Genomic DNA, 138,355 nt, shown 5'->3' with positions numbered 1-138,355 from the left:
GCTCCAACTCTCTGTACTTCTGTCTGTTGCTCTTGTTGGTTCCCGGCCAGCATCCTACTCCCTGTCTCTCTTTCTTCCACAGTTGTGTCCTTCTCTCTGGCTCCCTGTTGCTCAAGTGTCTTCTAGATGTCTTCTAAATGGCACCCTCTTGCAGCCATGCCTGCCTCACTCCCTCTTCCCACAGCTCATTTCTCTCTGTCTTTGTAGTCTCCACTCATCATTATCTCTCTTCCTCTGTCTTGCTCCCTGACCCTCTTCCAACATGCGCCTGCAGGTCTCCCCCTTCCTTTTCTACTGATTTCACCATCTCTAATTCCACTATGGCCTCTCATACCTTTTTGGCTTCCCAGCCTTTTTCAAACACTAATGCCCATCAAAACGTGCACCACCTTCCAGCATCCCCTTTTTCCTGGCAGATAGTTGCCCTGTGGCATCTAGGCCTCTACTTTCCTGCAGCCTGCCAGTCATTTTGATCCTTCCACTCTATTTTGGCCTCCACTTTTTCCTTCCTTTCACTTACCACAAGCCTGCCTCCCTCTTTCAGCCGCCTGCCTGCCTCCCTCTTGCAGCCTGTCTGAATCCCATCCTCTTGCAGCCATGCCTGCCTCCATCCACTATTCTGGCAGCCTGCATGCCTGCCTCCCTCTTGCTAAAAGCCTGCCTGCCGACCACACTCCCTCCCTCCTTGCAGCCATGCTGGCCGCACTCCATCCCTCTTGTAGCCTGCCTGCCTCATTCCCTCTTGCAGCCATGCCTGTCTGCCTCCCTCCCTCCCTCTTCCATCTTGCCTGACTGCCTCCCTCCCTCCCTCTTGCATCTTGCCTGACTGCCTCCCTCCCTCCCTCTTGCATCTTGCCTGACTGCCTCCCTCCCTCCCTCTTGCATCCTGCCTGCCTGCCTCCTGCTGCATTCCTAGCTGCCTCTCTCCCTCTTGCAGCCGGGCCTGCCTCCCTCTCTCCCTCTTGCAGCCGGGCCTGCCTCCCTCTCTCCCTCTTGCAGCCGGGCCTGCCTCCCTCTCTCCCTCTTGCAGCTGGGCCTGCCTGCCGGGCTCCCTCCCTCTTGCAGCCACGATTGCCTGACTGCTTGCCTCCCTCTTCCGTCCTGCCTGACTTCCTGACTCACTCCCTCCTCCTGCATGCCTACCTGACTCACTCCCTCCTCCTGCATGCCTACCTGACTCACTCCCTCCTCCTGCATGCCTACCTGACTCACTCCCTCCTCCTGCATGCCTACCTGACTCACTCCCTCCTCCTGCATGCCTACCTGACTCACTCCCTCCTCCTGCATGCCTACCTGACTCACTCCCTCCTCCTGCATGCCTACCTGACTCACTCCCTCCTCCTGCATGCCTACCTGACTCACTCCCTCCTCCTGCATGCCTAGCTGACTCACTCCCACTTCCCGCATGCCTAGCTGCCTGCCTCCCTCTTCCATCCTGCCTGACTGCCTGCCTCCCTCTTCCATCCTGCCTGACTGCCTGCCTCCCTCTTCCATCCTGCCTGACTGCCTGCCTCCCTCCCGACTTCTTGCATGATACCTGCCTGCCTCCCTCCCTCCTCCTGCCTGCCTACTTAACTCCCTCCCTCTTGCAGCCTGCCTGCCTCCCTCCCTCCCTCTTGCAGCCTGCCTGCCTCCCTCCCTCCCTCTTGCAGCCTGCCTGCCTCCCTCCCTCCCTCTTGCAGCCTGCCTGCCTCCCTCCCTCCTGCTGCATGCCTAGCTGCCTCCCTCCCTTCTGCTGCATGCCTAGCTGCCTCCCCCGCTCTTGCATAGACGCCTGCCTGCCTGCCTCCCCCGCTCTTGCATAGACGCCTGCCTGCCTGCCTCCCCCGCTCTTGCAGTCACGCCTGCCTGCCTCCCCCGCTCTTGCAGTCACGCCTGCCTGCCTCCCCCGCTCTTGCAGTCACGCCTGCCTGCCTCCCTCGCTCTTGCAGTCACGCCTGCCTGCCTCCCTCGCTCTTGCAGTCACGCCTGCTTCACTCACTCCCTCTTGCAGCCTGCCTGCCTCCGTCTCTCCCTCTTGCAGCCTGCCTGCCTCCGTCTCTCCCTCTTGCTGCATGCCTAGCTGCCTCCCTCCCTCCTGCTGCATGCCTAGCTGCCTCCCTCCCTCCTGCTGCATGCCTAGCTGCCTCCCTCCCTCCTGCTGCATGCCTAGCTGCCTCCCTCCCTCCTGCTGCATGCCTAGCTGCCTCCCTCCCTCCTGCTGCATGCCTAGCTGCCTCCCTCGCTCTTGCAGTCACGCCTAGCTGCCTGCCTCCCTCCCTCTTGCAGTCACGCCTGCCTGCCTCCCTCCCTCTTGCAGCCATGCCTGCTTCACTCACTCCCTCTTGCAGCCTGCCTGCCTCCGTCTCTCCCTCTTGCAGCCAGGCCTGGCTGCCTCGCCCCCTCCCTCTTGCAGCCTGGCTGCCTCGCCCCCTCCCTCTTGCAGCCTGCCTGCCTCGCCCCCTCCCTCTTGCAGCCTGCCTGCCTCGCCCCCTCCCTCTTGCAGCCTGCCTGCCTCGCTCCCTCCCACTTGCAGCTTGCCTGCCTACGTCCATCTCTCACTGTTGCAGCCTGCCAACCTCAATTCCTCCCTCTTGCATCCTGCCTTACGCTCTCCCTCTTGAAGCCAACTCTGCCTCCCTCCCTCCATCCCTCTTGCAGCCTGCATCACTTCTGCAATCATGCAGCCTCCCTGTCAGCCTGCATCTCTCTTGCAGCCTGTTTCCCTGCCTGCCTCCCTCCCTCTTGCAGCCTGCCTGCCTTCCTCCCTCCCTCCATCTTCCATCCTGCCTACTTGCCTGTCTCCCTCCCTCCCTCTTCCATCTTGCCTGACTCCCTCCCTCCCTCCCTCTTCCATCTTGCCTGTCTCCCTCCCTCCCTCTTCCATCTTGCCTGTCTCCCTCCCTCCCTCTTCCATCTTGCCTGTCTGCCTCCCTCCCTCCCTCCGTCTTGCATCCTGCCTGCCTGCCTCCTGCTGCATGCCTAGCTGCCTCCCTCTCTCCCTCTTGCAGCCGGGCCTGCCTGCCTGCCTCCCTCCTGACTTCTTGCATCATACCTGCCTGCCTCCCTCTCTCCTGCTGCATGTCGGCCTGCCTCCCTCGCTCTTGCAGTCACGCCTGCCGGCCTGCCTCTCTCGCTCTTGCAGTCACGCCTGCCGGCCTGCCTCTCTCGCTCTTGCAGTCACGCCTGCCGGCCTGCCTCTCTCGCTCTTGCAGTCACGCCTGCCTGCCTGCCTCTCTCGCTCTTGCAGTCACGCCTGCCTGCCTCTCTCCCTCTTGCAGTCTGCCTGCCTGCCTCTCTCCCTCTTGCAGCCACGCCTGCCTGCCTCGCCCTCTCCCTCTTGCAGCCACGCCTGCCTGCCTCGCCCCCTCCCTCTTGCAGCCACGCCTGCCTGCCTCGCCCCCTCCCTCTTGCAGCCACGCCTGCCTGCCTCGCCCCCTCCCTCTTGCAGCCACGCCTGCCTGCCTCGCCCCCTCCCTCTTGCAGCCACGCCTGCCTGCCTCGCCCCCTCCCTCTTGCAGCCACGCCTGCCTGCCTCGCCCCCTCCCTCTTGCAGCCACGCCTGCCTGCCTCGCCCCCTCCCTCTTGCAGCCACGCCTGCCTGCCTCGCCCCCTCCCTCTTGCAGCCACGCCTGCCTGCCTCGCCCCCTCCCTCTTGCAGCCACGCCTGCCTGCCTCGCCCCCTCCCTCTTGCAGCCACGCCTGCCTGCCTCGCCCCCTCCCTCTTGCAGCCACGCCTGCCTGCCTCGCCCCCTCCCTCTTGCAGCCACGCCTGCCTGCCTCGCCCCCTCCCTCTTGCAGCCACGCCTGCCTGCCTCGCCCCCTCCCTCTTGCAGCCACGCCTGCCTGCCTCGCCCCCTCCCTCTTGCAGCCACGCCTGCCTGCCTCGCCCCCTCCCTCTTGCAGCCACGCCTGCCTGCCTCGCCCCCTCCCTCTTGCAGCCACGCCTGCCTGCCTCGCCCCCTCCCTCTTGCAGCCACGCCTGCCTGCCTCGCCCCCTCCCTCTTGCAGCCACGCCTGCCTGCCTCGCCCCCTCCCTCTTGCAGCCACGCCTGCCTGCCTCGCCCCCTCCCTCTTGCAGCCACGCCTGCCTGCCTCGCCCCCTCCCTCTTGCAGCCACGCCTGCCTGCCTCGCCCCCTCCCTCTTGCAGCCACGCCTGCCTGCCTCGCCCCCTCCCTCTTGCAGCCACGCCTGCCTGCCTCGCCCCCTCCCTCTTGCAGCCACGCCTGCCTGCCTCGCCCCCTCCCTCTTGCAGCCACGCCTGCCTCGCCCCCTCCCTCTTGCAGCCACGCCTGCCTCGCCCCCTCCCTCTTGCAGCCACGCCTGCCTCGCCCCCTCCCTCTTGCAGCCACGCCTGCCTCCCTCCCTCCATCCCTCTTGCAGCCTGCATCACTTCTGCAATCATGCAGCCTCCCTGTCAGTCTGCATCCCTCTTGCAGCCTGTTTGCCTGCCTGCCTCCCTCCCTCTTGCAGCCTGCCTTACTCGCTCCCTCCCTCTTGCAGCCTGCCTTACTCGCTCCCTCCCTCTTGCAGCCACGCATCCCTGCCTTGCTCCCTCCCTCTTGCAGCCACGCATCCCTACCTTGCTCCCTCCCTCTTGCAGCCACGCATGCCTGCCTCCCTCTCTCCCTCTTGCATCCAAGCCTGCCTGCCTACCTCCCTACCTCTTGCAGCCTCGACTTTTTTCCTGACCTCTACCTCCCCCTGGCCTCCCACACCCTGTCAGCCTCCCACCTCTTTTCGGCCTCCCACCCCTTTTTGGATACCACAGTTTTCTGGCCTTTATTTCCCTTCCAGCCTCTCGTTTAGGTTCTTTGCAGCTTTTCTGCACTCTTTTTAGTGGTGCCTTGATGTTCTCTTTGAAGAATTGAATCGATGGGAGAATTTGAATCTACCGATGGCTTAATCTCTCTCTCTGTTCTTCACTCTTCCTGTCGTTTCTCAGGCTCCAACTCTCTGTACTTCTGTCTGTTGCTCTTGTTGGTTCCCGGCCAGCATCCCACTCCCTGTCTCTCTTTCTTCCACAGTTGTGTCCTGCTCTCTGGCTCCCTGTTGCTCAAGTGTCTTCTAGATGTCTTCCTAAATGGCACCCTCTTGCAGCCATGCCTGCCTCACTCCCTCTTCCCACAGCTCATTTCTCTCTGTCTTTGTAGTCTCCACTCATCATTATCTCTCTTCTTCTGTCTTGCTCCCTGACCCTCTTCCAACATGCGCCTGCAGGTCTCCCCCTTCCTTTTCTACTGATTTCACCATCTCTAATTCCACTACGGCATCTCATACCTTTTTGGCTTCCCAGCCTTTTTCAAACACTAATGCCCATCAGAACGTGCACCACCTTCCAGCATCCCCTTTTTCCTGGCAGATAGTTGCCCTGTGGCATCTAGGCCTCTACTTTCCTGCACCTGCCAGTCATTTTGATCCTTCCACTCTATTTTGGCCTCCACTTTTTCCTTCCTTTCACTTACCACAAGCCTGCCTCCCTCTTTCAGCCGCCTGCCTGCCTCCCTCTTGCAGCCTGTCTGAATCCCATCCTCTTGCAGCCATGCCTGCCTCCATCCACTATTCTGGCAGCCTGCATGCCTGCCTCCCTCTTGCTAAAAGCCTGCCTGCCGGCCACACTCCCTCCCTCCTTGCAGCCATGCTGGCCACACTCCCTCCCTCTTGCAGCCTGCCTGCCTCCCTCCCTCCCTCTTGCAGCCTGCCTGCCTCCCTCCCTCCCTCTTGCAGCCTGCCTGCCTCCCTCCCTCCCTCTTGCAGCCTGCCTGCCTCCCTCCCTCCCTCTTGCAGCCTGCCTGCCTCCCTCCCTTCTGCTGCATGCCTAGCTGCCTCCCTCCCTTCTGCTGCATGCCTAGCTGCCTCCCTCGCTCTTGCATAGACGCCTGCCTGCCTGCCTCCCCCGCTCTTGCATAGACGCCTGCCTGCCTGCCTCCCCCGCTCTTGCAGTCACGCCTGCCTGCCTCCCCCGCTCTTGCAGTCACGCCTGCCTGCCTCCCCCGCTCTTGCAGTCACGCCTGCCTGCCTCCCCCGCTCTTGCAGTCACGCCTGCCTGCCTCCCCCGCTCTTGCAGTCACGCCTGCCTGCCTCCCTCGCTCTTGCAGTCACGCCTGCCTGCCTCCCTCGCTCTTGCAACCATGCCTGCCTCCGTCTCTCCCTCTTGCAGCCTGCCTGCCTCCGTCTCTCCCTCTTGCAGCCTGCCTGCCTCCGTCTCTCCCTCTTGCAGCCTGCCTGCCTCCGTCTCTCCCTCTTGCAGCCTGCCTGCCTCCGTCTCTCCCTCTTGCTGCATGCCTAGCTGCCTCCCTCCCTCCTGCTGTATGCCTAGCTGCCTCCCTCCCTCCTGCTGTATGCCTAGCTGCCTCCCTCCCTCCTGCTGCATGCCTAGCTGCCTCCCTCGCTCTTGCAGTCACGCCTGCCTGCCTCCCTCCCTCTTGCAGCCATGCCTGCTTCACTCACTCCCTCTTGCAGCCTGCCTGCCTCCGTCACTCCCTCTTGCAGCCTGCCTGCCTCCGTCTCTCCCTCTTGCAGCCAGGCCTGGCTGCCTCGCCCCCTCCCTCTTGCAGCCAGGCCTGGCTGCCTCGCCCCCTCCCTCTTGCAGCCAGGCCTGGCTGCCTCGCCCCCTCCCTCTTGCAGCCAGGCCTGGCTGCCTCGCCCCCTCCCTCTTGCAGCCAGGCCTGGCTGCCTCGCCCCCTCCCTCTTGCAGCCAGGCCTGGCTGCCTCGCCCCCTCCCTCTTGCAGCCAGGCCTGGCTGCCTCGCCCCCTCCCTCTTGCAGCCTGGCTGCCTCGCCCCCTCCCTCTTGCAGCCTGGCTGCCTCGCCCCCTCTCTCTTGCAGCCTGGCTGCCTCGCCCCCTCCCTCTTGCAGCCTGCCTGCCTCGCCCCCTCCCTCTTGCAGCCTGCCTGCCTCGCCCCCTCCCTCTTGCAGCCTGCCTGCCTCGCCCCCTCCCTCTTGCAGCCTGCCTGCCTCGCCCCCTCCCTCTTGCAGCCTGCCTGCCTCGCCCCCTCCCTCTTGCAGCCTGCCTGCCTCGCTCCCTCCCACTTGCAGCTTGCCTGCCTACGTCCATCTCTCACTGTTGCAGCCTGCCAACCTCAATTCCTCCCTCTTGCATCCTGCCTTACGCTCTCCCTCTTGAAGCCAACTCTGCCTCCCTCCCTCCATCCCTCTTGCAGCCTGCATCACTTCTGCAATCATGCAGCCTCCCTGTCAGCCTGCATCTCTCTTGCAGCCTGTTTCCCTGCCTGCCTCCCTCCCTCTTGCAGCCTGCCTGCCTGCCTCCCTCCCTCCATCTTCCATCCTGCCTACTTGCCTGACTCCCTCCCTCCCTCCCTCTTCCATCTTGCCTGACTCCCTCCCTCCCTCCCTCTTCCATCTTGCCTGACTCCCTCCCTCCCTCCCTCTTCCATCTTGCCTGACTCCCTCCCTCCCTCTTCCATCTTGCCTGTCTCCCTCCCTCCCTCTTCCATCTTGCCTGTCTGCCTCCCTCCCTCCCTCCGTCTTGCATCCTGCCTGCCTGCCTCCTGCTGCATGCCTAGCTGCCTCCCTCTCTCCCTCTTGCAGCCGGGCCTGCCTCCCTCTCTCCCTCTTGCAGCCGGGCCTGCCTGCCTGCCTCCCTCCTGACTTCTTGCATCATACCTGCCTGCCTCCCTCTCTCCTGCTGCATGTCGGCCTGCCTCTCTCGCTCTTGCAGTCACGCCTGCCGGCCTGCCTCTCTCGCTCTTGCAGTCACGCCTGCCTGCCTGCCTCTCTCGCTCTTGCAGTCACGCCTGCCTGCCTGCCTCTCTCGCTCTTGCAGTCACGCCTGCCTGCCTCTCTCCCTCTTGCAGTCTGCCTGCCTGCCTCTCTCCCTCTTGCAGCCACGCCTGCCTGCCTCGCCCCCTCCCTCTTGCAGCCACGCCTGCCTGCCTCGCCCCCTCCCTCTTGCAGCCACGCCTGCCTGCCTCGCCCCCTCCCTCTTGCAGCCACGCCTGCCTGCCTCGCCCCCTCCCTCTTGCAGCCACGCCTGCCTGCCTCGCCCCCTCCCTCTTGCAGCCACGCCTGCCTGCCTCGCCCCCTCCCTCTTGCAGCCACGCCTGCCTGCCTCGCCCCCTCCCTCTTGCAGCCACGCCTGCCTGCCTCGCCCCCTCCCTCTTGCAGCCACGCCTGCCTGCCTCGCCCCCTCCCTCTTGCAGCCACGCCTGCCTGCCTCGCCCCCTCCCTCTTGCAGCCACGCCTGCCTGCCTCGCCCCCTCCCTCTTGCAGCCACGCCTCCCTCGCCCCCTCCCTCTTGAAGCCAACTCTGCCTCCCTCCCTCCATCCCTCTTGCAGCCTGCATCACTTCTGCAATCATGCAGCCTCCCTGTCAGTCTGCATCCCTCTTGCAGCCTGTTTGCCTGCCTGCCTCCCTCCCTCTTGCAGCCTGCCTTACTCGCTCCCTCCCTCTTGCAGCCACGCATCCCTGCCTTGCTCCCTCCCTCTTGCAGCCACGCATCCCTGCCTTGCTCCCTCCCTCTTGCAGCCACGCATGCCTGCCTCCCTCTCTCCCTCTTGCATCCAAGCCTGCCTGCCTACCTCCCTACCTCTTGCAGCCTCGACTTTTTTCCTGACCTCTACCTCCCCCTGGCCTCCCACACCCTGTCAGCCTCCCACCTCTTTTCGGCCTCCCACCCCTTTTTGGATACCACAGTTTTCTGGCCTTTATTTCCCTTCCAGCCTCTCGTTTAGGTTCTTTGCAGCTTTTCTGCACTCTTTTTAGTGGTGCCTTGATGTTCTCTTTGAAGAATTGAATCGATGGGAGAATTTGAATCTACTGATGGCTTAATCTCTCTCTCTGTTCTTCACTCTTCCTGTCGTTTCTCAGGCTCCAACTCTCTGTACTTCTGTCTGTTGCTCTTGTTGGTTCCCGGCCAGCATCCCACTCCCTGTCTCTCTTTCTTCCACAGTTGTGTCCTGCTCTCTGGCTCCCTGTTGCTCAAGTGTCTTCTAGATGTCTTCCTAAATGGCACCCTCTTGCAGCCATGCCTGCCTCACTCCCTCTTCCCACAGCTCATTTCTCTCTGTCTTTGTAGTCTCCACTCATCATTATCTCTCTTCTTCTGTCTTGCTCCCTGACCCTCTTCCAACATGCGCCTGCAGGTCTCCCCCTTCCTTTTCTACTGATTTCACCATCTCTAATTCCACTACGGCATCTCATACCTTTTTGGCTTCCCAGCCTTTTTCAAACACTAATGCCCATCAAAACGTGCACCACCTTCCAGCATCCCCTTTTTCCTGGCAGATAGTTGCCCTGTGGCATCTAGGCCTCTACTTTCCTGCAGCCTGCCAGTCATTTTGATCCTTCCACTCTATTTTGGCCTCCACTTTTTCCTTCCTTTCACTTACCACAAGCCTGCCTCCCTCTTTCAGCCGCCTGCCTGCCTCCCTCTTGCAGCCTGTCTGAATCCCATCCTCTTGCAGCCATGCCTGCCTCCATCCACTATTCTGGCAGCCTGCATGCCTGCCTCCCTCTTGCTAAAAGCCTGCCTGCCGGCCACACTCCCTCCCTCCTTGCAGCCATGCTGGCCACACTCCATCCCTCTTGCAGCCTGCCTGTCTCCCTCCCTCCCTGTTGCAGCCATGCCTGCCTGTCTCCCTCCCTCCCTGTTGCATCCTGCCTGCCTGTCTCCCTCCCTCCCTGTTGCATCCTGCTTGCCTGCCTCGCTCTCTCCCTCTTGCAGCCACGCCTGCCTGCCTCGCCCCCTCCCTCTTGCAGCCACGCCTGCCTGCCTCGCTCCCTCCCTCTTGCAGCCACGCCTGCCTGCCTCGCTCCCTCCCTCTTGCAGCCACGCCTGCCTGCCTCGCTCCCTCCCTCTTGCAGCCACGCCTGCCTGCCTCGCTCCCTCCCTCTTGCAGCCACGCCTGCCTGCCTCGCTCCCTCCCTCTTGCAGCCACAACCGCCTACCTCCATCCCTCCCTGTTGTAGCCTGCGTGCATCACTCCCTCCCTGTTGTAGCCTGCATCACTTCTGCAATCATGCAGCCTCCCTGTCAGTCTGCATCCCTCTTGCAGCCTGTTTGCCTGCCTGCCTCCATCCCTCTTGCAGCCTGCCTTACTCGCTCCCTCCCTCTTGCAGCCACGCATCCCTGCCTCGCTCCCTCCCTCTTGCAGCCACGCATCCCTGCCTCGCTCCCTCCCTCTTGCAGCCACGCATCCCTGCCTCGCTCCCTCCCTCTTGCAGCCACGCATCCCTGCCTCGCTCCCTCCCTCTTGCAGCCACGCATCCCTGCCTCGCTCCCTCCCTCTTGCAGCCACGCATCCCTGCCTTGCTCCCTCCCTCTTGCAGCCACGCATGCCTGCCTCCCTCTCTCCCTCTTGCATCCAAGCCTGCCTGCCTACCTCCCTACCTCTTGCAGCCTCGACTTTTTTCCTGACCTCTACCTCCCCCTGGCCTCCCACACCCTGTCAGCCTCCCACCTCTTTTCGGCCTCCCACCCCTTTTTGGATACCACAGTTTTCTGGCCTTTATTTCCCTTCCAGCCTCTCGTTTAGGTTCTTTGCAGCTTTTCTGCACTCTTTTTAGTGGTGCCTTGATGTTCTCTTTGAAGAATTGAATCGATGGGAGAATTTGAATCTACTGATGGCTTAATCTCTCTCTCTGTTCTTCACTCTTCCTGTCGTTTCTCAGGCTCCAACTCTCTGTACTTCTGTCTGTTGCTCTTGTTGGTTCCCGGCCAGCATCCCACTCCCTGTCTCTCTTTCTTCCACAGTTGTGTCCTGCTCTCTGGCTCCCTGTTGCTCAAGTGTCTTCTAGATGTCTTCCTAAATGGCACCCTCTTGCAGCCATGCCTGCCTCACTCCCTCTTCCCACAGCTCATTTCTCTCTGTCTTTGTAGTCTCCACTCATCATTATCTCTCTTCTTCTGTCTTGCTCCCTGACCCTCTTCCAACATGCGCCTGCAGGTCTCCCCCTTCCTTTTCTACTGATTTCACCATCTCTAATTCCACTACGGCATCTCATACCTTTTTGGCTTCCCAGCCTTTTTCAAACACTAATGCCCATCAAAACGTGCACCACCTTCCAGCATCCCCTTTTTCCTGGCAGATAGTTGCCCTGTGGCATCTAGGCCTCTACTTTCCTGCAGCCTGCCAGTCATTTTGATCCTTCCACTCTATTTTGGCCTCCACTTTTTCCTTCCTTTCACTTACCACAAGCCTGCCTCCCTCTTTCAGCCGCCTGCCTGCCTCCCTCTTGCAGCCTGTCTGAATCCCATCCTCTTGCAGCCATGCCTGCCTCCATCCACTATTCTGGCAGCCTGCATGCCTGCCTCCCTCTTGCTAAAAGCCTGCCTGCCGGCCACACTCCCTCCCTCCTTGCAGCCATGCTGGCCACACTCCATCCCTCTTGCAGCCTGCCTGTCTCCCTCCCTCCCTGTTGCATCCTGCCTGCCTGTCTCCCTCCCTCCCTGTTGCATCCTGCTTGCCTGCCTCGCTCTCTCCCTCTTGCAGCCACGCCTGCCTGCCTCGCTCTCTCCCTCTTGCAGCCACGCCTGCCTGCCTCGCCCCCTCCCTCTTGCAGCCACGCCTGCCTGCCTCGCTCCCTCCCTCTTGCAGCCACGCCTGCCTGCCTCGCTCCCTCCCTCTTGCAGCCACGCCTGCCTGCCTCGCTCCCTCCCTCTTGCAGCCACGCCTGCCTGCCTCGCTCCCTCCCTCTTGCAGCCACGCCTGCCTGCCTCGCTCCCTCCCTCTTGCAGCCACGCCTGCCTGCCTCGCTCCCTCCCTCTTGCAGCCACGCCTGCCTGCCTCGCTCCCTCCCTCTTGCAGCCACGCCTGCCTGCCTCGCTCCCTCCCTCTTGCAGCCACGCCTGCCTGCCTCGCTCCCTCCCTCTTGCAGCCACGCCTGCCTGCCTCGCTCCCTCCCTCTTGCAGCCACGCCTGCCTGCCTCGCTCCCTCCCTCTTGCAGCCACGCCTGCCTGCCTCGCTCCCTCCCTCTTGCAGCCACGCCTGCCTGCCTCGCTCCCTCCCTCTTGCAGCCACGCCTGCCTGCCTCGCTCCCTCCCTCTTGCAGCCACGCCTGCCTGCCTCGCTCCCTCCCTCTTGCAGCCACGCCTGCCTGCCTCGCTCCCTCCCTCTTGCAGCCACGCCTGCCTGCCTCGCTCCCTCCCTCTTGCAGCCACGCCTGCCTGCCTCGCTCCCTCCCTCTTGCAGCCACGCCTGCCTGCCTCGCTCCCTCCCTCTTGCAGCCACGCCTGCCTGCCTCGCTCCCTCCCTCTTGCAGCCACGCCTGCCTGCCTCGCTCCCTCCCTCTTGCAGCCACGCCTGCCTGCCTCGCTCCCTCCCTCTTGCAGCCACGCCTGCCTGCCTCGCTCCCTCCCTCTTGCAGCCACGCCTGCCTGCCTCGCTCCCTCCCTCTTGCAGCCACGCCTGCCTGCCTCGCTCCCTCCCTCTTGCAGCCACGCCTGCCTGCCTCGCTCCCTCCCTCTTGCAGCCACGCCTGCCTGCCTCGCTCCCTCCCTCTTGCAGCCACGCCTGCCTGCCTCGCTCCCTCCCTCTTGCAGCCACGCCTGCCTGCCTCGCTCCCTCCCTCTTGCAGCCACGCCTGCCTGCCTCGCTCCCTCCCTCTTGCAGCCACGCCTGCCTGCCTCGCTCCCTCCCTCTTGCAGCCACGCCTGCCTGCCTCGCTCCCTCCCTCTTGCAGCCACGCCTGCCTGCCTCGCTCCCTCCCTCTTGCAGCCACGCCTGCCTGCCTCGCTCCCTCCCTCTTGCAGCCACGCCTGCCTGCCTCGCTCCCTCCCTCTTGCAGCCACGCCTGCCTGCCTCGCTCCCTCCCTCTTGCAGCCACGCCTGCCTGCCTCGCTCCCTCCCTGTTGTAGCCTGCATCACTTCTGCAATCATGCAGCCTCCCTGTCAGTCTGCATCCCTCTTGCAGCCTGTTTGCCTGCCTGCCTCCATCCCTCTTGCAGCCACGCATCCCTGCCTCGCTCCCTCCCTCTTGCAGCCACGCATCCCTGCCTCGCTCCCTCCCTCTTGCAGCCACGCATCCCTGCCTCGCTCCCTCCCTCTTGCAGCCACGCATCCCTGCCTCGCTCCCTCCCACTTGCAGCCATGCCTGCCTGCCTCCCTCTCTCCCTCTTGCAGCCATGCCTGCCTGCCGGGCTCCCTCCCTCTTGCAGCCATGCCTGCCTGCCGGGCTCCCTCCCTCTTGCAGCCATGCCTGCCTGCCGGGCTCCCTCCCTCTTGCAGCTTGCCTGCCTGCCGGGCTCCCTCCCTCTTGCAGCTTGCCTGCCTGCCGGGCTCCCTCCCTCTTGCAGCCCTGCCTGCCATGCTCCCTCCCTCTTGTAGCCACGATTGCCTGACTGCTTGCCTCACTCTTCCGTCCTGCCTGCCTGACTGCTTGCCTCACTCTTCCGTCCTGCCTGCCTGACTGCTTGCCTCACTCTTCCGTCCTGCCTGACTGACTGCCTGCCTCCCTCCCTCTTTGCAGTCACGCCTGCCTGCCTCCCTCCCTCTTTGCAGTCACGCCTGCCTGCCTCCCTCCCTCTTTGCAGTCACGCCTGCCTGCCTGCCTCCCTCCCTCTTTGCAGTCACGCCTGCCTGCCTCCCTCCCTCCCTCTTTGCAGTCACGCCTGCCTGCCTCCCTCCCTCCCTCTTTGCAGTCACGCCTGCCTCCCTCCCTCCCTCTTTGCAGTCACGCCTGCCTCCCTCCCTCCCTCTTTGCAGTCACGCCTGCCTGCCTCCCTCCCTCCCTCTTTGCAGTCACGCCTGCCTGCCTCCCTCCCTCCCTCTTGCAGCCATGCCTGCCTGCCGGGCTCCCTCCCTCTTGCAGCCATGCCTGCCTGCCGGGCTCCCTCCCTCTTGCAGCCATGCCTGCCTGCCGGGCTCCCTCCCTCTTGCAGCCATGCCTGCCTGCCGGGCTCCCTCCCACTTGCAGCTTGCCTGCCTGCCGGGCTCCCTCCCACTTGCAGCTTGCCTGCCTGCCGGGCTCCCTCCCACTTGCAGCTTGCCTGCCTGCCGGGCTCCCTCCCACTTGCAGCCACGATTGCCTGACTGCCTGCCTCACTCTTCCGTCCTGCCTGACTGCCTGCCTCACTCTTCCGTCCTGCCTGACTGCCTGCCTCACTCTTCCGTCCTGCCTGACTGCCTGCCTCACTCCCTCTTCCTGCCTGACTGCCTGCCTCACTCCCTCTTTCAGCCTGCCTGCCTGCCTCCCTCTTACAGCCGTGCCTGACTGCCTCTCTGCCTCGCTCTTGCATCCTCCAATTTTTTCTGGCCTCCCACACCCTGTCAGCCTCCCACCTCTTTTCGGCCTCCTTTTTTTCCTGGCCTCTACTGCCCTCTAGCCTCCCACCTCTTCTCGGCCTCCCACCCCTTTTTGGATACCACTGTTTTCTGGCCTTTATTTCACTTCCAGACTTTCTTTTAGGTCTCTTGCAGCTTTTCTGCACTCTTTTTAGTCGTGCCTTGATGTTCTCTTTGAAGAATTGAATCGATGGAAGAATTTGAATCTACTGATGGCCTAATCTCTCTCTCTCTTCTTCACTCTTCCTGTCGTTTCTCAGGCTCCAACTCTCTGTACTTCTGTCTGTTGCTCTTGTTGGTTCCAGGCCAGCATCCTACTCCCTGTCTCTTTCTTCTACAGTTGTTTCTTGCTCTCTGGCTCCCTGTTGCTCAAGTGTCTTCTAGATGACTTCCTGAATGCCACCCTCTTGCAGCCATGCCTGCCTCACTCCCTGTTCCCACACCTCATTTCTCTCTGTCTTTGTAGTCTCCACTCATCATTATCTCTCTTCCTCTGTCTTGCTCCCTGACCCTCTTTTTCTTCCAACATGCGCCTGTAGGTCTCCCCCTTCCTTTTTTAGTGATTTCACCATCTCTAATTCCACTACAGCCTCTCATCTCTTTTTGGCTTCCCAACATTTTTCAAACACTAATGCCCATCAGTCCGTGCACCACCTTCCAGCATCCCCTTTTTCCTGGCAGATAGTTGCCCTGTGGTGTCTATGCCTCACTTTCCTGCAGCCTGCCAGTCATTTTGCTCCTTTCACTCCATTTTGGCCTCCACTTTTTCCGGCCTTTCACTTACCGCAAGCCTGCCTCCCTCTTTCAGCCTGTCTGCCTGCCTCCCTCCCTCTGTTTTGCAGCCATGCCTGCGACACTCCCTCCCTCTGTTTTGCAGCCATGCCTGCGACACTCCCTCCCTCTTGCAGCCATGCCTGCCTGCCTGCCTCCCTCCCTCTTGCAGCCATGCCTGCCTGCCTGCCTCCCTCCCTCTTGCAGCCACGGCTGCTTGCCTCACTCCCTCCCTGTTGCAGCCTGCCTGCCTCACTCGCTCCCTCTTGCAGCCATGCCTGCCTGCCTGCCTCCCTCCCTCTTGCAGCCACGGCTGCTTGCCTCACTCCCTCCCTCTTGCAGCCACGGCTGCTTGCCTCACTCCCTCCCTGTTGCAGCCTGCCTGCCTCACTCGCTCCCTCTTGCAGCCACGCCTGCCTGACTGCCTGCCTCCTTCTTCCATCCTGCCTGACTGCCTGCCTCCTTCTTCCATCCTGCCTGACTGCCTGCCTCCCTCCCTCTTGCAGCCTGCCTGCCTCCCTCCCTCTTGCAGCCTGCCTGCCTCCCTCCCTCTTGCAGCCTGCCTGCCTCCCTCCCTCTTGCAGCCTGCCTGCCTCCCTCCCTCTTGCAGCCTGCCTGCCTCCCTCCCTCTTGCAGCCTGCCTGCCTCCCTCCCTCTTGCAGCCTGCCTGCCTCACTCCCTCCCTCTTGCAGCCTGCCTGCCTCACTCCCTCCCTCTTGCAGCCTGCCTGCCTCACTCCCTCCCTCTTGCAGCCTGCCTGCCTCACTCCCTCCCTCTTGCAGCCTGCCTGCCTCACTCCCTCCCTCTTGCAGCCTGCCTGCCTCACTCCCTACCTCATGCAGCCTGCCTGCCTCAATCCCTCCTTCTTGCATCCTGCCTAACTCACGCTTTCCTTCTTGCAGCCAAGCCTGCCTGCCTGACTCACTCCCTCTTCCAGCCTGTTTTCCTGCCTGACTCCCTCCCTCTTCCAGCCTTCCTGTCTTCCTCCCTCACGCAGCCATGCCTGCGTTACTCCCTCCCTGTTGCAGCCTGCCTGCCTCACTCCCTACCTCATACAGCCTACCTACCTCAATCCCTGCCTCTTGCATCCTGCCTGACTCACACCCTCCCTCTTGCAGCCAAGTCTGCCTTCCTGGCTTCCTCCCTCTTGCAGCCTTCCTGGCTTCCTCCCTCTTGCAGCCCTAAAAGAGGGTATAACTTCATCTTTGTCAGTTAGTGTGAAGAGGGTATCTATACCATCATGTGTGACTATTGCAACAAGCATCACCAGAGGCCTAGTTATAGCATTTATTTTGCATTTAAATGTTAGCCCTGATAAGCCTCCTGCCAGTGGATTAGGTTGCCAATTGCACACTGCATAGACTGGCTTGGTCAGGGTGAAGTTATACCAACAATCCCCTTGTTCCTTAATAAAAGATTTGGTGATTTTGACATTGTTGGTATTTGGGTCTACCTGTTTGCTACATCCCCATTCTGTAGTAGGACAGAGTTCCGCAGTGATGTTGGAATTAGGGTCCAATAGATTTCCAAAGATGGTTATTGCGGAGGCTTTCTCATGAAGAGATCCTTCCACTTTCCTGCTTCCCACCTGGATCTTTTCTCCAATCCTTCCTGTCAGGACCTGGACCCAATCTTTTCTGTCCCACTCCCATTCAAGTGGGTGGTACACTTCAGTATCATGCAGTACTACAGTGGCTAAGTTTGGGAGAAGATCTTTGGGGCATTGTCCTATACGGCTAGTGTGCTGGATAATAGCTTGGGACCACAGCTATTTTGGATTCTTTTGGTTGCAGGTTAGCAATAAGATGCAGAAAAGTACTACCAATCCAGTTAAGTGATTCATGATCCATGTTACTCTTGGTGTCCCTCGCAGTTCTTCTGCAACAATAAAACAACACTTGCCTCTCTGAGGCAAAAGAAATTTAGAATTATGGAATTATCCAGCGAGTATTTATCCGATGCTCCTTCCCTAGGGCATCAGATGCTACCCATGAGTGTGCATTCAGGGGAGTTTTTAGTACCAGTGGTACACTTCCCATGGTGGGAAGTTCTACTAGGACAGGTTGTACAGGGAAATGTGCTGGATTCTTAGAATCATCTGGTCCCTTCAATGAGGGGACTAGTGAGGGGGCCTTTGGGCAAAAGGCCGTGATTTTGGGGCACCCATTTACCCCCATCTGTCATTTACACCTTTGACAGCTTCCCATAGGCGGATGTCCCAATTTCCCTCCTGTGGTTTCAAAAGTTGTTTTAAGAGACCATTTGTTCTTTCTACAAGTCCATTGGCTTGTGGATAGTATGGAGTGTGGAAGACCCATTTAATTCCTTCACTTCGTGCCAAATCCTGTACGATTCTGGCGGTGAAGTGGGAGCCATTGTCAGATTGTATTTCTTGAGGTTTTGGAAAAGTTCCAAACCATTCACGAAGTGCTTTCACAGTTTTTTCTCCTGTAGCTTTGTTAAAAAGCCTTGGCTTGGACTAGCCCTGATGTTATCTCCACGCCTACCGGCACAAAGCGTTTTCTTCCGGATTTCTTAAAGGGGCTAATATAATCTACCTGCCAATCATCCTTACAATCTCTTAAATGCAAAGGGTCATCCTCCAAGGGGTGTCTTTCCAGCCGTGTACGGCACTGTTCACAGGCTGATACGCAGGCTTTACACATTTCCCTAGTGACAGGCCAGCCTCGGGCAAGGGCTTCACGATACAGATCTTTAGCTCCCGTATGTTTGTGTTTTATATACAACCGCTCTAACAAGCGCTCCCAGTCCTCTGTGATCTGGTCCTTTTGTACAGGAGCGAGTCTTGCTAATTCATCAGCTTTGTTTTTCCATTCTCCTGCTGAGCCCCCATCTACTTGATGAGAAGCTACCCATCCCACAGCAAAGTTCCCTTGGCTAGCAATGCTTAAGATTTCTTGCCACTTGTCCTTTTGCCACACTGGAATCCTGTTAACCTCCCATTCGTTTTGCTCCCAGAAAGGGAGCCACTAGGTACATCCCTTAAACACTGCACAGCAATCAGTGTAAATGTGGACAGGGGAAGCTGTTTGCGCTTCATGCTTGAAAACACTCCATACTGCAATTAATTCTCCTACCTGGGCACTCCCTTCTCCCTCTGTTATCTGTTCATCCGTAGTAGTGTGGAGAGCTACTGCCCGGAATTTCCACACTTTTCTTTCTCGCTTTGCAGAAGCGTCGGTAAACCAAGCATTCACTGACCGATCATGGGTGAAAGGAGGGGCCACCTGAATAACTGAGATAGGTTTGTCTTGGCTGCTGTCCAGGCTCTCTGTTTCTTGGATAGCTAAGTTTTTTGAAGCTTTTTGGTCACTGAGAAAAGGTTACAATAGTGTTCAATCTGGGCATACCACTTTCGTACCGAGGCTCTCTGGGCCACCCCCTCAGGAGGGGAGGTCCCACAAGTGACTGCCATTATAACTTTTAATGGGCCTCTTAGCACGATTGGCTGCTGACGTGTAATTCTCTCCACTTCTATGAGAGCCAGGCTAACCACAAACCAACCTTTCTGCCATGCAGTATATCTCTTCTCAGCATCCTTAAAGCCACGGGAGTAAAATCCTATAGGGCGGGTTGGACCCTCAGGACCACATTGCCAAATGGGTACTGACAATCCTGTTATGGCAAACCGCCATTCTACCTGAAAAGGGTCTGTAGGGTGGATGGGGCCAAGAGCCTGATGACCCGTTCCTTCAAAAATTAACAATTGCATTGCTTCTTCCTGAGGAGCAGTCCGTTCCCATTTGGCCCCTTTCCTCAGTAGATCATAAAGAGGTCTGGCAATGATGGAAAAGTCTGGGATGTGTTTTCTCCAGAATAGCAATAACCCTAAAGCATGTTGCAAATCCTTTTTTGATCCAGGGATTTTAATCTGATCTACGGAAGTGAGGGTGTCCGGTGGGATACATGCCATTCCCCCTTTCCACCAAATTCCCAAATACTTTACTTCTTGTGAGGGCCTTTGGACCTTTTCTGAGGGAATTTTCAAACCCAAGTTCTCAAATGAGAAATTATGTTCTGTTGGGTTCCACCCACCTCCTCCCTTTTACCTGCCCCCCCCAGAATATAATCAATACACTGATAGACAGCTATGCCTTCAGCTTTTGGTATTTTCTCCAGTTCTTGGGCCAAAGCGTGGTGAGCTAGTGTAGGGGAGTGTTTGTATCCCTGAGGCAGCTGGGTAAAAGTAAATTGTTGTCCCTCCCACATAAAAGCAAAACGATCTCTGTCTTCTGGTCGCAAAGGTATCATGAAAAACATATCTTTAACATCTCTGGTTGCCATGATCGGGTGAGCTTTCTCCTGAATTGTTATTACCAGTTCAGCCATGTCAGGGACTGTGGCAGTTAGAGGCTCTGTGTTCGCATTCAGCCTTCAAAAATCTATGTGAGCCTCCACTTCCTATTAGGTTTTTTCACTGGCCATACTGGCAAGTTGAAAGGACGATGGGTATTTATCACCACTCCTTGCTCCCGCATCGCCTGCATGACTGGTTTGATACCTTCCTTTGCTCCCAGTGGGAGGGGGAGACACACACTGTTTAACATTGGTTACTTTGCTAAATGGCAGAGGGGGTGCGGTTTGAAGTAGCCTGAAGTTCAGCTGCGGTGTCCCGAAAGTCCACAGCAATCCTTCTGAATCCTCCCACCTCCTTCCTTTAAGGACATCTATTCCTAACAAGTTAGTCGGAACGTTTCCAATCACCATGTTAATAGTGACCATGCTTTCCTCTCCTGGTAACATCAACCTTACCAGAGTAACGTTCATAACCTCTGTCGACCCTAAAGCATTCAGGACACAAACGTTTCGCTTAGAGGGAACCACCCCACACCTCTGTGCATCTTCCTCAATCAGGGCAGAGATCTGTGCACCGGTGTCCGTTAAAAAGGTAACGGGTGCATGCATAGGACCTACAATAGCTGTGATCGATAGATTTCCTCTTATTAGTTTTAGTGAGCTGTCAGATATAAATCCATCCTCCGTTCCCCTGCCCGCTGCTACGGAATGGAGGTTCTAGTTTCCCTGCTGACTTTTCCTGTCGCCCGCTGTTGGGATTCAAGAGGACTTCCTGCGAGAGAATGGCCATGTGAGCAATCCTGCATGAGAACAAGCCTGATAAGAGCCTCAGCCTGAGCAAGAATGCGATAAGGACGTAACCCTGAGTGAAGGGAGAGAAGCTCGACGAGACAAACAACCCCCGGAAGGGGTTGGGAACGGAAGAGGAAGTTCCACAAGGCAGGAAGCCTGGCAAGGCTGATGTGGCACTTTTTATCCAATCAGAAGAAGGTTTAAAGCACAGGCTAAGTTAACTGTCCAGTCTTGAGGACTTGTACTGCATGTTACTCACATGTGTGGGAGAACATTATAAAAGGGCTTTCTTAGTTGTAATAAACAGGCATTGCTTGATCACATTGGTCGTGTGCATGCTCAGCTCTCCCACACTAACCCTAAGCCCTAACCCTAATGACCCTAACTGGAAAACTAGATGGAGAGAGAAAAACCATGGCTGGGTTGCAGGATTTGAAAAAAACAAAAAATAATGGGACACTGACTGGGCCAATTGATATAGCAAGAAACAATGGCATAGGCAGTGGTATGGAGCTCTACAGGCAATCTTTGGGAGAGGATGGAGGACAGAGAGTAAAAAAGGGACAGGCAGTGAGGCAGTGATGGAGAAAGAAACATTAGCAACCGAGAGACGAGGAGAGGGACAGGACCAAGGCAGAGAGGTGGAGAAAGAGCATCAAGCCAGAGATGGTAACAGGCCAGAGGGATCAAGGAAAGAGAGGAGGCAGCACAGAGGCATCTAGAAGAGAGGTGAGGGACAGGGAGCCAGAGAGCAGGAGATGACTGCAAAAGAGAGACAAGGAGTAGGATGCTGGCTGGGAACCAACAATAGCAACAGAGTAAAAGACAGAGAGGTGGAGCATGAGAAAAGACAGCAAGAGAGAACAAGACAGAGAGATGAAGCAATCAATAGGTTCAGTTCTTCAAAGAGCACATCAAGGCCCAAATAAAGGGGGGGGGGGGGTGTTTCACCAAAAAGCTGCAGGAAGCCAAAAAGGGAGGCTGGGAAAGAGAGGCCAAAAGCTCTGATAGCCACAAAGAGGTGGGAGGCCAAAATGTGGTGGGTGGCTGTAACTGGGTGGGGATGCTGGAGGGAAGGAGAGGCCAGAAAAAAGTGGAAGCCAAAACAGGGTGGAAGGACCAAAAGGGGCATCACGCCATATGAAAGTAGAAGATAGAAGAAAGCGGCACATATTCGGGGAGGGAACTATTTGGGGAGGGACTATTTCAGGGAGACTGTTCCGAGGGGTAACTATTCAGTAACTATCCCTTGGGATCTCATGGTGTGGAAAGCAAATTCTCCCTTTCCTTTAATGCCTCCTATCCTCCTTCAAAGACTCTAGAAGCAAGAAAGTAGTAGCCATAAACTGATTTTATTATTTTTGAAAAATGGAATGTTTTGCTAACAGAAACCTTGTGATGTTTGACCAAGAACACATTTATTACAAAAAAAAACCGAAACCAAACTGACATGTTGACATTATTTGGCTATAACACAGCAGCAGTCTTGCTTTTTGTAATCACAAATTCAAGGTGACTTTGTTTTAATAAAACTCACCACCACTGTCATCTGGCATTAAAAAAACATATATTTATGTAAGTATATATATAGGGCTTTCAGTAGCGGCGGGTAAAACGAGGTTCAGTCGGTCTGGTTGTCCGCTCTTGGCCCGCAAACGCTCCTTGTATTCCGCTACTCTGCATCATCTGGCTTAGGTTTCCAACTTGCGTGAAGCCTCCGCGCCTAAAAACAAGACCAGATAAACTGAAAGTTGCCCAGAAAAGTTAATACTACCATGACTGTGAGAAAAGATGTTTTCTTAGGTTTTTTTTTTTCTACTTGCCAATCCATAGTTAAGTAGAAGGTGAAAGTAGTATTTTTCACAATTGACACAGGAATTTCTTCTTTTATAAAGATTGGTCAACTATTATAAAAACATTATAAAGTGCTCTGACAAAGCTTCTTACCCTGACATCCCTCCTTGATTCATCACATGGCCTGGTCCTGACTGACCAGGCATGCTTCTATCACCACCTAATTTAAAAAAAAAGAAAAAAAAAAAAGAAAAGACAGATTTTTGTTCTCCTAATAAAAAAGCCACCTCATTCCCAGAATTTTATGTGTGTTCTTGGTAATGCTGTTAAAGCTCCATAGGAATTTTAACTACTGCTACAATTTCAGCAGCAGTAATTCATAGAAAAAACCACGATCACACTGGTAAGCAGCAAGTGTACCTTGCCATCTCTCATGATCCCGTCCCATCATTCCTCCATCCACATTTCCCTGCCATGAACGATCTTGATGCCCCTCTAACTTTCGACCATGATCTCCCCAGTCACGTCCATCTCTTAAAAAAATAAAAGAACATCTTCTAGGTGTGTCCCTTACCCATTTAGCAGCATAGGGTGAAGCCAAACAGTGTACCCCATACGAAAGTGTATTAAATTGTTAATCAAGCTGTATCTATAGCCACCTAATCATTGCAGTAAAACTGGTCAAAGAAAAATGACAAGAAACTTGCTGAACAGCATCCTTTGCACAACAATGCTTGTCTTCTTCTGATCTAGAGACATAATTAGTATCACAATGATCTAAAAATACTCAGACATGGAACAATTCATTGACTGCCATTCCTCTGTCTGTTATATTTACGTAGTACTCAATGTTATGAATGTGAAAAACACCCGGCTCATCTAGCTGGTTTAAAGAGAAACCGCTATGATTCCAGATTGAGTCTCAGCTCCCCACCTCCACCATTGCAGAGATTCTGACTCTATGTCCTTAAAACCTGACTAGCCACCAATGTAACTCTGGAAGGTGTTACGGGAGCATCCAGTACAGGACTGAATCTCGTTTGCAGAAAATGAAATTATTTCCAAGACCAGCTATGAGCTGAGCAGCAGCACTTCTGTACTCACTACAACACTCCCTTCTCCTGATGCACGGGGAAGCTACTTGTGTGAATTCCTTGCTTCTCCAGATGCTGGAAGAAACTATCTGGAGAGAGGATTCACACTTGTCAAACTGCTTCTGCTGTCACCCTTTAAAGGTTCACTGAGCATTAAAATTTTAAGAATCAACAAATCACTTCCCTTATTTCATATGCACTAACCGGGTTTGGGGAGGTATTCCTCTCCCTTCGCTCATTCTTCTGTCAGACCCATAGCCACCCCAACTATCACGAGTGTGACGATCGGGCCCTCCATGGCGTTCATCTGGGTAATGCTGGAAGGCAAACGGTACAGAATTATGCTACAAGTCAATACAGGTTTTCTTTTAGGATTGCAAAAATTCAGATCCTCAGAGGTTGCCTTTCTATAAGCTGTTAGAAAACAATATGGTAGCTGTCTCGTTTTTTACCGGTTCCATTGTTGCCACTGTGCGTAATTCAGGCAGATTTGCTCCACTCATTGGTGGGAGGCGGCTTTTTGTTTGGTAGGGGGTGGGGGGTTTTTTGCTTGGTAGGGTGTTTTTAGAGTTTTTTTAATGTATTTACATTCTAGTTCTGGATTTTTAACTTTAACATAGAAGATCTACCTACTTCCTACCTCTATTCAAAAATGAGGTTTTCTGACAGGTTGATCTCTTGGTACTGTCTTCACACCTGTCCTTTTACAGTCATTTGCCTTGTTCCATTGTAACCCCAGTTGTTTTCTACAAACCATTTGGATAGAAGCCAGAGCACAGAGGGATCCCTCACCAGCTAAATTTAAGACGCTACAGTAACTACCTCTTAACGCAATGCAGACAAGATGGTAAAAACCTGAAAAATTTTATCACCATGTTCCAGCCTGAAAAGATGATGTACCATAGCTCCCACTGCTCGGAGGTTTCTCCCCACCCCAATCTGTGGCTACTGCCCCAAGTGAGCGGGTAACTTAGTAAATACATTCTGCATGTTAGCATGGAAAAACAGTTGCTGCTTGAACAGTTTAAACCCAGTGGTGGTTGCATTTAAGAACCAGACTGCACGTGCACTCTGTTCTTTCCACTTTGGCATCAGTTTGTTTGGGTTTTTAAATGAAGCGGTTACTTAGGTATAACCCACCTGCCCGTCTCGATCTGGTATTCCTCTTGAACTGTCTCTTCTGGAACAAAAAAAGAGAAGTTTCAGTTGAATCAGCACAGTAATCGTAATTCAGATGTCTGTATGAAATAGCACGTGAAAATTTATCTTCATTAGGCTGTAAATTTGAAGGCCAATGTTTGTTTAGTGGCACAACATTCAAATAAGTTGTTTCGTAGCATAGAAAGAGATCAAAGTAACATCCACGACTATAATATGGGTAAGCAAGGCATCACTGTGGCATGGTCAGATACTCAATGGTACCAAGGAAGAATACTTGAGTGAACCTACCAGTATCAGAAATGAGGTACCAGCAAAAGCAAAGCAGCGTGGGTTTTGCCAAACATTCTTTGAGAGCAAAACAGCAGTCTCAATAGCACTACAGAGAGATTATTTCTTGCATTCTGTGGAACTAACAATCTGAGTTAGCTAGGCTGCAAAGAAGAAAGCAGGGAAAGTTCTGAAGCAAAAGGAAATGGCTAAATCTTAGACTAAGCAACAGGGAGTCATAGACCAGATTTCCATACATCCTGAGAGAAGCTGTAGGATCTCCCTTGGCATCAGAGTGGACTACATTAGGACTTGACCTCTTTCTGATATGTTCATAAATGATGGAAACGCATGATTGCAAGCACATATAAAATTAGACACAAGAAATGCATGAGGGCCATTTGTTTCACTCTTCTGTTTTGACACCATTTAAGCCATTAGTAAGCCACAAAAAGACACCTCATTCCCATAAAGGTACAGGAAGAAAAGGCGCCGCCTTGCCAACCTGTCCATACAATGATCTTGGTATCGGCCACGATCCCTGTGGTCAAAGTCGTGGAATCGGTCTTGACGGCTAAATTCAGAATGATACCTATCATCCATTGCCATTCGCTTCGCCTCTGGCCAGTACGGGTCATCTCGCCTACAAAAAAAGGTCACGATTACTAGCAATCTCAAAACAATTTTCCTCACCTCCTCTCGTATCAAATTATCAAATCTCATTTAATCCAATTACCCTAACAATTATTTTTGATCTATAATCAAACCCCTTGTGTGTTAAGCAGGCATCACATTCCAGTTTCAGAGGAAGCTAGGTGTATTGACACTATACAAAAATCTTCATCTCAGTATGTGCTGATGCAAGAAGAGAATGAGTATCTGTTCCCACTACCAATTCTACTTTGGAGACAAAACGCATGGTTTCTATTCTCTGTCACTCCTCTTGAAAATAAGAATTTTAATCCTGTTGTAATAAAATTGTGATTACAGGTATATGAGTATGACGTTTGCTCTTTCTCAAGATTGGTATTAAAGTGTTAAAAGCAACATGTAAAGAGTTTTTCGGTTGTGAGCTCCCATGACTGCTTTAGCAAGAGTACTCAGAATTTACATAGGCTTTAGAATGCTTTATCTGTAACTGGATGCAGCTGAGGAGTTTGGAATCTCATCACGGTTACTGTTACCTGCCGTCAGGATCGTAAGGCCTTCTCATGGCAGATCGCCGTTCTTGTTCGTAGCGTAGCTGTTCCTGCTGACGTCGCAGCTCTTCCCTCTCTCGCTGGATCCGCTCCTGTTCTCGTCTCCTTTCCTGCTCTATATGCATTCTTTCTCTCTCTAATCTCTCTCTCTCCAAGCGCTCTCTATCAAGACGCTGCCTTTGAAATTCAAGTCGTTCTCGCTCTCTCTGAAGCCTCTGCCTTTCATCCCGCTCATGAATAGCTTGAAGACGTTGTTCTCGTTCTCGCCTCTCTCTCTCTCTAATTGGAAAAGAGATATTTTGTTTTCACATGTATCATACTAATTATTGTTTAGTTTTGTGTGCTTGACGGGTAGATGTCTGAATTTAGATAATACAGGCCTGTGGGAGACTCAGAGGCACCCTACCTATCATTCTTGAGATTCCTGCCCTGCTGTGGGCAAGATCAAAGCACAGTGGAAAGCTATGCCTGCAAAAATTCACGATATATACAGGTGAAAGCAGCAGGTTCGAGATCTTTTCTTTCTTCTCCTCTTTCTGGCTAGCAAGGACCAAGCTCCATGGTGCCAGCATCCCCACTTGCGTTCCTCTGCCCTGATGCTGCTGCAGAGATCCCCCAGGTCATGAGGTAATGAGAATAAATTTATTCTTTGTGTTTCATCTGTGTGGTTTTGTGGTTCTGCTGGTTCACACATGGGGTTTCTTGTTTGCTTTTTTTTTTTTAAAAAAAAAAATAAGTTTCTACTTTTTTCCCACTACCTGCTTAAATGCAAACTGTATCTTCTCAACTAAATCATAGCTGCTTAGTGGGATGGGGGGGAAGGAACGAACAGATGAAAGAAGAAAGGGTAAGCATTCTGCCTAAGTAACATGATATCTACTCTAAATCAGCTCTGAAAAAGCTTTCATAAAGCACAGCATGTCCTAAGACAGAAGTCTGACAAATAGAAAGTATTGTTGAACTCCAGGGAAAAAAAAATTTCAATTATGTAAATTCAAATCTGATCAAGTGGAACACAAGACCTGAAAGCACCTAGAAAGTTGTGATTCAGCAAGAATCGCACAAAAAGCATAGGCTTAGAGAAGATCAATTTCAGTACTAAAATCCTTCATAATTTGGCATCAGGTCTGTTCTAGCAACAGAACAGTATTAAATCAGTATGTTGGAGGGCCAGCACAACACTACTTCACAACTTTGCAGCCTGGTCAGAAACACAGATACGGGAAGTAAAACCAAATGCCATTCAAAGTTTAGAGCGAAACTGGGAAAAACCTCACCTGCGTCTTTCTGTTTCCCTGATTTCTCGCTCCCTCTGTCTCTGACGTTCACGTTCTCGCTGTTCTTTGATTTTATCAAATGATAAAATATCTTGCTTTTCTTTGCTCTCAGATTTGCGATCCTGGCTTTTTGTACTCTGAGTTAAATCAAAACAATTCATTAGCTGACCACAGTGTTTTTTTAGCTAAAATTCCTAGGCAAAAGGCCTACCTTATGCTGACCTGAGCAAAACAGAGTACAATACCTTCCCGGGGTAAATAATGTTGGAATTTCATGGAAAAGCAGGTCAGGGAAAAGTACCCCGAATTTGGCTAGAACTTCTAAAGACTTTAAATATATATAAATACTAAGAACACATGATCTGACTTGCACTGGTGGAAAATGATACACCATTTTAAAGGTCACCAGTTACCACACTTCACACTCATCATCTTAACAGCATTTTCACATTGCAACTCTACTTCAACTAAGGCAGCAGCAACAAAAACTATAAAGGTGGTGAAGCATAAGCATTTACTTTTGCACCATCATTTACACCCTAATGCCTTCTAAAAAGTTATCCTTTTATAACTCTTCCAAATATGCAAGGCAAAAAAACCTTTCAAACACACGCATCTAAAGCTATTTGACACCTATTTTTACACAGAGGCTTCTCGAAGTTGTACTTACCCTCTCTTTTGATGTAGAAGTTTTCACACTAATAACTGGTTCTCCTTTAGATTTGTCCATTACCACTGTCCTTTCAGCTCCTCGACTTGCTAGAATACAAAATACATCTGAAAATAAATAATGTGCAAGACATACAAAAAGTCTTGCAAAATCTAAAACTTTCAAGATGCTTAGCGGTAAAAAGTTATTTTACTGAGGTTTAAAACAACTTATGGAAGATTACATTTATGATTTAAATAGCGTACCAAGATTTGGCCAAGTTGGGGATTGAGGGCAGTAAAGCTATCAGAAAATTAAGAGTAGTTTTTTCTGGCAGGGATGACAGTTAAAAGAAAGCAAATTTAATTTCATTCTTCCATCTGCAAAATACGTTCCTTTGCCACAGTTAAAAAAACCAACCAAACAAAAGAAAACCCAAAATAAAACACACAGAACCACACACTGTGTTAGGTCTAAACCCAGCAGTAGTTCCGTAAAATTCACAGTTTACCATTTCAAGTATTTAAAGCCCAGTAATTATAAAAACTGTTGCTATGTTACTAGCATTCTAAGTCACAAAAAAAGTTTTCAAGGTATTTTCTGGTATTTTTTGTTCAACAGGAAAACCTCAGTATTACCAAGTACACCTCATGGTCTTTTTACCGAATTATGAATCACACCCAATAAGAACACTGAGTTTTGCACAAGCTGAAGTCTTCTCATCAACCAAGATTCTGAAACTTTACGCTTGGTCCTACATTTCCTACTTAGCTGATAAGGGAAATTTTTCTGGATGCAAAGTAGAAGCTTTGTCACATTGGTTGTACCAGTTTTTGCTTTTGTTTTTTTTTTTTTTTTAAATAAGTATGCTTGAAAACATTTCTGAAAGGCAACTAGAATTACCTGACTTGCTTGCCCTAGATCGATCACAGGATCCAGCCTTTTGTTCATCTTTCTCTTTTCCTTCTTTTTCATCTTTTCCATCTTTTTCTGGTTTCTTAGCATCTTCTCTTTTGTCGGTCTTCTCCTCCTTCTTAATACCAACAGACCTATAGGTGAACTTTGCTTTAATACGGAACCTAACAAAATGTGCTATACAACCACTCACATCAAGCCAACCATGTCCAAAAAAAACCCCCAAACCAACCCCAAATCACCCAACCCTAAAAACCTCAACACAAAAATCCTCTAAAACATACCCTCAGTAAACCCACTCCCAGTACCTTCCATGCTGCTGTGCTGAAGCCAATGTATACTTGTACAAATGATGAAGAGCAGCAAACAATACTAAGCTAAAGCTAACCATAAGTGAGAAACAACAGATAATCCTTCTGAGTATTTGGAGACTTCAGCTGCTAGGAGTAATGTTTTCTGTTCTGCCTATAAGTTCATGTTTAGCACAGGGGTAAGAGAGCCCACCCAGGTAAAGGCTGAGCTTCCCCGGAAGAGCTTTTGTAAACAAATAAAACACCACATGCAAGCAGGCCAGCCTGCCAAAGTATCTCCTCTGCCAAATCTTTTAAAATGTTACGAGAGTACAAAAAGTAGTAAAGCAAAATGCCTCTTTTAAAAGCAACAGACCACTTTGGAAACAAATACTGATCACTCACTAACTGTGCAAACAGTCTATCAAAAAGACAGACTAAAATCCTGGAAATATTTGTCATTGAGAAGAGCAGACCAAGCCAGAGTCACACCAGAAGATGAACGATTCTGATAAAAATATTGGTTTATCTAGAAATGAGTTCATTAGCTATCTCCTGATATAACTGACAAGTTTTGATACTAAACCCCAAAGAGCTCCATCTTTCTGAACAGAGGGCCAATTAAGATTCACTTGCTGCTGTAGAACACCGATTTCACCTTCTCAAACATTACTCTTATTTCAGATGCAGCATGAAGCAGCAAACTGAGGTTTACTACAGTTACTGTTCACTTTGGTCATGTGGCTGCACTTCAAATGAGTGGCCTTTAAACATAGAAAAATAGCATAAAACACTTTACTTCTCAGATTTGGACTCTGCAGAATGGTGCCTGTCTTTTTCCTTCCTTGTTTCACCCTCCTTTTTGTCTGAAGGCTTTTTCCCAGCCGGTTCATTTTTTGCCTAGAATTTTAGCCAAAAATATTTTTACAATAAGAGACGGACATTAAACTCACACACTTTTATTTTCATTGCACTGTCACAAAAGCAGCTACCACTTACCTTCTCCACAGAAATCATTTTTCCGTGCAGCTCTGTTCTGTGGAGATGATTAATACACTTAGTGGCTTCTTCAGATGTTGACATTGTAACAAAGCCATAACAGCGAGCACCAGGACTGCGAGCATTTGTCACTACTTTTGCACCGACCACCTTTGGGAGAAAAATTATCCTGTGTTTGCAGATCTGTCGCCAAGTAAGTTCTAACTTAATCACTATCTGAGCAGCTCTGTCTACCAGTACCACACGGTGTAGCACTTAGCTGCTTTTAACAGTGAGGAAATACGCTTGGCACGCAACGTCTCATCAGCATTCTCAGAAGACAGTGTGGCTAGGCTCGTATGACAGGCAGCAAACGTTACGGTTTTAACTTGACCTCTATACTGTCAGGCAACCACGTTCTAGAAGTGCCTGACTAAAAACTACTTAACAGAATATCATGTGAACAGCATTTACACCCTTGTCAACAGCAACACAAACACAGATAAAAGTGTTCAAATTTAAGATTATTCCACCTGTTCTGAAAAAAGCATAAAACAGGAACTACCGTCACTTTGTCATTTCTTACAGGACACCTCTGCTAGTTTCTATCCACAGACGACAATCTCTGACAGCACAGAAGCACACGCTTAGCAACACAAACATTTAATACTATGTTCAGAAATGTATTAGTAGGAAGGGGAGATGGTCATGGAAAGAGTTCTCTTCCACAACTTCTGCTCTCATAACCTAACTGGCACTGAAGAACAAATGGAAGCCTGCCCTCAAAGACTAGATTTCTCAAAGGAATACCCCTTGAAATGGAACAGTTTAGAAGAGCATTAACTATAGCCGGACACTCAAGAGGTATACTTCGACTACAGTGCACTAGATGACAACCCACCAGACTCTCCTGTCAATAACTGCCTCATTCTTAGAGATATCTGCACAGATTCTCTGAAACCTGGATTTCTGTCACTCCCAGGCCCCATGTCAGACAACCATCTTTATAAAGTACATTACTTTCTAGCGTTCTTTTCAAACTCTGTATCTGAAAGTTAAGTGTTTAGCCTATGCAGTTATTTATTAAGAAAAATAAGAGCTAAATTTAGGGTCATCCTTTTCAATAAAATGGTTTCTTAATTTACATAACCACTACATACCTTCCCATACTTGCTGAAAAGATTCTTCAAGTCTGTAGCTCTAGTAGAGGATGAAAGTCCACTAACCCACAAATTTCTGCCAGAACCACTACTGGCACGGCCTAAAGTACAAAAAAGCCAAACATAAAAGGACCGCATAGCACGAGAATGCAACAGTGAAACACTAAACACCCTACAAATGTTTTTTTTCTTCATAAACCTCTTCAAATGCAATTTTACTTTTATCTCTTCCAATCAATCTTTAAAAAAAAAAATAAAAATCAATAAACACATTGCAGCCTGCAAAAATGAACCTCTGAAGTGCATACCTGATGTACATTTGAGTAGTTTCAATGAGTTTTCATCTACGTATTGTATTACTACACTTCAATCGCTTCTATGAAAACTACAAAGTATTAAATGTTAATTCACAAGAGACTTGGTTTTCTAAAAAAAGCCTGTCACAGTTAGTAAGGTTACAGAAGTTATATGAAAACTAATCTACAAGTCATGCTTTGAAGGCCTATGTTATAACTGCATTGAGGGTTCACTGAATTAACAGTCACCTCCAGAACTGTCACTCAGAGTATAAACTTATGGATTTAGGCCTCTGCTGAGATTTTTCAGACAAGTCCTGGTCTTGCCGTTATCTATCACCACTCACAAAGCTACAACTCCACTATTACTATTACTGTGAATATGGGCACATACTTAGGGAATTAAGGCACGGAAAATAAACAAGGCAAGAAAGGCAAGTCAAAAAGCAAGCAGAACTATTATTAGTCTCCATTCAATGTTTACTTACTACAACTGAGTCACAAGAAATGGTTAGATTTGACCCCATTACCATTTTTTTCCAAGTCATTTGTACATTTTTTTAAAAAAAAAACTTACCTTTCTCATCCTTTGAGATTATCTTTGTATCTCTGTCCTCCTCAACAGGGCTAAAGACAAAACACCACATTATTCAACCAATAATATGCAAAGAGAACATTAATTCTAGGTTGTGCACTAAAACTGGATACCTACCAGTAAATTAGTTCTGAAATAAAGTCTATCTTTGCAAATTTATAGAAGAGTGACGGGAAATATGGGATTCGTATCCTTAAATGGTCAATTCTGTTTTGCAGATGACAGAAATAAGAGTAATTTAAGAAAACAACCTTTGAAGGTTGAGGAAGGAAAGAAATCAAACCCTCTGTGTTAAAAAAAAAAAATCTGCACATGGAGAAATAAAACAGACTCTTTAGGAATAGGCTACAATTTCATCAGTCTCGGTGGCCAATTGAAGGAAACAGCTTATTCGCATCACTTAATGACCAATGAAAAAAAGATAGCATCTGGTCTATAACGGAGAAAAAACAAACCTCTTTTTCTGATCACCGCCCTCACTGGTTGAGGACTCTTTAGTAGCAGGGGATTCCTCAGAATTAGCTTTGTCTTCTGTTTTCTTGGCATCTTCTTTGCTATCTTTGGCTTCGGGACCTGCGCCTTTTTCCGCTGTTTCCCCACTAGAGGCTTCCAGGCCTTGGGAGCGTTTGCTACTCTGATCGCTTAGGGTCTCTACTACTAAAGATTCAGAGTCCGGTTTCTCTTCCTCTATTGTCTGTTCACTTGTCTCCCCTTTTGCTACAACTAAACGCTTTGCTTCCTTCCTTGCCATAGCTTGTGCCGATTTGCTGTCCAAATCTAAAGCATCTTCCTCCAACTGAGCGGCAGCAAGAGCGTCCTCTTCCTCCGCTAGCCTCTTGCCTGGCACCACGTTACTTGCTTCCTGTGCATGTGGCCGCTCCGCTTCAGAAGTTTCTTCGTTAAGTAGTTCAGATTTACAAGTTTCCCCCAAAATGTCGAGTATTTTCTCATTTTCTACGGATTTAACAGGAATAGAATGGCACAAGATTTAATCACCAGGGAAATACAGCAATCACAAATGTGGAACTGGCATGGCTGCCACACTAACACCAAGAGAACTTCTAAGCTACACAGAGATTGGAAAACCCTAGTGTACACAGTGTTAAAAGTACTACGCTAACTGCTGTCTGACAAACTACCAAATCAGCCCTAATATGTTAACAGGGAAGAAAAATGCCCCCACAGACTTAACAAAAACCTTCTGGCTCATCCTTGATATTCTTCATGAAATCGTTCAGCTCTGTTTCTTCTCTAGTTAGCTTCCAGAGTCCAAGATGCTTAACTGAACGTATCAAGGCACCGAGGGTTCAATTTTTAAATTTCTCTGAAATTCTTTTAGCAGACAGTCCAACATGAGAACTGGGCATCTTCTGATGGTGCATGAGTGCGTTTTCAGTCCAGAAAGCGAATAGGATCTGTAGAAAATTCCTGCGATGATAGCGTATTCCTTCTTCTGAGGTCCAGTCACTCTTTAATTTCTGTTCTGTACCAAAGCTTTGTTTTACCTACACTCCTGTATTTATATTCATAGAACTACAGTACAGTGTGATATCACAAGATCTGTTTGCAGAACCTTTACATCTTTAAGGCTCATTCCTTAATACCACTGTAGGTAACAGTTCTATGGAACCATTTCTTCACATTAAATACATGTTTTGAAAAAGAAGTTATTCACAGATCTGGTGATATGACTGGGTTTCCAATCTCTATGGCCCTGCACGACCTGGATTGTCCACTATAATAACATACGCTACAGTAATGCATTAAAAAAAAAAAAACAACCAGGGACACAAAAATAATTAAATGAAGAATGGAACTGTTTCAATCCCCAGAACTTTTTTTTTTTTTTAATTTAAACAAACAAAAAACCAAAATCAAACAAAAAAAACCAATAAAGTCACAAAACCCAAAACACAGTACCTGGCTCCAAAGGTAACTCTTCAAGTTCCTGCAGTGAAAAAAATTTTAAAAAAGGAGAAATATCAGTATTTCATAAGTCATGATGTTATTCTGAATGACACCTCTCATCCCCCCAAGTCATTAGAGAATTTAAGGAGTTACTATATAAATTTAGCTTCTGTCAACTCTGAAAATGTTGCATTTTAAATAAATTTCTCACAAGGTTTAATGTTATTTTTTAACATCTTCAAATTTTACCAGATGTGTAAAAACTTCAGTACTTCTGAAATTCAGACACTGTGAACACACAGTACACATTTGCACAGGTAAATAAATCAACAAATCTAAGTAGCATAGAACATGGTTTATCTTCACATTACCCTTCTCTAGAGTCTACATTACAAAGTCTGCTTTCTGAAAACAGGATTGATAGAAATGCCAGCTTTACCTGGAGCTACAAGTGTCCTCAACCTACCACAAGTGATCTGGAAACAAGGCCTGTATTTCAGGAATAGATCAATTTCAGCTTTCTTGTCAACATGTGATGCCTATGCTTTTAACAGAAGTTAGATATAATGTAAGGCACTGAGTTGGTTTATACAACAGAGAAAAAGATTCCAGCCTAACACTCAAACTCAGTAGGATACATACATTATCTATATATGACCTGATAGATATTCAGATATATATATGTATGTTTGTCCACATGATTCAATTAGGAAGGCATTAGTTTCTATTCTTTGTAGAATAAGAATGCATCCACAGTGTACTACTCGTACACACAGTGTTTCAGCATACAGTTTATATGGCATATATTATGCCTTTTTGTTTGTAAAGAAAATCTGGTTACCATTTACCTTTATTACAGTTAAATCAGATGAAGCAGCATCTAAACTGTCTCCAACATCTTCAACCTCTACCTTTAAAAAGTAAACGGAAGACATTTTGTTATCTATAAAAGAATGGTACAGCGAATTAAACCTGAATGAGAAATCGAAGATTTTACTTTCACTGACAACTGATATTAAGCGAACATATCTAGCATCCAAAACAACCAATAAGGGTAAAAACTGACCAATGACCCCCACGCTTCTTCCCAATCCCCACCGACTGAATAAGCTTCTTCATTACCTCTCAAATATGTTGGTCAGGTCAGAAAAATCTTTTAAGGGTGGAGATTCCAACAGCAAACTCTCTTACTCTTTCTTTTCTACAGCAACAACATAGAGCCAAAAAGTCTATGGGCCTCAATAACCGTTTTCTTTACTGATGAAAGAAGACTGTGGGACCTGACCTGGACACCAGTAGTTTAGTCACTGAAAAAAACTATTTTCTGTTTACTTCTATTTGACTTGTGTCTGGTGGGATATGCTTGGGGATAGGGGATTAAGCTTATTTCTGCAGCATTCAGATTTGGGACAGGAACCACCCAATTTAGAATCTTGTAGTCCTGACTGATGACACAATGCGCACACACAACAAAGAGTCTAATACCTCTCTATTAGACAGGGCAGGAATAACTCTCTTCAAATGCTTTGTTGTACATTTCAGGAGCTAAACACTTGACTTTGGGGAAAAATTATCTTCTAGCCCAGATGGACAATGTCAAATAAACAGTGCAACAGCCAGAAGAACACGGAAAACCAACATAAAAATACTTTCAACAACTGAGTAACTGCAAGGCCCTATCATAACAGAAAAATAATCTATAGTTCCCAGAATGCTGCTGTTCAGCTGAAGTGAATAAGGCTACAGCATTTGTACGCCTCACATGTCCTCCTAAGTAAAGGAAAAAACACGAAAATGGGAATGTAAACATAAAGTGAATCAGAGAGATCAAAGCATGATTAAAACAAAAGCCTTTCTGGATTAATTTGTACAGCTATATGTGTACAAACAACATCTAAGCATTTTAAAATCAAGAATGCTATTTCTACAAATATGTAGAAAAAGAAAAAGCAATGGCCATGAGAACTAGTAGAACCCCAAATCATTTCAAATGCTCTTTAGCTACTGTTTTGCTATTTAATAAAAAAAAAAATTAAAAAGGAAAAATTAATCTGATTCCACACACATAAGAGATGCATACCATCGCTACTGGTATTTCTCTTGATTCTTCTTTAATTTCTGAAAACTGTGGGGATGCCTCCAAGTTACCTACAGCATATTCTGTAGACTGATCTGGAAGTTCTTTCACTTCTGCATCTGTATTTTCTTTACTATCAGACAGTGAGTCAAGAATATTATCAGCACTGTAATCCTCTCCGCAATCTACCGCATTGCCATTATCTATTTCAGCTTCATCTAACACACTAATATCCATCATGTCAATATCCTGCAAGTTATCCAAACTTGCTTCAATATCCTCCTGTAAAAAGAAAAAAAGTATGTGTAATAGTCATTGTAACTTTAGAGCAATGCTATCATTATTTCACTTAAAACACAGCCTCACATACCTGTCCATCTCCCGAATCCTCTTCTAGGCCATTATCTTCTACTCCCTCTTCATCTGGTCTACGTCCTAACAACATTATGATCATTAGAATGAAAAGAAGGTAACAATATGTATCCTTCAAATTTTACTTTTTCATCAGAGTTGGTATTCCATTCAGTTTAGTTATTTGCTTTTTCTTTATTTTCCACAACTGAGTATTCATATACCATCCCAGTTCTGTAACTGAGAAACATGCTACTGTCCAAGGTCTGTCACGAGTTCAAGAAGCACCGCTGTGCACTCCCCAGAACATTTGGCTCAGCTGAGGTTGCAGTAATTTATTACCTCAGCCTTTTATTTCTTTACAGACCGTTCACTAGAAGAAAAAAAGAAACCAAACGAAAAACCCAACACAAAACAAAGAAAAAACCCACTCTGCATGTAAGCATTACTGCGGTGCTCCAGTCACCAGCTGGGCACATTATATCGGAACTGACATTACTGAAAACAGTACGCTAGCTTCAGCGCCAAATAGTAACTCCTGAAACTCTGAGCTAAGTAGTTGTTTCATCTTTTATGAATGCCATTTTCCTCAAAAACTACAAGCACATTACAATAAAAAAGGGAAAGGTGTTTTAGAGCCAAGAGGAACATCATGCCTATTTCCATCCCAATACTAAAAGTGCTGTAACATACATTAGGTATTTTTCTGAGACTTGAAAATGAATGTGATCAAATTACCAAAGATTTACTCTCTGTTTTTACTCACAGTTGTGACATTTAGTCTCTTTCCAGCTAAAACTTTACATTTTAGTTTGCAAGTAAATGTAATATTGCTCCATACTGGATGTAGTAACAAAAATCCGGGTCAAACAAATTAGTTGGCAAAACATTTGAACTTCATCTCCCAAATTTACATTTTAGTGTAAACCAAAATTAATGTTTAATTAAAAATCCTTCATCTAAGCTAGTTATTCTGCAAGCTCTAATAAAAAAGTTTCAATGTTATTTGATTACAAAAGAAAATAAAAAACTGTGCTAATTAATCTTAGAAAAATAGCAGGTTAGTTACTTAGTAATTCCTGCTACAGATCTCAAGGAACTTTGAGAAAACCAACAGATCCTTTGAGTGGACCAACTCCTGCCTTATTAAATTCACAAGTTCTGTGAATAAATGTCCAGTAAGTTTAATACCATACCACCCATCCCTAGAAACCTGAGCACAAATGTGGGTAAGAGTACCAGTAACATATGGCATTAAATGTCAGAACTGCAGAACAAAAGATTCAATCTTGCTTAAATTTCTTCCAGAGAACCATTTTATCCAAATCTGGCTCAGGCAAGTAACGTTAGCTATAACATTGGAACTGCAAAACATTCAGCAATGGTATCAAAATTAAACCAAGCACTTTTCCAAAAGGAAAAGCAGACTTTAGAATAAAGATTAGTAAGCTTCCATTTAATAAGTAAAAGTTGCTAGAAAACCAAGGGGACCGGGTGGAGATCCTCTCTAACTGCCCTGTACCTTTGCTGCTTCTTTTTGGAGTTTTCTTCATGATATTTTCTGAAACCACTGGAATTTCATCAGGATTCCCCCCTTCCTCCTCAATAGCCTATTAAGGGGAAAAGATAAAGATAGACATCAAGACAGACACAAAAATTCTATTTGTGCATTTCTGTTGAGTTTAAGAGCTGGACGCCAGAGGCAGAAACAAGAATCTAGCACCTCAAATCAGACAACAGCAACTCGGATATGCAAACTAAAGACTACCAGATCAAAGCAACGAGCACACGGGGAACAGTAATGTGTTGGTGTAAAGCTTCTGGAAAGTAGTCAGCAGCATAACCTAGACCAAAAAAAAAAAGTCCGCAACAGTGCACTGACACCCGGGGCCTTGTGACAGAGTAAGAACCCCAGCTCTAGGACACTGCAAGCATCAGTTCAACGTAGGCAGTCCATATACTACTAACATAGCAAACATTCTAACGAGGATACAGTGTCCAGGCTACTAGCCAGAAAAAAAAAAAAAAAAAAAAATCAGTACGCAGCAAAAAGCCTAGCAAACAGCGTAGAGAACTGTAAATCCAGGAACTCAATGCGCGGCGGAAAGCCCAGTGATGCATGAGGCTAGAAACACTTGGGCCGAATGCCACGGCAGACACGCTGCGCGGTGCCTATCTAGGAAATCGGACTGGGGGCTCGCTACGTAGATGGAAACGCCAGTCTCAGCACATACGCTCCTCCGGCGGTCTCAGGCACGAGCCTGGGATGGCCGAGTACGGGACCACGCTCGGAAAGCTCACGCTGGGGCTGGCCGGCTCCACGGCACCACCCGGGGACCCGGCGCCCGCTCCCCACGGCCCCATCCCCTCCGCTCCACGGCCCTTTGGCGCCATTTTCCTCAGCAGTGCCTGGCGGGCTGAGGTCGCGCACGCGCCGGCTACGCCTCCCCCGCAGGCAGCTCCGGCGCGTCCGCCCGCTCACCTTCCTGAGCCGTTCCATGAGGACGCTCTTGTTTCCACCGCTGTCTAAATTGCGGCGCTTGAGTTCAGCCCGCAAGTCTATCACGCGCAATTCGCTCAGCCGCCGCCGGTTTTCCGACTCCGAACCGGGGACTCCAGACCCGCCGAGGGACGCAGATTCTCCCTGCCCCGCCGCTGACTGACTCTCCGCCATGGGGCCGTTGTTTCGACTCGCACGGAGCAAGGCAAGATAAAAACAACGGCGAGAAGCCGCGGCTGCAGCACAAAATGGTGGCAAAACCGAGACGCCCTGTAGAGAAAGGGGGAGGGAAAGAAAGAAGCCGCAGCCCGCACGCGCGCTAACCAGAAAGCCCAGAGGAGCCGCGCGCATGCGGAGCGGAACCTTCCCGCTGTGGAGTGGGCGACAGCAGCACGCGTGCGCACTAACGCCTTTGGCTACCGCACCGCAGCAGTGCGCAGCCGCAGTCTGTTCCGGCCCTTGGGCGCATGCGCGAGGGCTCGCGAGCAGTCCTCAGGCGCGGGCGACGCCGCCTGCGCCTGCGCAAGAGTTGTCATTCAAGTTTTCTTCCAGGCCCCGCCTCCCCCCCACCCCCGCTCGTCGTCGCTCTGCGTTTCGAGCCTGCGCGTAGCGGGCTTCTCCCCCCTCCCCTCGGCGCGTTTTGGCCTCCCCACCATTTTGTGCTGTGATCGCAAGGTTAGTTGCTTGATTGTGCCGTATTCTCCCGTCTGCTCGGGCTTAAGGAGGAATATCGAAGGGGCCTTGATGGCGGAGAGTCAATCAGCGGTCGGGCTGGGGGACTTCACATCCCTTGGTGGGGCCGCAGCTCTTGGCTCAGAACCCGAAACCCGGCGGCTGAGCGAGCTGCGAGTCATCGACCTGCGGGCCGAGCTCAAACGCCGTAACCTAGACAGTGGCGGCAACAAGAGCGTTCTTATGGAGCGGCTGCGGAAGGTGAGGCGCAACCCCGGCGGGAGAGGGGGCGGGGGAGGGGGAGGTGTCATCCGGGTCCTTTTGTCCTCGGCTCGAGGGCACTCGGCGCATGCGCGCGCGGGGCCTGCCCCCCGCCGCCGCCCCGAGGGGAGCTGGGCTGGGCCGGGCCGCAGTGGCCGCGCGGCGCTCCCCGCCGTGTCCGTCCGCTGCTCCCTAGCGCGGGGCCCGGGGAGCCGCGGGGCGTCCTTTGGCGCCAACGCGCCCCTTTCCTTGCGGCGCTCTGGAGCCGTTGCCCCCGGGGGACCGCCAGCAGTGCCGCCGCCGCCGCGCTGCTTTTTTCACCCCTAACCCCCCAGCGGAGACCCGCGCCGACCGCTCGCGCTCCGGCGTGCGGGCACCAGCGCCGCTGCCCTGCACCGCAGCCGTTCCTGTAGCATGCTACTGCCGACTTCGCTCCGCGGTGGCCTCGATCTTTCCGTTGTTCCCTGTCCCTGACATACCCGCGTCCTTCCCCGATTTCCTCTCCCGTTCCCGAGCACGTACACACACTCCCCTTAGCCCTGTTGCTTCCCTTGCTGCTTTTATAAGCAATTCACGTGACTCCGTCTCTCCCACCTTTCCGGAATGTGTTTTCACAGACTTCCGTGAGGCCGGAACAGCGTAGTCCTGATCCTTTTATGGTTCTGCACGTTGAGGAAAAAAATACTGTCAGGATGTGCTTGAGTTTCTTGTAGCGGTTACTCTCAATTTTATGCAGTTAGCATGCTTATCTGCTGAGCTTTGTTTACAGATTTAACTTAATTTGGCTGCAGGGTTGTGTTACAGCACCCTACTATTCTGTGTTTCTAATAGCTGTTGTGGCTGTCTGGCTGTATGACCCGAGCTAGGGTGAGATGCTAATGTTTCCGACTGAAAAATCCTTACAAATGTTGTCATAGTTTAACTCTAGTTGTCAAATAAGCACCACATGGCTGCTCACCTCTGCCCCCTCTCCCCTGCCCCCTGCAAGATCGGGGGGAGAATATAGAAAGGAAAAAGTGAGAGAAAGCTCATGGATTTGAGATAAAGAGAGTTTAATGATTTTAAAAATTGGAAGGGGAAAAAAAAGGAAAAAAAAAAACAATGACAGAGAGGAGGAAAAGGCAAAAAACACCCAAGAAAAGCAAGTGATGTAAAAGAAAACAGTTGCTTGTTGTCAGCCAACAGATGCCAAACCAGTACCCAAGAAATGGCAGCCCCACCAGTTTTATTGTTGAGCATGACATCATATGGTCTGGAATATCCCTTTGGTCAGTTGGTCAGCTGTCAGTTGGTCAGCTGTCTCAGCTGTGTCCCCTCCCGACTGGTACACCCACGGCCTGTTCCCGGGCGTGGTGAGGAGCGGAAAAGGCCTTGATGCTATGCGAACAGTGCTCAGCAATAACTAAAACATCCCTGTGTTATTAACACTGTTCTCGGCACAAATCCGAAACATAGCCCCATATGAACTACTGTGAATAAATTTAACTCTGTCCAATAAATAGACACGATAAATGCAGACCAACGAACCATACAATAGATGTCATACTGCTGTCTCCAATAGGCCATTGAGGATGAAGGAGGAGATCCTGATGAAATTCCTGTGACCTCAGAACTGACCAACAAAAGAATGCCGAAAAGAGCTAGCAAAGGTACAGTGTCTAGACAAATACAGTTCCTTTGTTTCCATGCAAACAATGTTGATTTCTTCTGTCTCATTGGTTTAATTTGAAAATTTAAAAAATTCACTTTTTCCTAATGGAAAATGGTAAAACTCTGTTGTGTTAGTAAATTATGACAAGTTTAAATGGTAGCATGACACCTAACTGTACTTCCATTAGCAAGTCTTGAAACCTGTAGATGAGACTCAGAGTTGCAGGTGTTTCTGTACTTCTGACCGTGATTGTAGAAATGTGTCAGGTACAGAGCAAGCAGCTGCAGCGTTGGCTCCTGTGGAGAGCTCTGCTAATGTATATTGAGGTGGCTCCACAAGACTCTGTGTACTAAGTTCCTTGTTGTAGCTATATAACCTTTTCTAATAGAGAAACTGTTGAACCTCCATCATCATAAGGATATGTTTTTAGAAGTGAGAAATTACAGTGGGAATAATTAAAACCGTTGTTGCAAAAATAACAAACATGTATAACTTTTGTTAGTGTCATATTTCATTTTTTAACTGTCATTTTGAAAATGAACTGTTCTGAAATAGCTTATTAGTAATTTAAGTATGTTTTGCTTTTAAAAACATTAAGTATTGTGTGGCCTAAGTTACCTGTGGTTTATTTTAACTGCTTATAGCCGGTTCCTAAAAAGATACTTCCTGAAACTTTCTCTTAAGCTGCTTCCTTTAAGATAACGGGGTAAAAATAGAGAATGAGCGGTTGTTTTTGAATAGTGATACACATTTGCTGATAACAGATGTGCCTAAACATGATCTGAGTATCCAAGATTTTAGAAGTGGAGATTAACTCTAAATCAGTTTAATTATTTAAATGGTAAGAGAGAGGGGTTTTGTAACAGTGATAGGGTGTTTCTTTTAAATGGAACACCTTCCTAGACAGTGCTGTCTTTTTAGGTGTTGAAGTGCTGTGCAATAGGAGGACTAGCTGTTGAAAAATGTAGCTGTGCTACTTCTAGTTCATACTTACACAGTTTGCTTGTTTCGAGTGGCAAGTCATCCTCCATTATATCCAGACAGACCTGGACTTCTGAATCAGGGTCTAAATGATTATTTGTTGAGACAAACTCAGTGTTGAATAAGTAATTTAGTGAAGAGTAAACATGTTATGAAATTCAGTGCTATGTCTCACTTCAGTGATACTATTTTTAGGAAGAAAACCAGAAGAAGAAGGTGTTGAAGACAATGGACTAGAAGAAAACTCTAGAGATGGCCAGGTAAGTGAAGTTGTGATTGCTGTTACTAAGAATATGCATCATTTAACCTGCAATAAATATGCATCTACCCTTTTTCTTTCTGTAGGATGATATCGAAGCAAGTCTAGATACCTTGCAAGATATTGACATGATGGATATTAGTGTGTTAGATGAAGCTGAAATAGATAATGGCAGTGCGGTAGACTGTGGAGAAGACTATAGTCCCGATAATATTCTCGATTCTCTGTCTGATAATAAAGACAATGTCGAAGCAGAAATGAAAGAACTTCCAGATCAGCTAACAGAAAATGAGGTGAGAAGAGGTCTTTGTAAATTCTCAGAAGGTATTTAATAAGTATATAGGCACATAAATTAATTATTTCGGTGTAATAGAATATAGGACATTAATGTGATACGAATTCTGTTTCACATTAACAGCTCTCATGTGCTACTCCTTAAGTGGTAAATGTTCTTGGACCTATCAGAGGCTTGAAGTGGACAGGTCACAGCCTTCTTTACTTTTTAGTAACGTCTTCGCTTGCCATGAAAGAAGCTAGCGATTGAAAGTAGTGTATTAGTTTTGGTGTTCCCTCTTCCCACTTATATGTGTTAAGGCGTATATACGTGTATATCCAGCCATCTAGATGTCTATATATATGGAGAGGGAGAAACATGTTTTCAACTCGCAGGTAATTTGGAAATCTTTTCCATAGAAATAATGCTTTGGTTTAAAGAATTTGTGTTGTGCTGCTTTGTCATAGAGATTTATAAAACAAGAAAATCTCTGTATTGTGTATTGCCCTATTCTGACATTGCTGGGCTTTGGACTTAGTTTTGAGAACAACTTGCAATGTCATTTACAAACAATGCAGTCTCCTGCTACTGAACAAACAGGGTGATCTGTGTATTATTGTTCGCTCCTCAAATATATAAATACTTCCTTGGATCCTTGCGGGTTTTTTTTATTTTAGGATGTTTGCTCCCAAAACCAAACATATTATCCTTCCTTGTCTCCTTATGGGTGTGCTTATTTGCTTTTTATTTTAGGCCTGTGGTGTCTGTCTCAACCTTTTATCATTTACTTTCTGAAAACGGAGTCATTGCGACAACATCTAGTTAACCGGAAAGGCAGTTTACTGGTGTTCTGTAAATTAGAGTCGTTGTGAATCGTGTAACTGATGAGCTTTGGTTAAGTCTTATCGACAGGTCTTAAGGACGGAAAATTTTAGGGATGTGCTTTGTTTTCAGAAAAGTAGAAAGAAAAGTCAGCCTAAGTTCTAACTTCTTTTTTCAGTTGGAAACTAAGGAAGTGGGAAAGTGCAAAAACATTTTTCTGTACAGTAACCACAGAAATGTGAAATAAATTTCCTCTCTAAATAAATACACAATGTCATGTTGAAATGAAAATGAAAGATAACTGGAGAAAGGTATTGAATCATAAAGTATATTTTTATGTTGTTCCTCATTGTGTCACATTCTGAAGTAGCAGTTGAGAATTGGAAGATACTTCTCATATTATTGGTAGGGAGAATTGAATACAGTAGTATTTCTCTATAACCTAAAGATACTTTTTGTAAGAAATGCTGTAATTCCTTTTTTTACTCTTTTAGGAAGAATATGATGAAATTGAAAACAATTTAGATGCCTCTTCTTCCGATTTAATTGAAATGAAGGTAAATTGAAAATGTAGCTCTGTTTCAGATTGTTGTTAGCAGTATTCACTCAGTGCTCATATTACAGCAAAGAGAACACGACCACAATATGAAATTGTAACAGACCCAAAGACATACATGATCTTGCTCAGAATATAGTCTGTCAAATGAGAACAGCCTGTGTTTTTTTTCTTACTTTTCAGTCAGCTATCAAGACTTCCTCCACTTTTGTGGCAAATAAAAGCGGTCTTGTAGTGTTGATTTCTTCTTTCTCCTGAGGATTAGACCAAGTAGTATCTGGGTTTGTTTCTCCCTTTGCAGTCGATGTATTACACAAAGATACTTTATTGGTCACTTTAACATTCCAAGTTAGATAGAGAATGTAATTGTGGCTGATATTTTGATTTGTCTTGAATGTGCCAAAAAAATTACCTGTATAAAATACTCTGTTGCAGTGGATGGTGAAAAGAAGTGCTAAATATAGTAGGTGAATTGGTGTAGTTTTCAGTCTTGGGATTGGACGGGGAGTTGCTATTATTCTGTGTTACAAAATAGATTTTATAAAATCCTCATGCTGTGTTTATTTTCCCAAACAGAAAATGGAGAAGCTACACTTGGAGCCAGGTACTGTTAAAGAAAAACATATTCCTGTCTTTTCAACTAATACTTTTTAAACCATTAACTATTAAAAAAACAAGCAAACAAACATAATTTACATTATTCTTATGATGGACAATCCAGATCGTGCAGAGTCATAGAGATTGGAAACCCAATCATATCCCCAGATCTGTGAAGTGATGCTTGTCATCTCTGAAATATTTCCAGTGAAATGAAATGGTTTAAAAACCTGTTAAACTACACAAATGGATTTAGAGCAGTTAATCACAGTTTAAAAACTAAAGATTCTACTTGTAAACAGATCTTGTGATATCGCACACACCTTAACTCTGTTATTAAGTAGAGAGCAGTGAAAGCAGTAAAAAGGTATTGTAGGTCATTAAAATGTAAAGATTAGTTACTGGATACAGAAGAAAGAAGAGAGTTTCTTCATGGAAATTTCATACAGATACTTTTCACTTTCTGGACTGCAAACACACTCATGCACCATCAGAAGATGCCCAGTTCTCATGTTGGACTGTCTGCTAAAAGAATTTCAGAGAAATTTAAAAATTGAACCCTCAGTGCCTTGATACGTTCAGTTAAGCATCTTGGACTCTGGAAGCTAACTAGAGAAGAAACAGAGCTGAACGATTTCATGAAGAATATCAAGGATGAGCCAGAAGGTTTTTGTTAAGTCTGTGGGGGCATTTTTCTTCCCTGTTAACATATTAGGGCTGATTTGGTAGTTTGTCAGACAGCAGTTAGCGTAGTACTTTTAACACTGTGTACACTAGGGTTTTCCAATCTCTGTGTAGCTTAGAAGTTCTCTTGGTGTTAGTGTGGCAGCCATGCCAGTTCCACATTTGTGATTGCTGTATTTCCCTGGTGATTAAATCTTGTGCCATTCTATTCCTGTTAAATCCGTAGAAAATGAGAAAATACTCGACATTTTGGGGGAAACTTGTAAATCTGAACTACTTAACGAAGAAACTTCTGAAGCGGAGCGGCCACATGCACAGGAAGCAAGTAACGTGGTGCCAGGCAAGAGGCTAGCGGAGGAAGAGGACGCTCTTGCTGCCGCTCAGTTGGAGGAAGATGCTTTAGATTTGGACAGCAAATCGGCACAAGCTATGGCAAGGAAGGAAGCAAAGCGTTTAGTTGTAGCAAAAGGGGAGACAAGTGAACAGACAATAGAGGAAGAGAAACCGGACTCTGAATCTTTAGTAGTAGAGACCCTAAGCGATCAGAGTAGCAAACGCTCCCAAGGCCTGGAAGCCTCTAGTGGGGAAACAGCGGAAAAAGGCGCAGGTCCCGAAGCCAAAGATAGCAAAGAAGATGCCAAGAAAACAGAAGACAAAGCTAATTCTGAGGAATCCCCTGCTACTAAAGAGTCCTCAACCAGTGAGGGCGGTGATCAGAAAAAGAGGTTTGTTTTTTCTCCGTTATAGACCAGATGCTATCTTTTTTTCATTGGTCGTTAAGTGATGCGAATAAGCTGTTTCCTTCAATTGGCCACCGAGACTGATGAAATTGTAGCCTATTCCTAAAGAGTCTGTTTTATTTCTCCATGTGCAGATTTTTTTTTTTAACACAGAGGGTTTGATTTTCCTTCCTCAACCTTCAAAGGTTGTTTTCTTAAATTACTCTTATTTGTAAATGTCTTCCTTATATAAGCCTGTTTAAGAATCTGACTTCATTATTTCTTGTCAGATTTCTTAAATCAAGTATACAAAGGTGTGTTTTCGTTTGCAACATATTTTCTGGTAGGTATTTAATTTTAGCATTTTTCATAATTTAAAGTTCATCACTTTTCTTTCTGACTTGAATAATGTGGTGTTTTGTCTTTAGCCCTGTTGAGGAGGACAGAGATACAAAGATTATCTCAAAGGATGAGAAAGGTATGTTTCTCTTCAAAACCAGAACTTTAATAATTGCTTGGAGAAACGTTTTTTGTACTGGATGGCGTTTTTCAGCAGAAAGGCGTTGGAGTCTATGCAGTTATTGGATATCATAAATTATTCGCTTCTTTGCTCTTTTTTTGATCTATGCGAAAAAGCCTTTTTTCCTTTTGTGCATTTTCTAAGGATATCTGTGTTGCACCCTTTTGTTTATATCTTGATCTTCAAAGGTAGACGTTAATACATGGCAAATATGTCCTTCATGGCACTGAAGATACTTACCAACAGCTGTTAGTGAGTCAAGTGCCTCTGGCAGTTGTGTTTGCTTTACTATATGTTTGTGATTCTTCATACCATCTTCTGTTTTGCTGAAAACATTTGGAATCTAGTATTCACGTATTTAAATGCCACAGAAATTTACAGCTTAATGTTTTCTTCAAATTAGATTGATTTTATGAAATCTTTGTCCATACAGTTCCTATTTACAGTGCAAGTATGCATCATAAGCCAGATGAAAATTCCTTGACCAACACTATCAAATGCCTGCTCTGTCTTTTCATCATACTTCTAATACATCAGGCTACTGAGTCTTTGCAGCTCACTCCACCTCTCTATCTCCTGCCTGACCAGGACAGAAAATTTAGAACTGACTGTAGCATTCTTCTTACATACTGCAGGCATGTAGTTCAGCACTATAAGCATGGAAGTTCCAGCAATGCCTATAATAGACAAGAAACTCATTATAAGATCTGGCTGCTGGCTGGACAGGAAGAATTTGTTTGCTTTTAATTGGGTTTTACAACACTGACTGATCTCATTGTCAGCTGCTTTTTCCAAGATCCGGGGTTATACGTGTCTGTGCAAGCTAGTCAACCTGACCATCGGCTCCATTAGGGTCTATTTACCTCTTGCTTACAGTCTGTAATCTTGTGTTCTCTCATTTCAGAATATTTAAAGGAGTGTTTTGTGCATGCTGTCATTTACTCAAGGGCTTGAGTGTATTTTTTTTGTGGACTTGGAAAACTCTCCTTGAAGTTTGCATTCAGACCAGAAACTTGGGTGTCTGATAACAACCTTGCGCTGCCTACCTTCCTCCAAAGGATGTGCTGTGTTCCATAACATTTAAACCATTTTCTGTCTTAATAAACAGCACTGGGGAGGGGTAGCTACTTGATTATGTAACATTTTCTGCACGCAGAGCAAAGTGGTTGAGCCAGAAGAAAGGTACAGAGGTATATACAAGTCAGTCTGACTCACGTTGCGATTTCCACACCTGTATGAAAGGATTTTATTTAGGACGAGAAGTTTTCCATGTTCCGTGCATTCGTTATGAGACCTGTATTAATAAGAGTGTAGAAAAATAAATTTATCAGCTCATAAGTCTGGGCACTTGGCAGTCAGTTTATACATATCTGAAAGATAGTGCCTCCAGTGTTGAGGGTTGGCTCCCAATACCTATATCATTCTAAGTTAGAGAAGATTTTACAGTCCCAGTCTTTCTTTGTCTTGGAAGCTCAGTACCATTGCAGGAGCACCTCCTTAAGTCTTATGGGAGGGCAAAAGCTGGAGATGTTAAGACTGATCAAAGCTTATTCAAAATGGACATTAATATAGTTCAAATAATCTAAAAAATCTTCAGTAAAATAGAAGAAAGAAGAAAGTGCTCATTTTTCTCTTTCTCCAGGATGCTGGTGCCAGTGTAATTATAGGTGGCTGTTTTAAAATTCTAGAGGAAGCATGTGGAATAAAAGCATCTGAGCCTATGGCTGACCTTATTGAAACACTAAGACAGTGTATCTCCCACGTGTTGGTACACATGACACACCTTTGTCTGTGCAGTTCTTGAGACTAGAAGATGACAGGTGTAGACTTAGTCTCCTTTATGCAAAAGACCTCTTTTTTTTTTAAAGAGATTGGCACAAACGATAAATAATAACAACAGTGTTCTCAGTGCTAAGCACATGTTTGAGATTATGACAAAAATTATCAGGAAGTAAGAGATGGAAAGGCACCTGAATAAAAGAGCATTTTTAGAAAGATTCTGGAAGAAATGTCTCCCCTTGATGAAAGCAGGTCTGAGCAATTCCATGTATCGCCAGAACAAAGTTGAAAAGGCAGATGGTTTGGAAGCAGGCAGCTGGTCTGAAACCTGCTTCACTCCAGTCATTGAAGCCTTGGAACTGAACACTCCAAAGGGTGGTAAAAGGACAGTAAAGACATTTCAAAGGAGACTGGAGACAGTATGCCTGCATAAGTGCTTCATGCTGAATTGCAGACACTAAATATGGAGTTCAGCTTGAACACTTCTTAATCCCTAGACTTTGAGTTTTCAGACTTTGCAAGTACATAAGCATTTATAATACTGTTTTTCTAGTTTAGATGCCAAATTGGATGGGTGTTCTGCAGGTCTTTTCTAATTGCTGTAACTGAAGCCACAGGCTTTGTATCCCAACTGTGGAATCAGTGTGGGCAGAAATAGAGAAGTGTTCTTGCTTGGTTTATGGTGAATATCTTTCTTTCCTTGAGAGACACAGTTAATCTGCATCCCATCATTATTCCTTTGGAGTCAAGGAGATAAAGAGGTCAAGACATGAGTATACGTGGGTATTAACGTAGTTCCTCCAACTCTGTCAGGTCTTCTGTCTTTTCCCGTAAGTGCAGGGTTACTGAGATCTATCCAGGCACATTCTGAAGAACCACAGTTACTTCAGAGATGCCCTAGTCCAGTTTGTTTTTTGAAGAATGACATAACACGCTTCTGTTGCATGTATCAAAGCCTGTAGTTCCATCTTAAAATATTTTTTTTGGACTTGTAATACTACCAGCCTTCAAGAATGTGAATCATGGCAGGAGAACGTTATGCATTGCATTTCATTTGCTTTACAATTTAAAAAAAGGATTTGTAAAACTGCTTTTTAATTCGCAAATTGTTTCTTAAATAATCAGAATTTTTTGTATGTTTTGATTTTGTTTGTTTGTTTTCCTAATTAGGTCGTGCTGCTAGTGGTTCTGGTAGAAACTTTTGGGTCAGTGGACTGGCTTCCACTACCAGAGCCACAGATTTGAAGAATCTGTTTAGCAAATATGGGAAGGTAAGGGTTTCTTTGATTTGGTTTGGGTTTTTTTCACTTGAAACTGTCTTAATAAGACTTCTTAAGCTCCTTTCACTGGTATTTTGTTGAAAGGAATCAAATTATTAAAAATATTGTGGGATATCAAGGAAAAAAAAGCTGAAGTTCATGCTGAATGACTGCTTTTTTTAAATTCTGTTGCCCACTTCCAAACAAATATAAAATTCCATTTGTGGTCCTCTATTTGAAACACTCAGTGACTGCTTACATACAGTTCTGTCTCCTGTGCTGTAGTATAGTATCTTCACCCATTGAAAATTCACAGTCAACAGTGAATTTAACATTGTTTAATAAAGACTTCGTTAGGACTAAGTAAAACATGGCAATAAACATTGAAGCATAGTTACTGGGGAATATCTTAAGAATAGGCTTAGTACCTGTAGTTTTATTTTTGTGTGGAGTTGGCAGTTCCTTTAAAAAGCACTTGTTTGGGTAGTGGCGGGGGGGTGGTGTCTTGAAGTTGTTATTAATGATAGACAAAATGGCAAGTTAAATCTCCCTGTCAGTTGGGAAATTGAAAGAGCTAGTTTAATAGAAGACTGATATCAGAGACGTCAGTAAAGATTTTTGTCAAACCTTTGAAGTCTATTTAAAGATGACTGTCAGCAGATTGTGGTATGTGCTAGCTATCTATGAAAATACTCTAGAACTTAAATGTGACTTTACAGTAAGTACAAAAATGGATTGTGTAGCACAGCTTTGAGTTTGTCTGAAAGTCATGAGACAAGTAAAACCTTTTTAACGTTCCTTGTAACAATAAAAATGCAATACTTTCCTTCCTGTTATTTGTTCAGAATTCCATCTGGTAACCTGAAATATTGATCATAGAGATGTACCCCAAAATTTTAAATGTAACTGAAAACTGTGTGACAGCCAACCTAGTATTTATCTCTACTTAGATATCATGGTACTGTTTAGTCATTTAAATAAAATTACTGCTATTTTCTTTGGAGTATTAGCAGAGGCAAAGCCTCCTAGAAGCAGATGTACATGTGCAATAAATCCAGTGTTCAAATCCATGTGTTCCTTATTCAGCTATACTTTAAAATATGACACCTCTGTGAAATATGATTGATTTCTTTAATACAAAATAAGCTGTATTGAGTATATGAGCATAAGTAAGCACCATTTATGAAAACAGATGTTTTACATAGGCTTTTCCAAGTTACACTTTATGGGGAAACTTCCTGTTTCTTAAATAAGATTGTAAATACTGTTGTGGGTCTGCCTCTTAGCAGTGATGTGAAAACATTTTTTCAAGGGGAGATAGGACTGAGCAGTTAAGCTAGCATTAGCATGTGGGTAGAAATTGACTTACAAATTTTTGTTAGGTTTTTACTCCTTTATACTTAAGCAAAATTGTGTTGATGTCTCTTTTTTTTGTTGTTTTTGTTTTTACCAGTCTTTCTTCAGAATAGAATTCAGTTTTTGTCTCCCATGTATTGCTTCAACTTTTTCAGTGTTACATTGGCCACACAAGAATGAGTGGCTCCAAGCAATGCTCCTTTTATATTTGTTAATCTTTTAAAAATAAAAGTTTCCTGGATGATGATGGACAGGAATAAAACAGAGTAGAAGTGGAGCTTGTACTTCTTGCTGTTAAATGTCAGGCAGTTGTTACAGTGAGTGTAATACCTCTTCTATTTTGGAAAGGTGGTAGGTGCAAAAGTGGTCACCAATGCTCGCAGCCCTGGTGCTCGCTGTTATGGCTTCGTTACGATGTCTACAGCAGAGGAAGCAACAAAGTGTATTACTCACCTTCATAAAACAGAGTTACATGGGAAAATAATTTCGGTAGAAAAAGTGAGTACTGATCCTCAAAGATAAACTATAACCATCAGATTGTACAAATGATCGAGACCACATTCTCAGCTGATGATGTCCAAAACAATTTTTAGGCAAAAAATGAACCTGCTGGGAAGAAGCCAAGTGAAAAAAAAGAGAACGAAGCAAAGAAGGAAACAGTCAGTGAGAGGTACTGTTCTAAAAAATCTCTATCCAAAGGTGCTTTGCTGTTCTTCAGTCTATGTTGATTTGTCAGGCAAAACAAAGTTACAGTAAGATTTTCTGTGGCAAACATTCAAAAAGAGCGCTAGATGCATTTTTTCCAACTTGTAACTACAAGATAAACTTCTGTTGATGTTCAGTGCCTAACTTTATATGTTTTTGTTATGTGCTTTAAGGCAGGCATTGGAAAGTTGCATTTTCAAGCATGCCTTTTAATTTAGCTATATTTGTGGTTTGTTAAAAACTGTGGTGCTTTCATGTCATAAATCTGTAGGAAAGGTCATTTGAGAATTTTGATCAGTATGTCACTGTTTCTTCATTAAATTTTTCTGTCATTGGAAGGGCTTTCTCAGGTGGTTGTGGTCACAAACAGTTAAAGATCAGTTGTCCGAGATGCTGTTTCCAGAACATGTTCCTCTTCAGCACTATGCTCTTTCCAACATTACTGAAAGTAGCTGAAAAACGTACTTAAGAGAGTGAATAAGATGCTAAATTCTTTAATTATCTTCTTGGGGTGTAACTTCTATTAAATGCTATTTGCTGAGAAGTTTTGTCTTTATTTCACCTAGTTGCCCAACAAAACTCGTTCACATTGGCACTTCATAATCGTCATGTTGTATAAGAACCTTTGTGGACATTAAGTACATAGTGGTTTGAATTTTTCCTTTTGCCTCAGTTGGAGACAGTAGGAAAAATCACAGCCAGTTTTTGTGACAACTGCACAGTATGGTTGGATTGTCTTACATTTTGTGGTTGTAGGAATTTGTAGAAGGAAATCTTCAGAAGTCTAATTATGACTGGCTTCCGGCATCAGATTTCTACTTTATTACTGTGTTGCTAGTGTTCTCCTTTAATTTTCTTTTCTCTTACTTTCTATTAGTCTAATCTATATCAATATCTATCTATAGACCTGGCAGTGTTAAAAGGGATGAGAAATCTGACCAAAAAGATGAGCCTAAAAAAACAGAAGACAAAGATGAAAAGGAAAAAAAAGATAAAGATGAAATGAAGTCAGGTTCATCAGAACAACCTAAAATTATTAAGTCAGGTAATTGGGATATTCTTTTTTTCATGGACTAAAATATATGGTGAAGTATGAATAATTAGTTGTAGGTAGTTCCTTCCAAAGAATTGCCAACATTCTACAATTAGTTTGGGTTCTTAGTTGGAAATCCAGAAGGTATAAAGAGAGGGGGGGTGGTGTCTGATATTGTGTTACCCTTAACAGAAACCCTTGAAATAGGTATAGTGAAAAATGATCTTTGAAGAGAGGGTTAAATGCCCGTTTTCACGTTTTAGAGAACACAACTGGCATAGCAATGAGTTGTATAGGTTCTGTAGTTTGATTGGTTTTTCCATCTCCTTCCCCTCAACCTCTGATTTATTTAGGAAGCAAAGGAACAGAGAGAACAGTAGTAATGGATAAATCCAAAGGAGAACCTGTTATTAGTGTGAAAACATCAACTGCATCAAAAGACAGAGTAAGTAATGTTTCCGCATGGGAGATAGTATGTGTCAGTTTTCTTCAGAAACAAATACTAAATCCCACCAAGCTGCATGTAACCCGCACTTGTCTTACTGGTCTGTCCGATTGGGAGTTTCCATAATGTGGATTTAGATCTTAATTTAGTAAAATACCTTTTGTACGGCCGATACCACATTCAGCAGTGAAAACCTGCCAAATGAAGGTGGGAAGGTAAGTATTACTGTGTTAATGTATGGTGTCTCTGTAATGTTAAAAAAGAACAGCTTTTTTTAAAAATGCAGGGACCAAGCTTTGAGATGTGGTATGTATGAGTGGAAATGGAGTGTAGAGTATTGTTTGTGATAGTTGGTTTTTTATAAATGTACTCTGTTGTTTCTCTACTTCAATATTAAATACAGAGCATTAAGAGCCAGGATCGCAAGTCAGAGAGCAAAGAGAGACAAGGCATTGTGCCATTTGACAAAATCAAAGCACAGCGAAAAATGAGGGAGGCAGAGCAGCGCCGGTAAGAGCAACAGTGAAATTGTTTGAAATATTTTTTTTCTAGAATTAATATAATTTTATTTTCATTAAAATGACTAAGAGATAAAGAGGGGGTTCATTTGTTTTTTACTTATAATTTCTTCTGTAATTTTTGGTTCACATATGTACTGAATTGGGAAAGTTCCAATTATTGACTCTGTTAATACTAAGCTTGAAATTGTGTTCGGGGAATAAAATTGCAGTTTGTTTTTTGTTCTTGTTCCATTTTGTTGATTTTGTGGTTTAGACTGATTTATGTATGCTGCTCTCCTTAGCTGAGTATGCATTGTAGGAGAGGTGAAATGATAACTCTAAACTTGTCACATTCAGATATACAGGGAAGGACCAGAACAGTTGTCTTTCTCAGAGTAAGACCTTGTTTTTCCTGTCATAGGATTCAAAGTCTCCATAGTGTTTGAAATAAAACAAGATATTTTTGTATTTAAATACATTGTGTCTATAGAGAAATATTGGGGGATTTTCCAGCAGCCCTTCGAAGTTTCCACATTGTATCCTTCTTGTTAAGAACCTAAATCAGGTATTGAATTATTTTTGGTGGGGTTTTGTTTCTGTTTTCATTATATTTAATAGTGGATAAAGATGGTAATGGCCATCCTTCAAATTCCTAAAACTGTGACCTGAATTCCCTATTAAAGATTTTTCAAACATTACAAAACTGTATTACTTACCTAAAGTAAGTTGAGTTGGACACGGGTAAAATGCTTTCAGCATTCTTACTGGAGAGGAAAAAGTTTCTCTCTCATAGGTACATTTTTGAGCCTTAGTGGAGTGTTATTATCCAGCATACTGTTCTGGCTTCTTCAGAGTTGAATGTTTTATATGAGTAGAAGGCATGAGCTTGGGGCAGTTGGATTCAAATTCTCCTGACTATACAGGATTATTTGCCCCCATGGGTGGGTTTTGTGGGGGTAATATGATCAGTCTCTAAACACAAGTAATTCATGTGTACACTGTGTGACTCCCCTCTGTGACTCCCCTCTGTGCCTTCCCTCTCCTCCCACCTCACCCCCTACCTCCCCCACCCAGGTATAATTTCAAGGAGCTGACACAAGTTGCAGTCACTGTGGTTGCAATTCTTAATGCTTTTCTATTTCCTTTTTAACTTTATTTGTTGAAGTATTAGATCTGTAACCTTTTATTTCTGTTAAAACAGCACACGTGAGCGTCGGGAGAGACAGCAGCACCTGCAGACTATCCGAGAACGAGAAGAAAGGGAGAGGCTTGAGATTGCTCGTGAGAGACTGGAAATTGAAAGGCAGCGTCTTGAACGAGAACGGATGGAAAGAGAAAGACTGGAAAGAGAACGAATGCACATAGAGCACGAAAGGAGAAGAGAACAAGATCGCATTCAGCGAGAAAGAGAAGAGCTGCGACGCCAGCATGAACAACTGCGTTACGAACAAGAACGTCGGTCTGCAATGAGAAGACCATATGACATAGATGGCAGGTAAAGCCAGCAAATACAAATGATGCAAGTGGAAAACATTGCTGCCAGCTTCAGTCTCATCAGCTTCTCCTATAAACAGCTATCCATATGCTCTCAGCTTCCATTAATCAGCAGTTGTCATGTTTAATAGCCCCAGTCAAACTGTTCTCTGAGGCTTTTCAACTCTCTTTTGAACTGAATTACCCTTCTTCTGGTTTGCACAGTTTGGAAGGAGGGAACAATATCAAAAAGTCATTATCTTGACTAAAGTGAGCATGTTCATTCCTTCAGGAGAGATGACCCATACTGGCCAGAGGCAAAACGAATGGCAATGAATGATAGGTACCATTCAGATTTCAGTCGCCAGGACCGCTTCCATGACTTCGATCACAGGGATCGTGGCCGTTATCAAGATCATTCAATAGACAGGTTGGTGTCTTACCTCCACTGTATTGCCTGAAGCTGAAAGACAAAAATGTATTTAATGTCATGTTTTGCCCGTGCTGTAATTTGGCTTTGCATTTTGTTTTTTAAGTGGAGTTTAGTGGCTGTGGACTTTTTCTTACATAACCATGAAGAGATCTGTACTGTGCTATGAGTTAAACCTTCTGGGAGGCTTGTTCAGAGTGTTCTCACAGTGCTGTTGCGCACATTTGTAGGATTCTGAAAAACTTCTAAATAATATTGTGCCTAGCATCTTAATGAGAATATTCTGATTTATACCTTAGGATGTGTCATGGTTTCTAAATGTTCCAGCTGTTTCTGCCTTTTGTAGATACTGTTGGCACTACATGGAAGCAGGATTTTTCATCTGTGTTGTTATGTAGATCGATTTTTATAGACTGCTGAATGTTTTACTACCACAGACTGATTTTAAATGTCTTGTTTGTAGGAGAGATGGATCACGGACAATGATTGGAGATCGGGATGGACAAGTGAGTTGCTTTATAAAGCTACATAAGCATCTTAACTTCTTATAACCTGGTTTTCTGGAGTGAGTTTCAGATTAAATTTCAGTAGTTAAGAATTAAATGATACCTCCCAAAATATGTATCAATAATCAGATTGTCTTGTTTTCTTTAATAACATGACATTTAGTTCAAAGGCTTAAAAAAGTTAGATCTAGTTATTCTGATACAGATCAAACAAACAGAACAAGTGAATTGTGTCAGAAAGGTATTCCAAAAGATTGTGTAGAAAAGGCACAGGTACGAAGTATGCATAACAGCAAAATTAGTAGAGATATTTGCATGTTTCTGAGGAGTGGGGGAAAGACCTTCAGGGCACATTTAAGAAGTAAAGGATTAATTTTTTGGAGTCACAGAATCCTCAAGTGCCCTTTACTGATGGCTAAGGTCTGTGACTCGGAGAGGCCAGGATAGTCTGGAGAACTGGGCAGAGGGGAATGTCACTAAGTTCAACAATGGGAAATGCAAAGTCCTACTCCCGAGGAGGAATAACCCTGTGCAGCAGTACGTGCTTGGGACCAACTACACGAAAGGCAGTTTTGCAAAGAAGGACCTTCAAGTCATGGTGGAGGACAAGCTGACCATGAGTCACCATTGCACCCGCCTGGCAAAGGTCAGTAGCATCTTGGGCTGCATTAGGAAGTGTTGCCAGAAGGTCAAGGGAGATGATCCTTCCTCCTCTTTACTCGACACCCATCTGGCATACTGTGTACAGTGCTGGGCTCCCCAGTACAAGAAAGGTAAGAGTTTACCGGAGTAAGTGCAGCCCAGGGCCACAAAGATGATTAAAGGCCTGGAGCATCTTCTGTATGACGAGAGCCTGAGAGGTGGGACCATTCAGCCTGGAGAAAAGAAGGCTCAAGTTACCTTATCAGTGTGCACTAACACCTCAGAGGAGGGAAGGTATGGAGAAAGTAGAGCCAGGGTCTACTCACTGATGGGACAAGAGTCAGTCAGCACAAACTGAAACACATGAAATTCCATCTGAAGACAAAACAATTTTTTTTTTTTTTTTTAAATTGTGAAGGTGGTCAAACACTGGATCAGGTTGCATGGGGAAGTTGTGAAGTCTCCAGCTGTGAATATATTCAAAACCTAATAGGAGACTCTTCTGGACAGCCTGTTCTAGATGACCCTGCTTGAGTGGTGGGGTTAGACTGGATGATTTCAGGAGGCCCCTTCCATCCCAAATGATTCTGGGATTGAGTAATTACAGCTGAACAACTTGAAACAATTAAAGAGTCTGTTTTGGGCAGTCCTGTAAGTGTTCTTTGCTTTTTAGCATTATCCAGATGAGCGCCATGGAGGACCAGACCGTCATTCACGAGACTCTCGGGAAAGTTGGGGTAGCTATGGATCCGACAGAAGAATGAGTGAAAGTAGAGGGATACCCCCACAGTCACGGTTAGTACGCTTCCCTGAAAATGTTTTTTCCTGTGCATCTAAGGAATATTTCCATATGTGAAAGTGGGATGCAGTTTTTGGAAGTATGATTATTTTTTTCCAACTTTACCCTGAGTCTGTTCTCTGTTGGATGGATTACAAATGAGTAACCCTTTCAGCTTGCCTTGTGCATCAAAACATGCACCTTGGCATGATGTTTTACTCTTTTTCTTTTTTTTTTCTTTAATAACTTCACATCTGAAAGTCTTCATGTTTTCAATTAATTTTACTGAACCTACTATCAAGGCTTGGTATTTTCAGGCTAGTGGTTCTTCCCCAGTTTGTAGTTGTTGGAAGCACCATCTTGTCAGCCCTTTGAAAGGAAAACAAGATAATTATTGATTTACTTCAGTCTATTTTGTGTGTTCTGGCTAATGTGAGAAGGTAAGAATTTCATACTTTGCAGGGATGGACGTGACTGGGGAGATCATGGTCGAAAGTTTGAAGGACATCAAGATCGTTCATGGCAGAGCAGTGTGGATGGAGGAATGATAGGACGGGATCATGAGAGATGGCAAGGTATGGTTCTTGCACAACAGCTCACTCATTAGTTGTGCTACATGAAGCAGAAAATACAGGCATTATTATCCTTGAAGATAAAGTAAAACTATTACTGTGGATATAAAGGAAGCATTTGAACTTTTTTAGGTGGAGGTAGAGGCAGACCTGGCCATGTGATGCATCGTGGAGGCATGTCAGGGTAAGAACTTAAAAAAAAGCAAAGCGTTTAATTCCCTTTTAAGGGGCATCTCTTCTATTTAAATTGGCCAGACATTTTATGGGCGCATCAGTTATCTGATTTGCTATTTACATGTCAAGGAATAATAAAATATTCCCATGGTTTTTATGTAGTGCATCTTATTGAAGAGTGAAAAATCATGCGAAAAGTTTTAAAAGAACACCATTATATGACCCTGACTGCCAGAGTCACAAGAGAAAACTAAAATGTCTGAATCGCTTCGTAGGCGTGGAGGTTTCATGCAAGGTGGCAACCAAGGTCAGTTGATGCATGGAGGAGGAATGCAAGGAGAAGGATTTGCTGGGCAAGAGAGAGCAAACAGACCTAATGATCCTCGTTTCAACCGTCGCTACTGAATGTGTTTTAATTTTTAACGCAAGGTGGCAACTGAAATGAATCTGTTACCCAGGGTTACCATTAATTGTAACTTACGGGCTACTGTAAGTGTTTTGGGAGTTTTTTTAAGCTGCTGCCATATTATGTCACTCAATCCAGTGTGAACTCATTTGTTTTGTAATGTGTTGTTCATATCCCATTTAAAATGTTTGTTAATGAAGCATTCCATTTTCCATAAATAAAAGCCAGTTTACAGTTAATTGTTTCAGCAGTCCTTGGAAAACTTAATTTATTCAGCTGTATGTTAAACCATCTAACTTTCAAAGATGAAGTATCACAGTGCCTTGCAGGTGTCCCTTTGCACTTTCAGTAGCACACAGCTCCCAGAAATACAGTGTTACTTCAGACATGTCAAAAATAACTAGAATACGCCAGCACGAGATTGCAGTTGTTGAAGCTGTCACTGCAAAATTGGCTTAGGATCCTGTAGGACAAAGGGTGAAGAATTTTTTTTTTATATTGTCTCATAATTGTGCGACATAATACTCTTCGCTCTCTGAAAGAGGCTACATGCTGAGTTACCAGCACAGCCTCTATAAGACAAAATGCACTGGCATTTGTGAACGCAGTGACTTTCAAGTGCAAGTCGAATCATTTTTGGTTTGCTTCTGATAGATCAGGGTAGGCCAGTAATTTTACCTAGCAATCATAATTTCCTTGAAGTAGATTAAAAACAGCCCTTGGCTGTGCTTTGGCATCGTTTTAAGAATGGGTTGAGAACATGGAGCCCTGTGGCTGCTTTGCCGCCTAAACTGGCTTTGCTGGAACCATGGCCTGAAAGAGATGACAGTGCAGCGATTTCCTTCCCCCCCCCCCCCCTCGCTGGACAACTGAAATGTCTGTGTGTGGGTTGCCATGGAAGGCAGATTTAGATTCTGCTTGCAAATCAGCAGGGAGATTGGGATGGCAGCTACTGGTCTAAGGGCTCTTCACCATGAAGTTGTTGCATTACAGACTAAAAAGAGAATTGGAAAAAGAAGTCAGGGCTTCACAAGATGCAAAGATGATCACTGAAGGAGAGCAGTGCTATGGGCTGCAAGATAACGTAAAGCAGTTGTAGCACATATTGCTAATAAACGAAGGGACAAATAGGTTTTGATTTCCCAAGTTTGTGCTCTCACCATAAAATGGTCATGGGATCCCAAGAAATGGGATGGAAATACTCAGACTGAATCCTCAGACTCTGAGATTGAGTTTGAATTTGATCTGGACTTAAAAGGTAGAGAAGGTGGTAGAAGCAAGACCCCCTCATACAAATGATGGGACAGCAAGATTGGGGGGGGGGGGGGGGGGGGGGGTGTGTGCAGATCACACATACTTACACTCCAAAAGAGTAAAAGAGTTAAGGAAATTTTTAGAACTCAGCAAAAGAGTGGAGAAGGTATACCAGCATGGATTTTGCAAGTTTGGGATAGCAGAGCTGTAGCCATTATTAGTGGATGAAAAAGATTTAGTAGGACTGAACACATACATCGTAAGTATTTTAGAATTAATTACTGTAGATCTCCTGCCAATGAGAGCTACTGCTGATTTCTGAACCTGCCATGCTACATCCTCATTCTCCATCCCTAGAAACACCACAGTAAAACATCTCTGTAGCTTCTACTGCAACCCTCATCCCTGCCTGCATGTGCCCAATACTATTCCCACCAGAAGAACAAAATGTTAGTACCTAACCCTTCGTGATATGAACATTCATTTTGCTCATGTGAAAAAAAAAAAAATCCTCAGAAAATTAATAGCAGGAATGAGTTACCAGAAAACCACTTTCTGCCCAGGCCTTAATCTAACTGTACATTGCACACTTCTACCAAAAAAGTTGTTGACTGCCTCTTCTACAGAGGCCTACCACCAGCAAACAGTTTTCTTGCTCTATCTCTGGTTCTCCGTATGTCCCAGACACATGGTTACATGTTCATGATGGTCCCTGCCAGAGTGAAGTTTATTTCTTTTGTTGATTTAACAGCTAGTTGTTACTTTCAGCATCTTCTGGACCTACTTACATTTTGGCAGGGAACTAAGTGCACTGCAACCTTTGCTCCTTCTCCTCTTCAGAGGAGCTATCCATCTCCTGTAGAAGAAGAGATGGAGAGCCAGAGAATATCCTTGCTTTCTGGGAACATCCCTTCCTGTCTCCCATTTTGTATTGCTTCTTATCAGCAAACAAGGTTTCTAGTTTAAAAAAAAAAAAAAAAAAAAAAAAAAATCACATTTCTGGTTTTATATGTGCAAAAATTAGGAGAAAGTCTGGTAGGAAAACACACCTTGAAGTCTCTAGGTATTCAAAAAATAAGAAAATTTTTAAATGTCCATGCAGATTGCAAAGTTATTCAGTGGCCAGCTCTGAGTTTAGGGCACATTCATGTATTTGTTCATACTCAGCTGTGGAATAGCACCGTTCCTTTGCAAAGAACTTACAACACACATAGTTGCAGTCAATGGGCTCTGTTCCTGAGGTACCTCTACCTGATTCTTCAGGGGGGGCACTAGGTCTAGATGAAGTGGGAAATCCTTCAGCTTCATTCTTCCTTCCATGGGGACTGCTGTGATTGGAGATGCCTCCTGTTTCCATTATCTCTCTTGCTCAGTTGTCAAAAAGCTTTACACCCAGAGATGCCAGAATCTTAAAGGTACTTCCAGCCCTTTTAAAGAAGCCAGCAGACAGAATACTTTTCAAGTCAAGACTAACTGAATCCACTTAGTTTTAGCGAACAGCTGGTAAAATGTAAAATCTAAACCCTTGCCTCCAAATAACCTATACTGTGGAGCTGAGAATTCAGATACATGTGTAAATTTAACAGTGCTACTGGTTACTCACTGTGCATCCAAGTGCATATTTGGATCAGTTGCTGGAAAAGTGACAGTTGAACAGTACTGTGATTTTGATGCCTGAGCTCACTGGCAATGCCCACAGACCAAATAGACTGGGCAGGGGATGGGTGTTAAAAGTTTCCTATGACTTGCTAAAGTTCTGTACCACAGACACATAAACTCCCTTCTGTTGCACAGTATCATCAACGAGTATTGCCACTAGTACTGGTTACTCCCAGTTGTGTAACAAGTCACAGAGCACCTGGAAGCTGCTTTCACATCAATAATGTGCTCTGTCTGACAGAGGCACTTCTTCCTCGGCTAGCTTGAAGACAAGTGCTTTGTCTTCAAATGACATCTTTTACCTTGAATTTTTTTTTTTTTTAAATTCTTGTTGTCTTCTTTTGAATTAGATGGCATTCACCTTTAAGATTAATTCAACTTCAGTATAATCTGTTTAGTTAGCAAGCTTGGCAGCTTTAGAATAGGGGCATCAGCGTATGACCATCACTTCATTACAGTTGATCCCTGATCTCTGCTGAAGCCTCTGATCACTGGTAAGAGAGAAAGCAACTACTGCAGTCTGTATGCTAAAACCAACCCAAATACAAATGGAAGTTCCAAAGACTTTTATTGTAGCCCTTCACGGCTGAGCTGCCCTCTAGAGCAACGGACTATGCATCATCCCAAAGACGACATGGGACGGAGGGAATCACAAACCCAGGAGAACACGTTCATTTGACAAGATCCTTCACATAATTCCAGCCTTCCACAGTGTATTCACAGGCCCTGGCGGGAGCTACAGACAAGGCAGACATGACTGTCTGCACTCCTGCAAGGAAAGCAGAGAAGAATTATCGCAAGAGCATCATTCAAGCCAAATTTCCTAATGTTATTCTAGCATTGTAGATCTCTTCAAACACGGAGAGGAAAATCTAGCTCTATCTCAGAAGCTTTCAAACACACTTAGGCCTGAATGACCTTTGGTTCCAGTACAGGTTTGCCTCTGTAGCACCGGTGACACAGAGAAACTCCAAGTTCAGGACCAGTATAAAGGATAGACAATTACAAGACTGAAACAAAGAAATAAGTTCCATTTTATTTCTGGTCTTGCCACAGATTCCAGGGGTGATGTTGGACATGTCACAATATTTGTGAATCATGTTTCCTCACAATTACATGAATACCTTTTGCCGCACCATAAAAACTGTAAATTAACTTACTAGATATTTGTAACATGCTTTGGCCTTCAAACAAGATCTCTAAAATTCTCATAATTATGGGAATATTCATCCCTTCTGAAAAGTCAGAGGCTGAGTTCAAACATACCAGCATCTGAACTATATATAAACTCTTCAATCTTTAATCAGACGTTCACCTTTCTTAAGAGTAAGTCTTCATTTTTTTTTATGCTCTAGTTTACCTGATCACTACCAGTGCTGATGAACTCACTGGGACATAAACTCTATTTATTGTGGGGGCCACAGTCATCCCCAAACACTTCACTGAAGCATTCAATCTTAGATCTAGGATAACGTAGGCATCTTTGTCTTGGGGCACAGGTGGGCAGCAAGCTTTGTAGGTAAAAGAAACACCAGCTCCTCTGGTTAGAAAAGGCAGACAGATTTATGGGCACACATCCTCCTCCTGATTTCACACTTGGAACAAGAAGAAATTAAGTCCAAGTTCCCTCAGTGTGCTAGTGGTAAAGCCTGGAGCAGAATATGCTTCCCTAGTCGCAGTCCTAATGTTCTTTCCACCAGACTGGTGACAGGTATCACCTCCTTCTCCACCATTCAATTTAGGAGGACAGTATTGAAGCAAAACTGGTATAATCTACATTACTCTTGGCCCCTTGCTCCTTTCATAGTTTGGTGAAAAGTTATATTACCTTTATTCCAGGCATCAGAGGGGGAAAAGTCAAATTTTGGAGTGGGTGGGAGCTAAAAAGAGAAAGAGAGACAAAGTATCAGCACTTGAGGGGTTTCACTTGGAGAAGCCTCTTCACCTCTTAGGTGCCAACTCTCTGTAAGTCTCAAAAGGGATCAGACATGAGGCTTAAAGTCTGGACTTTGCTCTTTCCTCCAGTATGGCAAAAGGTAGTACTTATCATTTGGGTGCTCCTGAAGAATCATCTCCGTGTCTGCCTCCTTACAGTTGTCTATTAGTTTAGGATAGTCTCCAATATGAAAAATGCTTTTCAAACTTTCAACCAAGGCTTCTTCTGATGATTTTAAAAACTAAGAATTACCCAGAGAAGAGCCTCTTCGGGCAATTTAAATTCAACTTGAGAAACTGAGAGGGGAATCTTTTCATTCATTTTTTTAAAGTGTGTAGGATCCTTCAAAAGAAGCTTGGGAATACCACTAAATAGTGAAATTATCTCCCAGGACATGCTTGCAATCCCCTCCTTGACCCTGCACAGGCTAGTTAACCCTTATGCTTTGAAATAACATCTGTGAGCAATGTCTCCCCTTAAATTTAAAATTTTATCCTCCTTCCATTTCAATGCTCTTCAAAATATTCTCAGTGTGAAATCCAGTTTCAACAGCAAAACTGCCAGCATCACTGGAACCAGAGTATCACCCCAATGTCTTCTGCTCCTCATTCAGAGATTGCATTTGTTTTGCTGTCCTTACCTCCCAGCCTACATAACTTGTCCACTCTTGGATAGCTGGAGGCAGTGCTGCTTGAGCTTTTTTAAGGGCTTCAGCACCTTGTGTGCCACTGCCCAGCAGCCCCTGATCATATGCCACATACACAGCAACTCCAGCCAGGCCTCCTTTGATGACAAACCTGAAAGAGTCAAAAGCACCAACAGTTCAGTTCACATTATGACTATCAATGTATCTCTCTCGGAAGGTTGTGACCATCAAAGGGAGGGTATCGATAAAGAAATCTGAGGGTCACAAACACTTTACTGTGCAGCAGAAAAAAATACCTAGCTACCCTCCTTGTCTTTCTAGGTCAACTATTGCCAGTCAGCTGCTTGAAACCATACGGATTTATATTTTATCAGTGATAGTCTTCAAGAAAAAATGAGAAAGTGTGAAACGCCTCAGAGTATGTGCCACTTTTTAAATTCTGAGAATCACTGGCATATACCTGTGAGAAAAGAAACTAAAGGATTCTGCAGTGGGTAAGACATCCATGTAAATCATGTGGCTCTTGCTGTCTTGTTAATAAGCAATCTGACTGACAGACACTAGTATCTTGTTAAGCTCATTACAGTCCAGTTAGCACCTGGTCATACCTGTTCCTGCACTGACTAAGCTTTTAAAGTTTCCCAGTAGACTGCATGGTGTGCAAACACTAGTTCTACAGCTGTAGTGGCAACCTTCAAAAAGAAAGACATGAAAAGAATATTTGACCTTTATTTACTCTTTCATTATAGAGAAGAGATCTGGGCAGACTGACTTTTTCAAATTCACAGGTCAGAGAGTTGTTTCCCCTTTAAAAAAACAAACAAAGAGCTATTGCGCGCCTACGAAAAAAAAAAAAAAAAACAACAACCAAATCAAAACTTGGCAGATAGCAGCACTGCAGTAGCAGAACATACGATCTGGCCACCCGTTCAAAGAGGCAAGAAAGAATCAGTATTTAAACCCATCTAGTCACGAGTGTTTTGGGGAAAAGGGATTTATCTGTACTTGCTTCCCAAAGCACCCTTCCACACCTTCTCCCTTCGACTGAGCCGCGTATCCACACCTGACAGCGTTCCCTCCGCAAACAAGCGCCCTTGGGCGGCACGCCCGGTTTACTTTACGTGGTCGTGCTCGCCACGAGTAAACCGCCAGAATCCTGCCAGACAGCTGGAGACGCACGAAGAAGCCGCCGGGTGGGGGCCCAGAGCGGCAGACGCGGTCAAGGGCGCGGCGCGGCAGCCGGCCCGGGGGGCCGGGGGGGCCCCTCCGCGCGCGGGCGCAGCGCAGAGGGCGCGGGCCGGGCGGTGCCCGCGGCGGGCGCGCACTCGGGCCGAGGGCTGCGGGCAGGGCAGCGCGGGCGCGGGGACTCACTTGGCGGCGGGGACGAGCCTGGCGGCCATGACTGCGCGGGGGCGGCGCGCTGGGCCGCGCGGGCCTTCGGGAGCCAGTCACGTGGGCAGGGGCGCGCGGCGGCGAGCGCGGGAAAGAGCGGCCGCGCTGGCGGTTGCCATGGCAGCCGAGCCCCGCCCCTCCCCTCGGCCGCAGCAGCGTTGGGGCCGCCCGGACCTTTCCTCCAAACCCTCCTGCTTCTGCCATGCCTGCTGCCAAGCCGGGTGAATTTTTTCTGTTATGTGGCACTCGCAACAGCAGCTCTTCCCACCCTGGAGAAGAATAAAGGCCCTCTGGGAGCTGTTCCTTCCCTCACAGGTGAGTGTCTTTAACCGGCATAGCGCTGGCCTTGTGGAGGCCGAGGTTCCCGGCACACCACCTCTCTCTGTGTCCTTTAACCACTCAACACATTTTCAAGCTCTGCGTTTCACAGTAGCAAGCAGGATGGTGGCTGGCTGTCCTTGCTTCCTGGAAGACCTTCTCTCTGTTGCACCATTTTGCATTCCCTTGAAACTTTGCTCTTCATTCACCGTGTGCCCAAATCTGATCTGCATGTTTGGCTCCTGTCCCTTACAGCCAGGCCCATCCCTTCTGCATTTCTGACACAGCATTAAGACCGTCCTGCCACTCTAAGGCCTTCTGGCTTTGCCCAGCCTGAGTAGCAGTCTGCTGAGTAGCTGCATCTACTGTAGGGGATGGAAAGCCAGGAGAAAGTCTTCAGTGTGTGTTCAAGGGAGCTGCATCACCATACACAAGTACAGACATCCCTGCCTTGTGATGTAACATGCCTTGCTAGCACAGAAATGTTACGGCCAGATGCCCCAGCATGTGACCCAGTCAATGTGTTTGCATGTGATGGGGAACAGGAAAGCTGCAGGCAGACCATCACACTGGGCTGTTTTAGCCCAGCATGTGACCTGCTTACTGTGTAAGTTACAAGAAAGTTCCTTCCCTTATCCACATAGGTGGTGGCTCTTTTGTTGGGATGGGCTCATGCAAAGTGGTAGAATTTTTAAGTGCTTGTGTGTGACTAGAGATGAGGGAAACTCACCTGCACAGAACATGGGTTGATGCAGGATGGCAAAGCCTCTGTCTTTGCCCATATTCCCTTTCCATGGCAGCATCCTCCTGACAGCAACTTCCCTGATCTTTTGAGTTCTTTCCTTTTCCTCTCCAGGGGAAATAGTCACTCCCTTCACCACTTCCTATTCTGCCACCAAGTTTGCACTGGACGGATTCTTCAGCTCACTGCGCCATGAACTCATCACGCAGAAGAGAAATGTCTCTCTCACACTACGCATCCGGGCTCTGATTAATACTGATATGGTATTACAGAATACCAGGTGTGTATTTGGAGAAGGACATAGGAGTCTGGGTGGGAGTGTGTCTGCAGAAACATGTCTCTTCTTGAAAGCATGCAAAAAATGCACCACAACTGTGTTTAAGATGATGTGCACATATGTTTGGATGGGCAAGAAGACTAATGGGAAGAGTGCATCTGCTTGGGTACATCATGGGGGTTGTACACATCCACCTCCGCATGGTACATGAGTGTGCAGAACCCTGCGGTAGTCAGTCTGCACAGGTAAAACCATACCAAGGATTGTCTGGCTCCGAGTGATCCTCTTGACTGTTTCCTTACAGGACAAAGTGCACAGAACTGCTTCTCCTGTTCCTGAAACTGCACTCACCATCATCCAGGGAGGTGCCACACGGGTGCAGGAGGTTTTCTACCCGTGGTGGCTTCAGCATATGTGTTGCCTCTGGGTTTTGCTCCCCAATGACCGGGACCAAGTTTTACAGAGTTACTATAACTACAGCAGTCCTTAAAGAATGCCCAGTCTCAGTCTCCTCTCCCATCCTACATCTCTTTTAATCACATTTCCCCTGTCCCACTAAGCATCCCATGCAACTATTGTCAAGGAGCAGGGCAGCAGTGGTGGCAAAGTAACCTTAGCTCTTTTCGCAGGACTCATCTTGGTCTCCCTCTCATCCTGCTTCAGCCACAGTTTCGATATTTCTACCCGTCAGTTAAAGATCTTTCCCACTGTTCACTTGGTTTAGCCTTGCACCCATTTCTCCTTCAGCCTCACATGTCTGTACTGCCTCATTTCTTTCAGCTCCAGCTTTAACCTTGGTCTGTACAGGGTGTCCTGAAATGTCAGTACATCTTGCTCCACTGCTTAATTATTTTGTGCATTCTGTGAAACTTCTTGCTTCTTATAAATAGAATTTTAATCTCTATTTTAATTAAACTTTTTTCATGTGTTGATGTTACATGTTGATGCTTCCTCCATGAAGGAAGGCTGGTGACCTGGCTTCTGTGAGCACAGGCGTGTTGCTACATGTTTGCTGACTGCACAGGACCTGTTAAATCAGCTCTTCGTTGCTGTAAATGCCAGGATGGGTTGATGATTCCTGCATTGAACAGGAGAAATAATATAGAAGGAATTCTTCCCTAACACATTATTCCTATGGATATGTGTCACGTAAGTTCTAGCAGCTAAGAAAAAGCAGTCTTTGCTTAAATCCTCCTGGGCTGGGAATGGATAATAGATCCTATGTGGGCTCCTTGGTGTCTGAGAGGATAGTTATTTTGTATGTTGTTCCTGTCTGCAGTGCATGAATCCTGAAGGGCTTTTAAGTAGCATTTTAAGTCTACATTTTGTAGAAATCAGTTAACAGGTTTGGAATTTATTGGAACAGCCAGGTATTGCTTAAAATCCAGGCTTGTCTAGGGAATATAGAACTAAGATGGAGAGTGCAGAGCCTTGCCAACTGCAATCTTTCTTCAGTCATAGCTGGTCTTCTCCAAGGAGAGGAAAAAAATCAGGTTGAGGGGTAGGTACATTCTAGCCGGTGAGAGGCAACTTCTTATGAAAGGGTCACTGCATGCCCCCCCTCCTTCTTTGTTCTGTTGACAGCTAGGTGCTAGACTAAATGCACTCTTTTTCTGAGCTAAATATAAAAGCTTGTGTGCCTGCAAGAGATGTCACTGCAGCTTGAGTTCTTGTTGCTGGGAATGGTGTGTGGCACTTTTAGTCGCAAGCACATTTTATTCACATCACAGAAACGGGCACCGGCTGCCTATTTTCCTTCCTCTATCCTTGCCATTGACTGGTTTTTAACATGACAAAGCTTTCTCTGGAGCTATGTGGAAATAAGAACTCACCACAATTCACAATCTCTGGTATTTGAACTTGTCCCTTCTAATACACACACCTACTTGCTTCTCGTGACAGTTTGCAGTCTACACCTTGGCCCAGTCACTGCAGATTGTGTTGGGGCAGGGACAAGGAGGCATCAAAAATTGAGATAGTCCTAGATTTCATTCTCTGCTCATGGTCTCCTCCAGCACCGTTAAATGGGGATTTCAAAGCAGTAAAGTCCTAGGGAAACTAGTGCTTTTACAGGAGGGGCTGAACTGTGGGCATGGCCCACAGTTGGTTCTGTACCAACCCCAAGCATGTTCCTCAGCTTCAATGCAGAGATCAAGACTGTGCACTTGCTTTCACTTTCCGTGGTTCTGTGCAGAGCACCAGATAGCCTGGGCTCTGGCCCTCAACTGATTTCCTCCAAGGTGCTGTTTTTGTTCTCTCAAGTGAGAGCAGAGTACACAGGAGTTCTTAAGAGAGATGTCCGGTATCTGCACACAAGAGCTGTGACTGGTTTGTGTTTAGCTCTGCCAGAGCTTGTCTGCTAAACTCATTCATTGCCACTGGCCTAATATAACAAACTTGCATTTTGGGGATCATACACTGCAGACTGGAGCAAAAATCCACAGACAGCCTTCTTAGAGACACAGGGACACTGTGTGTTCAGAGTAAGGCAGGGTTGTATTCTGTAGGACGCAGGCTGTCATCCATCCCCCCATGAAATGCTTTTTAACTGACTGCACATGTGATCTGCTGAATGGAAACAGACTTTCCTTGCCCCAGGCCTTTGGTGATTGTCTTCAAGTGTATGCATTATCTAAAAGCATGCGCAACAAACACACGAAGTAATACCCCAGTTACTTAGCAAGTAAAACTTTTATTAAATAAATTTAAGGTTCTTTTTACCAGAGTGAGGAATTTGACACTGACGAAGCTTGTATCGCACCTGTAACATTGTACAGTCACATCAGTAACTGTGATGGAAGAAACTGTAAATGCTTATTTTAAACCAGCTTGACCTAGAATTTCCAAAGTCCTTTTTTTCCCATTTTGCATTTGTTGGGGTTTTTTTTTTATTTTTTGTTTTGTTCAAAATTAGATTAAGTTTAAACTTCATGAAATTACTTGTAGCAGAAATAAAGTACATTATACAAATCACGTACATAATAGATGTTAAGTATAAAAATGGTATTTACAGTAAGTAAACATGGACTATAGAAACACACTGACTCACACAGCTTCATCCATCGCTCAAACTCTCAGCATCAGATACAGAGGGATGGTTGAGGAGATGTGAAGGTCCTTAACTGTGCCACAAACATCTGAACAAAGGGAAACTGGAGGAGGATGAGAATTGACTGAGGTTCTCTATAAAGTCCCCATATCTCACTTCAGTATCAACTGCATCAACCTTTCTCCACCAACCCTCTGTTCATGTTTGGACGTGCACATGCACGTGCGCACACACACACACACACACAAAGGGGAATGTTCTTGGTACCTTATCAAACTCTGGAATATTGAAACTAATCATTCAGAAGGTTTGTGGGGTTAGTTCATTACGTTTTTCTTTCCTTATTTTGGTAGAAACTTAAAGAGACTGTTTCAAGGGCTATGCCTTGTCAGTATGACACACACACACACCCCCGGCCTCAGGGGATCTTTGTTAAATCAAGCTCTGAACTATGTTCTGTGCTTAAGTGTATGTGTATATAGCTGTATCTATATATGCTGCATAATGTATAATCTGTCCTTTGGAGGGGGTGGTAGGGAAAAAACAGAATGGCAACCCTCTTTCATCATACTATCCTTGTGTCTGCTTCGAAAAGCTTTGCAGAGGGTGTGAGAGGTGAGTCATCTCTAAATTCTGATGGAGAAGATGTCCCATTTCATCTGGGAATCGGAACTGTCCGCTAACCAGCGTTAGGTTACTTCCAACATGGGGAGGCAGCGTGTAGCCCCTGGGAGGCTTCTGCCACTCTGTTCTGGAGATTGCATCTGCTCACATTCTCTCATCTTCTCTTGCCTTGATCAAGAAAATGCTCTGTTACCATGGAGAGCTATGAAATACGGATCTGTGCCACGTGTGGGGAGGCAGTACAGTTCCTGTAGGTAAAGGGACTCGTTTCCTGTGCTTTCAGCCTAATCGAGGAGTTGCTAAGGATAGGCTTTGGCACCAAATTCCAGGAGCTTTGTCTGCAGAAGCCCCTGGAAAGGTAAGACTGAGAGCTCTTGAGATCCTTAACCAGGCTGGTGCTAAGGTCGGTGGATGAGTGACTCGAGCAGAGCAGCTGGCTGTGCCCTAATCCTGGAGGTATGTAGTTCTCTTTTTCCTTGCTTCTTGCTAATGTTGAACAGAGAGATGTGCTCGCTCTCTCTCTTGCTCTCTGTCCATCCAAGCATCCTCTCAAAATGTTCAGGCCTATCTGCAGTGCTTGCTGAGAAAACACTGTTGCAAAGGTAAACACTTAACTTCCAATCCCTCTTGCAAGGAGTCAGTCTCTGAATGGAAAAGTTTGGTCCTGTGAGCCACTTTAAAAAAAAATAGAGACTGTATATATATATATTTATATTTAACTATGAAAGGGCCAGGAGACAGGGTGGGAGGAAGGGAGGGACAGAGCTGTTTCCATACATCACTGCAGTAACCTAGAGACACACCAGTGGGTTTTCTTGGTCCATGTACTCCAGGCATACCCCAAGAGGAAGAGCTTCAGGTCCCCAGGTGCTGCTGGTTTTCTGGTCCCTTTGCTATGCACCACATTAGCAGCAAATATGTGAGTCCGTTGTGGCAAGAATCTTCCTGCTGGGCAGATATTGAGCCTTCTCTTTAATTGCATGTTTTGGGTGGGAGGGCAGGAGGATGGGGTGGGTAGGTGGGGAGCAGAGGAAGGAAAGGGGTGGTGTCAAAAGAGTTGATAAATTTACTGGCCTCTCTGTAAATCAACCTGAAGCAGAAATTCTTCCTCTGGACTTTCCCTTCACCTGAATAGAAACGGAGGAGGGAGGGAATTGGGAGGTTAGGCAGACATCTATGCAAACCTCTGGCTCTGACTTGCTGTTGCTTAACGTGGAGGAAGATGACCCCAATTAGAAGGGACCAAGATCAGCCCTCCCTTGCTCCCAGCCTGTTGGCTGACAGGAACTAGCTCTTTGACAGCCAGTTCTCATGTCAGGCAGCTCTTTCTGTGGCCCTTCACGGTCTCACCTTTTCTCTGCTTTTCTGTAATGCTTGTGAATCATGGGATTGTCTTTTTTTTACCCTGGAAAGCATTCTCTGCAGACAAATTTCCAGGCACATGTAACAACTGAAAACAAAACTACTGGGTTTTAAAACCTTTTTATGAAGATGAATGTTTTTGGGGAGCAGTCAGAAAGACTGAAACCTTGCTTAGCCACAGGCAGGTAATTTGAACGCATCTGCCTGTCAGGGCCCTGAGGGCACTAACGGGTCTTAAAGGCCTTGACCAGCTTTCTGTCCATGGGCCCAGGATTCTCATTACAGCTCAGGCCTGTGCCTTCAGTCCTTGTCTGAGCTATATGGTGGAAGTGCCAGTCTCCACCTGTCCATGGACCTGTCCTGTCCATGGATCTTGTTATGTGGACTCCAACCCTTGATTGTCTTCCCATCTAGATGTTGGATCTGTTTATTATTCTCATTATAGACCTGCTTGGCAATCACTGGACTATGTCTGACCCTGTTTACTTTTACCAGACCTGATCTTGATCTTGACCAGCAGACTGACTCTCTGGCTTGACTTTGGGCCTGCCTCATTGCCACAAGCTTGCCTGATGATCTAGACTCTTGGTTGAACCTGGCTGTCATCTCCAAGCCTGCCCTGGTCAACTTGCTTAGGTGCCGGGGCTGGGCCCTGGCAGGCGAGGCCTCTGCCCTGCTAGCTGTGTTACTGTGGTCAGCTCCTGGCTTCCCACCCCACAGGGAGCAGCCAGACCGTGCTGGCCCCTGACACTGGCCAGCACTGTGTAGGAACTATGCTGTGATGATGCCCGTTTTACCTGTGCTGCAGAAGCGACTCCTGCTTGCTCACTGCTGTCAGTAGGGATGATTAGCATCCTTGGGTCGTTTTAACTGCACCTTCAAACGTTTCATGCCAATCTGGAAGCCATTCATGGCCTGGATAGCAGTCTGTGCACTGGATGGGTTGTCAAAGCTTACAAAACCTGAAGGACAGGACACAGGCATGCATAGTAATGGCACTGTTGGTGCCACGCCCATTGCACAAGTGTCCTCATTATCCATCATGCTTCCCTTGCCCACTGGCGTCAGCACTCACCAAAACACTTGCTCTGGTTGGTGGCACGATCCATGAACACCTTGGAGGAAATGATATTGCCAAAGGGCAGGAACATCTGCATCAACTCATTGTCTCCGAACTCCTGAGGGAGATGGTAGATGAAGAGATTGCAGCCTTCAGGACCTGCAGGCATGGGGGCAATGGGGATGGACCAAACAGAGCCCCCAAAAGGAAGGGGAAGAGAAACGGCCTCAACTCAGAGGACAGCACTGGAGGAGAACCCCAGCACTGCCTCCTTCTGTCCTGACCTCCCTTGCTTGTCTCTCTTATCACTGGTCCACAAAGGGTTCTAAGAGCAGCTGGGAGACAATATGCAGAGCTAGAGTTTCTGGAGAACAGATGCACTTTCACAGTTTGCCCAATTCCCATGTGGGGTGTTGGACACAACTCTGAGTGTCTGGGTGTTGTTTTGCTGAAAGGAAATTAGTTGAGGTGACAGCTCCCTGTTCATAGCTCTCCCAGTCCTAGGAGAGTAGCAGGCACTGCTATGTGAAAGCTGCTGCTCCCACATTCCCTGCCCACAGCTATGCAATGGCTGCCTTCAGCCCAGAAGCCACAGCCTCAACCAGAAACCTGGATTGCCACACATCCAATTTGTGGGCTGACCTGGTCCTGTCCGCTCCTTCACTTGCTCCCTGTGAATCTAAATGAGCACAAGGAGCTGTTCCCTCGATGACACCTGCTGTATGAAGCAGGAGCAGGCAGAGAATGCCTTTGCATCCAAATTCTGTCCAGGCCAGTTTTGAAATAAGCTGAAAAACAAACTCAGGAGGCTAGGAAGGCTGAAGAGAGAGGACAAGTACGTTGGAGAGGCTGGTTTGACTGGTACCAGTGTCATTCCGGCCTAAGTAAAGATGAGGAGGAAGTGCTCTTTTGCCCTGCCTGTGTAGGGAAGGTGCTAACTCTGTACCCTCTGGTGTCAAAGCTTGGTGTTCTAGTGCTTGCTGTCCCTGGCCAGGGGTGAGCTCAGAAAGTCTGCATGACAAGCATCCTCTTGAACCTTTCCAGTCCACTCACTGCAGGGACACGGTTAGTTCCGTAACCCAGCTCCAGTATTAAAGATTAGAGCGTACAAAGATTAGTGCTATCTCCTCTCCACTGGTTCTGTGGTGCAGAAAACGAGCTACACAAACCCCGCTCCCCCCCACCAGAACTGGACACACACATTCCCACTCTGTTCCTCACCTTCTCGTTGCTGCTGCAGGATGGGAGGTGGCTGAGGGATGCTCTGAGCAATGGGGGTGATGGTAGTGGTTGGATACACAGCTGTATTCCAGGGAGATAGAACAAACTGTTTACCTGAGGATCTGGTTAGCCACACAAGGGCCAGAGGGAGACAAGAGAAGCTGGTACCTGCATACTGCTGAACTCCTGTGAAGGCTGGGTGCAGAGTCTCTGCTACTGAAGGGCTCTGGGCTGCAGAGAAGAACACAATCAGAAGCTCAGCAAAGGGCATCACTCATGGGTTGTCTCTGTCCCTCTTCCTCCAACCCCCCCTGTCAAGTGAGTCTCAGTGCCCAGCTGGTAGGGAGCTAGAAAAAGTGTTCTGTGTAGGGAATCCAGAAAAGAGGAGCTAATTGCAGTTTCTGAGGTCTCAGGATGGTTTTCTTTTTCCCTGCTCTCTGTACCTGAGTATGGCACAAGTCCATTGGTGTAAACTGCTTCCAAGGTTGGATGCCCATTTGGGAATGGCACCACTCCAGTGAATCCATTTGAAATGGGTGCCACCAGTCCCGGCATTGCTGCTGTTCCCAGGAGAGGTGGTGAATGTAGCCCTGGAGAGCAAGAAGAGAGGACATCCCATGAGAGTCAAGGCCCTGCAAAGCCCACCCTCCTCCTTCCATCTGCCTAGCAAGACTGCTGGTTATGAAGCTATTATCTCTTCTAGTTGGCACATGGAGCCTTCACAAAATTAGAGGTAGCACGAGTGAGAAGAGTGTGCACAGCACTGCTAGTCCTGGCTGGTGTCAGAGCTTTGGGGTGGAACATTTTTAATCCAGGTTTGTACACCACCTAGCATGATACAGCCCCGTTCTTGCCAGATGTTCAAACCCAATATGCATCATTGCTGATACTGTTAGTGTGGGATGGCGATAATGAATACTAGCACTGCTGTACCCGGTCAGGTGCAATCCTGGGAACCTGGTCCCCCTTTACTACATCCAAGGTTAAAATAGCAGCAGAGAGGAACAGCGGCAGTAGGGCACAAGGATGTGTGTGGAATGCATGAGGCGTCAGGGAGGTTGCAGAAATTTGCACCGATCTAGAGCCTGCTGTCCTCAGAGGCTGCATTGTTAGAAACGAGTGGTCTAATACAGGTGCCAAGCCCGGAGGTATGTGGGAGCCATTGTGCCTGTGTGAGTACTGTGCCGGGTGCTGGGGCAGGACGTTCACTGGCAGTGGAGGACTTGCTGCGTCCTGGCCCATGCCAGGCCCTCACCTGATGCTGGTGCCAGAGGAGCAGCTGGCAGCCCGTTGAGACTGACGGCACCCATCTGCTGGATGTGGCAGGGGGAAAAGGCGACACCTGGGCCCAGGTAGCTGCCGTGCGAGGTGGAGAGAACTGTCGTCTGCTGCTGCATCAGCTGCAAGGCAGGACCGCGCAGTCAGGGCCCCGCGCTGCCCAGAGCCTCGCTCAGCTCAGGGCCACCCGCGGCCCCGGGCCTCCCGCCGCCGGGGCCTCACCGCAGCCGCGGGCAGGCCTCGGGGACGCGGTTCGGCCGCCGGCTTCCCCGCCGCTGCCTCTGGCCGGGCCCGGGCCCGAGCTGCGGCCTCGCCTCCCCCCCCAGCGGCCACCGGGGGTCGCCAGGCTCCCGCCGTCCGCCCCGGGGCCTCCCGCCACGGCTCACCACCGGCCGGCGGCCTCCGGAGCCCCCGCACCCGGGCGCCCCGAGGTGGGCCTGGAGCCGCCCCTGCCCAGGCAGCGCCGTGCCGGGGAGCGCCCGAGCGCTGCGCGCAGCTTCCTGCCCCGCGTCCGGGCGTCCCCCGCGGAGCCGCGGCCACAGCCAGGCGCCTGTGCCCACCCTCGCCCCCTCCGCACGCCGGCAGCCCGGGGCGGCCTTCACTCGCCCGGCCGCGGGCGTGGGCCCTTCCCGCTCAGAGCGCCTGCAGCGAAGAGGGCGGCGGGAGCCGGCCGTGCCCCCTCAGCCAGCAGCACCCTGGCACCACGGGCCCTACCGCTCTGCCGGGCGCTGCCACTTCTCCCGGGCAGCACCAGGTAGTAAATAACACAGCTTTGCCTTGCGGACTGGGACCCAAATCCCTCTCCTTTTGCCCGGCCTCAACAAGGAGACCGTGCTGCTGGGAGACATGTGGAGTTCCTTCTCGTAGGTGCACCCTGGGTACAGCCGGGTGTCCGCCCGGGCTCAGTTCCCATGGCACGCTTTGCCATCTGAGGTCTGCCCCGTGATCCACTGGCCTGCGCTGTGGGACCAGGGGAAGGCAGCTCCTTCTGGCCCCGCAGGAGGAGAAAGAGAAAGATCCTTCCAGTCCTTTGGCCATCAGTTGGTGCTCTGAAGCATAAGATTATATCAGACTGTGCTTGGAGTACAGTGGCAACAAAGACTTAGTTCTGGATGCAAAATTATCTAGCCCCTTTATAAGCCTTCACCATCAAGCAAGAGCAGGGGAGGCACAGTTCTCTGGAAACTCTACAATTCCACAGGAGGAGCTGGGGGGTAGCACATGGCAAAACCCAAGAAAAACACAAATCCTCCCTGCATTAACGACAGCTGTATCACACTGTCTGCTTTGCAACATAAAGACACGGCACTCAAGTAACCTGCCTCATCCACAAATGGCTGGGTCAGTTTGGCCCAGGTCTAAGGGGGAATCTGGTAACTGAAATGTTCATGGATAGGTAAACCTCCTCTTCATTTCCCCCACACAGAAGCTGATTATTGCTGTTGTGTGAAAAGAAAAGGAATTGCCGAATTTCACAGCATTGCTGTCTCTGTAAACTGGCACAAACCAACCAGCTGGGGTGGAACTGACTCTGTGGGCAGCGCTGGGATAGGGGAGAGCCCTTTTTGGGGCAGAGGTGGGACACTGGCACACCACAGAGCACGGTCTCTGCAGACAGGCAGGACTGACAGACAGCAAAGGGGTTCACTACCACTTGTCTTCAGAAAGCAAGTGCCCTGAAATCATCTCATCTCGCTATCTTTGGAGTGATTCCCCTCAAGCAGGGCTCACGTTACTGGGAACCACTCCCCCCAAGCCAGGATTAGCGCAAAATGTGTCCCTCCTCTGAGAGCACAAAACTCTGCTAAGGAAGGTGTCCCTATGGCAAGCAGTCTGCACTTTCCTAGTCCTATCTTCACACTGTCCCCATTTAAGGATGTAGGAACCAATGCATTTCTTATTTACTAGATGAATATTGATTTTTTTTTCTCATTAATGACTGTTCTGTGCCAAGCTCTGGCTGGAACAAGACCTGCATCCAACTGCACATGCACCAAACTAGCATTCCAAAACTGTTTTCATTACTTAAATAAAATTACCATATTGAACCATAAGAGCAGGAAGAAGGGGGGAAGGGGGGGGGACGAACAAACTGTTTTGTTTAGAACTGATTTATGAAATACAAGAAATATTCAAGCATTATAAGCAGTTAGCAAATTGCACTAGCTGCTCTTTTAAGACTTCAGGCCTTTTTTGTATTGATTATTATTTTTTCAGCTCTCAACCAGTTCCCTGATTTCTTCTGACCTAATCACTGAATTCAACGTGTTGAATAAACTGAAATGAAGGAAATACTTACTTTTCACTTGCAGAAGAGGCACCTGGGATCAAAACCTGGTTTAAGCACTGAAATAAACTGCTTCCAGATGCCCAGCCAGTCTTATTTCCCAGATAAGCATGAGAACTGTACATGTACAGTTTCACTATTTTTAATATCTTATGTTGTATACTTGAATAGATTAGAATAACTTTAGACCTAACATAGTTTGTGATTATTTAATGTTTGAGACAATTTTTAAAGGAAAATGTAATTAATATAAATTTAAAACATCCAACTGAAAAAAAAAAAAAAAACACCAAAAACTAAACAACCCAGGCTCCTTCTTCCTAGGCCAGGTACTCTGGGGACTGCTCTGGCTTGGCAAGGCAGCAAATCACACAGGGAGAGGGAGAGAAAGTTGTTGGTGTATTAAATCGTGAACGTAAGAACCAATGTCTGTGATGCACCAGTTCACCCCAGCAGCACTCCTCTCTGATTCAACCACATACGTAATTGTTACCTGCATCTCCAAGGCCTGTGAGTAAACTTGGGTGCAGCACTTACTACTCCAAGCCCTGCACCATGCAAGCATGAACTGTGTTGGAGTTCCCTTGAGCCCTGGCTTACCAGAGGTCCCGGCTCCCAAGAGCTGCCCATGGCAGGACATTTGAAGGTGCTGTAAGGAGATTCTGTCCCCACTTCCAGAGATATTAGATGTCATTTCAAAGGGTTGATACCCTCTCCCTCTGATGGGGACACTGTATGCATATCAGAACTGGCTAGGATCTCTCCTTCAGGAGGGGACCGAAGACTGGGATGACACAAGAGAAGAAACAATCAGGTGTGAGGTCAGTGCCTCAGAAAGGAGAACCAAAACCAGTAGAAAGTAAAAGGAGGAAAAAACCCGAAAGAGTGGGAGACAGGCTGAGTCTTGAGTCAAGGGAAAAGCCAAAATAAAGTCACAGAGCAGAAAGGCCAGTGAAGAATCAAAGCAACAAATTTACAGACAACTGAGGAGAAAGAAGATGCAGATAAGCAGGGAGCACAGCCTAGGTCTGACTGGCTTCCTGTCATCAGCAGGAGTCTCTGAAGATTGGAGGGCACTTACAGACTGAGTCTAGAAGGTCCCGCTGCTCTCCTTCCTTAACATCCTGGACCATAAGATAATAAAGTACTGCCATCATAACCTCACCGTGTGGTCCACTCCTGCCTCCTTCACCATCATACCATGCCCAAGTTAGCACCACCTCCGTGACAGCAGAAGACACACCAGAATGATCATCTCACAGCTGAGCTAAGCTACAACCTTAGACCTCAGGTACAGCTGGCTTGTGGATTACAGGGCTGCATAGAAAAGACTGGTCCTGGCAAGAGATACTGATGTTTGGCCAGAAATGGATCTCCCTTCTAAACCATTCGTCTGCTGGAAGCCTTGGTGTTTGGAATGGTATAGCTGTTCTCAGCCTCATTACACAAGAAGAGTCAAATAATCTGTGTTGGACAAATTCTATGCTTGGTTCCCAAAACCGCCCCAACGGTATGGAGCCTCAGATGTATTGACTCTTTTGCTACTCCACGCTCTTGCCACACATTTAAGTGGCATTTGGCAGTTTCTGGGCATTTTTGGGGAGGAAACAGCCAACAAGTGAGAAACAGTTCCTTCTCTGTCAGGTAGATGGGAGACACACCGAATAGCTACTGAAGCCAGAGGTGAAAGAGGTGTCCACATATGAGAAGAACAGGGTTTTTTTGTACTCCCTCCCCAGAAAATTACTTCCAGTAACAGTATCTACTTTTGACTTCTTTCTTTGACACAAGCATCTCTCATGCCTTGAGCAATTTCTGAGCCTCCTTCCATGGTCTTTATGCTTCATAGCAGAGACTTGAAAATGACAGTCACCAAGACAACCCAAAAGATACTCTACCACAGCTGATCAGTGACTTTTTGAGGTTGGGACCTACCTCAGACATTAACAGAATCACCACCATCGCTCCAAGGCAACGAGGCTCTCTCGCTAAGATCCAAAGAACATCAGTCTTGCCAGAGGAGGCCAGACTGCTCAAACACCTCTGACCTTCTGTTATCCACTGGTCCCTTTCCAGCAACCTGCTCACAGAATCTCACAGTCACACTAGCCAAGAGAAAAAACCCCGGGAGCCAAAGAGAGCACTGGGTGGATTAGGGCCCTCCTGAGAATTTCAGCAGAGAAATAAACACATGAAGCTGGGCCCAGGGCTCTCATGGTGCTCCAAAAAGAGACACACACATTTGTGCCACAGACCCAGAGGAAGAATTCACAAGTTGGCCAACTGTCATGTCTGGCAGACATCACCCAGGAATCGTGCCTCTGAGCTGTCCTCAAAACAAGACAGAAAGACACTGGGTCATGCTTGACCTGTTCCCAGACACCTCCGCCAGTCTACATCACATCAGAGAAATTCAGCCTTGCTTTGAGAAGGTCCCAGCTCTCTCCTGTCACCCCTTCCAGGAGAGAAATGCACAAAGTCTAGGCTGCTGACTGGAGAAACTGAAGCCAGGAATAACTCCCAGGTGCTGACAAGCTTTCACGCATTTGTTACAGAGACCTGTTTGTGGTCTCCCAGCCCAGGTATGGTGCTGCCCCATGGCCAAGAGGGCAGCCCTTCCCCACACACACACGCGTGATACTCACAGCCTGCGCATAGGCGCTGTATGGGCTGAACGGCAAGGTGAGAGATGGAGTGAATATCCCCAGCTGCCCCACCATTTGCTGCATACGACGGAGGGTCCTCTCCTTATCTGTGTCAGCAAACTTCACCACTAGACTGGAGGAGGCGCCCTAGGCACAGAGAGAGGAGACAGAGAGAGGAGGCAGGGGAAGAAGAGGCCGCGGGACAGCCAGAGAGTCAGCAGTCAGGCAAGGTGGGATGGGGCAGAGCAGGCAGCAGAGAGGAGTGGAAGGAGGAGCAGAAGAGCAAATATTGGCATGAAAGTGCTCAGGAGCTGCCTGGAACATGGGCTGCACCCTTCTCCATCCATCCATCCATCCATCCATCCATCCATCCATCCATCCATCCCTTCCCTCTCCCGCCCTTCCCCTCACACCGCTGCACAAGTGGGTGCACACGTCCCTGGCTGCGCTCACCGGGTGATGGTGCAGCCAAGAACACCCAGGACATCGTCAGCCACAAGCACCATCTTTCCACCACCATAAGCTTGGCTGAATAGGCAGAGCAGTTCCCAGCAGCTGAAAATAGCCCTCCTGCAGCAATGCACTGTCCTGCCCGCAAGGTGCCTCGATCCAGGTTAGAGATTGTGAGAGACAGATCACAACTGCAGCTCCACTTGCACAAGAAGGCACAGCTGCAGCTACACAACCCCACACAGTGCACAAAGAGTTCACATCCCCACCCAGCCTGCCCCAGAGGCCTCCTCCACTGCCTAAATAAGAGACGGCTGGGACTGAGCTCAGACGCTGGAGTCTTGACTGCTCATGTTGCTGAATCGTTAGCTTGCACCCTGCTTTGTTTTGAACTATACCAGGTAGCTATCTCCTAGACAAATTCATAGCCTGGTTCTTGGCACTCTTTTATTTAACCTTTATAGCTGCTGTTATTACCAGCCTGGACAGACATAAATACACACACCAGCCCTGGAGACAGGATGGTTCCCAAAGACAAGAGCACATTCCCCCCCCCCCCCCCCCCCACACACACACACACACAAGCTGGAAACTGCAGTTGAACCTGTCATGGTTTTGGACAGTGAGGGGAGGGCCCTGCAACAGGGTGATGGGAAGATGGGAAGAGGATTAGGAAGTGGGTAGGTACCCTGGCCTTATACTCACGGGCATTGTCTGGCTGCCATGGAGTGCGTGGATTGCTGCCTGAGCCTCTGTGTGAGATGAGAACTTTACAAAAGCACAGCCTGGAAAGGGACAGAAAGAGCACAGGAGATTGCAGTGACAGGACTGCTGTGAAAGTGCCCCTTGCATCACCATGCAAGAGACAGTATCTGGATCTCAGGCAGGGCAAAGGAAAGCCAGCCCAAGAAAGCAGGGAACTAAAAAGATGACTCATCCCAAATTCTCTATCCTGGAAAAAACTTCAGTGATACACTCTATAGATGATGTCACCACCTCCACCCTTGCCCCTGATTACCTCTTCCCCAAATTCTCTATGCGCTCCTAATTGTGGTTACAAACATTTCAAATTGCAGACCCAGACTGAGCCAACAGGCTCACTTGTGATCCTGATAACTCAGCTGCTCATCGTGCTCTGCTTCCCCTCCTTTCACCTCAGTCTCTGCCCATCTTCCCCAATCCTTCCTTGCAGCAGACAACTCTTCCTGCCGTCCTTCCTATGCCTGGCTGTGATATGGGTTCCCATAAAGATGGGGTGGGAGAATAAGTGCCCCAGTGGAAAGGAGGCTCAGATGGCGAGGCAGGTGAGCACTACCCGAAGAGCAGGGAGAAAATGAGCATGATACACAGAGGGGTTCACACCTTTGCTGTTACCATCAGGTCCACGGAGCACTGTACATTCATCAATGACCCCAAATGGTTCAAAGAGCCGGAGCACATCATCCTCAGACTGTTGCTTATTTAACATGCCCACAAAGAGCTTCCTGTCCCCTAGGGGCAAACACAGAAACATCAACCTTCTATGAGGCTTACAGTCCAAAGCAGGAGGATTGGGACACTTAAGCACAAAACAGCCTAGTGCTGAAAACATGCCTGACATGGAAATGATTTGCTGTTGGCTGAAATGCTTCCAGGGGTGAGTATGCAGGGTCCTCCTAAGCTCGTCACACTTGTAAAGGTTTCTGTGGCTTCCCCTCTCCTACCCTTCCCAAAGGAAAACAGAAGGTTAATAATTTCCTTCTATTCATTAGCCCTTTCCTTTGAATGATCCAACACAAATGGTAGTAAGAAAAACTGCCTGGGCAATTATACCAGGGTACCTTAGGAAACAGAGCAGACCAACCCAGGCAACACGAATAAATTCCAGGACCCTTGGCTTCTGTTTCCTTTTCCTTCTCTCCAAGATCACTGTTTCCACAGCTGCTATGTAACCAAGCATCTTGGATTCAATTTGCCCTTCCCTACCCCAGTCTAACCAGTATGTCTACCAAGCTGTCCTCTAAGGCCTGGGAATAAACCCTGGCATCCTAGGTCCCAATTTGCCTCACCATAGGATCAGCCAAATGCAAGACAGTTGGGTGAGGGCCAACAAACAGCTCCACAGTCCTCACTTGCCCCCGTGTGACACTGTCAGGGGGTGGAAGGCTGGCCAACACATCCAGGACTTTGATTAGGGTCCTTCTGGGTTCCTCCCTCGGAAGGGAGAATTAAGGATTATGGTTTTGTTGGGATGGCCAAGTGTGGAGGTGGGAAGAAAGGTGCACAGTGCTTTCTTCCCCTCTTTACCCCCATCAGTACACACAGGGGCCCACCGCACAGCCTGATGCCATCCCGTCAAGCACAAACACAGTGGGGCAACGTCCTCCACAGATTGCTGTGATTAGCTATTAAAACAACACAACATTAAAATCCCAGCCTTAATCCCAGCCCAACCTCCATTTTTGCAAGGAGATGGTTGTGTCAATCCTCCCTCACTGCCCCAAACATGCATGGGGACACATGACCCATAGGAGCAGAGGTGTCAGGATATAGCTAGTGAGAGAGGATTCCTTATTGTTAAGGACACGGTCAGAGGGGCTGGCTTCAAACAAAACCAATGTAATGTGACACACGTCAGGGAAAATAGCAAGGAAGCTGCTATCTGTTTGAGAATGCAGTGACCTGAAAAACAACAGGTCTTGGAGCTACAGCAGCAAAGCAGGCTGCAGGGGTGGTGGTGTGTATGTATGGCAGGAATGGATGACACATTACACATTCACACTGCCAGCAAAGCTCCCCCAGCCCCTTCCTTACTCCCTTGGCTCAGAGGATTGTTCCCACCCAGGTAAGCAAGCAAGCTGCCTCCCGCCACCACTCTGCCACACACAGACACACTTGGGAACACATGCAGGATCTATCTACACGTGCCACTTGTCCCTTGCAGAAAAGTAGACGCACGCACACATTAATGGACAAGCACGTAGGCTGATGCGTGCACAGGAACATGCTTGCACATCGACCCAGCTTTCAGAAACAAACTTCCTCAGTGAGCAAGAGGGATGTGCAGACAGATGTGCTCTTCCACCATGCAGATACCACAGGGAGCAACTTTGTACAGCTGCACCACCCCACAGGGCCCAAGCACAAGCTCATGCAGGCGCAGTTCTCCACTAGGCACTAGATGCACATGCAACAGACACCACTTTGATCCACCACAGAGAAAGGGTTAAAAGTGTTGCATCTAAGGCTCTTACCCAGTCCCAAACAGACACTCCTGATTTATATCACTGGAAGTGGCTGAAATACATGGCCTTGTGTATTTCTTAAAGGCCATATTTCCCAGCTTCCCCATTTTCATGATTCCCTGGATAACTAAACCTGCAGGAATTTCATCCCCTTCCATTTTGCTTGTGATTCTTTTCTTTCTACATTACTTCCTGCACCTGTACGACAGTGGTTGCATTTTGGAGACACTATTTCAGCTGATTGAGTCCTTCCAAAATTTAGTGCTCTGTCAATGCCCCATAATCCCCAGCCAAGGCACAGCAGCTAATAAACCAGGTGCTGTACAGCTGCCTTCTTAGCAGTAAGACAGCATCTTCCCCCACCCAAGGGCCAGCTCAGAAAAGCTGGTGGGCAAACCAGCCAAAAAAATAGCACATAGAGAAGGTGAAAAATCTGACCAGAAGGGGAATGATAAAAAAATGGGGCTGGTCAGGAACATATTTACTGGGAGGTGGAGAGAAGAATGGAAACTAAAGGAGCAGTAGCTCTGTGCTCTCATTAACATCACCTGGTGCCATAGGTGATCCCAGTTCGGCTGTGGGAAGGGACATTTGAGCTCTGCAGTGTTCTCCCCTCCTCTGCCCTGAATCTATATTGCAGCTGCAGCCAGGCCTTATTTCAGATATGTGCACTATGCTGCAGCCTTTGCATTGCAAACATATTGGGAGTTGCTCAAAAAACACACCAACAAAGGAGAGAAACACACTGGGAAATATTTGTACTGACTTTAGATGCTGTAAAATATGCTCTTTGAACTAACATGCAAGTAAATGTGGACTAGGACTTAACAGCCAGAAATGCACTTGATGGTCTTGCCTTGCTCTTTAGGGACCCCAGCAGGCTGTCTGACTGTGGAAGGGGGATGTCAAGACAACTGGAAAGTCAGTTATATTAGACATTTTAAAAGCTGGCACTCTAGGTGGGGGGAAGATACAGGTACATGGACATAATGTAACTTTTGTAACACTAGCCTTTTCCTTCTGGATCTGATTTTGTGTAAAGTGAGGTTTTTGTGGAAGCATAGTGGGCAACCAGTAGAGAGTTGGCTAAGTGGTTCCAGTTTTGGCTGACGACTAATTCAGTGCAAAGACCTAATGGTTACCACAGCCACCCAAAGCTTAAGCCTCCACTAAGCAACAGTCTAATGGATGCAAGAGGCCACAGCTTTGCAATGGAGGCACTGAACGAAAAGGAACCTTGTCAACTTGCAATCAAAACTATGAGTTACTAGTTGCTTTCTCCTTCAGAGGGTCTTGAAATTTCCTGGATAATTCTTGTGGTTCCCTCCTCATGCCATTTCTGTTGGATGAAAAGCATTTTTCTTTAGCCCACACTTTGGGAAAGGTCCACTGAAGCAGTGGATGCTATTCTCCATTCTTGCAGTCTTACTGCAGGTCTTCTGTTGTCTGACAGGGCTCACTAACTGAACGTTTTGGAAGTCCTGTGTTTATGTGGGAATTTCAGCTTTGCTTTTTTGAATTTGTAAGGAAAAAATGCCAGCCTTGCTGGCTATGTAGAACAGGTTAAAACTGTGATACCTTAGGGACTGGAGCTGTAAAGGCAAATATAAAGAAACACACCTATTGGTTTTGAATCTTTTCTGAATGCCCAGAATGGCAATATTAGAAGGGGATGAAGTCACTTACAGCATATTTTCATTTCACACAGCCCAGTTCCCAAGACTGAAGGAAAAGGATCCAGGCTTGTTCCCATGGGATGCCCCTTTGCAGCAACTGGGAAGCTGTCAAAGGGCTCCTCTGCTGCTGATCTCTCTCCTTCTCCATGCGTTCAAGCCCAAACGATGATCTAGTGCCCTCTCATTTCGGGCAGCTTCCAGATAGGGGCATTCCCCTACCAATAACTAAGCTGCCTCATCTCTCCACAACTGGGATGAAACCCTGCAAGCCCTTTCACCTGATGTCTGCTGAAACCACTCGTAAAATGGTTGATCCCAAATCAGGTGGCATCCTCAAGCCACTGCTGTGGGTCACTGGCTCCTTTGGCTCCCCAGCTGGGACTCGTGCAGCTCTGAAGATCTTCTCTCCCCAGTTTGTAACAGCACACCCTCCTCCTGCCATTTTTTCTTCACTTTTTCTCCAGCTCTTGTTTTTCACCCTCTGATTGGCAATTTCCCATGCTGTCTAACAACCAGGAAAATTGTCTCTGCAGGTCACTGATGAAGATACCACAGGAACAAGCGAGGGGTTAAGGCTGACTGCTTTGGCCATGAGAAAAATAGAGGACAGCACACAAGCACTGGACACTGCTCCTCTTTAAACCCCGTGGATTTAGGTCATCTGGCCAGCAGCTGTCAGCAGCAAGGGTCAGGGAGAGGGAGGAAGCCCACTCAAACAGTTGGGCATGGACAGGACGCAGCAAATCTCCTTGGGTATGTAGAGAGCTTCCTTGTCTCTAAAGCAGTGCTAATGGGCTCAGGCTAGCTGTCACATCACATCAGTGCAGCAGTGCTCCAGGTCTCGCAAGAAGCACAGTCAAGCTGCTCTGCCCCCTCACTCCATCTCCTCCTAGCACTCCCAACCTCACATCAGGGGCATGAGTGAAAGGAGGAAAGAGCTGACAAAGCCTGCGCCAGAATCACAGGTCCCCTTCTGAACTAATGCAGGCAGCATCTTTTAACTAGTGAACTCCTGCAGGGTTGCACTAACACTGAACAACCAGATAACCCCACAAACCCCTGCAGGGCTTGGCCAAAACTGCCCCTTTGGCACAAAAATTAGCATCTCTTAGACCAGGAGACAAATCCTGGTGCTCTAACTTCATGTACTTAATTCAGGGTGCTTAATTTGAGAGATGTCAGCCCCTGGAGAGGATAAAAGAGGTTCCCTTTGAGGATAATGCAGAACAGAGCCTCACTGATGCATGAAGTTGTTCCCTCGATAAATTCCTACTCCAAGCAGTTCTGCCCTGCCCTAAATCTTTCTTCTACCTCCTGCCAGTCTAGGGCTATTGCTATAGGGAATGGCTCTTCCCATATCTGCAAATTTGCTCATCCACTTCTCTGACAAGTGGAACATCAGGACAGAAACCTCTGGAAAGAGCAACCTGATTCAGACAAATATAGGGTGCTGTCTTGATGCTGATTCTGCCTCAAGAAAAATTCCAGTTTGTCATGGATCCTGTGGGAGCTACTCGTTTCTGAGCTCTGCAGTGAAGCCGGAAGGAAACTAGGCACATGTGCTAGAGGGAGGCCAGTGTTCAGACTCCAAAGGCTGCTTTTCTCTATGACCTTCTCCATGGAAAGCAGAGCTGACTCCCTGATGTTTTCAGTCATTACAGACTGTGGCACTTTTCATAAGCTTAGAGATTTCAGAGTCCAATGCCTTGACCAAAAGTTTGTCTCCAAAACAACATCCTGTTTTTGAACCTGTTGATCTCTTTCAGCTCAGTTTAACAGAGGAACTTAGGCATTAGAGATGTTAAGTCATAACACGCTCTGTGTATAGAAGAGTTCCTAGTAGTGCCCCACCAGCAAAATAAAGACTGCAGAAATTACCTCAGCCTAGTATTAGACACCAGAGATTCCAGAGTTGTGCTCATCAAAGACACAAACTGTTAAGAAAACAAAGCTGTAGTGGTCGGTCTGTTCACAGCCTGAATTGTCTGGTATATTTTTACTGCTGTTGTGTGAGGGCTTAACGCAGGGGCGTCAGCTGTGCTTGGGTGGTACTGGTGAAGGTAAACGTGTGCCTTTGCCTGCGAATGTGTGTGTCAAGTGGGCACATGTATGTATTTCCAAAACAGTGCACACATGGGGCATCCGTCTGTAGGTACATCTGCCTGTGTCTCTGTGTTGGCTGTGAAGGTTGCTACGCAGCCATGACTTACAGCCTGAGAGTGCATGCGATCTGCCAGTGTATATATGTAATGGTTCTGTGATGTTGAATTATGGGTATGACTGGCAACGGCTTTCCTAGTCTCCTATGTTTGTCTGGTTTTTTTAAGACTCATTAGGAATAACCTCAGATACAATTACACAATTTCTGAATTAATTAGAAATCTGGGGTGCAAATTTTTAAAATCAGTGTGGTGGGGGAAGGACTGACCACCTAATGGTTGTATCTGGAGGCAGCATGAGGTGTCCGTGAGCAGTCAGCTGCTTCTATCCCCATTGCAGGCATGTCTAAAGAACAGCTCATCCACCCCTGGTATCAGTGTCAAGAGAGATCGAGCGAATCACCCTGAAGGCACTGGTCTCTTTTTACTGTCTGTAGCATGGACAAGGACCTTAAACTCAACCCTGAACCCAGGGGCTGAAGTAAGGTGAGATGAATCCAGCCCTATGTGTTTTAGGCACGCTAGTTTCTCTGGAGGCTTAAGCTATGGCTCTTTTGAAAAAGGAGCGGGTCTGTATGTGGTGGCATGTCTGGGATTCTCAGTATAGCCCAAGGGAATAAAAATGCTCAGACTTCAGTAAAAATCAGCGGTCTTATCCCTCAAGTAAATAATGAAAAGCCAAAGATTCTATTTGGAAAAATGATCTGACTTAAACAGATAAACTTTTTTTTACACAACCATAAATACACACATTCATATAAAAAATCTCATGTTCCTGCCAGTGCAATAATTGAAAGTCACTACAAATTGCTTAGAAGTGACCTCTTAAAATTTAAAACAAAAGCCTTCAATCTAAACACAGCATGCAGGGTATGCTGCCCTACAGGACAAACAGTCTCACACAAATTCTCCCCTCCCCACTACTAAACTGCTTTCAGAAGCAGCGCCAACAGCACAAGGCATGAAGAGGCAGATGCAGGAATGGAGAGAAGAGGAAAAGAAATGTATCAGTAAGACAAGGAAAAGCAGCAATAGGGGTTCATAAATTTGGAAAGGGCAGGAGTTGCAAACCTTCTCCACCTGAAGGAGGCATCTGAGCTGCTGTGAGCTCCCCATTAAATTAACAGATTCTCTTGTTGCAAACCTTCCAGCTCTGAACTACCAGGTATGTGCTGCTCTAAACCAAGCTGGTCCCCTGCAGGCTGACAGCACCTCCACCTCAGGCCTAAACTCAGGATCCTTTCCCTTCAGACACTATGTCCCCATCACACACTACCTTCTGCAACAGCACTTGGGCCCTGACAGTGCGACGGGGGCTCCCGCAGGACTGAAAGCAGAGAGGCTGAGACAGTCCAGCAGTGGTGGGGAAGGCAGAGAAATGAGCTGCAGACAGGACAATCAGCTGCAGAGCAGTAAACTGAACAGGTTAAAAAGCCAGTGCTGCTGCAGGGATCTGGCTTTTATTGGGCTGATCAGGTATAAGAACAAAGAAACCTCTTCCCAACTGCTTACACCCTACCCTCCAGGACCCCTGGTGCCATACACCAAAGTGCATGCCTGCTTCAGTAACCTGGGGCAGACATCGTGAGGCTCAAAGGGCTGGGAAAGAGTGAAGTGGGCAGTCACGTTATTACCCTTAGGACTGACATGGGGTGCTCTCAGCTTCCTGCTGTGCCAAGGTGAAGGCTCCTCATCAAAGCCTACTCCTAGAGTCTTCTCCCGCCCCACAAATCCCGGCCACACACAAACATCCCTTTGTACAGACTGCGGGGAGAGGAGGACCAAGGCAGGAGCCTGTCTCTTTGCTTGGTCCCCCCTCACAAGCACAAAGCCGCCAAAGGAGAAACAAGGAGAGATTACAACTACCTCCACGGCTCTCGCTGTCTGCAGGTTTCACTTGAATCGGGCGCGCCATCTGCAATGAAAGAGAAATGCAGAGGGTTAGAGCCTGGGCCATCTGCCTGGCACACGGAGCTGATGGCAGTGGCACCAGGGTGCCCCTTTCTGCCTGATGGGCAGAGTGGGAGAGGGGCAGAAGGGAACCAAGACATCATGATGGCAACCAAAACCCTTGGAGAAGGGACCACATGGATCTCAGACTTCTCAAAAGGAAACCTGGTGCTTTTCCCTGCTCAGCTGCTTGCCTGCAGGGAACAGCTCTCCTGAAAATGCCCACCGTGCATAAACCTCCTCTCCTCAGACACAGCAAGTGGCAAAGAAAAGACTCCAAGGAAGCAGCTCATCACCCTAAGACTGCAACTTGAACAATGGTCAGCGTGGCCTAAGGTGAGACTATGCCTGGAAGCTCTTCCTATACCTGCCCTGACTCAGTGCAGGCATGGTCACCTCACCTAATTGAGCCACCTACCTTCCTTGCAGGAGGGAGGAAGACTGAACTTGGCTAGAAGCAGCACAGCAAGCAAACATGTTGTTTCCCCTTCCCCAGCCCTCATGCAGTCAGAGTTCTGTGCACCAGGGTGGCTCTAAAGAAGCACAGTGCTCCTCTCCAGCAACAGCTCCTTGCCCACAAGGGGAATGCTCAGGTCAAAAGTCACAAAACTGCTCTTGTTTATTTGTGGAAAAGAGCCATTTACCTCCCTTGTACCCATTAGTGTCATCAGCAATTATCCAACCACAAGCAACAAGCCTAAGGGGTAGTTTAGCTCATGTGATATGGGGACTCTCCAGGTAAAACAGAAGAACACTTCTACCCAGGAGTAGCTGCATTAAGTAACCCACAGCTTTAACTGTCAGATTTGCAAAGCAGGGCAAAACTGTCCTCTGCTGGAAGGTGTATGTGTCCTATGCTGCCCAGAAAGGCAACTGATAAGCTGTATGTAGCCTCCTTCCCAGCTAGCAGGATCCAACTGAGACAGAATCTCCTCCAGGGAATGATGTACAAGGCAGATTTCCACATTCACAGCACATATCATTCCATGTCTCTCAGCATCACTCACAGAGGCTGACAGTGACTTGAATCATGACACTCATAATAAAACACAGTACGAATATCACAGGTAAGACCTGCACCCAAGTTGCAGGTCCAGGCATAGTCTACCCCCTCTCTTAGGAAGCACCCTCAGGTAAAACAGCAACAACAAAAATGAAATCAAGCCACAGAAGTCACCAAATGAAATGTGTTTAGAAGTCACGATGCAAAATGTGGACTGCTGTCAGTCTCCAAGTGGTGCCTGAGCCAGACTGGCCAGAAACCAGAGGTAGACCCCCATTCACAACAGCAGGAGGAAACCCGTGAAGTAACTTTGCAATTCACAGGACAGAGATGCCAACCAGAAGGTCACAGGCTGCTGCGGCACGGCACACCGCTGCCGAAGCCTGACTGCTGGGCACAGGAGAGAGCTCGCAGCAGCTGGGGGCTGTGAGCTGGCTTCCACTGACTGGTGGATCTCGGGCAGGATGAGCAGAAGCTGGGACCAGCCCCAAGCGATACCATCCCTCCCTCAAGGAGCGATATGGGGCTGCTTGGCAAAGCCAGAGACTGACTGGCAGCTCCCCAAAGGAAGGCCAAGCTGCTGCCATGCTGCACCTCGGTAGGCAACAGTGCCAACTCCAGTTCCATCTCCCAGGGCTTGCTGTGTCATCTGGGGGAGAAAGAAAGGCTGAGGGTCCCTTTCCCGCTCTTGATCAGCTGCATGGATTTGCAGAGCTCCTAACATCCCGCTGTGCTGCCACGTGGCCCCAGCATGTGCAGCACTGACACTCATCAGCTTCTGGGCTGCTGCTCCCCCCTGAACTGCCAAGGACCGGGCATCTCTTTCAGCCCGTGAGCTGAACAGGATGTGGGGCAGGGGTTCAGAAGGATGCGGTGAGATACTGCTTCAGAAAACCTCAGATTTCCTCGCTGAGAGGCAGCGGCTCCTATCACAGCTCACAGCCTCTGGCAAAATGCCTGTGCAAGCCGGGGCTGGGGGTGTTTCAGCAGCAGGCGGGGTGGGAGAGGGCAGGCGGCCAGATGTGTGCTTGGAAGAGAGGGCTCAGTGCGGAGCCAAGAGGGGCAGCTGGCCACCTCACTCCCCACTGCTCCCACAGCACTGAGAAATAGCATTGTTTCTACCCAGGATGCAAAACCAGGACTAAGCTAAACAGATGGGGAGGGAGATGGAGGGACAGACCCGGATCTCAGCTTCTGCGAGGAGCAAATCCATTTGGGGGGAGGGAGGAAGGGGTGCCAGAGCACCACACGCCCACATGAGCCACCCAGGGATGCTGTGGCTGAGGGCTTGGGGCAAGGAGCTGGAAAGGATGGGGTGAGGTGAGGGAGGGGGTTAAGTACCTGAGGACATCTCCCTATCCCCTCCCCCAACAGGGCTGTCACTCCAGCTCTCAGCACCTAGGGTAAAGGAGATGTTGTCATGGAAACGGTTATTCACCACATGGAACCTGACATTTGCGGTTGCCAAGGAAACCAGCTCTTGGGGGCATTCCCTCTGCTTTGCACAAAAGAGACATTTTGATATCATCTCTGGGGAGGGGGCCCCCCCTCTACCCATCTGTCCACCCCTCTCCTTCCCCCCATCCCAAGGACTGCTTCCCAGCCCAGAACACCCTGCAGGGCCAGCCCGGGGGGGGGGTGAGCCATACTGGCCCGGCTGAATCTGCCTACCACGGGGGAGGGCACCCCCCAGGGTCACCCACCCATAGTGGGGCGACAGGCCCACAGCAAGGCCACGGCACGACGCCCGCAGGACAGCACTGGCGGCAGAGGTGCCAGCACAGTGACATGGGGTAACACCTCTGCAAGTCTGAGGCTGCGTTCAGCTGGGGCAACAAGAGGAAGAGGGGCTGCCTATGATGAGATCAAGCATGTGGGCTGCTCTGCACCCCACAGCTCTGGGCACAGCTTCACCCTCGCCTACCTGGCCCAGCACCTTGGCAGGGCACAGGAACACTCACCCTCTGCCAATGTCTGACCAAGCCCCTGGCTGAGGGCTGTCCATTTCCAGAGACCTTGCCAGCGCCAGCTTTTGAGAGCCACACACCAAACTGAGGTCTGGCCTCTGGGCTGGTCTTCATCTGCTCTGGAAGATGGGGGTAAAGAGGAGAAAACGAGATACAAGAAACTTGTCCAGATGCTGAGGCCTGGAGAACAGCAACAAGATTCTGCACTTGCTGCTTCCTGACATGGGAGGTCTCCTGACTGAGGCAGAGGCAGGCATGGTCCTCCTTGCAGAGGACTGTACACCCAGAGGCTTCCACAAACAGGACAACAATACTTTAATCCTTCTATGTCACATGTTGCCATCAAAGATGAACAAAACATCAAAGGCCTCCCAAGCAGAGGTGCTGACCCTACAAATGCAAAGAGAGTTCACAGTTATTTTAACTCAACAACATAGGTCACAAGGCCTTGCAAAGTGTCCCTGTGGGGTCCTAAACTTTGTATACAGGTCTCAGAAAAAGAGCTCTGTCCCCTACATGAGCTCAGAAATGATGGTCAAGCTTTACTCTTCTTTTTGAGGGAGAGAGAGTATAACAGGACAGCAGGGAGGACACACTTCTGGCCTGCACATCAAACTCTGGAAGCACAAATTCTTCTGGCCTCCAGTCGTCATCTCAAGCTGCACAGTAATCAGAGAACACACCTGGCTAAGAAAGCCATAGTTGTACATGCTCAGCTGGGCCCAGAATCCAAGAGTCAGGATGTGCCTGCATTATATTCCAAGTGACAAGTTGATGCACATGCACAGACATGCATGCTGTTACCACACAAAAACACAAACATATGTGAACACATATGTGGCATGGAGAACTTAAATTATTTATGAGCCTGTGCCTGCCTCACTAGCTGAGCTTTATTTTCCTCATTAAATTATTCAGCTGAATGTTATTATTCTCCATTTCTGAAGAACATCACATTAACATTTAGAACATGCTATCAGGCTACCACAGGCCAGAAGTCCCTCACCCCAAGCCCCTCACCCCCACTTGCTTTCTTTGGGGTTACTAGCGGGAAGCAACTGGCCAGCCTGATGGGGGCACAAAGCTATACTGACCACTGGAGCGTTACATGCTACAAAGCACAGCAGCCACATTTCCTGTGCAGCCCTCAGGGAGCAGTGAGGAGATAGCTGGAGGTAAGAGTCACTACATTCCAGAGGAGCCTAGAGGTTCCTAAGGAAGAGGCAGAGGTGAGAGGCCTTACTGGCAAGTGTCTAGATTACATCCCACCCCACCTGCAGCATCCCACCAGCACAGAAAACTAGGAAACTGTGCTCTGCTTGAGCTTCCTCCCTGCTTTCAATGAAATTGACCCCCACCCTTGTAGCACTCTTGGAATCAAGGATCTAAGGAAAATCCCTAGCCCTGCTGAAGTCAGAGGAAGCTTTGCTGTTGTTTCTCCAAGGCCAAAATGTACCATTTCTCTCACCACACGCCTAAAAAACCTTTCTGGAGGTGAACTAGCTCCCCACTGATGCCCAGCACAAGCTGTCATATCAGCAATCTGGTAGCCATGTCTTTCAAGGAAGAGCAGAGACCCCCAGCTCTTGCTTCCTCAGCTTTCAGACTGCAAAAACTGGATGGAGGGGGAAAGCCCCCTGGGACAGCAGGGCAAGCCTCTCTATTAATTAGGAGTAAGTGATGTAAAATAGCCCCGCAGGTGCAGAGCAGGGGAACCTCACAGTGTTAAGAGGGTCAGAGACGGAAAGCATGAAATACACAATGCAGGCTGGCTCCTCTGGGATGTCAGGAACCAAAAGGCATCCAATGCCATTGGCAGAATTAGGTCCTGAGCTCTTAGACTATGCAAGTTGTGGGTTGGTCCTTTTCTGGCCAGTTAAAAATGCCCTGCCTGAATGATCACAGCCACTTCTAGCTGTGCAGGGCACATAAATCTAAATGCTGATTTGCTCATTTGGATTCTGTTTCTGGTCGGGAATGCAAGCAGTGATAGATTGATGCCAGTCTCAGTGCTCAAGTCTCCTGCTTGCATCTTTCCACTGACGTCTTCCGTGTATCTCAGTCCTATCCAGAAGAACCATCCTTCCCTGAGAAAGGGGAGTTGTCTCGCACAGAAACACAAGCAACATCAGCACCAAGCACTGTCCCAGCTGTAAAGGCTGCTTGTGAATTCACCCCATACAACCCCATTATGAGGAAACAAGGATAATTATAGTACTATGTTTGTGTTTCAGGTGGAAGAATCAAGGCACATGATGATGAAGGTCATGCAGGAAGTCTGTGGCACAAGCAGCATGTGAAATCCACAGTCCAAACCACACAGCTCCAGTCTGCATGGCTAAGGCCACCTCTTTTTGCATGAGCAAGACAGACTGGTGGAGGACTTCACCCAACTGCTCTGTGTCACCAAGAGGAGGACTCCAACTCCTCTCACAAATTTCTTTCAGAGGTATCTTCCCTAGTCCCGGCACAGAGGGCAAATCAGGCAGAACAGTGAAGTTAACCCCCATTCCCCACCAAAGCTGAGCAGATGCAAGAATCAGCAAGCAGACTTGTGAGCAGCATGCGGGCCACAACACATACAGACTGGCTGCTTTGCCTCTTGGATTATCTGCTGCGCTGTGCTCCTTCTCAACACAGTTCAGATATCTTTGTCCCCACTGCAGTTAGTGCTGCTCTGGGAGGAAGGCCATGATTCAGAAAGGCTTTGGATCTCCCTGGTATCCCTATGGAAGCAACAGCACCATTATTGTGCATTAACATCAGACAACCAGCAGGGAGGCCAGCCCAGCGCAGCAATTACAGCCCCTATCATGTACCTAACTCCTTGGCAGACACATTTAAGTGTAGTCTCTGATGGTCAGCCTGTCCTCACAGGGCTCATTCCTTGATGTTTCAGTGCACCACAGGGTACCACATCAAGGACATTAGATGATCTTCCCTGTTGCCCTGATCTCTTCTTGTCACTTGTGATTAGTGTTACCAGAGGTCAAAGGAGCCTTTAGATGAGAAGAAAGTGCCAACTTTCTCGGATCCTTTTCTACAGGTGCTAGAACAACTCTTCCCCAGAGGCAAGAAGAAGAAAACCCTGGGCCAAATTCAGGCGAGTGCTTTTCTGGTGTGAAGAGTAGTAGTATTTGGCCCCACACTTTCTCCTGCTCCTCCCCACTCTTGCAAGACAGGGCTGACAGAACTGAAGATCCAAAAAGCTCCTCTAGCAAGTTCATCAAGACCACAAAGAGATCATTCTGGCCACCAGAAAGCAACAGGCCTGAGGACCCAGGCACAGCTTGGTGCTCAGGCCCATAGTCCTACGTTAGCTACAGGATCTGGCTTCTGTGGAGATAGGGTCTTGCCATCCTCAGCTTGCCCAAGGACATTCTAATCACAGGAGACACTCCCAGCTCAAAGGAAGGCAGAAAGTGCTTAGCAGGCCTACAAGATGCTATGAAATGGGTCAGCAAGTTACTCTGTGCAAGTGCAAGAAGGCTGCAGAGGTAAAGGCTGGGACCACTGCCACACTCACTTGGCTTTGAGCTCTCTGTCAGGCTGTTTGGAGAAGACATCCAACACCCATCTTCCCCTGTGCTCAGCGGTGCACCGCCGATCCCGGTCCACGGGACACCTGGTCCAGCCAACATGCTCAGGTGCTTCACCATGCACAAGCAGGAGCCTCCGAGGACCTCAGCAAACTGGCAAAGGGCAGAGCAGGGGCAGAGGAAGCCTGGCTGGCAGACACAGCCAGGTCTGCAGAGCGCTGGCACAGGTGGATGTGCTGGAGGGTTAACGTTCTGCGGCCAGTCTGGGCCCAACAGCTGGGGGTACCGCCAGCTCCTCAATACAGCCGTGCCTCCACCTCTTCTCCCCCCACGGCAGGTTAATTACAGTGCCTGGGGAAAGGGGTCTCTGCTAATTTAACACACATTGGCGGCTGCAGACGTGGCCAAACGGGTGACAGCAGGGACCTTACTCCCGGCTGCCGCACACAGGCTGAGCGCACCAGTTCCCATGGCAACTGTTACCAGTCCAAGCAGAGCAAAACCTCCTGCAGTAAGGACTAAGGACATGCCCACAGGAAAATCCACAGTCAGTGGGCCTGAGTTCCAGTGCCACCGTAAGAACCCCCGAGCCATCTCTTCTCTAGGCTGAACAACAAAAGTTATGGCTAATATCAGTTAAACTATTTCACTTTGGGGGTGCTCATAGAGTGGAAGAGAGGCCCAGAGTGACTGCAGGATCTCCCTGCAGGTATTCAAAACCCAGTTGGAGGTGGTCCTCAGTGATCTGATGCAGCTTGCCCTGCTCTGAGTGGTGTCTGACCAGAGACCCCAGAGGTCTCTTCCAACACAAATTATTCTGTGATTCTATATCCATATTCACAAACTCTTGTGCACATGCACACACACCAAATGACCCTGAGGAGATGGGAATGCAGAGTGCCACTCGGGGGGGGGGGGGGGGGGGGGGAGGGCGGTGTTCACAAGCACAGGTGAGCTCACCAGAAAACATGCCAGCTCTGGGACACAAAAGTCTAAGCTCTGTGCTACAAGGAGATGCGAGTGTCCGGTTGTGCAAAGAGTCACAATTTCTAGGGAGAAAGGGACAGGAGCCTGCATGCCTGCATTTGGTCAGCACGTGGGAACGGGTGCTAATCTTTAATTTCATTATCCTTCCAATTCCGTAGGCAGCAGGAGCCAATGTTTGCCTTGGCAGCTTGCTTTTCCCCTGTCTCTTCAGGGTATGTACTTTGTAGGGCTGCTGCCTTGCCTCACTGATAGTTCTCAGGCCCTTAAGCCAAACCCCCACCAGCACAAGCAATTGCAATTCTCTGCAGTGAAAAAACACTTCTGTTGCTCCTTGCCCAGGGGCTGCACTACCCTCCTGTCCTGGTGCTGCCACTGCAGTGAGACAGCCTTGACATGCTCTCTGTATTGCTACCTTTTACTGATGATGTTGCATGGCTCTCATGAATTTGCTGATATTGTCTATCAAACCTGAAGGATGGACAGGGGAAAAACTTCTCCATCTTGCCCAAAGGTTCAAACTGCAGAGGCCACTGGAAAGATTAACAACCAGAGTCTAGTTTCAGACCCCAACCAAACATTCAGGCCCCCTACTCCGCTTCCTCAGAATGTCTCTCAGCTTTGCCAGCTGCAATATCCTGCAGTGTTCACATGAAGAAACTCAAGTACTGGTCCAGGCTGGCTTCACACCAGCACTTGTGTGAAAAGAGTGGAGGGGAGAATGTGATGCTTTGACCTCTGCCAAAACCCCTCCAAGTCACCTGCATTCCCTGGTAACATCACAGGCTGTGGATCCTGACAGATGGCCCATGGTGAGCCCTTGCTCCTGGAAGCACAGGAGACAGCCTGTCCACAGGGATGCCCTCTGCTCAAGCTCTGCCGGGTCCCTGCATTAATCCTTGTGCCCAACCATCTGAGTTAGTGCTGCAGCATCTCAACCCCTGGTGCATTCCCAGAGTCTCTCTCTGCTCTAATGCTGCTGCTCTCTGTAATTTTCCATTCCCGTGTCCCTGCATTCCCAAGCCATCATGGCATCCATGAGCTCTCCCCCTGATGTAGCCACATTTCAGCACCCCCATCACTGCTCCTAAACTGCCCATATTCCCAGCTTGGATCAATACCAATTTCTGCCAATTACTTGCCTATCTTTCAGCAAGTCCTTCTTTGTTCTGCACAGAAATAAAACTGTAACTGTACCTTGCCAGAAGAATTACTTTTTTAAACCTCCCCCCCTCCACTTCCTTCCTCTATTCTTCTTCCCCTTCTTCTTCAGGAGCAATTTTATGTAATTTGCAACTGTCTGGCTGCAAATGAAAAGAGACACAAAGCATTTCTGCGAAATATTGAAAAGCTGGCTGCTTCTCCCTCAAATTTCACTTAGCAAGAGGCTTTAACTTGGTGTGTGATCACTGCATGTCATTAATAACCTCTCAAATTCCTTTCAGAACTCAGCAAAGTGAAGGCACAATCACAAATCAAAGGCATGGGTTATGGAGATATAATATCATTTCACTGAGCTGGGGAGGAGTGTGCCAGGGAGTGGGGAGAAGGTGAAACACTGCACTGGCTGGCAGCTGAAGAGGACACTAGACTTAGGAAGAAGCATAAGGGCTTGATTCCCTCTCTGCTTTTCAGATCCGAAGACCTCATCTGTTCAGCCTCCACGGGTTGCGCACCTTTCCCCAAGCCCTGTGGACTCAGGCCATAAAGGGAGCTGGTTTCTGTTTTGTTCCTTGGGCAGATCTGTCTCCATCTCTTGTTGGAGTCTTTAGAGCCTGTCGAACTGCTTTACTGGGACTGAGTCAGACTTAATTGTGCAGTTCCCCAGCTTGTCCTCAGGGAGCAAAACTGGGGAATGTAAAACAGGATCTTTGCACATGCAGGACACAGAAAGTACTGTGAAGGGCACGGAGCAGAAGCGTGTCAAGGCTGGCTAGGACATGGCGCAGGGTGGAGAACTGACCGTGATGCTGGATGCTGCACAGCACGAGTTGCTGCCAGCAAGGTGTCATGTGCTTCCTGCTTGTCACCTGCACCAACGACGGTGATGGGCAGGCCTGTCTTGCTGTGTGTCAGCCCTTCGGCTGTGCTGAGGTTCACAGGTTGCTGTCCGCATCTGCGGGTCCACACCACAATGTGTGGAAACAGGCTCCCACCCACACAGCCGCAAGGCAAGCATTCTGCCTACCCCCGCGGACAGCAAGGGCACAGACACTTGGCATCCTTGTAAGCTCCTTAGCAAGCCTGGGTGATCAGACACTTCTACTAACTCACAGAGAATGTACTTTACCTCTGTTCTAGGAAGCTCCATCCTTCCTCCCCAAAAGAAGATTCATGCGTTTGTTACTTCCCAACTGCACTGATAGCAATTCACCAGCCCTGAAAGCTGATAAGCGTTTCAGAAAATACAATATACAGCTGACAGTCTTCTTGCTTTACACCCTGAGCACACCAGCCCTTCAAAAAGGAGGTGAAAGCCAAAAATCTGTCTACCTTCAGAGAAAGATACTAAGCCTTACTGTCAAAAAATAAGCTTTTTTGAGTTTAAATTCTATTTAGTTACCATACATCCAACAGCTCTCACTTTAAAAATAAGCAGGAATTTTGATCTACCAAAAGAACAACTTGCCAAAAATGCCACAAAACCAGAGAGAGACCACGGCGATTCCTATTGACTTATGTGGAAAACCTACAACATGAAACCTCAGGAAAGCTACACTGCAGGTAGGACCCTGCAGGAACAACACGGCAGCACTCCCAGACGGGCTGACGTCGCTAGCATCAGATCTGGAGGGCCTAAGCAACACCTCTGCGGGCACAGGCCTACCCAGTGACGGAAGAGAACCCAGGAGTCCTGCTCCAGCTCCAGCTGCCCAATCACAGCCTAAGGACCTATCACAAACCATATCAAAGCATTTCCTTAAATCTGTCCTTACCAAACCCCCAATCTAGACTAAGCAAGCCATTTGTCTCTATTCAGGTTCATGAACTGTTGAGATCAACCACTAGTCTCTGCATTGATACCAACACACCTGGGCACTTGGGCACCTGTGGTTCCTTTGCAATACAATGGCCAGTACAGATTACCGACAGGATCCTTTCTATGCCTCTTTGATACCTTGCTGTCTCTAAACACACTGATGCTTGGTCATGCTTTCAGATGACAGATTGTGTCACCCTACACTGATGTCATACACTCTTAAACTTTCTTCCTGCTATTGCTACGGGCAATAAAGAGATAGTTAATGTGTAAAACAAACAAGAAGTCACTTGTTTACTATGACCCATTTACTGAAATCCCAGCAGTGTGGTCCACTACATTCTGTTCTCTGTTAAATGCTAGGGTGCTCATTATATTTCTGGTGAGAGGCTTTGCCACAGAGTTCATCAAAAGATGATCTAGATGTGAATGTACAGAGATGAAATTTCACAGCCTCGTTCCCAAAATAGGGAAACAATCAGTTACCTTGCCTTTCCAGAGTACTCTGTCATCAGATGGGTCAGAGGGATCGGTAATACTATTACTAAAGGTAAAAGGTATACTATTACTACTGATCCAGAGGGATCGGTACTACTACTACTAAAACAGACACAAGCAAACCAGGCTAAGAAAATAGTGCTGAAAGCTACCTCAAGCCAGCCAGCCCATGTCCGTGCCAAGACCAACTCCATGAACATCTGGATGGAGGTCTGTTCTGTTCTGGTAGTAACCGTCTCTAAATGACCACTACAATGACCTAAGAGAGAGAATCCCGCTTTCTTGGTCATTGAGGGACTTTCCAGAAGAGAAACTAAATGTGATGAAGTGGTGTACTGCCAACCTGAAAACAGACAGCTCCAAATGCAGCACAGTTCACCTTTATTTTAAACCTGAAGCTTAATTACACCACAATGCTCATTAACTGTCTCCAGACAAACACGTTCGAAAGTATTCAGCTAGCACAGACTTCTTACCGTTCCCAAGCAGTTTCTTACACCTCCCTTAACGTGAAAAGCCTTTAGACCACCACAGATAAACTGCCGCTTTAAATACTACTCCATGCAGCACTCTATAACCACTGAGAGCACAAACAGTAGAGAACATAGTGAAACACGCAACAAATTCCCAGTGTAGAACTGCAGCAAAACTGAGATTCCCCTGACTTCACCGAGCCCCACATGAATAACCACTCAAAGTCCCTCTGCAGGTACTAGGTAGAGACATGTCTGTGTTCTCCGTTGTGTACAGCACTGTGCCATGACTCATCATGACTGCTCCTCCATCCCTCGGCTTGTTCTTTATAGACTCTGCCAATTCTGCCTCAGACCAACACCCACAGAAGATTACATTGCTTTGGCCTGAAAGGCTGACCTTTTCCCCTCGCACAAAATTAACTCAAACAGTATCTGAGCACCTGATAATCTGGCCCTTGATGCCCTGAGATAACCTGAAACAGTAAAGATCCTACTAAGTGGCAATTAAGTTACATGCATTTTCCATCTCTCAAAATGTCAACACAAAGGAAGCACAGGTAAATAAATATGGAAAAGGATGTGTGCATGTGGAAGTCTTCAGAGGAGCTGGGAGAGGTGAAGGAAGGTATGTGGACCTGTATGGGCTGAAGAGCAAATGTTATGGTTAAGAATTCCTAACACCTCTCCAGAGACCCCTGGTTTACATTAATTATTCTGTTGCCTTGAGCACTCAGGGCCTCCAGTGAGCTTCCCTCTGTAAGTACCCAACTCCTCCACCTACTTGCCTCCAAACGAATCCTTCCAAAGTGTTTCATCAATCCCCTCAACACAGCAAGGGAAATGCCTAGTCAAAGCTCTCAAATCATACCAAAATGAGAAGGGAAACAATTCAGAACTCTTTTCAGCTCACCAGTAGGTCCCAGGCAGGCAGAAGACCTCCCTGCAAGGAGGGACCTGTTCCGCAGTGCCTGGCCTCCCAAGATCCCCACTGTACTTTTCTCCCAACACCAGCTGCGGAGAGAGCAGGACCCAGGAACAGCTAGTTCAGCAGTTTTGGTCTCACCTATAAAACCCACTTCTCTTGCAAACAATGGTTTGTGCAAGTGTATTTTTTTTTCTGAGAAGCTGATACAACTCAGCCGCCGCACTAGAAGTCATTTTGGGTCTTGCACAGAGTCGCCCAACAAATTGTCCAGGCACCCTGCAGGGCAATGGCAGACTAAGAGCAGATGTACCAGGAAGTTCTGCACACCTGGAGGAAAATGATACCTTGTCTTGTCTCCTGTCAGCTTTCCAGCAAGTCCACTGTGCAGGCTGGGTCCACGCACTTCACCCAAAAGCCCACAGCTCCCTAGTGACAGGGACAGATAGCTGAAGACATCGCATCACATGACAAAGACCGAAGAGGAGCACAGAAATAGGCTTGGCTGGAGTTACATGAGGCAGCCTTGGCAAGGTGGAGAAAAGAGCAGCAGCTCTATGAAGAGCAGCACTGTGCTCTGATCCCACATCCCTTGTTGTAACCAAACCACATTCCTTTTCACAAGCAGAGAAATTAATCTAAGCCACTTCTCACCCTCACTTCCTCCCCTGACAATCCACCATTTGCCCGCTCATGCCATGAGCTCCAGGCACAATTCACTGGGACTTACCCCTGGCAAAGTCTTCTGCTCATGCAGTGCTGTCTGGGCTTTGATGGCAGAGTCTCGGGCGCAGTACGTGAGGAACGCACAACCTGCAGTGGATACAAATGTCAAGTTAGACCTGCAGCTGTGCATCAACACAACATTCCTCTTCAGTAACAGCAGGTGATTGAAGAACTACAGATGCTGCCCTGTTCCATCAGGCCTCCACCCCAACATTTCTACTCAGGTACAGGGGAAGTGCCTACGAACTGCCCTTGTGTGGGGTGAGAGGGCAGAGGGGGAGGCTTGCTAATTAAAGGTGCACATGTTTCCTAATTTGGATGTGTTGAAGACTCTAGGGAAAAAGACAAACAACATGAAAAGACTTGTAGGTCCCATCCGAGGTCTGCTGAAGTCCTGGAAAAGGGTCTTAGTGAATTCAATAGGTTTGAAACAGGTGTCAAATAAGGTGAGAAACAACAGGAGAGCAAAATGTAAGCTAACGTTGCCCATGGGAGAAATAGCCAAGGATCAGAGGAGATGCAAGGACCAGTACGATTACTGATACCAAAAAAAAAAAAAAAAAAAGGAAAGAGGAAGAGCATCTGGGATTTTAGGCTCACGTGAACGAGATTCACAGACTCATGGAAAGATACAGAAGGAGAGGCCTGGCTTTCTGTGCCATACATACACCCATACAGTATGCACAAACACACACAAATAATGCATATGCATAACAAGGGAAATACAGAGAACAGCAAAGCATAATGCATTCTGCAAGGGCCAACTTAGAAGCAAGATTAAAAGTACATGGAAGAGACCACATCCTGACAAGAGAGTCAAGATCTGACCCAACATCTTAGCCTAACACCAGAGCCAAGGGAGGGGTGGAGGAATTGTAGCCCCTCTAGAAAGAGGAGGAATCATCTCTGGGTGCTCTGATGCTAAGAATAATCAAATGAAACTAAGCAAAGGAAAAATCTGGCTGGTTATCAAGAAACATTTCCTAGCAGAGAGAGATTTATTAGACTGTGGAATGATCTCCCCAGGGAAGTGCCTGGAGCTCCACCACTTGAATTGCTTCAGACGAGGGTGGGCAAAGCACTGGTGAAGGGACTCAAAGGCTAGAATGCATCTGACCCCCTCACTCATCCCCCCTCCTATTTGCAGTGGCATTTCACATCCTAAGCAAAGGCAGGGCATGTCCCTTCAGCTTGTTGCTAAATGTCCATCTATATTGTTGTGCTGGGGCTGCAGATGCACTGTTATGGCCCAAACAGAGAGGCCCATTCTTTTGCCCCCACATTCTTGTGTCTGGCTTTGGATACTCCAAAGCTGCTTCAGCTCTCTATGGACCCAAAGGTGGATGCAGGACAGGGACTGTCCTGGTCTGTCCCCTCCACCCCAGAATGACTCCATGGTACACAACACTTTTAGGCCATGCAGAAGGCAGCTGCTTAAGACAATCCCAACCAATGGCATTATGCTGTTCTTCCATCCCAACTCCAATCAGTTGCTGCTGCTAAACAAATCACATCTGCTCTCGCAGCTCTTCTTAGGAAAAAAAAAATAAAAACCTCCATAAACACACAACTGCTGTGATGTCAAGCATCAGAAAAAGTCTCAAAAGAACCAGAGAGCCCAAACCCTATGGCTAACAGATTTAGAGGCCTGGCCACCAAAGCCCCAAACACAGATGCTTGCCTGATTCCACCTGCTGCTCCAGTCTGCTACTTTGAAAGTCACACGATACCCATTCTAAGTTAACTGGGGTCAAGTTTAGCACACAAAACTCTGAAGTCAGGACCAAGTAAGTTATTCCCCCGAGAGCTTCAATGCATTGGTACCATGCCCACATGCAATGAAGACACCATCCTTGCCTCAAGAGAATTAGCCATCAAACCCAAGAAAACTAAGACTAGGAGAGGAATAAGTCTATATGAAGCTACCTGCTGAGTTAAGCACTCAAACCCAGTCCACTGAGTCCCAATTCTAGTGCTCAGGAACATCAAAAACTGAGGTAATACACAGTGGCAGGCTCAAAGACCACAGCCCATGTGAGGACAAGGATAAAATGAGGATTGGAGAAAGGTGCACCGTTTAGTGGGTGTAAATGAGAGACACTCCTCACATGGGGATAAAGAGTTATTTTGGAAAGTACTGTTATCATGCTAGATAAGGGATCTGTAAAGCCCAGCAACACCTACACTCACCAGCACCAATCCAAAGAAGTGCCATGAGCCCCTTCCCTAGAGCCCTCCAGTCCTTGTCTTCCCTACAGCAAAGGCAGCCCCAAATACTGTTCATCTTTTAGATGCTCCTGTCTTGGGTATTTGTACCAAGAGGTAGCAGCCTCTGGAGACTGAAGCATCCTGCAGCTATGGAACATGAAGATGCCTCACTCAAACCTCCTGCTTCACTCCCACTGCAATCCTTGCTGCTGGTCTGCTTTTCAAGCATGTGGGTACTTCCTCCCTTCACTCAAGCATGAAACACACTTGGGCAGCCTCTAACAACAGGCTGTGTCTGGGCTGGACTGGGACAAGCAAGCCTATGGGCACAGGACAGCCCTGTCCACTGCTCTGTCCCTGAGCTCTCCATGCCTCTAAGCTTTCAGGATATTCAGCTCATTCATTTCATCTTGTTCTTACTTCCCAAATGGCAGGAATCTGTGAGGCTGAACTGGCTGTGGAAAGGAGGGAGTTGAAGAGGTCAGCTACATCCTTTAGAAAACATGATTACTGTCCTCCACAGCCAGAAGTTTTGGAGGTAGGATGCTGGAGTCAATTCTAGTCTCTTTGCAAAGTCCTGGTCAGAAATACAGAGAGGGGTTTTGCAGAAACACTACACCCTAAGCCTGACTGTGTAACAAATAATTGGGAAAAAGAACTTTCCTTCCTGAAGAGACATTATCTCTTGCAACCTAACTCTTCAGCTGCTCCTTAGAATACAGCAAGTAAGTGAAACACCAGCCATTTTCCACAACCTCCCATTGTCCCCTGCCTCCACCCAGGTGCCTAAATCTTACAGAAGTACCAGAGACTCAAGGAAAGCCACGTTTTCACAGCCAGTAAGGGCTTTCATGCTGTGACAGGACCCTGCTTACCATGTCTTTCATGGGTTCTTCAGGCTCCTAAAACTCTGAGCCTGACAAAGGCACCCGGGGATCCACTCAACAGTGATATGTCCACAGAGGTGCAAAGGGACCCAACGCTCTCACTAGGTTTTCTCACTTCTGCGTTCCCTGCCTTAGTTAACAGCAAACTCAGTCAACAGGCTTATGCCCCTTTGGGCACTTCTAACACCAAGTCAGCTACCTCTGCTGAGACATGGGACATGGTGTTAAAAAGTACTGGCCTTGAAGGTCCCAGCCACCCTGCCATCCAGGTGGTGTTGATGACCCAGTCGCAGAACAGGGAAGCATAACAGCACCCAGAGCACTGTCTATAAAATCAAGATGTTACAAGTCCTAAAAGGGGGAACTTGGACCGGCGCTGCTGCTGGACAGTGAGAGGCATGACCCTTGGTGGCCAGCGACACCTCCACCATCATCTGCTTCCTCTGAGGACTGGGTGACTCACCTTCTTTTATATGATTTTTCAAGTCTGGATTATGATTGTTATATTTATACAACAAACCATGTATTAACATCTGACCAGACCTGCAGGGGTTCCAGGTGACTGGAAATCCTAAATTAAGTTGTAATATAAATTCTGTACTATAATACTTACAGACTGTACTATAGTGATGCTGATTATAGAAATCCAGTGCCATTCTAATCCCAAATTGTGGGCTATGCCAACTGTAAAATTCTATTACGAAAATAAAGCCTTAAGCATAACTATGTCTTGGTGCCATCATCATTTTGACAAGGATGCCTAAAACAACCTGTATATCCCCTTAGTGTGGGGTGACCCACTCTACTCCCACTGGCTCCAGGAGGGTTTCCCTGTAAGCAGAACCCAGCCTAGTTCCACTTGCAAGAGACTGCAGCAAACACAAACAAAACGATATTTTGTGCCTGGTTGTCCCTACAAGCCACACACTGACTCTGAGATTTACAGTCCCTTCAGATCCTAAACATGACTCCAGACATCAGCAGTCTAAAGCCCTGAGCAAGAAAAGGCTGCCAGTTTGCAGGAGAGCGGTCTCTAGATTCAGCTTAGCATTAGAAATCACATCAAATACTTCAGCAGGGGAAGCATGGAGTCAGCAAGGAGCTTATCTACAAGCCTGAAGAAGCCGAGTCAAAACTCAGCTGCCAGTGGGGCAAGTTAGGCTGACGTTACTGCCTCCCTGACCTCTGGAAAAGCCACCCATCTGTCCACGCGCTGTGCGCTTACTCCACTCACCCCGAGAGAGGACTGCTCCTGCCACGCCATTCTCCTGCAGTTCAGTTTAGTGTCTCACACTCCAGAAGCTCTCCACCTGCCCTACCACAGGTATGGCTAGGAGACCCATCCAGGAGAGCACAGTTGACACTCATGGAAGAACGGCCTTCTGCCCAATCCTGGAACACAAGGCCAAAGATCTCCACTTGATTCTCCCTGCTTGGTCTCCTCTGATCCATTCCAAAAGCCTGTTCAAATGCCTGCCTGCTCTTCCCATAAAAATATTAGCTTTAAGACAAACATTACCATTAACATGCAAATGTATCTGTGATTAACATAAAACTGCCTAATGAATAATATTAGGAGGCTGGAACAGTATCAACTACCAGCAGTCAGGTTGCTGAGACATGAATAGTCAAGCACTAACAAAACCGTTTCGTAACGGTGCTCATGCTTCTCACAGGCCTGTAGGATCCTCCTCCGCCTTCAGTGAACTCTGCAGTTTTCAGCACCTGTACAGGTCAGTCCTAGCTAGCTCTCGGGCTCTCAGCCTCTGCAGCCCAATTCACACCACTGGCAGAGGCCCCTGGCAGGCCTTTTCCACCCTTCCTTCTTCCCTGGGGGCAGAGGCAGCTGCTCAGCGTTACACCAAGCTGCAAGGAATTGCAAGAGGAGTTGCTGGGCTTTACCAGAAGTGCTGGCTTCTCACACAACTGCTTCTCCCCATTTAGGGAAAGAAAGGGAAAAAGCAGATGGAAGCTGCATGTGAGCTGTCAATCGGATCTCACTGCAGATCAGGGAACACGGGGAGAGAAAACCGAATCTGCTGTTACAACTGCCCCAGAAAGATTATGGCTTCTGTATGGCGCAGGAATGAGCGCACAGTTACCCAGACTTCCCAGTCTTCCTCTGCTCAGGGGCTGTGACGCCCTGGCCAGTTCCTCCCATAGTGCTCGAGGCCACAGCAGCTTCTGGGTCAGGCCTGGCACCCTCCAGGCCTGCTGATGCTCACGGGAGCAGCAGCTCTGCGCCAGACTGGCCTTCTTGCACGGAGCCCAAGCCAACGCAGCCAGACCTGGTAAGGCGGGAGGGGAAGGCTAGGGTCAGGGTTGACTGGACCGTGGGTCTAATCTCTTCACTGCACACTAAACTCCCACAACATCCTTGTGGAGGAATGCTTCTTCAGAGAGGTATATTGCCTATTCCCAAACCAGGCCAAGGGTCTACATGTAAACACACGCCACCAGGAAAGGAATCCCCACCTTTTACTTTGTACAAAACCAGGGGCAGACAGAGGAAACTGAAGGCGTGTGGCAATGACCACAGAACAGCCACCAGAAGCAGCCACGCATCTCAGTGGCCTTTTCTGGACAGAACAGAGCACCAACAACCCCTGACCAAAACCTACATCCTCTCAAAAATGTCAAAACCAAAGGGATAGATTCATTTTGCTGCAGGAATCCTGCATTTAGCAGCAAGTTAATGTCACACAGATCTAGCTAATACCAGTGCTGCCCCCTCTAATTTCCACATCTAAGTGGCAGATCCCTAGAATCAGTCTCCTGCCTGGAACCTGACCTCAGACCACACAGCCTATATTTAATATGTCAACTGAAATGAAATGTGCAACTGCCTCAAGGCCCATTCTCCTCCTCACTGGGTTTGAAACCTGGCAACTCACTGTCAGATGGTAGTAGGTTTGGACTCAGTCCCTTGCCCACACAGACACACAAGCACATGACATTTTGGTTCTGAAGTCCCACCAGACATACTTCTTCAGTTAAATTCAAGCCAGCCCTGCTCCCACAAGCTTCAATGAGGAAGTGTTTTCCTTTTGTGCTGGGGTTAGATTTGGCCTTTTGTTTGAAAATAAACTTATTTCTCTGTTGTCCCCTTCCCGCTTTGTTCAGCCTAGAATGGTTCAAGTTGCCACAGCACTCACAGTTTCTCTTACCCTTCCTCCTAAATCTGAAACCAGAGGCATCAGGACCGAACACAACTCAAGCTCCCTCTGGTGCGAACCAAAACGTTCCCACCACGAATCGTTTCAGGTCACAGAGGCCCGGGCTGAGCACTGACAGCCTTCAAGGTACTTACTGTAAGATCCCTGCAGGCTCTGCTCTACATGTGCCAGGGAGTGGAGCTGCGATCACGCTCTGAGATCTCTCAGCAAACGGCTCCGTGAGTTCCCATTCATGGCTGGAGCTGTGGTGATCACAAGGTCCCACACACCTGCTGGGGGTGGGCTAGAACGGCTCCACCGAAGGGAGCTGACATCCTGAACGCCACAGCTTTTCAAAATACCGCTTTCAAATACAACAGTAAGTGCTGCTAAGGAAGCCTCCTCAAACTTATGAGCATCCACTAAAGGTCCTTCAGCGATGACAGCCCCTCATCTCTCCCAGGCTACCACCAAGAAGGCCCCTGATCTACCCCAAACGCCGTGGGCAACAGCAGGTTTGCGGCCGATGGTCTTTGTTACGCGGATCTCAGAACTGCAGCGCCGTGTTCTGCCGGGGAGCGGGTCAGAGACCACCGGGAGGGCGGACAGACGGACGGCCCCCACCGCCCGCGACCTGCAGCAGCGTCAGCCCGCCCCGCGCCCCCCCGCCAGGCCCCGCGCCGCCCGGGCCCGGCCAGAGGGCGCCGACCCCCGCCCGGGGACGCCGACCCGTTCCCGGGCAGCGGGTCCGGGGGCGCGACCGCCCCGGTGGGGGACCAGCACGTCGCGGTGGGTCACGCGTGGAGCCACCCGAGCGAGGGCGGGCGGCCGGACCCGCCGCCCTTTGTGCGCGCCCCGGGAGCGGGCCACGCCGCGCGGGGCCGGGCTCACCCTTGTGCATGCCGGTGTAGCGGTCCTTGAGCACGGTGAGCTCGTAGATCTTGCCGAACTGCTCGAAGAGCGGCTTGAGGTCCTTCTCCTCCAGGTTGCGCGGGATCTGCCCCACGAAGAGCTTGATGGCATCCAGGTCCTTCATGCTGTCGGGCTGCGCGGGGGGCTCCGCGCCGCCGCTGCTGCTCATGGGGGAGGTTCGGCGCGGCGGGCGCGGCGGCTGCGGCGCTGGCGGGAGCGGCGGCGGCGGCGGCTGCCTCCTCGCCTCGCCCTCGGTGAGTCTGGCCATGCCCCGCGCCCGGCGCGGCTGCGGGCGGGGGCGGCGGCGCGGCTGGGAACGGCCCCGCCGCCGGGAACGGGAACGGCCCCGCCGCCGCCGCCGCCTCCAACGGGAACGGCCCCGCCAACGGCCCCGCCGCCGCCAACGGGAACGGCCCCGCCGCCGCGCCACAAAGAGCCGCGCCGCAGCGCCCCCTGCGGGACCGGGGCCGCGGCGGGGGGGGGCGGGACGAGCCCCCCGGGAGGGGCCCCTCGGCGGGGAGAAGCCACCGACAAGCTGGCGGCCACGGACTAGGAGACGCGGCAGCTGCGGCCGCGCCCCGCGGGCCCGGAGGAGGCAGCGCCTCTCTCTCTCGGGGCGTATTTTTAGGGCCCAAGCTCTGGAAACACCGCGGCCCTGGAGCCGGGGGAGAGCGCTAAGCGCCGCGGAGAGGCCCCGCTGCTCAGCGGGCGTGGGAGGTATTATTCGTAGCACCTGGTACTTATCTCAGAAGGACAAATTGTCATCAGCTGCCAGGAAATCAGGCACCGGAGCTTCTTCCAAAATAAGAGCTTGCTCTTGTATTGCTAACAAAAGACAAGACGGAGTGCCCTTCCCCATCCACATCAGAAATCAGGGTTTTGCCCCTTTTTCTCAGTGTCTCAGAGACGGGGTCTGGAGGAAAATAAATTATTAAAAGCAGAAAATTTCTTAACACAGCCCTCCCCCAAAGTGAAGAACCTGCAACAGGGTGGTGAGCACAGCCACAAGCACCAGTTGGGGGGGGGCTTAGCTGCAATGGGGAGCCCCAGGTCTACGACCCTGGCTAGGCCTTTGCCCCAGGCCCTCCTGGGCAAAGCCCCCTTTCTTTTGAGAAGCTCAGCCCCCTCCTAACAACGCCTTGGCCGAGGTGTTTCCAGCCAGGTCTGTTCAGGCTTTGCCTGATGGCTGGCAGCTGCTCACGTGTCTGTGCCGAAGCAGCCATTATTGCTACCAGGGTCAGAGGCGACTCCTCGGTGAGGATGTGGATCACTCTCCCGCCAGCTCCTCCGGTTCTGGCATGAGGCAGCAGGAGATGTCAGTGCTCTGAGCAGCACAGCCCAGGCGGCCCGCGCTGTCCCCGCTCTGCTCCCCCTCCTAGGCCCGGGCGATGCTGAGGCACAGCACACCCAAAGCTTGTGCTCACGGAGCAGCGGCGCTCAGCACCGCAGCTGCGGGGACACGGCACAGCCCAGCTCCGCCGCCCGCAGCCATGCACCACCGGTATCCCACAGGGCATTTCCTCTGCAGCGCGCACAGCTCTTGTCATCACGCCATGCAGTTTATCCTGTCATCCTGCCCCAGTGTCTCTGAAGATGAACAGACTCCCGCACCCTCGTGCTGGGAGAAGGGAGGAGGTTGTTTGCAGAGGTAGCTTGGGCAGAGCCCGATGCTCAACTCTGCTGAATGCGCCAGGCCGGAGGCTTTACAAAGGACCATGGTGCAGGCACAACCCAGCCTCTCTTCCCCTTGCTTAGTCTCCGGTAGGAGCTTTCCACCATCTCCCACCACTCTTGCCCTTGGCTCCTGCAGACCGACGGAGGCTGTGAGCGGAGGAGAGGACCCTGCTATCCAACACACACCCAGTGTGACAACAGCTCCACGTGCCCACACAGCAGCCCGACTCAGCAGACTGCCCTCTTGCTGGCTGCCCAAGTCATATCCTCCTTCCTGCCTTTTCCCCACAGTGCCCCATATACTAACTCAGCTCACCCCCCAGGGTACTGCCTCAAATACTAACCAGATCTGTTATGCTTGATTTTACCCAGAAAGTGGAGAGCTGACTCCAAGCCCCTGCAACAGGAGATACCTGCAGCAGGTTTCAATGCTGATACCTGTGCAGGAAAGGTTAGGAAGAAGAGGGTGGGTTATCAGGGGAAGTGGTGTCCCAATCCTAGGGAGTAGAGGGAGGAACGGAGGTACTGTTCACTGTTCACGTATGAGCACCCACTTGGCTTCCAGGCTAAAGTCATGGCAAGAATGACAGATGCCCCTGCAGAACCAGAGGCACATGCTGGCCCTCCATAGGAAAGCACTGTGGATTCATTTCTCCTCTGTTGTGCTCAGAAGAGCAAGCTAGAGTTCTGCACCTGTCCTTCTCCAGCCATGGCTATGTCCTCACCTGTGTGGGGAGCTGCCAGAACTTAAAGTCCAGCAGATACAAGAGACTGGAATTTGCATCCAGACTTTTTGCTGAAACGGACTCACAAAGGGCCTCAGCTTTTTGGAGCCTGGCCTGAACCCATTCCAAGGTGTCTCAAGACTCTTGCTGTGGAGCTGCCCTGTGTATGAGGATAGTACGGCTCCTAAAATTCACCCTAAACCCCACAGAATTCCCCACACCAGACAGACTTTCTAGTTACATCTCTTGCAGAGTTCTGCCATCTATTCAGAAGCCACAGATGCATCAGCTGGGAAACCTGTGACAAGCCAAGCTGTTCTCATTCTTAACAGCTGCAAACAGATAAGGCGTTCTTAAAACCAAGAAATCTTTATCACAACAGCAGCAAACCTCACCTTGGATGAATCATGGCTAAACAAGTAATCAAGCACTTTTCCATGCCTAGCCTGCTTTTTCATGTTAGCTGCTGCAGCACGAGCTGCTGCTCTCAGCTTATGTTACAGCTCAAGGGACCCACTGCCTCAGGTGGGAAATGTCTATTTAGAAGGAAAGATCTATGTTTTGGAGTCCATGAGTGGACATATAATCACCCCGACTGCAGCAGAGAAAAACAGACATGAAAACACTGCTGATAAATGAAAAATAGAACAGCTGTCAATCGGCACCTGAAAAGAGTTTATAGAGCTGGACACAGAAATATACCACAGTAACAGGATTAAGGGGTAGATAAAAGATAGTCATAGCACCAAGAGAGAGTGAAAAAGGGAAACGACAGGTCACTTTTCAGATGAAGAAGAAACATGTTGCATCTGTCACTGAGGAGGCTGCAAGGGAGAGCTAGAAGGGGCACAGCAGAGCTCAGATGTGTGATTCCCGAGGGATGAAGGAACAAATTCTGCCCAAACCTGAGACATTGCTTCAAAAAAGAAATTTTTGAATTAAAAAAGAAAACCACATTGTGTGCCCAAGAAATTTCTCTTCTACAGAGAGACGTTTGCTAGTAAAAATATCCAAGGTGTTTAAACACATCTATACTTCCCTGGCTTCTTGTGGCATATGAGTGTTTGGATTTAGACAGGGGCAGCTTAAGATAAAAGGTGAAGAGGTCCAGTCCAGTGGCCCAAATTTGAGAAGGGCTCAAACAAATGACACAGGAACAGCAAGATACACTTAGCCTTTAGGAGCACCTGCCCTTTCCTTCCAGCTCCTAAAGGCAGGCATCAAGGAATGGAGAAAATATAAGCTGGAGCTCTGAAGTTCCACATCTCCTAGGAGACAGCACTTGAGGCAGGAAATCCTCACAGCAGCCCAGAAAAAAGGAGGGGAAGGATATATCAAGGATTCTTCAAGACAATCTGCCTTCCTTTACCTGTTTGCTCCCCAGGTAAAAGAGCCAAAGGACTAGTTAAGACAGTCCTGGCAGAAAATATCCGAGCAACAACATAGTATCTCAAGAAGATAAAAAGTTCATTCCTGTAACGTGATTGTCTCTGGTCTGGAGCAAAAGGTTCTGCAGAGAAAACCGCTCCAAAACAGACAGATTAACAGTTTACAACAAAAACACCCTCTCTGTGTAAAAGATTACAACGCGATAAACTTTCATCTTCTCTTGTTTACCAAGACCTTGCGTTGACCTTTCATAGGATATCTGTTATCCCAACCAGTTTAAGATTAGGATTTTTTTGTATTTTAACTTTGCAACAAAAAAAACCCCAACCTAAATTTAAAGCTTGTGGATTTTATGACCAGAAGTTGTCTATAGCAGTAGGCAGATTGGAAATGCACATCTAAGATTCCTGATATCTTTCTGATCAAGAGCAGCTGTTCTTTGAGGATTTAAAAAAAAAAAAAAAAAAAGCCTTGTTGCCTGTTACACAAAAAGTTTAGGTTGTTTTCAAACCACTTCTTCCAACACTTGAAAGAAAGCTAGTCAGAAAACAATGAAACGTGGCCGCCCTTTCCCAGTTAAGGGGAGGCCACTTATCAGTTCTAGAACCATGCAGTATTCAACTGAGCTGATCAAATTCAGTTTGGACCTGGTTTTAATCAGCAAAGATATTAAACTCTGCTGATTTGATCTGGATTCTCCCTCTGCCCCCCAAACACCCCTGGAGCATGCATTGTGCGCAGAGATGGTTGTTTCTGTCACATGCTTTAGCCCGGGTACCCCAGGGCTGGGACAAAAGAAATGAGCATCCCTAGCATCTTGGGTTCATACCCCCACCATCTGCTTCTTTTCTATCTCTTTCTTTTTTGTAAATTCTTTATCGTCCCATTACCTTTAGTCTCTGAACACTGTATTAAGACATGTTATAAATACTCCATGGGAATAAGTTTATGGCATGAGCAACCTGGCTTCAGGACACCATCTACGATCCTCATGCTCTCTCTCACTTAGTCAAGAAAGAAATGTGACACTTGAATAGAGAATGGCTGAACACAGGATTAGAGGAGAATGCCTCAGTCATCACATCTACTCATCTCCACCCCTGCTCCAAGCAGCTACAGCACTGAGCCCTTTTTTAAGAGACAGTTTTATGGAGAAATTTCTTTTTTTTCTCCTGCTATCCCTAGTGAAAGGTTAACTGAGCAGTTACAAATTCAGCATTTAGGAAAGCTTAGTTTCAATTCACTGCTCCACCCCACATCTTCCACGCAACCCTGAGCTGTTACAGCCCCAGCACCTCTATAGAGCAAGGGCCGTAGTACCTCCTACTTCACCAAGGTGTTGCAAGTGTCACGATATATTTAAGAGCATGAAGCATTCAGATACTATGGAAACCAGGGCAAGAGAAAAACCAAAAATAGATGGAAGACGCAAGCTGTTGAAAAGTCTGGAAAAGTCTTGCTGAGGAAGGCTGTGCTTGCTGCAGCTCATCCCAGAGCAGGACCCATTTAGAGCTCAAGCATAAAATATCCTCTCTTCACTCCTTCCACAGCTTGACATTTTTCTCTGCCACAGGGAAAGGAATATTCTTTTTCCTCCTTAGGCCTTTAATTTCCCCTCTATTTAATAGGCATCCTAATTACCAGTTCCTTTGAATGATTTACATTCTAGCCTGCCCTTCCCATGACCTGGAGTAGACTGCTGTCTGACTGTTTTTGTATAGCAGGATTATTGGGAACATATCATGAGAATAAACAGTACAGAGCACTCCCCTTCTGAAAGGGAAATCCAGCAGCAACCTACAAAGAAGGGTGCCTGAAACAAAAAGTTGAGGTGCCAGCCTGTGAAACACTATGCCTCTCGTTTTTATAATGCAAACACATTTATTGTGCATATTCACCCTCTACAGACAAACCAGTTGGTAAAGTATAATAATCCCTTTCTTCACTCAAAAAAATCTCCAACCAAAAAAACACCAAACAACCCTCACCAATACAGACAGTACTTGAAATAGCCACAGTGGCATGTGGAAGAAACACAGAGAATGAGGTACACAAACCGTCTCGTTCAACATTCAACTGAGCAGAAGACAGTAACAGAGGTAGAGAAGTTAAAGCATTCCATGAGGCAGACTGAAGCCATCCACCCCTGGAAAGGCAGGCCGGGGTCATGTCCCTCACCAGCACAGACCTCGAGTCTACACCAGAGGTGCTGAAGTCTTACTTCACAGCACTGGCTCTAGTTCCAGGTGCTCATTACAAGCTACTTCTTGAAAACAGAAGTCTCTGGTCTTTTCAGCATGACCACCACCTCAGTGAGGAAACCCCAGCAAGGTTAGGGGAAGTCTCCAGATGAGAATCCTTGGCTTTACAGTTGTCAGTGCACTTAAGGGAAAGGAAACAGGTTGAAGGCATCCAAGATTATTAATGTTATAATTTCTTGACTGCAGCATCGATCTCAGGAACAATCTCCTTCAGCTGGTTCCACTGTTCTGCAGACAGGGCAATCCCTAAAAACAGCAGAAGAAGACATTTCAGAGGTGGCAAGTAGCACACCAGACTGGCTCCTCCGGACTACCTACAGAAGGGGAAGCTGGAATCTAAGGCAGAGGCACAGACCAGAAACAGAAGCAGTCTAAGCGTGGCAGTTGTGCCAGCACCGCAGCATCCACATCGAGAAGTTCTCAATGCTATCACATAAGCGCTATATGAGAATATAAACTCAAATTGCCTTTCAAGATTCCCACAGCCCCTTATAGCCTATTCCCTAGCACAAATTCCCACGCACATGAACTGAGAAGAAATTCTAGGAGAACCTTACTTCACACAGCAGTTAGGACACTATCCTTTCAAATGCCCAAAGGAAATAATGCCAACTGTAGCTCTATTTAAAAAAACCTGCTGCTAACAAGAAATCATTAGGATGGCTTAAACACTAGAGAAGAACTGGCTGCATTTTAGATCCAGCAGAGATAAGGTCTTGATGTCCTGTCCCTCTCCCTTACAAAACAAACATGGTAGTGAAATTGCTGTGTGGGTTCCAGACAGCTGTTGTCAACTTACTCCTTTTGGCTTCGTTAAGAATCACATTAAAGAACCAGGGCCTAAGTTTTATTAAATTCTCTAGATAAAGATCAGGGGCCAGACTCTCGACAAAAACAGCAGAGGCAGAATTTAAATGAAAAAAAAAACATTTCTTCATTATTTCTGTTTTAACTGATAGATCCTTCTGTCTTACATTGTGGGTCTGCTTTTTGCAGCCTGGAAAGAGTCCACAGTGCTCCTTTCCCTCTTTGACCCCAACACAGGGCACAAAAAAGCTTGAGAGCTTTGGTTCCCATTTTCATTACAGGGTACACAGTTCCTTCTAAGTGAGTAATTTATACTTGTAACTTCTCTGAAGAAAATTAATTTCTGGAAGGAAAACCATGCTTAGTGGTTATGAAGCAAACCAAACTGAAACAAATTTGTCTGTCCTGACACAAAAATCTATAGCAGGGACGAAAAGAAACCCTATGTTAACTGAATCTTTGCTGGGCACAACATACAGGACAGGTGAAAAGAGTCCAGGGCCTGTGAACTATGAGGCAAGCTGGCAAGTCACTGTCAAAGTCCCAAAGCAAAAGTCCTAAATTAAATATTGACTCATCAGCTGAAAGCCTCTCGAAAAGAACGTGTCTTGCCTTCTGCAGCTGCCTTTGCTTCCATCACCCACTCATGTAGTACTGCTGTGATGGGCCACCCAAGTTGTGCCAGCAGACGCCTTGCCAAAAGAGTAAGGAACACCTAACACAGCAGCACTGGAGTCTCTTGGTAGGGATCCAGAAGGCTCTTAACCCTCCTGTCTCCACCTAGATAGGGAAGGGTGGATTTACTTCTGGGAGGCTCTTCCCACCAAGCACAGCTCCACCATTACAGATTAGGGGCAAACACACAAAATGAGACCTTTTTGCCCTAGGCATCACCAGTACCAAAACATGAGTTTGTCAGCTAGCAGGACACGAGGAAGCAACATCAGAGCCTGTGTTTTCAGCTTCCCCTCCTCCACCTTGCAGCTCTGCCCCTGCCAACAGCCAGAGAAAGGACTGGTGATCAGAGGCAGAACCAGAGTCCTGCACGGCAGCTCCCTGCACTGCTTCTCAGAGCGGTCCTGCCAAACTCCAGCTCTCACTCACTCGTTCTTTGTGCTCTTCTTCAGTTGTTGCCACCCAGGCTGAGAAAGCGTAAACTCTCCCCTGCGGTTTGCTCCGCTCCCCGGTCCCTCAGCGCGGCACGCACAGGCTACCCTGCCACCGAGGGAGACGGGCTAAGGCAGAGCAGGAGAAGCAGGTGCAGCACCCTGCTGCTACCCGGCAAATGCAGTTGTACCTTTCCTCCCCGGTTTCATGCTGCCTTCCTTGTCAGCGTAGAACTCCCTGATGTCCACGAGAACTTTCCCCTTGAAGCAGGACACTCTGACATAACGCATCTTCCCAATCTGTGGCGACACAGAGTCTGTTAAACCCAGCCCCGCAACAAGCTGCTCCTCAGCTCGTCGGGCCTGTTGGGGCACCCAACACGGCAGAGCACTAGTGGAGGGACAGCAGGCAGCCCAGGCGGCCAGCTCAGCTATAAAACCGCTCTGCTCAAGCGGAGGAGGCAGAGATGATCTGTATAAAGAGGACGAGGAGGTTGCGTTCCGAGAGCAGATCCCTGCCCCCCCATACCTGGAACATGCCCTCCTCTTCACTGCCTTGTCCTTCTGTCACCTTTGAAGGTTTGGCCTCTGTTTTCAGCCTTTTCTCTGACTTGGAAGACATTTCTTTTTTTCTTTTCTAGAAAGAGAGATCACCCGTTCGAACGGCCAGGTCTGAGGAGCCACAGCCCTTCTCCCGGGCCGTACTGCAACCTCCCACCGCAGATGGGTGCTCTGGGACTGCGGGGTGCCCCTGCTGCCGGCGGCGGGGAGACGGGCTCCGCCGGGTTCCTGCCCCGCGGTGCGGGGGGAAGGGCGCGTCGCCGTCCTGGGGACCGAGACCCGATCGGGAGGCTCCGCCAGCGGCTCTCCCTTCTCCCCGGGGCGGCAGTACCTTCCCGTCCTCCTCCTCCGGGCCGCTCTCCGAGCTGCTCGTCCCCACCAACTCCTCGGCCTTGGGCATTCCCACGGGAAGAGCCGCGCGCCGGTCACCCAGGGGCCGGGGCCTGCTCGCCGCCCGCCAAAACGAACGCTCATACCCGGCCGAGCGCGGCGCGGCAGCCGGCCCGCCGCCTTCTCGAAGCGACGGGCCCCGCCCCCCGCCGCCGCCGCCCAATCCCGCGCCTCCCGCGCGCCCACTCGGCCAATCGCTGCAGAGCCGCGCGCCTGCCACGCCCCCGGCCACGCCCCCCAGCGCGGGTCAGGGCGCAGCGGGCCCGGCCGCGGGAGCGCTGGGACAGGGCCGCGGGGGGCGGCGCAGCCTCCGCCTCTGGGGCCGCAGCGCCCACCCGGGCCGGCCCGCGCGAAGCAGGTCCCTCGCACGTCTGTAATCGGGCAAGTAGGTTCTAAGTGATCAAGAAGCGACTCGGTGAGACAGAGGCACAATCTACCGCTCAGACCCGCTGCTCGGGGCCGGTTTTCCACGGGTGTCTCGCAGAGAAACTTTAATCGCTGCAGATCAGCACAAACCATTCCAATAAACGGGAACTTGCTTCCCTCAAGGTGCTGGCACCTTGCGCAAGTCTGTAAAGGATCTCTTTCATACTGTTTTACTTTTGACTAGAGAGAAGGGATGATGTAAGCTCTCAAACACATTGCATTTTCTCACTTTTTGAAGGGGGTCTCTTCCTCCAAATAATACAAGGAGATTCCATTTTTTTGAGCTTCCAGCAGCAAATAGGTCTTCAACAAATCTGTTCATCAAACCTACTCACTCGGTTTATTTTTCCAAGGGAAAAGGGGACGAACAAGAGAATTAAAAATGTTAAAATACTTAAACATTATCACATTTATAGTCAGAAAAAAATATGCAAGTCAACTGCATTGAATTTTCTATTAACTTTTAAATATTCACCTCAATATACATTTGTTCTTTAGGACACACAAGAGATAAATAATTGAGTTAACATTGCTAGATAAATCAACTCTTTTTCCTGAGTTGCAAATATTCCAGATTATAATCCTGAAGCTGCTATCCAGTAACTACAAGTGGAAACTAAACAGATCAAAGTGAGCAAGCAGGAGCCCACACTTGAGTACCCAGAGGCCCCATTTACTGAGACATACAGTTGCACCCCCATCATTTCAGATCGGTAAGTTAAGACTGAATGGCTCTTAAATGTAAAACCCAGCCTGGCCACAAGCGCAGAAGCTCGGAATTTTGGCTTGTGCTATGAACAACATGAGGCTGCGTGATTTAAAACCACCCCCCTCAAAACCAAGCCCATTACAATTTGGGCTATCTGTGGTTTCAAATGTCTAAGTAGATTGTGGTGACTCCTCCAGCCACAGACGGGGGGTACCTAGTTCCGTTTTGGCTTCAGGGTCTTCCCTCTTCACACTGAGTACAGGGGTGGGGCTCATACTGCAGAGGAGTACTTGTGTCATAACAACGAACCAACCTCTCTTACTTGGGAGATCAAGTACAACAGTCCAAACTACTCGCGTACCATCCCCATTAGTGCCCATGTGGGTGGGAGAGGACAGAAGGAATGAAGAGCTTCAGTGCTTAAACCCTGTTGGAAAACCCGATTTTTGTGAGCTGCAGACTTTGACAGCACCAGGACAACACGTAAAGTCAGACAGCAAAGAAAACTCTTCTATTACTAGAAGCATCAACTGCTAGCCACTTGTGTGCAAGCAGACAGATGCTTTCCATGTTTCTTCCTTCCAGGCCAGGAAAACTCCTGATAAAAAGGACAGGTAATAGGGGCAACAAGAATCAGCTATGCAGAGTTCCTCTGCAACGGTGTGAACTTTTATTTTACCAGAACAGCTGTTGGATTTTTGACTTTGCATGTCGCGTCGGTTACAGAATTGATCAGATATGCTGCAGTATGGATCGGCACCATTTTTTTTTCTTTTTTCCAAAACCTAGCAGAATAGCAAGGTCTATTTACAAGCTTCTCTGTCAACTTCCCAAAGGAAATAACAATGTGTGAACTAAATTTGCTCCCAGGATAGGCACTCTGTTCCAGCTACGATAAAGTTGGAATTTGATTATCTCAGATTTGAGTATATGTTTCAGTGCACATGCACTTTGATCAAGAACATAAAACCCGTATCTGTAGTAAAAACTTTCTACAGCAGCCAGCTACAGATACGCAAAATGCATCGAATCAGATTATAGGACAAAGTACCCATGTGTGGGAGAGCACAATGTAGTATCCAACGCCTTTCAGGTTTATGAACTCTCCTCCATCATTTACCTCACGCACCTTTATTTTAGATAGCTGCTAGCAGCTTCTAGCACTGCATCACAAGTGTAGCAGCTTATTGTTGAGACCACAAGGAGCTAACGTGCTTGCTTTAGTGCTACAACCTTGACAGCAACATAGCTGCAACCACACCAGGTTGCCTTGGAGGAAGTTTCTGATGCTGAACTTTGAGCTTCCTGTCTGGAAGGCCGAAGGCTGAGTCTCTCCACTGCAAGGAACGATGATCCAGGCCTGTTCTGTTCTCTCTTGCCCAATACTTGCAAATTTTATATGCATCAAGTCAAGCTGCAGCAGGATTGCTAACAATTTTGGTTTTTCTATTTTTCTTGCTGAAATAATGGGGTTTCATTAAGCCTGGTTAAGTAATTGGCTGGATTAGAAGGAACACTCCCTCTCCAAGTGTAACACTAGAAATGTATGATGCTGCTGGAGGCCTCTGAAATTATTTGCAGATACTCAGAACCTACAGAGAAGCTCTTCAGAGAGCCACTGCACCGTGCACGTTCTGAACCAACACTGTCCACACACCTTCCCATAGCACAACATACGTAGTCTCTAAGGGCAGAGCATATAAGCCAGTGGAAAACAATCACAGCCTGTCTTCCAGCCACTCTAGCAATTTCTGATGTAATTATAAATTCATTTGGCAGAGGAGTGTCACAAACACTTCATGCATGCAGAGAGACATATTTTAAATAAGGACTCAAAAGATCAGAAAAAGGCAAGTTTCCCTTTAGGGCTGATATTTCAGGAGTGCTTGGTACCATGCCACCTGTTGATACCACAGTGAGCCAGCTCTCTGGGAAAAGACAAGGCTCTTTAAAGAACACATTGCTAGACATTTCAGTAGCAGAAAGCACACATCATGGGGTAAGGGTACTCCAAGGAGGAGGCTACAGTGAAACAAAGACGGATGGAAATCAGTGCTTTGGTCCCCATCCAAAGGACAAGGACAGTGACTGGCCACAGCAACCCCTTTTCTAACAAGTATGCACACAGCAGCTCTGGTGCAGACAAGGATGCACAGCTTGAATTTTCCTTGCATACAAAAAACGGGTACACCTTCATTCAAGCCTACAAGAGCTTTTCAGCCTCAGTAAAAGATACTATTTTAAATAAAGGTAGTCATTCTAAAAGGTAGTCACCATGGCCATGCGCGTAGAACAACTTACAGGATTCAAACGTTGCTGAGTGGCAGAACAGCAGTATTCAATCAGGACATCTTCTAGAACAACTAGCCTAGGACTTGTAGTCAGTATCTTGATAATTTTCCAGAAGAACTTGAGTGTAAACAAAGTGCAACACTGCCCAGAAAGGGCATTCAGCTCTCAGGAGAAAATGGTGACAAGTATCCTCCTTAACTCAGATGGTGGAATTCAGGAAAGACTTAAGATTATCACAATGCTTGAGCAACTGGTTACCTAGCTCTCCTGATCTTTGCACAGCACTGACAACTATTTTGGGCAACTAACTAGCTCTCTCCATCCAGAAGCATCAGCAAACTAAAAATAAGGATTGATCAAGGAGAAAAGTAACAGAGTTTGTGTGTTCCAAGATACACTCTCTTAGATACAGGTTTAGAAACAGCTGTGTTTAAAATGACATTCATAAAACTCTTTTTTGTTTTGTTTTGTTTTGCTTTTTAATGGCTAAGTGACCTGCCTCCCTTCATACATACTGGGGGCAGCACATGAAAGGAGAGCAACAAGCATTTTTGGAACTTGCTCACATGTGCAGGCCAGCAACAGTGTTTCTAGAAGTAATAGAGCTGAAAAATATGAAATGAGACCCTGAGATGCAGGTGAACATGGGAAAACACCCCATAATCCAGAACCCATCTGGAAGTAAAAACTAAGCAACGAAGATTGAAGGGATTACAGACCAGAGCTCAGCAGGAGCTGGGCTGCTCTTGCTATCAATATAACCAACTTCTTTAAATACATGGAACAGCACAGAAAATGATCCTGCAGCAGCTGGGACTGTAGAACACACCTTAAAAACCAAGCAAGAGTTTAGCACAGCATGGTGGCAGCCATGAACTGTTCAAGAACCATAAACTTTGAGAGAAATCAAGTACACAGCAAAATGCATCCTCCAACAGAGACAGGAGAGAACCTGCCTTGGTAAGAACCCTAATGCAAGGAACCCCTTTCAACAATCTTTCCTCATTCTGTCAATAACAGTCAAGATCGTTTACAGTGCACCTCCTACAAGGGAATGAGTTATTGCACAGTCTAAACAAAACGCAGTAAAATGCTTGCTGCAGACACTGCTTGCTCAACACATCTTTCTAAAGTCAGGCAGTGAACTTAAGGAAGAGGTGCCATAAGAAAACATGCTAATAGTATTCTCTTTAATTTGCATGTGAACTTTTTTTTTCTTTTAAAAAACTGCTCTGAGTCCTTGTTTGCTGGGCAGATATAACAGGTCACTCTACTCTGTAGTTTCCGTTTCCAAGTTGGCTGTATGGCACATGTGTCCATGAAGGTGCTGGACTTGGTTTTACACTCATAGAAGCTGCTCAGAATCAGCCGTTCAGTGTTTAAACAACCCGCAGGAACTACTGAAGTCTCTGAGCCTCTCCCTCGCCAAAAAGCTAAGGAAAACAGACATGGTGCAAATCATGGGAAGAAGGTGAAGAAAAGCACTTAAAAGGTGCACAGGAGTTAATTTCCTTTTCTTTCTGCCTTCCTCCCCTCTATAGAGTTGCAAAGAGGAGACAGAGGAAGAGAATCAGTAGGATTCAATGGAAGGCAGAAGGTTCCTGATGGGCTCACCGACGGCTCAGTGCTGCTGTATGGGTGATGACTCACTGCTTCACTGCTGCTTGGTTTTAAGGGATAATCTCTGTATCATCTTGTAAAGGAGACCAAAGTGCTGGAAACAGAAGGAAAGTAACCAACCATGAGTCCTTAGCAATTCTAATAAAATGACTGTGTTCTACACAGAGAGAAAAATTACTAGAAGACTTAAAACAATACTGATGTGCAAATGCAATACCTTGTCTGGATCATCCACTAGCACTCTCATGCTGACGACAGAGTGGGACTTGGTAAATTAGGAGGAATTATTACAATGAAGCCAGTTACTTGAAGTTATACAGAAAATAATGGCTTACAGAAATGTTTGTGCAGGCTTAAATCACCCCATTGTGAAGATGCAAACACTTGTTAAAGATTTTACATTTGCTGATGCAATTCTGTCCCTTCTGAAGGGGAGGACAAAGCTTCAGATTTCAACACATGCATGATACTGGTCACTACAGAAACACTGCTGCTAGCAGATTTAGGAATGTAAAAATGAACCAGGCAAACACAGAGATTCCCAGTAGTTCACAATCCTTTAACTGGAGCTTCTCTTTCACCACTTCACTTAATTCTTTTGATTCTGCTTTGATTAATTACATTTTGATTCGATAACAGCTACTTCAGATATTTGACAGATATAACAAGATCCAGGCTTCAAATAATTTGTAATAATAAACATAATGAAGATAGATGACAGAAATCAAAGTATGTTTTCCCTCCTGTTTATGTTGCTACATTGGATTTTTAAATGCTTGTTGTTTCCTCAAACACAAACACACAAATAACATGAAAAGACCAAAATTTAGATTGACCTAAAATGCTCCCCTGTCATGCAGGTTCTTCAGAGAACACAGCCAGGATCAGAAACCTAGCACACAATGGCTTTGTTAACACCAAGCAAAACCACTAAATTTAAGCTGGCTAGCCAAGATGTAAAGTATCACATTTACAGGAGTATGGACACAGGATTTATTTACGGTTTCACTGAAAAAAAAACAAACAAACAAACAAACAAACCAAACCAAAACCCTGAAGATGCATTGCTAAGCTGCATCCCAAGTTCAAATACTGGAAGGATCTCCGAACACTCCTAACTTACTACAAGCTGCAAACCTTTAACATTACAGCAGATTTTAGTTACACTGAGAAGTTTCAGTCTGAAGCTGTTACGTATCCAAAATAGCCTAACAAGTGAGCCGACACGTTGTTCCTTGACCAAGAAAAGGAGGTCTATAAAGTAGCTGTGCATCAGAATGGCAAGAGATTGCCTTCAGCACAGTCAACTGAGATACTCAAAAACATACATATCAAAACAGCCAGCCATTTTGGATTACTACTTTTAGTGGGGTGGCATTATTGTTCCAACTTTGGTGCTGGGACTGTGTGAGCACCAGTTACTGTAACTAATGCAATTTATGAGGAAAATAATACATCTGTCTCCTGTTTCACTTCTCTTACCTGCACTGCAACATAGGCAACACCAAGGTAAGCTGCAATACAGACAGCCAGAAGCAGGTCAAATATCGCTGGTTTGACCCTGCGATCGAGAAAGAACACATGAAATTGCTACAGCAGGTACTGCCACAGAGTGAGCCAACAGCCCAACATGCCCAAGGAGTCCCATACCTGTATGCATTCATCACCTGTTTCAGCTGGTCATAGAAAACAAACTCAGGGTCCCTGTGAAAAGAACAAATTCTTCAGGTTGTATAAGGACAGCCCAGACCTCTGCGTCCCAACGAGTGCATCCAACCAGGTGATAAGCCTGACCACCCTATACACCAGTTTTGAACTGCTTTTAGTCATCAAGTCTTTCTTTTCCTACAGTCAGAAGCCTCAGGACACAATTCAGAACACATGCTGTTCAGCTGTCTCAGAAGAGGCATGTGGAAGACGCTTCACTGAGTTCATCAAACTGCTTCAAACCCAAGCAGGTTAGACAGGATGGAAGCTGCCTTTTTGCAATTAAAGCAAGCTTTCTAGGGGACCTTAGTCTTTTCCTGCATTCAGAGAGAAACAGCACTCAGAGTGGGAAGGGTGGAACCAAAACAGTGAAAAACAAGCTCTTCAGAGGGAGCTGCTGGGACTTGTTACTGTGCTGTGAGGAATGATAAAGAGCTTTCTCTGGGAGAACAGAGCATGAACCAAAACTGACAGGAGAGCAGAAAAGAGCAATCACTCCCAGCTACATGCCAAGAAGCCAGCAAAGCTGCAGCTCACAGACAAAATTCACTGGAGGGGGAAGCCAGTTTGTATGCCCTGACTGGTTCTTTCATCTCTTTTCTTACCGTTTGTCTGCCTTTACATGATGCTGCTTGACATCCTTCAGGTAGCGACCCATATAATATTCTAAGGTGTTGAGGAAGGTGCTGTCTTTATCGATCAGCTGGGCAGCCCTGGGCTGACTGCTCAGCCAGTCCATCACTGACTCTAGCTGCTCCTGCTGGATCTGCTGCAGAAGAATACCACCAAAGAAAGGGAGTCAACCACACATATGCTAAGACCAGACCTCTCTCCCAGACCCTTGATTTCTTCTTCCCACAGGTTACAGAAATGCAGTGTGCTTACCATCTGATCCGTGAAGATCTGCAGATCTGCAGGTGCTCCCTGCAAGGGAAAATCAACCCAGGCTACTGGTGAGAGCAAGCTTGGTCAGGCAGAACAAATCTGGCTAGCACTGCTTCACGGGCAGCTCTTACCTTGTCTGTTAGGTTGTAGATCACCCTTGTCAAAGCCTCAGCAATGATCCTCGTATTCCTGGTTAGTGCCTTAGTGTCTATTCGTGCCCTAAAGCAAAAGAGGAGATTATGGACTTGTCAACGGGATCAGCTTTCTCTAAAAAACACCATTTTTCACAGTATCAAGCATAAGCCTGAACCCAGAGCCCAGCTCCTAGTGTTTTTTCACCCATCCTCTGACCATCAGAAGAGCACGAACAGTCACGAGGCCAATCTGGGTTTACAGGCTGGATTTCAGCTGCAGCCTTCCTGAAGGCCCCTAACCTCCTGTCCATGATGCTGTTGCGCAGGCTGTCCCGGTGGCTCTCCAGATGGGAGATGGTGAATGCTGGCAAGCGTCGGATAGCAAAACGCTCATGCTCCCATGCCAGCATGTCCTCCGCCAAGTTTATCTTCTTGTGCACCATGGAAAATTTCACCTCCGGGAACTGGCTGCCAACAACCTGAGGGAAAGCACAAGCCATCCAGGGTGTCATGCTGCCTACTGCACAGTCCCATCTTGCACTGCCCAGTCCACCTAGACCCAATTTTTTTGTGTTCCAGAAGGTAAATACACTTCCACCTGTATGGTGCAGTTACTGCCACTAAAACTAAAAAACTGGTTTAATGTCACTAAGGGGAGCTTTTGCAAGTGCAGTGGAAAACGCAGCAGATCTAGTCTGCTTCATTTGGGACTGCGGCATGAGGATTTGTCTGCACTTCAAATCAAGTGACCATAAACAATACATGAAATATTTCAATGGCACACCCTTTCTTCACGTCTGTCTTCCTTCCTTCCTTCCCTCCTCTCTTGGGAGAGCTGCAGCTCCCCATAGTAAGTCCCAAGTTCCCATCTACCTACAATGTTTTTCATTACCATCTCCAGTTCTCTCAGAAACGCATGCTGCAAGGTCCCCTCCTTGGGAGGCTTTGAGACATGGAGATGAAGGCTATTGCCTCGGCCCAGAGTATCAAGGCAGAGGACAAATGCTACGTTGTCCTGCAGCAGGCTGGAATCTGGAACAGAAAAATCCAAACCTTTATTGCTGTTTTTTGCTGGGATTCCCAACCCAAAAAATCAAGGCCCACAACAAGGAGATTCTCACAGGAGGGCTGACATACTAGACACTTAACACAATCATATTAACAGAGGCCTTGCCACAGATGGAACATCAGCACCTGACTCACCAGTATGGTCCAAATTGTCTTCCAGCCATCGCTTGGTTCCTTGATAATTAAACTTGCCACCTCCAGATGCAAAGAACAGCAAGTTATACCTGGCCATCAAAAAATGACAGTAAAGTGTTAGCGTGCTGCACTCCATGGCTATAGAACCCCTTTACTCAGCCTTAGAGGAGTGGTGAACTCACAACAGCTAGCACCTAACATTCAAGGCAAACTGTCTATTAATAAATGCTTCCTACATGCCACATACTAAGATAACAGCAGGACAGGGTAGAAGGGAGGAGCTTCAAGTGCTTCAGGATGGAACCTGCTCCCCACATCATTCCCTCCACTTGTCCCCAACCTTGAGCAGAGCTACAGCAAAGAAGCCAAAGGAAAGAGCTTGGCCATTAACAGCAGTTGAACTCAGAGGCAGACAAAACAGAGCAAAGGAAGTGAAGGACTGCTTGTAACACTATGGGTCTGGAGCAAAAGCCCTTTTTACCTGATCTCAGCTACACACATTCCACCAAGAATGAGGCAGTTTCTTACCCAGCATGGGTACGTCTGTAGGTGTAGAGCCGGGAAAACAGCCTAGCTAGTTCCAGTAGCACTGAGATACCACTGCCATTGGAGTCAGCACCATGGGACAGCCACTGCAGGATGAAGTGAGACAGACAAGGTGACAACCCTACACTTACTCTGATCTACCGAAACAGTCTTCAAGTCAGCACACCACCATGCTTCGCTTATAACTGCCCCACACCTTCAAGGCCAAGAAAGAACATAGGGACAGAGGCCACATGGGAAAAAAAAAAAAAAGACAGGAACACACAGGCAAGAACAGAGAGCTGCAGGAAGAAAGAATACTCACTGGAGCCACTCCAAAAGAATCATAGTGGGCAACTATCACAACAGTGGGCAGGTCTTCTCCACCCAGCCCCGTGAGCCTTCCCTGCAGAGGAGAGAGATCAGGGTCACTCAGCATCACCTCTCGTGTGCCTGCACGGAGGCAGCCTGGCTTCCACATGCCTGCTCAGTCTGCAGCAGCCTGTGTTCTGAGGACTTCAGACACTCAGCTGTCTGGGACTCCCCTGACTTCCCATACCAGTCCAAATGTCTGATGAAGCCCCAATAAAAGACGGTATCCCATCAATGTTGAATCCACATACAACTCACCTCCACGCTGGGTATGAGCCAGTCATTGATAGCTTTGCTTTGAGCCCCGCTGGTCACCATCTGGAAGCCATTGGCAGTTGCTGTGTGCAGCAGAACTAGAATCAAAAAAAAAGTGTACCTTTATTCCCCTTGCTAACTGAGCTTTGGAGAGACCAGCTTTAAACCATTTAAGCCCTTTCAGTTGTTGCTTGTGTTTATGCACTGACACGGAATCCTGGTGACCATGCATTTTCTTTCTGACATGAAATCTTAATATTTTGAGCTGGCTAAAACAAAAACTTTTCTCCAGCAGTCCTAAAGTTACTCATGAGCAGCAGGTCAGTAAGATAGTAAAGATATTTACAGGGGAATACATAGAAGCATTGAACTGACTTGTGATCAGACAAAATCCTTCAGCTTCTACCAACACACTGTAGTCACTTAACATCTTCAGTGCTGTTCCTGACCTGAGTTTTGCTTTCTATCTTACCTGCGACAGTGTGAAGCTGAGAACTGAACACAATGCAACTGTATTTCCAAGTACAGTCAAGTAATATTCTCTCTTATACTGTGCTTTTCTTCCATTAAATCTCAAAGCATCTTAACACAGACAGAATAAACATGAAGGCAACAGAACACTGGTTCATGGTGCATATGACGCAGTAGACTCCTCCCAGGGGTGGGATCAGGCTTGTCTTCCTCTAAAACTTTCCCCCGTAAAACTTTGTTAGAACTCACCTTCTGCAGCCGAGGCAGAGCCCTGTGATGCAGAAGCAGCCCGCGTTTGTTCATAGATAGACAGCAGTTCTTCATCTTCCACTGCAAAGTAGACTGGCACAATGGTTTCCATAGCAAGCATTTCTGGCTCTATCTCCATGAATTGCTTAGGATTTAAGTGAGACACAAACTTAGCATCTGCTAAACATGCAAGAGGGCAGAAAAAAATTAACAACTAAAGCAGAGAGAGAAAGGTAAGTTTTAAAATTAGAATATGATTTGCAGTGCATTACAACAGGAGCTTTCAGTCCTGCAGCAACCCAAGCCTCTCTCCCTCTTAAAAACATCTCACATTGGAAGAGAAAGAGAACCTGTTTTTACCCTTACGACATCCTGTGGGACAGAAGAGATAGATCGTGGCAAGATGATCACCACAGCTCCAGCTGACTGGCGGAGAGCCTTCTGGTACTGCTCATAAGAGAAATCCACCAGCCGCATCATGACGCAGCGGCGGCTCAGGACGTCCGCTTCTACGGTGCGGGCTTCTGTGTTAAGCACTGCGCTCCTGGTGCCTGTGAGGAAAGCACAGCAAGATGTTTTGTAAGTCATTTCATCACACCCCCTTTGCCTGAGCCTAGCTCCTTCTCAGAACAGTCTTGGTTAGAGTCTGATGAACTTCAGAGCAGCCAGGACCTGCAGAAAGCTGAGTTCATCTCTTCCACCTCGTCCAAGAAGGAACAGAGGTCTCTTTTTTCCTTGCATCCATCAGAGCAACTTCTGTGCAGCCACGTGCTGACAGGCTCCCCTTACTCCAGCACCACCACCTTTCAGTCTTCCTCCCCATCACAACCACGCAGGCTACCTCTTTATTCGCCAGCACCTAGCACCCGCAGACAGCAATACATCTGGAGAATACCTGGCCTCTTGCTATGCAGCCTACTGTATCCTCCAGCTTAGCATCACATCTGCAAACAGAGGATGCAAGCTGGGCAGAACCAACTTCGTGAAAGGACGGAAGGCTACCCCATGTCCATCCAAAGGGCTGTTCCAGTTCATGCACTGGGATGTTTCTGTGGCTGAGAAAATTACAGATGAGCCAGCTGCTTCTAACTGCTCGCTCTCTCCTACTCTCAGTTTCAGCATACCAAATCCCCACAATGAAAATGCAATCCTTTGGGAGTAGAGCAGTCTGGAGGCTTGCCAGCAGCTCCAACATTCTCCAAGAGAGGACCACAACAACATCTTGTATAGAGACGTTCAAATCCGCCTTACAATTTGTAATGCTCCAAATCTCATTTCTTCTTCTATAACTCTGGCACCTACACATTGAAGACTTCATCACGCTGGGACCCCACACAGCCAGGGAAGGGGCAAGGTGCTTCAGAAGGCATCTCAGTGTGTGCCAAATAGGAGCATTGCTAAAGATTAGATTTAAACCTGGCTTAACTCCAACATTAGTTTGGGCTCGTCAAAGGTCAAATCACCTAAACAAAAAAAATCTGTACTTCCACTGCATAGTGAGGGCAATATACCCAGAAACAGAGTTAAGGCTTGATCTAAATTCTCTACATAGATCCCCTCCCCATCAGAGCAAAACAATCCATCATGACAGTAATCCCTCCACCATTCCCAAAACAATTATATGTAAGCACTGCAAAGTGTGGACCCCGAGTTCTGCTCCCAGCTCAACCCTCTGACATCTAAGCAGAGCAGACCTAACAGTATTTTCAGCAAAACAAGTTGATTTTCTGTAGTTTCACTACACGGACCTGTTTAATAACCGTTCATTTACAAGCTAAAGAACTCTATTCTAACAGTATTAGAGGAAGTCCAAGTTTGTTCTTAAACTGCTCTATGGCTGTTGTTGACAAAAAACTCTTCTCCCCCTGCAAGAAAAGGCTCAGCAGCAATCTCTGGTCCTTTTGGAAAAGAATATGGGAATCTGGAACAACAAACAGCTTTTATCCTGAAGGACATCTGGCTTCAGAACACACATGGAACAGGAACATCAGCTACCCAAAGGGGCTGGCAAGGAACAAAGGAAACACACAATGCACGGAGCTAGAAAGCTCCAGAAAAAGAAACAGCATAAAAAGTTGATTGCAAGCATCTCAAAAAATAACGCGTGGCTTTTCGAGAGTTCACAAAAATATTCCAAAATATGTTGTGAGCACTTGTCTAGAGAGAACACTCACACAACGAAAGTCAAAGTCAGCTGAAACACATGCCTGCTGCCCCTACTAAGCCTGTCAACAAAGATTTACCACCACACGGGAGAAAAAAAACAGCTGAATACCCCCATGAGAGAGCCTACCTCGGATCCAGCAAGGTTCTCAGCGACAAAGATCTCAAGATGTGGACACATTTTGAGAAACTGGGAAGAACCCAGAAATAATTCCAGATATTCAGAAACCACCTCTACTGTTTACAAAGTGTGCAGGCATAGTTGGTGTTTCATTAGTTCTACTGATGTTTGATCTTATGAAGATCTGAAAGATCTAGAGACCGAGTCTCATGGACAGTACAGAACAACTGTGGGGCTGTAACGCCAGACTGTTAACATAAGTCTGAAACTTGGGCCACAAAACAGACAGCAGGAAGAGTTGCTCATAGACAGAACACATGACCTCATCTGGAATAAAATATCTATTGGAAGACCCAGAAACAACGCTTGATTCTGGGTTAGTGAGTATAGGGGGGTGAAGACTGAGGGTTACAACACTTCAGTGATTTGTTGAACAGGTTGTGTTGCTGACTCTGTGTATTGCACAGTCGGCAGCCTGGAAGCAAGAGAAGAGGAACTGGAGGTCAATTGTAACATAAAGGAAGAATCATAAAAGAAATGACTCTCACATGGAGACATTGGGAGCAACAGACACTGCTGACTGAGCCTGAAGAAGAGGTGAAGAGCAAAGAAAAACCAACCTGTCACTGGAGGAGTCAAAGGCAAGAGGACAAAAGTCAGCTCACGACCAAGTTCCCCAGTATGCAAGAGGGCTGCAGCTGGGCTACTTGAAACACGGGGAGTTCAGCCCACAAACAGGAGCCTACAAGGGCAGAGCAGGGTCCTTGGCCACCTCGAAATCACCGTGGGGGAGCCCTCAGCACCCTCCCGCTGGTGCTGACTGGGCAGTAAAACTCAACCAGATGGGGCCCGCCTGCAGCCTCCCCTGGGCCGGGCCCAGCTACAGCCTCCCCGGGCCCTCCGAGCTCTCCTGCAGCCTCCCCTGGCCGGGCTGCCCTCCCCGGGCCTCCTGCGGCTTCGCGGCCTACCCTGGGCTCCTCCCTGGGTCGGGGCTCTTCCCACGGCCCCATCGGCCCTGAACGGGGCCGCTACCGGGATTCGCCCGCCCGGAGAACCGAGGCCTGCCGCAAGGCCGGCGGCCGAACCGGTCCCGGCCAGCCCGTGCGCTCTCTCACCGTAGGGCTGCCCGCCCAGCTCGTACTGCTGCATACGGTAGACCGTGAACTCGTGGGCGGCCTCGGCGGCGGGCGGCGGGCCCAGGAGCAGGAGCACGGCGGGCACGAAGAGCAGGAAGCTGAGCGGCAGGCATGAGGCCTTCAGCACCGACTCCAGCACCTCGCCCGCCTCCTCCAGCATCGCCGCGGCCCCGGCCCCGCCGCTGCGGCCTGCTCCACCGGCACGCACGGCACGCACGGCGCGGCGAGGCACGCGCTGCACGCACGGCGCGGCGAGGGAGCGTGCGGCGCGCGGCCTGCCGGGAGCTGTAGTTCACGCCGCGCCGCAAGGGGCGCTGGGAGCTGCAGTCGCGGCGGCCCGTGCACCGGCCTCGGCGCCCCGCCTGGCCGGCAGGGGGCGCTCCGCTTCGCAGCGGCGACACCGGCGGCTGCGGCCGGGCCGGGCCTGCGGCGCCTCCAGCGGCCCCCCCGGTGCCCGCTGCCCGCCCGGTGCCCCCTCCCTTCCCCGGCGTCCCCTCCCGCCGCTCTCCGCGCCACGCACGTGGGCTGGGCTGGCCGCCCGCGGCCTGTGAGCCGAACCCGCGAAGCCGTGTCACAAGCGTCACCCAACGGCGGCGGCAAAAGCTCCCGGTGCCAGCTCCGGCTGCGCGGCCAAGGGCAGGGAAGGGAAGGGGAACGCAGGGCTCCCGCTGCCCCTGGAAGAGGGGTGATCCCGCTGCCCCGGGGGCAGGACGTCAGGGCCCCGCTGTCCCGCGCCTACGGGCTCCCGCACGCACGCCTGGACACGGGGCGGGCAGTCGTCGAGGCCCTGCGACCGGCAGGGCAGCGAGCCGGGTCCCGGCGAGGGCCGTGCCGAGCAGGCTGCCGGCCCTGCCCCAGCTCGCAGCCCTGTCCCGTTCCGGCCGCTCGCTGCCTCCCTTGGCGGTATCAGACCTCCAGGCGGTACCAGCCATCGGGTACCTGACCTGCAGGAAGACAAAATCACAGCAAATCAGGCAGGGGCTTTCTTGTCATCAGGTTTATTGCAAAACAAACGGGCTGGAAGCCTCCTGCCAGCAGGTTGTAAGTCGTCAGGAGCTTCTCCCCAGTGCTCGTGTAGCTTTGTCCCCCTTGTATGGCGAGAGGAGGTGTTTGGGTGCTGCTCTGATTTTCACTTGGTTAGGGAATAGAAGAGCAGGAATTTGGGGTGCAAGCTGGCCATGCCTTCTTGGCCCCACCGGGTCTCCATCAGACACAGGCAGGAATGGGGCTATTTTGGACCCAGACATTTTCAGTGGCACTGAACAGTCCTCTCAGTGCCAGGGATGCAGCCTGGCCCCAGTGAACTTCTGCAACCTGCAGGCCCAGCACATGGGCGTCGTTGTGCCACCGCCTCCCCTTCTCTGTGCCAGCGGGTATTCTGCGTGTTCTGTTAGCTCCTCAGGAGCTGATAGTGCTGCTTGACCCCTGTCACAGCCCCAGTCCTGCTGGCCCTGGTGCAAAGGTCTCCAAGCCCTGCAAAGCCTCTCCTGGCCTCAGCCAGCCTTGCCCCCTGCCAGCCTCATGCAGCACAGCGATCTGTCTGCCCATGGACACATCCATTTCTGCTGCCAGCTGGGCTGTGTCTGTGAAGCTGCAGCAACCTGGGATCTCCTGCTACTTCAGAGAAACCAGCCTGCAAACTGACAGAGCCAGAGGCTGCAGCCAGGCAGTCGCTGGCCTGCAGGCTCAGGGGAGAGGAGGCATGGCATTCCGAGAGGCCAGAGCTGTGCTCAGCCCTAGGGCAGCAGGGGGAATCCATATGTGACTGCTGTGAGCCCAGGCTCCTGCAGTCCTCAGGTACCGTCTCTGCTGTTTGATGCTGCCCAGTTCACAGGGAGGTGGAGACCCTCAGAACATTTCCATGGCAGAATATGGGCAACTCCCTTCTCCAAATGTGGTAGCACTTGGAGCAAACATGCTAGGGTCAGACCCCTCCATGCCTTTCCCCAGCTGTACTGAACTTCAGAGGGGCTTGGGGCATGCTCCACCCCACTCCTGCCTCCAGGTGATGACTGTTCCAGGCTGTTGAAGTGATTCTTGCAAATCTGTTTTCTTGCAAACACTGTTTTTGGAAAGTTTTCTGGAAGGATGCAGCCTTTTTGGCCCAAAGAGGAAGAGGAAACAATTCCTGCTGCTTCTGTTCAGGTGTGAGCCAAACCCCACTGGAGACAATTGAATGCCAAGCCATCTAGAAGCTGCTGTTCAACCTTCCCGTGCACACCACAGTGGGCACCTCCTACTGTGTGGGGACCTTAGAACTTGGCAGATTTTCTGGAGCATGACCTACCTCTCTGGGAGGCTGCAGCACTGCGAACCCTCTGCTGTACCGGCGTATGTTACCAAAGAGGTTCAGCCAGATGGGAGCAGGTAGCTCTGCCATGCAAGATGGCACCAGACTCCCTAGTCACCTCCTTCTGCCCGTGGTGGCGCCAGGGCTGTCGCTGCAGGTGCAGCCCCATGCCCAGGGGCATGGCAGGGCTCTTAATTCTTGCTGCCAGGCTGTAAGCAGTGTCACAGCATTTGTCCAGGCGCAGTGCCCAGCCTCTGCACTCTGGTGAGGGATTGGGCTGCTGCTGCAGCCCGCTGCTGTCCTGTGGCTGGTTTGTGCTGTGCTACGGGTGGGCACTTGGTTCCTGGCCAGGAGCCTCCGAGCTGCCCCACAGATGCACACACTTGCACTTGCAAACCCAGTTGTTCTTGACTCCCTGGTAAGACTTCAGGCCTGCACCCTTTCCCAGCAGTCATGCCCATCACAGCAGTTCCCAGAAGACTGTAAACTGCAGGAGAAGACTCAAGTATCGCTTCCAGCCCTGCATGACATGCAGTGGCAGCACTGCCAGCCTAGCCTGATCCCAAGGGGTTGGGGAGCAGTCTGGTTGTCTATTTGTCACTGTGCCCTGGGGCAAAACACCCTCATCTGGGCAGGTACAGCATCTATATACATGCACACACAGAGCAGGGTCCACTTATAACCTAGGCACAGCAGTTGTCTCAACAGAGCATCAATCCCAAAATGTGCCTGTGTCCTTTACTCCCATCCTAAGAGCAATGCCTGCCCCCATGCTGCACCCACCCTGAAGCAACATCCTGGTCTGAAGTGACCACAAAGCCTGGCCACAGTTTACAACTGGCATGGAGTTGCACCTTGTCAGCCTGAGCTGCATGTAGGCTATAGTTCTGCCAGGCCAGGACCAGCAGCATGAGGTCCTGGAGGTCTGTCTGGCATCTCTTACTCCCCATGGCCTCTCAGAGGCTGGGGAGATTGCTCATCATGCTGGAGTTGCTGGAGAGAGGTGCTCTGGGCCGGGCATTCAGTGCTACGGAGCTGCGGAAGCTCTCCCGGTAGCGCAGGGAGCTCTCCGTTGATGAGCCAGAGTTGATGTCTGTGATGACCACGCAGTTTCCAGGCTTGCAAAGCCCAATGCTGACACAGCAGCAGCACAGCAGGCTTCCCACAGCACGGCGCACCTCCACACTCCGCAGGGAGTAAATGACGGGATTAATGCTTGAGTTAAGCATGGCCAGAGCCAAGGTCCAGTCCAGGCTGTGGAGGTATTTGCAGGTCTGGGTCTCACAGAAGACGTCAAAGAGCAACAGGACAAAGAGAGGGCTCCAGCAGATGATGAAGGCACCAAGGATAATCAACACAGTCTTGAGCAAGCGCAGGGACCGTTTGCGGCTGTGCCGAGAACTGGATTGTTTAGAACTGGCCTGGACCAGCTGGAAGATGGAGATGTAGAGGCCGATGATCCCCAGGAGGATGATGCTGAACATGACTACAGAGAAAAGGATGTAGTTCTTGGAGTAGAGAGGCAGGAGGACAGAGCAGGCATTGAAGTCGCACAGACAGTTCCAGCCCAGCAGCGGAAGGAGTCCGATGATGAAGGCCAGCAGCCAGCAGGAAATGATCAGGCTGCGTAAGCGCAGGGTCTTGCTGGCTTCGTTCTCAGCAATCGGCCTTACCATGGCACTGTAGCGCTCAATGGCCGTCACAAGCAAGCTGAAGGTGGAGGCAGCCAGCGCGATGAAGAGGATTCCTTCCCGCAGGAACCAGAGCTGAGGTGAAAGCTGGAAGGTCTTCTTGCCCGAGAGACAGAGATTAGAAAGGTAAGCAATTCCTGCAAGCAGGTCACTCACAGTGATGCTGGCAATGCAGGAGTAGACCCAGCGGCGGGCTCGCAGACACCGCAGGATGGCCAGCAGCACAAGCAGGTTCTCCAGGATGATGATGCAGCTGATGATGGCAAAGGCTGTGCGGATGAGACCCATGCCCTCATCCCCAGACTGCCGGTTGGTCAGCTTGCCTGTAAAATTGTAGTGCTGCAGGATGATGTTCACATTCCTCATGGCAGCCAGCTGCAGGCAGGAACCTTTCCTGTCGAGCAGATCAAGTCTGAGCTCAGGGTATTGAGCAGAGCCCACTGGAAGGGGAAGGGAGCGATTCACCAGCCAGCTCAGCTCTGGACCATCCATCTTCTGAGCCTAGGTCAGCAGCCGAGGGATGCACGATGGATCAAGGGCTGAGGTGGGTTTTGGAGCAGAGCAGGCCCTCTGTTTGAGGGCTGGAGAGAGCCGTGAGACTCTGACACAGGACCAGTGCTGATCCCAGCAGTCCTACCCAGTGTGGAGATGAGAGTTAGAGACCTGTCTGCCAGCCCTGTGGCACTGAAAGAGCAAGGGGAGAAGAGGGTGAGGTGTTTTGTAAGTCCACACACGAGCATGGGCTTCCTGTTGTTTAATAAAGTTTCCTGTTGTGACCTAGAGTATTGACATGGTTTCCAACTGCTGTCATAATTTCTCAGTAAGTGTCTGGCTGTTCTCAGCTTTGCTGTGGTTGTGAATGTGGGACATGAATGAAAGAATGTGTCAGGCCCCCCCTTTGAGTCAAGGCAGGCTCCCACCTTCATGGGTAGGGTCTGTTGGGCTGCACCCAGTAAGAGCACCCAGACAGCCTGAGACAGTACATGCTTTGCCTTGTGTGGCATTAAATTCACCCCTGAGCCTGGCAGAAAGCAACTGCCTCTTCATCAACTGCCCTG

At 48.2% G+C, this 138,355-nt stretch overlaps 8 protein-coding genes across 20 annotated transcripts; 2 read left to right on the top strand and 6 right to left on the bottom strand.

Moving 5' to 3' along the window:
* Positions 1-21,437: 21,437 nt before the first annotated feature.
* On the bottom strand, positions 21,438-39,096 carry LOC141970838 (scaffold attachment factor B1-like). Of its 5 annotated transcripts, none has more exons than XM_074927719.1 (21): positions 38,598-39,096; positions 37,638-37,725; positions 36,135-36,199; positions 35,768-36,046; positions 34,536-34,598; positions 33,700-33,727; positions 32,235-32,733; positions 31,762-31,811; positions 30,889-30,989; positions 29,750-29,899; positions 29,550-29,650; positions 28,449-28,594; positions 27,567-27,655; positions 26,897-27,033; positions 25,605-25,898; positions 24,926-25,063; positions 24,133-24,172; positions 23,197-23,309; positions 22,319-22,431; positions 22,052-22,118; positions 21,438-21,827 (listed from the first exon to the last, which is right to left on the bottom strand). In XM_074927719.1, exons 1-21 carry the CDS (start codon positions 38,964-38,966, stop codon positions 21,701-21,703), a joined length of 3,057 nt encoding a protein of 1,018 aa, XP_074783820.1. In that variant the 5' UTR covers positions 38,967-39,096; the 3' UTR covers positions 21,438-21,700. The 5 variants fall into 5 exon arrangements, 4 of the variants coding, with proteins under 4 accessions (XP_074783820.1, XP_074783821.1, XP_074783824.1 ...); XM_074927720.1 differs by having other exon boundaries at positions 35,840-36,046; XM_074927723.1 differs by lacking the exon at positions 35,768-36,046.
* Positions 39,097-39,222: 126 nt separating this feature from the next.
* Positions 39,223-58,902, top strand: LOC141970839 (scaffold attachment factor B1-like). 4 transcript variants are annotated; one of them, XM_074927726.1, is made up of 21 exons: positions 39,223-39,548; positions 41,110-41,197; positions 42,376-42,440; positions 42,526-42,732; positions 44,030-44,092; positions 44,668-44,695; positions 45,599-46,097; positions 46,520-46,569; positions 49,561-49,661; positions 51,354-51,503; positions 51,599-51,675; positions 52,616-52,755; positions 53,097-53,188; positions 53,592-53,698; positions 54,890-55,183; positions 55,457-55,591; positions 56,055-56,097; positions 57,413-57,528; positions 57,980-58,092; positions 58,222-58,273; positions 58,539-58,902. In XM_074927726.1, exons 1-21 carry the CDS (start codon positions 39,360-39,362, stop codon positions 58,666-58,668), a joined length of 2,739 nt encoding a protein of 912 aa, XP_074783827.1. In that variant the 5' UTR covers positions 39,223-39,359; the 3' UTR covers positions 58,669-58,902. The 4 variants fall into 4 exon arrangements, with proteins under 4 accessions (XP_074783827.1, XP_074783826.1, XP_074783825.1 ...); XM_074927725.1 differs by having other exon boundaries at positions 57,413-57,534; XM_074927724.1 differs by having other exon boundaries at positions 55,454-55,591; positions 57,413-57,534.
* A 3,231-nt stretch (positions 58,903-62,133) lies between these two features.
* MICOS13 (mitochondrial contact site and cristae organizing system subunit 13) lies at positions 62,134-65,599 on the bottom strand. Its single transcript, XM_074928033.1, has 4 exons — positions 65,536-65,599; positions 64,159-64,315; positions 63,411-63,462; positions 62,134-62,351 (listed from the first exon to the last, which is right to left on the bottom strand). Exons 1-4 carry the CDS (start codon positions 65,562-65,564, stop codon positions 62,254-62,256), a joined length of 336 nt encoding a protein of 111 aa, XP_074784134.1. The 5' UTR covers positions 65,565-65,599; the 3' UTR covers positions 62,134-62,253.
* LOC141970837 (hydroxysteroid 11-beta-dehydrogenase 1-like protein) lies at positions 65,563-67,737 on the top strand. The gene is made up of 4 exons (XM_074927718.1): positions 65,563-65,568; positions 65,625-65,871; positions 66,731-66,900; positions 67,198-67,737. Exons 1-4 carry the CDS (start codon positions 65,563-65,565, stop codon positions 67,381-67,383), a joined length of 609 nt encoding a protein of 202 aa, XP_074783819.1. The 3' UTR covers positions 67,384-67,737.
* Positions 67,738-70,527: 2,790 nt separating this feature from the next.
* On the bottom strand, positions 70,528-110,536 carry CELF5 (CUGBP Elav-like family member 5). 5 transcript variants are annotated; one of them, XR_012635250.1, is made up of 14 exons: positions 110,115-110,536; positions 102,978-103,060; positions 89,792-89,843; positions 82,232-82,360; positions 81,575-81,654; positions 80,420-80,566; positions 75,465-75,609; positions 74,653-74,799; positions 74,378-74,440; positions 74,210-74,290; positions 73,004-73,147; positions 72,726-72,890; positions 71,370-71,693; positions 70,528-71,240 (listed from the first exon to the last, which is right to left on the bottom strand). XR_012635250.1 is itself a non-coding variant. In XM_074928157.1 (13 exons), exons 1-12 carry the CDS (start codon positions 110,401-110,403, stop codon positions 72,763-72,765), a joined length of 1,488 nt encoding a protein of 495 aa, XP_074784258.1. In that variant the 5' UTR covers positions 110,404-110,536; the 3' UTR covers positions 70,528-71,693; positions 72,726-72,762. The 5 variants fall into 5 exon arrangements, 3 of the variants coding, with proteins under 3 accessions (XP_074784258.1, XP_074784259.1, XP_074784260.1); XM_074928157.1 differs by having other exon boundaries at positions 70,528-71,693; XM_074928158.1 differs by lacking the exon at positions 71,370-71,693.
* A 5,802-nt stretch (positions 110,537-116,338) lies between these two features.
* On the bottom strand, positions 116,339-119,058 carry LOC141971071 (activated RNA polymerase II transcriptional coactivator p15-like). The gene is made up of 4 exons (XM_074928161.1): positions 118,990-119,058; positions 118,627-118,734; positions 118,289-118,397; positions 116,339-116,430 (listed from the first exon to the last, which is right to left on the bottom strand). Exons 1-4 carry the CDS (start codon positions 119,056-119,058, stop codon positions 116,351-116,353), a joined length of 366 nt encoding a protein of 121 aa, XP_074784262.1. The 3' UTR covers positions 116,339-116,350.
* Positions 119,059-119,627: 569 nt separating this feature from the next.
* Positions 119,628-133,528, bottom strand: NCLN (nicalin). Of its 2 annotated transcripts, none has more exons than XM_074927878.1 (15): positions 133,296-133,528; positions 130,257-130,447; positions 129,897-130,041; positions 129,180-129,274; positions 128,875-128,955; positions 128,553-128,656; positions 128,025-128,113; positions 127,714-127,853; positions 127,122-127,300; positions 126,819-126,906; positions 126,688-126,726; positions 126,408-126,568; positions 125,746-125,799; positions 125,578-125,656; positions 119,628-124,189 (listed from the first exon to the last, which is right to left on the bottom strand). In XM_074927878.1, the coding sequence occupies exons 1-15, from the start codon at positions 133,474-133,476 to the stop codon at positions 124,130-124,132; spliced, it is 1,686 nt and encodes a 561-aa protein (XP_074783979.1). In that variant the 5' UTR covers positions 133,477-133,528; the 3' UTR covers positions 119,628-124,129. The 2 variants fall into 2 exon arrangements, with proteins under 2 accessions (XP_074783979.1, XP_074783978.1); XM_074927877.1 differs by having other exon boundaries at positions 119,629-124,189; positions 126,408-126,571.
* A 3,034-nt stretch (positions 133,529-136,562) lies between these two features.
* S1PR4 (sphingosine-1-phosphate receptor 4) lies at positions 136,563-137,789 on the bottom strand. Its single transcript, XM_074928147.1, has one exon. The coding sequence runs from the start codon at positions 137,787-137,789 to the stop codon at positions 136,563-136,565; it is 1,227 nt and encodes a 408-aa protein (XP_074784248.1).
* Positions 137,790-138,355: the final 566 nt, after the last annotated feature.

This window comes from Athene noctua, chromosome 27 (assembly GCF_965140245.1).
Source record: "Athene noctua chromosome 27, bAthNoc1.hap1.1, whole genome shotgun sequence".
NCBI lineage: Eukaryota > Metazoa > Chordata > Aves > Strigiformes > Strigidae > Athene > Athene noctua.
This window is presented reverse-complemented; position numbering and strand designations above follow the sequence as displayed.

Bases quoted from the DNA above. Each gene is read 5' to 3' on its own strand.
- LOC141970839 (XM_074927724.1), top strand. From the start codon at position 39,360: ATGGCGGAGAGTCAATCAGCGGTCGGGCTGGGGGACTTCACATCCCTT. The intron at 44,093-44,667 runs GTAAATTGAAAA...TTTCCCAAACAG, and splicing joins CCGATTTAATTGAAATGAAG to AAAATGGAGAAGCTACACTT. The intron at 52,756-53,096 runs GTAATTGGGATA...TGATTTATTTAG, and splicing joins ACCTAAAATTATTAAGTCAG to GAAGCAAAGGAACAGAGAGA.
- LOC141971071 (XM_074928161.1), bottom strand. From the start codon at position 119,058: ATGCCCAAGGCCGAGGAGTTGGTGGGGACGAGCAGCTCGGAGAGCGGC. The intron at 118,735-118,989 runs GTACTGCCGCCC...CTCTCTTTCTAG, and splicing joins CGGAGGAGGAGGACGGGAAG to AAAAGAAAAAAAGAAATGTC. The intron at 118,398-118,626 runs GTATGGGGGGGC...GTGTCGCCACAG, and splicing joins AAGAGGAGGGCATGTTCCAG to ATTGGGAAGATGCGTTATGT.
- LOC141970838 (XM_074927719.1), bottom strand. From the start codon at position 38,966: ATGCGCGCGGCTCCTCTGGGCTTTCTGGTTAGCGCGCGTGCGGGCTGC. The intron at 31,812-32,234 runs GTTTGTTTTTTC...TTTTGTCTTTAG, and splicing joins GGCGGTGATCAGAAAAAGAG to CCCTGTTGAGGAGGACAGAG. The intron at 28,595-29,549 runs GTAAAGTGTTTT...GTTCACCTATAG, and splicing joins GCAGAGTCCAAATCTGAGAA to GTCTGTTGGTATTAAGAAGG.
- CELF5 (XM_074928157.1), bottom strand. From the start codon at position 110,403: ATGGCCAGACTCACCGAGGGCGAGGCGAGGAGGCAGCCGCCGCCGCCG. The intron at 89,844-102,977 runs GTAAGTCCCAGT...CTTTCATTGCAG, and splicing joins AGCAGAAGACTTTGCCAGGG to ATGGCGCGCCCGATTCAAGT. The intron at 74,441-74,652 runs GTACAGAGAGCA...TCTTCTCTGCAG, and splicing joins TGGACTTGTGCCATACTCAG to CCCAGAGCCCTTCAGTAGCA.
- NCLN (XM_074927877.1), bottom strand. From the start codon at position 133,476: ATGCTGGAGGAGGCGGGCGAGGTGCTGGAGTCGGTGCTGAAGGCCTCA. The intron at 128,956-129,179 runs GTGAGTTGTATG...TCTCCTCTGCAG, and splicing joins GGCTCATACCCAGCGTGGAG to GGAAGGCTCACGGGGCTGGG. The intron at 124,190-125,577 runs GTAAGAGAAGTG...TTCTGTTTCCAG, and splicing joins TTGCCTATGTTGCAGTGCAG to CACTTTGGTCTCCTTTACAA.
- MICOS13 (XM_074928033.1), bottom strand. From the start codon at position 65,564: ATGGCCGCCAGGCTCGTCCCCGCCGCCAA. The intron at 64,316-65,535 runs GTGAGTCCCCGC...TGACTCTTTCAG, and splicing joins AGGCTCGTCCCCGCCGCCAA to GTTTGTCATCAAAGGAGGCC. The intron at 62,352-63,410 runs GTAATATAACTT...CTTTCCTTGCAG, and splicing joins CTCTGATGCCTGGAATAAAG to GAGTGCAGACAGTCATGTCT.
- LOC141970837 (XM_074927718.1), top strand. The intron at 65,872-66,730 runs GTGAGTGTCTTT...TTTCCTCTCCAG, and splicing joins AGCTGTTCCTTCCCTCACAG to GGGAAATAGTCACTCCCTTC. The intron at 66,901-67,197 runs GTATTTGGAGAA...GTTTCCTTACAG, and splicing joins TATTACAGAATACCAGGTGT to GACAAAGTGCACAGAACTGC.
- S1PR4 (XM_074928147.1), bottom strand. From the start codon at position 137,789: ATGGATGGTCCAGAGCTGAGCTGGCTGGTGAATCGCTCCCTTCCCCTT.